General features: G+C 40.6%; 1 protein-coding gene, 1 long non-coding RNA gene and 1 other non-coding gene across 3 annotated transcripts in view; 2 read left to right on the top strand and 1 right to left on the bottom strand.

Moving 5' to 3' along the window:
• LOC104669494 overlaps window positions 1-12,892 on the bottom strand; it is a 24,641-nt gene extending 11,749 nt beyond the window's left edge. The window contains exons 1-2 of the long non-coding RNA XR_748996.2: window positions 12,653-12,892; window positions 8,366-8,422 (exon numbers count right to left, since the gene is read on the bottom strand). This is a non-coding gene — a long non-coding RNA (uncharacterized LOC104669494). The remainder of the gene's footprint in view (window positions 1-8,365; window positions 8,423-12,652) is intronic.
• A 51,778-nt stretch (window positions 12,893-64,670) lies between these two features.
• Window positions 64,671-141,862, top strand: PPP2R5A (protein phosphatase 2 regulatory subunit B'alpha). Its single transcript, XM_010372481.2, has 13 exons — window positions 64,671-65,549; window positions 107,348-107,544; window positions 111,753-111,854; window positions 122,384-122,476; window positions 126,021-126,151; window positions 127,458-127,517; window positions 128,501-128,609; window positions 129,313-129,366; window positions 136,925-136,975; window positions 137,245-137,364; window positions 137,452-137,579; window positions 138,701-138,802; window positions 140,639-141,862. Exons 1-13 carry the CDS (start codon window positions 65,369-65,371, stop codon window positions 140,769-140,771), a joined length of 1,461 nt encoding a protein of 486 aa, XP_010370783.1. The 5' UTR covers window positions 64,671-65,368; the 3' UTR covers window positions 140,772-141,862.
• Window positions 133,466-133,600, top strand: LOC115899431. The gene has a single exon (XR_004059137.1). It is a non-coding gene; the product is annotated as a small nucleolar RNA SNORA16B/SNORA16A family (small nucleolar RNA).
• Window positions 141,863-144,179: the final 2,317 nt, after the last annotated feature.

Raw genomic sequence — 144,179 nt, 5'->3', positions numbered from 1 at the left:
TGCTTTAGGGAAGTCGCATTTTTTATTCTCTCCCACCCTTCCATTGGCCCTTGGCTGTTGTTTAGGAGATAATGTTGATTAATTTGTTGACTGACCCTCTAAGATATCAACATCAATTGTTTTAAAATCTTAGTTTATAGAAAAAATGTTAGCCTAAAGACTGACTCCATTTGTCCCTCACACAAAAGCCAAGAGTTTCTATAAGATTTAGGTTGTATAGGCCAGGCACCTATATATCTATATATACATATGTGTGTGTGTGTGTGTGTGTATCTCCAGGAAGAGAGAAATGTAATAATTTATAGGCAATATAGAATACATTGTTCTGTGGTAGCAGAACTCTTTCCTATGCAGTGTTGAGGATGACTTGGAAATAGCAGAATTTGGCCTTGCTGGTTGAGGGGCTTAGATTATGAAGCACCTACTAGGTGCCAGGCACTGGGCTAAGAACTGGGAACACAAAGATGAGCACTTCATGGGCTCTGTCCCCAAAGGAGTGCTCACAGACTAGTGTGGGTGGCAGATCTGTGAACAGAGAACAGAGCAGAGCCCTGAAAAAAGGAGTGATACCTGTGTGGCTGGGAAGGTGAGCAGGGTGTATGTGGGGGGAGAGAGAGAGAGAGAGAGAGAGAGAGAGAGAGAGAGACAGAGAGAGACAGAGAGAGAAAGAAACTTCCAGAGGGGCTCCACCGAGGAGGTGGCATTTGGGTTACGTTTTCTCTGTGGGTTTGGAGGAAGAGCATTTTAGACATGCGGACAGTGAGTGCAAAGGCACAGGCAGATGCCACACAGGAAAGACAGGCAAGCATTCAGAGGAGTCCATGTGACTGGGAGAAAGGCTGTACATACCATGTGGTAGCAGACAGTCTGGGAAAAGTGGGCAGGAGAAAGGTCATGAGGGCCCGGGTACCAAATAAAGTATGCATTTCTTTTTCTTTCTTTCTTTTTTTTTTTTTTTTTTTTTTTTGAGACAGAGTCTTGCTCTGTCACCAGGCTGGAGTACAATGGCACGTTCTCAGCTCACTGCAACTTCTGCCACCCAGGTCCAAGCAATTCTCCTGCCTCAGCCTCCCAAGTAGCTGGGATTACAGGTACACGCCACCATGCCTGGCTAATTTTTGTACTTTTAGTAGGGACAGGGTTTCACCATGTTGGTCAGGCTGGTCTTCAACTCCTGACTTCAGGTGATCCGCCCACCTTGGCCTCCCAAAGTGCTGGGATTTACAGGCATGAACCATGAACCGCCACACCCGACCAAAGTGTGCATTTCTATCTTTCGGGAGATCAAGAGCCGGCCACTATTTTTGAGCAGGAGAGGAGTGGGTTCACGCTTACCTCTCAGAAAGATGCCTCACTGGGAGAAGGGGGTCTTATTGCTCCAAGAAGCCAGGGAGACCAGTTGTGGGGCAGGTGGGTTGGCTGGGGGTGGGGGCACTGAGGCTTTTAGGCAAGGACACGGCAGCAGCTCCCAGGATGCCCACAGCTGTGTGACGTGCAAGAGGGACTGCAGGCAGGAGTACTCTTTGAGGCGAAGGAGACTTATAGAGAAAATGCCCTGTGAAAGCCATTTAATTTAACAAATACTCTTCCATTGCTCTGTTTTTATTCCCCTCAGGTGCAACTTTCCTTCTGGGATTGTGAAAATGGGTGTCATTTCTGTAGCTTTCTGAAGTTTGGGTAAAATTTCCTTTTCCTCTCAGTGGATTCTGTGTAGCAGGAAGCATGAGTTGATTTCAGCTTTTTGTCTTCTGAGACCTACTTCAGAGTGTGTTGCTGCTGGTCCGAGGCTGAAAGGAAGGTCTGTGATGTCACAGGCTGCAAATTTTCTAGAAACATGTTCTGAGATCAGCTGGCACAATTGTGTTTGTTTTAAAAACAAAAACATCTCAGGGGCAGTCCCCACATTCTGCATAACGGGACCCTTCACCCCACTGCCTCAATGGTTAATCCCAACAACTCAGAACACCCCACTAACCGAGGTGTTATGAGGTAACTCTCTCCTCACAGGAAAAACTACTCTGTAAGAAGGAAGTGGCTTTTGTTGTAATGCCGAAGTCCGGGGACGCTGGTGCTTGGAATGCTTACCTTCTCCTGACTTTTTACATGATTTCTCCAGTTCTTGCATTTTATACACCAAAAACAAAATGCAACTTGACCCTGGACTGTTACATGGTGGCCCTGCCAGGCTGGCTGTGGAACTCAGGCTCTGCCGTGCACAGGCTGGTTAGTCAGGAGACTGGAGCAGAGAGCAAATAAGGTTGAGGTCATGGTTGAAATTCCTATAGAGGCCAATTGGCTGGGCACACCCTGCCCTCCACTCTCTCTGGCCCTGTTCTACAGGGGACTGAGTAAGAGGGTATAGCTGGCTCAGTGCAGTCCAGTACCACTCTCTTAAATCGCATTGCACGTCCCGAATGGCCAGTAAGCAATACAGACTTCAGGCACAATGAGACCTTGCTTAAGCAGCCCTCTGGAAGAAAGCACCATTATACCTTTCAGCTGTGACTTTTTTCAGCCTTCATTAGTGATGTGGAACAGCATTGATTGCAGTAACTTTTCTACTAAACAGAAACATTTGTCTGCTGCTCCAGTCAAAAATACCTGCTTTACAGCTTTAATTTGCCCCACAGAACTGGAGGTCCATAAGGTGCGGCGTTTCCCTTCCCCACTTCCTCTTTCCATGCCCTTTCCTCACTCACTGATGGCCTCTTCTCTTCTGGCAGCACCCGAAGCCTTTTTTCTCCCTATCAAAGCAAGAAAGGCTCTTGGAATGGTTGTTTGCACGCACAGGTTGACAGACTGCCCTTCATGGCAATGATTCCTGTTACCATTACTTCACCCAGACATTGCATGTCAGCGTTTTTTCTAGAAGGCTATCAGTAGAAGTTGGCAGTTAAGAGTGGGTAGTTTAGAAACAAACAACCCCATCAAAAAGTGGGGAAAGGATATGAACAGACATTTCTCAAAAGAAGATATTCATACAGCCAACAGACACATGAAAAAATGCTCATCATCACTGGCCATCAGAGAAATGCAAATCAAAACCACAATGAGATACCATCTCACACCAGTTAGAATGGCAATCATTAAGAAGTCAGGAAACAACAGGTGTTGGAGAGGATGTGGAGAAATAGGAACACTTTTACACTGTTGGTGGGATTGTAAACTAGTTCAACCATTATGGAAAACAGTATGGCAATTCCTCAAGGATCTAGAACTAGATGTACCATATGACCCAGCCATCCCACTACTGGGTATATACCCAAAGGATTATAAATTATTCTACTACAAAGACACATGTACACGTATGTTTATTGCGGCACTATTCACAATAGCAAAGACTTGGAATCAACCCAAATGTCCATCTGTGACAGACTGGATTAAGAAAATGTGGCACATATACACCATGGAATACTATGCAGCCATAAAAAAGGATGAGTTTGCGTCCTTTGTAGGGACATGGATGCAGCTGGAAACCATCATTCTTAGCAAACTATCACAAGAAGAGAAAACCAAACACCGCATGTTCTCACTCATAGGTGGGAACTGAACAATGAGATCACTTGGACTCGGGAAGGGGAACATCACACACTGGGGTCTATCGTGGGGAGGGGGGAGGGGGGAGGAGGGAGGGATTGCATTGGGGAGTTATACATGATGTAGATGATGAATTGATGGGTGCTGACGAGTTGATGGGTGCAGCACACCAACATGGCATAGGTATACATATGTAACAAACCTGCACGTTATGCACATGTACCCTAGAACTTAAAGTATAATAATAAAAAAAAAAAAAAAAAAAAAAAAAAAAAAAAAAGAGTGGGTAGTTTAGAACCAGATCAAAGCCAGGCTGGGATCTGGCCCTGACAGTTACTATCTGTGTGTCTTGGGATAAGAACTTAACCTTGCCAAGCCTCGGTTTCCCTCTCTGTAAAGGAAAGCTCATACTGCAGTTATTGCACGCTAGCTCTCAGCATTGCCTGGCACACGACAAATGTTAGCTATGATTATTTATTAGCTAATTGACACACAGAAGGCTTTATTCTACTAAAGGCCTTATTACAACAGGCTAGCAAGTGGAGATAACTTTTTATTCAGACTTTTTTTTTCTTTTTTTTTTTGAGACAGAGTCTCGCTCTGTCGCCCGGGCTGGAGTGCAGTGGCGCGATCTCAGTTCACTTCAAGCTCTGCCTCCCGGGTTCCCGCCATTCTCCTGCCTCAGCCTCCCGAGTAGCTGGGACTACAGGCACCCGCCACCACAGCCGGCTAATTTTTTGTATTTTTAGTCGAGACGGGGTTTCACTATATTAGCCAGGATGGTCTCACTCTCCTAACCTCGTGATATGCCTGCCTCGGCCTCCCAAAGTGCTGGGATTACAGGTGTGAGCCACTGCGCCCCGCCTCAAATTTTTTATTACAAAAAATTTCAAATGTGTAGAAAAGTTGAAATAATAGTACAGTTGACACTGAAATCCCTCATCTAGATTCTACAGTTATATACATTTTACCAAATATATGTTTTTCACTAAACTATTTCAATGTAAGATACAGACATCATCCCTAAATACTTCAACACACATCTCTTGAAAATAAGAACATCCTTTGACATACTCACAGTAACCTTTATTACACTTAAGAAAATTAATGATAATTATCTAATATCCCCTGGTTCCCAATTCCCAAATCATATAAAATTTTCCAAAATGTTTCCCAATATGTCTTCTAACAAATATGTGTGTGTGTGTGTGTGTGTGTGTGTGTGTTTAAAAATTTCAGTAGCTTTTGGGGTACAAATGGTTTTGGGTTACGTGGATGAATTGTATAGTGGTGATGTCTGAGATTTTCATACACCCATCACCCAAGTAGTGTACATTGTACCCAATATGTAGTTTTTATCCCATACCCCTCTTTCATCCTCCCCCTTGTGAGTCTCCAAAGTCAATGGACTTTGGATGTTTTTTTTCAAACAAGATCCAATCAAAATTCTTACTTTGCATTTGGTTGTGATGTCTCTATTTTATTTTATTCTAGAGCAGTAGGTGTGGGGAAATTTTGAGAACAACATTGTTACTGAAATCAGCTATTGGCTGCCAGGTGGAAATGGCTGCTGCCTCCACTGAGGCACACTGGGCCCTGCCACATTTATTAACACAGGCTCTGTGATATGGTTGCATAGTTTGCTTTGCTGAACTTGTTGGTTACTAGCTTTACTGCTTAATGACTGGACATTAGACACTCTTCTGTTATTTTCATATTCCCACCACCTCCACAGCACCTAACACATAGGTGGTCAATAAAAGTGGATGGAAGGGGCCAGGCGCGGTGACTCATGCCTGTAATCCCAGCACTTTGGAAGGCCAAGGCGGGCAGATCACAAGGTCAGGAGTTCGAGACCAGCCTGACCAACATGGTGATCTCTACTAAAAATACAAAAATTAGTCGGGTATGGTAGCATGCACCTGTGATCCCAGCTACTCAGGAGGCTGAGGCAGGAGAATCACTTGAACGTGGGAGGCAGAGCTTGCAGTGAGCCGAGATTGTGCCACTGCACTCCAGCCTGGGCGACAGAGGAAGACTCCATCTCAAAAAGAAAAAGAAAGTGGATGGAAGGAAAGGAGGTGAGGGGAAGAAGGAAGAAAAAGGAGAATGGGAAAGAGGCAGGCACTGGCAGGCACCTTCTTCCATGCCCAGTGGGTGCCTGGAGAGTCACACTGTGCCCTCCTGGGAAGCACCCACCCTCCTTTGATTTGGGGAAGATGATTCCATGTGGGATGTGTCTTTTGTCCAAATAGGCCTTCTTCCTTCACATTCTCCTTTCCCTCTTTCCCACCCTCCTTACCTGAGCACTAGTTGGGATCCCTCAGACCTTCTGCTAACTTTAACTTAGTCTTTTCCTCTCTTCCCATATACAAGATTAACATTGGACATTATTTTAAAAGTAATCTACAATAGATTATCTTTTCCTACAATCACACTCATTGTCCCAATTCCTTGGAAGGTAATTCCCACATAATTTATGATCAGTAATTAAATTCCTGACCACAATGAATCATGAGGAATATATACTGTGTTCAGAGGGATGGCATGGTATCCATAAGGGAGCATCTGCTGAAGGGAGAGAGCGGACACATGGGGGTTAGCCTACAAAGCCAAGGGGAGCTGTCCTCCAAACACAACCAACAGAGTTCAGCTCAGGTTTAAGGGTCAAACTATTGCTTCTATTCTGTGTGGAGGGAACAATGACTGAATTGGCTGGAATAGACCAAAGTTGGTAAAGTGAACTTTCTCCACACCTCATCTCTAATCTCTAAAATTTTGACTTAAACAAAATTTGAGTTAAACATTTTGAGCAGATATAGGGAATGAATGCAAGAAGCTCTTGATTATCTATGTGGTGGACTGGCTCATTTTCATTCCAGGCTGTCCTACCACTCTACCACTTCTCCGTGCTGAGAAGTAGTTGGCATCTATTCAAAGTACACAGGCCATTTAATTATTAATCGGAGCAAAACATTATTAGGGAAGTTAAACTGTTGAGTAGGTGTGTGTGTGTACACACGTGGATACTTTCTTGATTATCCGGCTGTTCTGTTTTGCCTTTTGCCTTTCTGGGTTCCTGCCCCTCTCCATTTGTGGTGATACCTGTAAGGTGATTATGCCCCTGAATTCCTAAGAGCTTTATGGTCCCTCTCCCATTCTCCTTGGATGTGTGTGGAAATGTTTGTCAGCAGGGGCAGACCGGGGAGGGTTCATGTACATAAGAAGTGACTGACCTTGGCCGCTGAGTGGAGCATGTATTTGTGACCAGGAAAAGGTTCAGTGTTTGTGTTTGATGATAGTTTTATGTCCTGCTGTCAGTACATAGGACTTTATAGGGGTTTCTGATGACCTAGGGCTCCAGGTACCATCATGATTATTTGGCCAATTATTTTAATGGGCCCATATAAACTTATTCTGTTTTTATACTAATAACAGAGAAGGAGATGTTGGAAGATTAAATATAGAGGAGGATGGGCTTTAGCTTCACTGTTCAAGGCCATTGGGAATTATTCTACAGAATTCGATCCAGCCTATTCTTTTTTTTTTTTTTTTTTTTTTTTTTTTTTTTTTTTTTTTTTTTTTTTTGAGACGGAGTCTCGCTCTGTCGCCCAGGCTGGAATGCAGTGGCCGGATCTCAGCTCACTGCAAGCTCCGCCTCCCGGGTTTACGCCATTCTCCTGCCTCAGCCTCCCAAGTAGCTGGGACTACAGGCGCCCGCCAACTCGCCCGGCTAGTTTTTTGTATTTTTAGTAGAGACGGGGTTTCGCCGTGTTAGCTAGATTGGTCTCGATCTCCTGACCTCGTGATCCACCCGTCTCGGCCTCCCAAAGTGCTGGGATTACAGGCTTGAGCCACCGCGCCCGGCCCAGCCTATTCTTATTATTTCCTTCTTCCTATGACTTTGATTCTTTCCTTATTCTTCCTTCTTTTTCCTTTCTTCTTTTTCTTCTTCTTCTTTTTTTTTTTTTTTTTTTTTTTTTTTTGAGACGGAGTCTTGCTGTGTCGCCCAGGCTGGAGTACAGTAGAGCGATCTCGGCTCACTGCAAGCTCCACCTTCCAGGTTCACGCCATTCTCCTGCCTCAGCCTCCCGACTGGCTGGGACTACAGGTGCCACAACCACACCCGGCTATTTTTCTGTATTTTTAGTAGAGATGGGGTTTCACTGCGTTAGCCAGGATGGTCTTGATCTCCTGACCTTGTGATCCGCCCGTCTCGGCCTCCTAAAGTGCTGGAATTACAGGCGTGAGCCACTGCGCCTGGCCTCTTCTTTTTTTCTTCCTTGCTTTCTATCTTTCTTTTTCCCTCCTCCCTTCTTCCTCCCACCTTTATTTATTTCTTTCAACATGTACTGCATGCTTACTATATATTAGGCACAGTCTAAATGCCGGAGATGCAGAGATGAATAACACATGGCCCCAGCCCTCCTGGAACTCAGTTTAGTGTGGGAGGCAGATGGAGACACAGATCATTCCAATACAGTGGTTAACAACAGAGATAAGTACAGGGTGAGCTCAATGTAGGGGTCCCTAATCCAGCTTGGCTTGGAAGAGAAGGCAGGAAGCTTCCTGGAAGAGATGATTGGCAGATTGATTGGGAGTGGCTGAAAGAGGAGCTGGGCTCAAGGCCTTTACCAAGCAGGCCAGGCCATTCATGTGGTTTATGAGCGCTGGATAAAGGGATCCAGTATAATGGGATGAAGGGCTTTGGGGGTGTGGGTCTTCCAGGAGATATGACACCAGATTTTGATGTCACTGGATATATTTAGGACCACAGGGGCAGGGCAGAAATGATGTCTACTACTCTGGGAAAGTACTAGTGACTTACCTCTGAAATCTGGGGACATTCTAAGGTATCTGCTCAGATAGTTGATCCTGGGGAATCCTGGAAGAAATGAAAGCTGAAATGAAAGATCACTCTTGAAGGCCAGTACATGACATATATGTGCTCAGGGGTGAAGAGTCATGTAAGGGGAAATGGGCAGTGGGTAGTCAAGGTGTGAGTGAAGATCACTGCTCACTAGAGTGGGGCAGTGAGGCTTGGGGAGGTGGAGGAGGACTCTTGGCTTCCTAAAAAGAAGGCCTAACTTGTGCTGCAAGTTTTACTGGATGCCCAGGACTCTGGAGGAGTTTTGGGGCCAGTAGACAGGCAAGTGACCACAACAGTTCTTATGCCCCACAAGGGCAGAGCCTTACATTGGCAGCTCCCTGAGTTACTTGAAGCAGGAGACCTTTTATAACCTCAAGAAGACGAGAAGAATTCTGTTGAGGGAAGCTTAATCCCTGCTCTTTGGAGATCTCGGCATGATAGTAGAAAAAGCACATATGAGCTAGAAAAACAAGTATCACATCCGATGATACCAACTGCAACAATGGTGATAGCCACTGTGTATTTAGTCTTTACTCTGTGGCAGGGCTTTTCATGTATTACTTAACCCTCACAACTACATAGTGATATACAATGATAAACGGTACTATCATTCCCTCCATTTTATAGATGGGGAAATCAAAGTTTAGAAAGGTCACAGGTAGGGAGTCATAGAATCACATTTGAACCCAGATCATTCTAGCTCTAGAGCCCCTGATCTCAACTGCTGTTCTTACTGTGAATAAATACTCAGTGCAGCTTCTCTTTGACTTGACCACAGGATCACAGCCTACCTGAAACAGTAGAATAGAGAGACCCTAGAGACTGACAAACTGCATTTCTACAGCACTACTAGTTATTATGAAGATGGATAATCTAAAATTTTCTATTTCTGTAACATGTAGTCTTAGGACACTCAGTATTAGCCAAGAACATATGATTTAAGGGGAAAAATATGGATTAGAAAACAATTGCTCTGAAGTCTACTACTTTGGTAGTTGTTATGGAATGAATGTTTGTGTCCCTCCAAAATTCGTAAGTTCAAGACCTAATCCCCAACCTGGTGGTACTATTAATGGATGAGGTCCTGAGAGCAGAGCTCCATGTTTGGATTAGTGCCCTTATAAGAACAGGAAGAGAGACAGACTATAGATTTCTTTCTTTCTCTCTCTCCATGGGTATACACCGAGGAAAGTCCATGTGAGGACATAGCAAGAAGGCAGCCATCTGCAAGCCAGGAAGGGAGCCCTTACCAAGAATCACATCTGCTGGTACTTTGATCTTGGACTATAAGACACCTCCAGAACTGTAAGAAAATTGATATCTGTTGTTTGAGCCACCCAGTCTATGGTATTGTGTTACAGCAGCCTGAGCTGACTAAGGCAGTAGTTAATATCAGCAGCAGGGTGATCACACTCTGTGTGTGTGTGTCTATGAACTAGATCCTCTTAGTCAAAAGGGTTGTTGACTATGTCTTGAGACCCTTCACTCTCTATATTAGTTTTGGGTGTTCTTTTTCTCATTGCTATTTATGAATAATTTACATAAAAATGACTTTTAAAAAACCTTCTGGAAAAAATATATTAGTTGGTTTATTATTCTTCAATAGATGAGAAATTGGGCACTCCCTGTCACCTGTGGCCCCCAGGGAGGCAAGAAGATAGCTTTTACAAGTGAGAGGAGAGCTGGGATCTGCAGAGACCACTGGACTGCCTACCTCCCTCCTTGCTCTGGGAGTCTTTCGTGGGTCTGAGGGAGGCACAGATCATCTCTACAAGCTGTCTGGGCTCCCAGGTATTTGCTACAGGGGGTCTTGTGTGTTCAGAGGACCCGAAGCTATGGTCCCCTTGAGGCTGAGGAGAAAGGTATACTTTCTCCCCTGTACAACAGGCATGTGGAGAGCTGTGGCTTGGGAGGAGAATACCAGTGTGCCTCCCACTTCCTTAGCAGCCAGGCCTCCCTCCCCAGAGGGGCTGCACTACTTCTCAACTACTGGCAGCTCATGAAATCCTCAAATAGGAGGTGTATTAGTCAGGGTTCTCTAGAGGGACAGAACTAATAGGATGGATTTATATATAAAGGGTAGTTTATTAAGAGGATTGACTCACACAGTCACAAGATGAGTCCCATAATAAAAGCAAGGAAGCCAGTTCAAGTCCCAAAGCTGAAGAACTTGAAGTCTGATACTCGACGGCAGGAAGCAACCAGCACGGGAGGAAGATGTAGGCTGGGAGGCTAAACCAATCTAGTCTTTTCACATTCTTCTGCCTGCTTTATTCTGGCCATACTGGCAGCTGATTAGACTGTGCCCACCCAGATTGAGGGTAGGTCTGACTTTCCCAGTGCACTAACTCAAATGTTAATCTCCTTTTGCAGCACCCTCACAGACACACCCAGGAACAATACTTTGCAAATCCAATCAAGTTGAAACTCAATATTAACCATCACAGGAGGAATCTGCAAAGATCATTTAGCCCAGTGCTTCTCAGTTCATAAGGTTCAGGCATTTTACCTGGGAACTTTGTTAGAGAGGAGTGTTTTTTTTTTTTTTTTTTTTGAGACGGAGTCTCGCTCTGTCGCCCAGGCTGGAGTGCAGTGACACGATCTCGGCTCACTGCAAGCTCCACCTCCCGAGTTCACACCATTCTCCTGCCTCAGCCTCCCAAGTAGCTGAGACTACAGGCACCCGCCACCAAGTCTGGCTAATTTTTTTGTATTTTTTAGTAGAGACGGGGTTTCACCATGTTAGCCAGGATAGTCTCAAGCTCCTGACCTCGTGATCTGCCCAACTCGGCCTCCCAAAGTGCTGGGATTACAGGTGTGAGCCACCGCTCCCTGCTGAGAGGAGATTCTTATTCAGGAGGTCAGGGTGGGGCCTTAGCATCTTTAACAAGTTCCCAGGTGATGCTGCTGCTGCTGATCTGGGGACCACACTTTGAAGAGCAAGAATTTACTCTATGTCAAGGTAGGCTACATTTCAGTGACCATCACAGTCAAGTAAGAGTCCATCCTGCTACAGAGAAGCAAATATTCTTCTTCAGCAGCTTTCTTACCTTTTAGAAGTCATTATACTTAGCAAGCCCAAATCCCTTTAATTTCATGCCCATTTTGTCAAGTTCTCCTCTCAGCAGAGATGGAGATGCAAAGTAGCCCTCTCCCATATCATAATCCTTAGTTATTTAAAGACTACTAAATCAGATCTATTTTTAAAAGCACCACTTCTGTCTCTGTTCTTATGCCTGCGTTACCCAGGTCGGTCAGTAGGAATGAAACTCCTGGGGCACTCTTCGCTGAGGACCTGGCACTGGGAACATTCATGATCTGCTTATGCAGCTGGAATCTCCTCACATGCCCAAACACTATTCTTTCTCAGTTCTCTACAGTAAAGGGACAGCAGAGTTATGAAAATCAAAATCTGAACAGGAGTGAAAACCTCAACTTAACCTTTAGTATCATAACTCCTCTTCTCAGAACTTGATCAAGGTGTTATTCACAGGTAACAGTGACCTGGTTTGGGTTTTCTCTTTCCTCCCTGGCTCTCTACATGTCTCATGGTCAAGAGAACTTGGAAGCAAAGACTTAGCCATCTACTATAGCTAAGCAAAGGAGTCTGAATAACCCCCAACTGGGCCTGGCACGGTGGCTCACGCCTGTAATCCCAGCACTTTGGGAGACCGAGGCAGGCAGATCACGAGGTCAGGAGATCGAGACCATCCTGGTTAACATGGTGAAACCCCGACTCTACTAAAAAATACAAAAAAATTAGCCAGGCATGGTGGCAGGTGCCTTGTAGTCCCAGCTACTTGGGAGGCTGAGGCAGGAGAATGGTGTGAACCCGGGAGGCAGAGGTTGCAGTGAGCCGAGATCACACCACTGCACTCCAGCCTGGGAGACGCAGTGAGACTCTGTCTCAAAAAAAAAAAAAAAAAAAAAAATTAACCCCCAACCTGAATGAGAGTCCACAGGCTGGATCCGAAGTACCCAAGTCTGTGATTGAGAGGTCTATCCTCCTGAACTCTCTGCTTTTTTTCTGCCCCAAAAAGGACTACTGTCAGATCTTTGCACCTTTGTGTGACTTTAAGTCAACATGTTTCCTCTCTCCAGGACACTTTCTCTCCAGTATGGAATGAAATTTGTCCTTTGTTAAAGAGGCTAATCGTCCCAGGTGACAGGTTATTTTTATGTATTATACCTGCCTAGGATGGCACAGTAGACATTGCCTACCAGAAAGAAGGTACTGCCACTTACAGGTTCACAGTGATATCCGGAGTGGAAGGGAGGGCTCTTCCAGGAGAAAGCAAGGCATCCAGGAGGAGACCACCAAGAGGGCTTGTGTCCTTTGCAGGTTTCTGGGGGTGCAGGGTTATTCAGAAGTCTGCTGTTACCCTGACCCCATCCTCAGCAGAACTTCCTCCATCATTTCAGAAGGTAAAATGAGACAGCTAGAGCAGAGGACGAGATGGCAACTTCTGTTTTGCTTTTTTTTTTTTTTTTTTTTTTTCTGACAGCCAATGTGTAGGGAGCTCTGTATGGGGAGTATGACTCACCAGTATTGGTCATGACTCTGGGCCCAGGATTCACAAGTGTTCCAAAATTAGCAACCGGCCGTGGTGTACACCCACAGAGCAGTTAGACATTTCCCATTGAAAACACTCAATGGGAAACCTACACGGAGAAAGGGAAGGTTAAAAGAGCTGTAATTACAGTTCTTCTAGTTAGCCTAGAGAATATCTTCCTCTCTGCTTGGTCATTTATATTTCTCATTCTGTTTCTGGAGAACACATTCCTCTTTACTTCAGCATTTAGTACTTGTTCATTCATTCATTTAGCAATTTTTTTTTTATTGAACATCTTCCCTGTGTCTAGCACCATTCTGGGTGTGAGGGAGGCATCAGAAATAAAGCAGTCCTTAGTCTCCTGGAGTTCACAGTTCAGTGGGGGAACCTTAAGCAAGTGACCTAATCTCTTAAATTTCCTCATCTGTGAAACAGGCATAATAGGCCAGGCGTGGTGGCTCACGCCTGTAATCTCAGCACTTTGGGAGGCTGAGGCAGATGGATCACCTGAACTCAGGAGTTCAAGATTAGCCTGGCCAACATGGTGAAACCCTGCCTCTACAAAAAGTACAAAAATTAGCCAGATGTGGTGGCACGCACCTGTAATCCCAGCTACTTGGGAGGCTGAGGCAGGAGAATCGCTTGAACCCGGGAGGCAGAAGTTGCAGTGAGCCGAGGTCGAGCTGTTGTATGCCAGTCTGGGCAACAAGAGCAAAATTCTGTCTCAAAAAAAAAAAAAATAGGCATAATAATGTACCTGATTCATTGTGTATATACAATGTATGTATAGCACTCATCAGAGTGCCTGATGCTTAGCAGACATTTAATCAATGTAAGTTGTTAGCTTCTGTTGAGAAACAACTGGTGTGGGACTAAGATTATTATTATCCTGATGTGCCTGTTGGTGCCATAGTCAGATCTTCACCCTGGGAACTTAGGGCCTCAATAGTACCATGGCTGGGAACTTAGCTACAGTGGGGAGGGACCCAGAGATGCTGAGCTTAGTATATGCCTCCACTCCATTGGTCAAACTCACTCAATCTGAAAGGAGCTGGGTAATCAGTGAGTGCTTGATGGTGGTGATAAATAATCTGTCTATGGTGTAATTCAATTTTGTAGTCGTTATCTTTTCCATTTTAGTGTAGGGACCCACCCAATCAGACAGCTGCACAATGAAAATAAAGGCTGGGAATGCCAAGGTGTGTCACTGGTTGTAGTCCCACGCTAGCAAGGGGAAAGTCAGGTTGCAAAACCAGTGCTGCCTGCCTTCAGTGGAGAAACCATGTAGCCTCCCAAGCCTGCAGCTTCCCTGGGCCTCAGTTCCTTTCCTGGGCATCCTCCTTGGTGAGGTTTCTGGATCCCTGCAGGCACTGGTAATTTTTGGTTTGGGTGCTCATATAAAACTCCTTACAAGAGTCTGTTAACACAATCCCCCCCCCTTTTTTTTTTTTGAGATGGAGTCTTGCTCTGTCGCCCAGGCTGGGGAGCAGTGGCCGGATCTCAGCTCACTGCAAGTTCCGCCTCCCGGGTTTACGCCATTCTCCTGCCTCAGCCTCCCAAGTAGCTGGGACTACAGGCACCCGCCACCCTGCCCAGCTAGTTTTTTGTATTTTTTTTAGTACAGACAGGGTTTCACCATGTTAGCCAGGATGGTCTTGATCTCTTGACCTCGTGATCCACCTGTCTCGGCCTCCCAAAGTGCTGGGATTACAGGTGTTAACACAATCTTATCTGTCATTATTTGCATGTTAGTTCCTCAATAGATCCTATTTCTTTCTGTATTCCTGATGACCCTTACAAGAGCTCCTTTAGGTTCGGAAAAGGCAGAGTAGACCCTCTGGCCTTCCCCAGTGAGGACCTGGGCGGGTGGTGGTGGTAGTAGGGGGTCGGTAGACAAAGCCATCTTTAAGGAGGTAGCTTCTGCATCAGCCTTCATTGTGGGATTCCAGGCAGGTGCCTTAAAATAGCTCTGCCACTAGCTGATCATTCAACCCCATTCACAAGGGCAAACCTTCTTCTGTCAGGGAGAAAAAGTTTAAACATACAGAGGGAGGTAACTGTTGCTGTAAGTAGACTTAAAGCAAGCAGAGGGGCACTAAGTCATCTCTAAACTTCCTTCCAGGTCTGTGATTCTAAGATCTTAATTATCCTAACTGGGAAGGAGAGAAGAAAGGAAAAAACAAAAATTAGATGGCTTAGAAAGTGAGCAGAAAGTGTAAAGCTTGGAGATTTTTCTATTGAGATATGGCTGCATTTAGAGCCAGTTTTTAAGCATTGCCAGGTTCACCTTTCTAAAAGGCATTTAGAAATCTGCCACTATCAGATTTAAATCAGTTCACCAGTATGGCTAATTGGTGTGATTTGAAAGTTGCAATGGGGCAAGTAAGCAGATTGGTTCTGGAGCCTCCACCCTTTGCTGTGCCTGGGTGCTACCTCCAGCAGGGTAGCATATTCCCAATTTTTGTGGTTTTGCAGTGGCCTCCTTTCCTAAGCCCACTGAGCATTTTCCTGTTCTTTTGCAAGGTGTTCTCTTTGTGTCAGGGTGTGGTGGAGCCACACAGGCCTGGCATGATATTCACCACTTGTTGCTTATGGAACTTGAACATATTTAACCTCTCTGACCATCAGTTTTCTCATCTGTAAAGTGAGACCACATTAACCTAGCTTATAGACTTACTATGAGAATTAAATGTATAGATGTATAGATGATCATATTTAGACTTATAATTGAAAAGCTTTCCAGTAGGTATCTTAGTCCGCTTTCTGTTGCTATAACTAAATATCTGAGACTAGGTACTTTTTTTTTTTTTAAGGAATTTATTTCTTACAGTTCTGGAGGCTGAGAAGTCCAGGGACAAAGGACTCCATCTAGTCAGGACCTTCTTGTTGTGGGGACTCTCTGCAGAGTCCCAAGGTAGCTTGGGACATCACGTGGTGAGGGGACTCATGAGAGAGAACCAACTTGGTTATAACAGACACACTCTTGTGATAACTAACCCACTCACACAATGATAACCTATTATCCATTAACCCAGGAATGGACTAGTCAATCCAATCATGAGGGCAGAACCCTCATGACTCAAGCATCTCGTAAAGGCCCCACCTCCTGATACTGTTTCATTGGGGAGTGAGTTTCAACAGGGGGATTTCAAAGGGGACAGTTTCAAACCATAACAGTAGAATTATGTGCATGTCCAGGTGTGCCATTTAGTAGCTGTGAGACCTTAAATTACTGTGCCTCAGTTTCTTTATCTGTAAAATAGAGATAATAATACTACCTACTTCAATGGTTTTTGATAATGATTAAATGAGTTAATATGTGTAAAATGCTTGGCATAGTAATTGGCAGATGGTGTGTACTATATTTTAGCTTTTCATATTATTATGCCACATACCCAGTCTAATACCCAGCACAGACGAATGTTAAAAAAAAAAAAAAAGTTTGAATCCCTGTGCTCTGACACCTTCCAAACTTGCTGCTGCTACTCAGGATCTCCTTCCTCTCTAGTTGTCCTGTTTTAGCTGAGCCTCTCTCCAGCTTGTGTGAAGCCGAGTCTTGGTAGCTGCTGGGCAATTAGGCCTCCAAGGCCCATGTTTGGTGGCCTAGGTAGGCCAGTAGGCAAATTCAGAGGGGGCGGAAGGGGTGAGAACTACCTACAACTTTCACTGACTTCATGATTTCATTCCCTTTATTTGTCTGGTGTTCTAGCCTCAGGACATACCACAGAGGGAAGCCAGGGCGTGTGACTTTCAGGCCTTCTCAGGAAGCAGGCCTTCCTGAAGGGAGGAGTCCCTAAAACAGACTTGCACCTCTACATTTTGTCAGCCCTGGCATATGCTATAGGAGGTTCTGGGTTAGCTTCGATGGGGATGTTTTTTGAAGCCTGCAAACTGAAATAGGTGACAACTTCCAGTCCCAAGAATTTGGCTGGCTCTGCTTTGAACACAAAGCTTCCGCTTGTTGCTGAGGGCCACTGTGTTCTGCCTGCCTTCCAGGGAGAGTTACTTCTGGAAGGCTGTCATGGAGGGAGGACAGCTAGGCTGCCGGGCCAGCTGCCCACTACGCTGGTTCAAACTGGCTGTGCTGGCTCAAAAAGGAAAAGACACTCTCACCAATCAGCAGAATCAATCACAGATTGGGAGCTTATACCCTTCGAAGGCGCAGTGGAGGGTAGCATGGAACAGAAGACAGAGCCCATGCCCTCAAGGAGTTTGCCAAGCTGGCGCAGGAAATTGAATCACTTAAAAAGTAAACTAATAATACCAGAGTATCTGAAGTCACCGTTTGTCCTTGCAGGTATCAGTGACCTATAGCACTATTTAAACTCCTGTGGTTCTAGGTAAAACACACCTTCCTGGCAGAGGCATAATACTACCTACTCTATACCAGGCATTCTTCTAAAGCCTTTTTAATATATTATTTTGTTTAGTTTTCACAGTGACCTTTTGTAGTAGGTGTTGATCTCCTCGTTTTCAGAAGAGGAAACTCAGGATCCGAGAGACAAAGGGACTAGCCAGAGATCCTCTAGGTAAGAGGTGATGGAACTAGGATCCAAAGCTGGGTTCTCTGGCTCTGGAGGCCATCCCTTCACCCTCCAGGTTAAACTAGCTGGAGCCAGGGAGGGCGGCTCTAAGAATCACACTGGAAAGAATTCCTTCCTCTCTGAGGTTGTGGGGAATCCACTATTGCCTGCTCCTGCCCTTGCTGACTAAAGGCCTCTTGTGTGTGTTGTATTCAGTGACGTGAGGGAGAATCTGCTCAGCTTGTCCACCCACCACCCAGGGTAGGAATCGCTCTCAGGTAAGGGGTCTCCTGCCTCCTCATAGGCTTTGGGCCACTCCCAGATGGTTGCTTTTAGGGGAGAAAAGGATACCAATCCAATCAGTTGTGACCAGGATGGTGGGAGTCACGTGGCACAGGGGAATCAAATGGTTCCCTGCAACCATCTGATTGTTAGGAAGAGCTTGCCTAGTGCATGCATCTACAAAGAAGAATGTGACAGCTCCTCCTCCCTACTTATGCTGAATTGCTGCCGGCTGTGCACTCAGAAGCCTTAAAAAACATATATGTTTGCACATAGTATATTTATAAGATTGTTAATAGTGAAAAATAAATGTAACTATCCAGCCATAGGTGATATACCTAAACAACAGATTACCATATAACTGTTAAAATCAATGCTATGTAAGTATACTTATTAGCATAGAAAGATGTTTTTTCAGTATGTTGCTAAATGTCAGGATCAACTTGAAAAACAGAATGAATAGTCTGATCCTATTTTCAGAAGGAAAAATGTATATGTGTGTATAGAAAAACATTTTCATTTATATATCAACATATTAATAGAGGTTGTCTCTGATAGGAAGGATTTTAGGTTATTTAAGTTCTTTTTGCTTATGTTTATTTACATTTTTCTACAGTAAATATATATTTCTTATGTAATAAACCTGTTATTTTTAAAAGATCTAATGATGTTAGAAATAATCTTAATTTTATAAAAAGAATCATCTCACCTTAAATACGAGAAAACAAAATATCTGAATTTCTTGTTCTTTCTCCCTTTTTTCCCCTTGTTTTTGCTGGAAAGCAAATAGTATTCATTATGGAGAATGATTCTAGGCTAGTAATTTACCTTAGAGCCATGGCATATGAGAGCTGGAAGAGATTTTAGGGATCATTTAGCCCAATTCCTTATTTAGCAGATGAGGAAACTGGACCAAGAGGCTTAGGTAGTTCTATAAATGCTCGGTAGCAAAACTTTGGTAGGAATCCAGGTCCTTGGACACAGTCCAGGGCATTTTCTTTCCTTTTTTTTTCTTTTTCTTTCTGTGTGTGTGTGTGTGTGTGTGTGTGTGTGTGTGTGTGTGTGTGTTTTGAGACGGAGTCTTGCTCTGTCGCCCAGGCTGGAGTGCAGTGGCATGATCTCAGTTCACTGCAACCTCCGCCTCCTAGGTTCAAGTGATTCTCCTGGGACTACAGGCATGTAACACCACGCCTGGTTCATTTTTTATATTTTTAGTAGAGACGGGGTTTCACCGTGTTAGCCAGGATGGTCTCAAACTCCTGACCTCAGGTGATCCGTCCGCCTTGGCCTCCCAAAGTGCTGGGATTACAGGCGTGAGCCACTGCACCCGGCCCAGTCCAGGGCATTTTCTACACCATCATGACAAGCTGTTATATTTGCCTCATTGACACATAGAGAGGCTTGGAATCATTTCAAGTGGAGGTACCAACTCTAAGAATAGAAAAGGTTGTCATGCTAACCAATTACTCTGCTTCAGTCACTATTCTTCTGAGAGGAAAACATGGGTTTTAACTGATTGCAGATCCAATGTTGAGAGTTACGACATTGTGATGGGTGCTGGGAAAATAATTCTTACAGTCCCTGCTAGAAGTCTCCTACCTAGAAATCGTATATGTGATTCCACATGAAGGCAGAGGCCAGGCCACAAGGGTTTTTCCATGTCCCCTCCTCTTCTTCAGCTGTTGGGTCATAAATGCTGCTTGGGATATTTTCATTCCTCTTTCAAACATTTATCTTTCTGAAAAGTAGAGTATTGATAGTTGTTCAAAGCCGGCATACCATAAACGTCGCTCTTAACCCTTTTGTGAAACCAGTTTTGAGATGCTGCACTGATCACATTACTTTGTCAGCTCTCCCGGAGAATCCTTGGCATTAACTGTATTGCATCGGTTAAGACTTTTGGCTACACACATCAGAAATTCCCCTTGAACTAGTTTAGTAAAAGAGGGAATGTATTAGCTTATGGAATCCATAGAAAGGTTGAGTATCCAAACTAAGAAAAGGTCAGGAAAACATGGAGCTGGGCCTCAGGAACCACAAGCACCAGGGACTTCACTGTGCCGGCCTTTGTCTCTACTGTGCATCTCTTTCTTACTCATGGTTGCTTCATTTCTCTTTTACTGCAGACAGGCTGTCTCCATTTCCATGGCCATATTTCCATAGGACAGTTTCTATCATCAGAGATGAACTTAGCTGATCTTTCACTTGTTCTAAGTTAAGAAATCCCAATGGGAGGGCCAATATGTGTTCCAGCTGTGACCAGGTTCTGGGTCATCTAAGAACATGATGTTTCCAACATGAACACATTGTCTAGGGGAAAAGCAGGTCTTAGAAGATTGGGAGGTAGTGGGCTAAGACCAGGATATCCTTCACCCCTAGCTACACCTTAGAGATAATAAGTTTGATGAGGAGGCAGAACAATTAGATGATGAGTGAGAATTCTTAAGAAGTGAAAATAAAAATCCTGCGAGTGGGCTGTGTCTGGCCAGGGACATCCATTTTTACAATGTTTTGACATCCAGTGAAAAAATAATTGCAGTGAATCTCTCCCTGACTTGGCCCCCAAAGAGGCAAACCTAGGTATTTTAGGACCTGAGTCAAGTTTGAAGAACTGTGCTGTCTCTTCCCAACCTTCTCTTCAGAGAACTAAACCACGGGGGTAACAATCCTGTAATTCTGACCATATTTATAAATCCTTGATCCTTTATGCAGTGCGTTTTTTCTACTCTGCGCTTAGTCTGAATGTTGCTATTTTCACAGAGGAAATCAGAGGAAAGAGACTATAATTATAGGTCAAACACCAGCTCCGGAAACAGTGAAGGCAGCAGAGAGCCTATGGCTCCCTACCCTCTTCCGGGTTACACCCTGGACATCTCCCACTTCTTTCCTGGAGCCTAGGTCAGCTCTTCGCCTCTTTATCTTCATATCTTTTGCTCTCTTGTTTGCCAGTCCAGCATATCACGAGACAAAAAGGGAAAGTTATAACCAAAAGCCAGTGAGTTAAAACTGCACGATCCTTGGGCAAACCTGCCTGTTGGAGATAATTCAAATGGAAAAGAAAAGACAAAAAAACCCACAACATTTCAGGTCATTGGTCTTTTTAAACAGACCGCCGGCAATATTTACTCCTCCTGAAATAGCACAGTCACATGAAATAAAACCGTGTTCGGTAAAGCCTGCAAAACAAAAGGACAATTTACAGGCTGGCATGCTCACTGAGGGCCCTCTGTTTACCAGCCGGATCAGGGCTCTGTTTCCGGGCTTTCCTAGCCACCTTCTGCCCAAACCTGCTGGAGAGCTGTGGGGGTCAAGGTCAGATTTTCTTGGAGACCCTCCCCTTTTCCCCTTAAATAATTTAGAAAGGCAGGTTGAGAGTTGGGAACAGGGCTGTGAAGAGTATGCGACTGATGTGGCCTCTACTATAGAAGCCCAGGTTGTGAATGTCACAGGAAGAGCTGCTAATGGTGTCTGTCCTTGTCCAGCATGGTCACCTCTGTTTCCTATTTGTTCTTTACTCCTTACTTCTTAATGCATTTACCTCCCCCAGACCTCACCCAGATCGCTGCCTTCTCTCTCTCTCATCCATTTTCCTCTGTTTTCCCCCCTCACTCTATCTTGTATTCCCCTTTTGCCTTCTCTCCTGACCTTAGTTCTGCCACGGACCCTTCATGGACCTTTATTGATTAGTCCAGCTGTTGCCTGGAAGGTCCAAAGTAGCTGTTAATGGTGGGGTTAATGAATGTACAGTCACAGGCCAGATCTGGGGTCATGGTGAATTCCCACTGAGACTGAGACTTCATTGAGGATGCAAGGGAACCTTCTCAGTCTCATTCTTTGAATGTTTTCCTCTCCATTACCTGATATTTCTTTGTAAAAATCCAAAAACTATTTAAAATAATACATTATACCTTGTTTCTCAAAGTCTTTTTATATCCGTTGATATCATCTTTACATCAGCCTTGGGAGGGAGGCAAAGCAACTGAGGAAAGAGAAAAACAAAGAAGTTCGGCAGCATTCCCAAGTTAGTTACAGAGCTATGTTCTCTGCTCCCTGGGTTCTCCTGAAGCAGGAGAATCTCTTGAGCCCAGGAGGCAGAGGTTGCAGTGAGCCAAGATTGTGCCACTGCACTCCAGCCTGGGTGACGGAGCGAGACTCCATAAAAAAGAAGAAGAAGAAGAAGAAAGAAGAAAGAAGAAGAAAGAAGAAAGAAGAAAGAAGAAAGAAGAAAGAAGAAGAAGAAGAAAGAAAATAAGATTCATTCCAGACACCAGAGAGGGAGCCTCCTCCAACACCCAGGGTGAGAAGTACAACATTATCATGCATCCCTGGCTTATCAAACACTGGACACTAACAAAGTGAAACAATCAACTTCGTCACCTGGAACTTCATGAAGCAGATTTCCCTGAGTGTCTGTGTTTCCTTTTTTTTTTTTTTTTTTTGAAATGAAGTTTTGCTCTTGTCACCCAGGCTGGAGTGGAGTGCAGTGGTGCAATCTCGGCTCAATGCAACCTCCACCTCCCAGGTTCAAGCAGTTCTCCTGCTTCACCCTCCCAAATAGCTGGGATTACAGGTGTGCACCACCACACATGGCTAATTTTTGTAGTTTTAGTAGAGATGGGGTTTCACCATGTTGGCCAAGCTGGTTTTGAGCTCCTGACCTCAGGTGATCCACCCACCTCGGCCTCCCAAAGTGCTGGGATTACAGGCCTGAGCCAATGCACCTGGCCTGTGTTTCCTTTCTTTACGTCAACCATCTAGCAGTTACTGGTTTCATTTTCTTTTGCACATGTCAAAGTATGTACAGTAAGTGGAAGAGTTAGCCAGAGATGTATATAATGTGCTCTTATTTTTTCAAATGATTCAAAAGAAAATTATGACTGTAAAAAGTTACTTTTAGGCCTCTAGTGGAGCTTCTCTCTCTTTCCTTCCCTCTCTTTCTCTCTGTCCGTCTATCTATTACAGATACTAAGTGCTCAGCACTGTGATGTAGGAGGTTCTGATATATTTGTTGGAAAAAGAAACCTCAAGAATCAGCATAGCAGAAATGTGTGCTTTCACTTCTAACAGCCAGCACCTGCATCTCTATGTCAAAGGGCTGATCTCAGGCTGCCAGGATCCCCTTTGCATGAAGGCACAGAGAGCTGAAGGGTCTGGATTTTACACACCCAGAGAGAAGGCCTTACCCACTGACTGACAGGTGCAGTAAGTAAACACCCCACTCTGAGGTCTCACTTACACTGTCACTGCCCTGTGGGACTGAGCTCAAGTTACCCTCTGTGGGATTTCACTTGATTCCATATCCTTTTCTGGATTCCACATATTCCTCATTCCACCTTCCCATACACCTACTGGTTTTTCCTGGGAACACATCCTAAAAAAATCACTTCTACACCAACTCTTGTCTTAAGATGTGCTTCTGAGGGAACCTAGCTGAAGACAGGGAGTTTGTTTTGTCTTGGGCTTCCTCCCAACCCAAGTCTCTAGGATCAGAGTGAGTGAGAGAGATGGGGGAATGGAAGTGCAGGCCTGTCTTCAGACACCAGAAAGAGACATAATTAAAAGCTGAAGATGGTGCCTTCCTAAGGACCCAGGTGATATAGTTTGGATGTCCCTTCCAAATTTTATGTTGAGATGTAATTCCCAGTGTTGGAGGTGGGGCCTGGTGGGAGGTCTTTGGGTCATCGGGGAGAATCCCTCATGGCTTGGTGCTGTCCTAGTGATAGAGAGTTCTCATGAGATTTGGTTGTTTAAAAGTGTGTGGCACCTCCCCTGGCTCTCTCTCTTGCTCCTGCTCTCGCCATGTGAGGCACCTGCACCCGCTCTGCCTTCCACCATGATTGTAAATCTCCTGCGGCCCTCACCAGAAGCAGATGGCAGCACCATGCTCCTTGTACTGTCTGCAGAAGTGTGAGCCAATCAAACTTCTTTTCTTTATAAATTACCCAGCCTCAGGGTTTTTTGTTTTTTGTTTGTTTGTTTGTTTGTTTTTATAGTAATGCAAGAATGGCCTAATGCCATTCTTGAGGGCAGCACTCAAGCAGGGAGAGACAGTGTCCCCATGTCTGCACAGAATATATCTCTAATGCAGAGAGGAGAGGACTGATGGGAACTGAATATCATTTGACACCTCAGGGTTTGCAGTTTGAAGAATACCAGGAGATGAAACCCATGTGGGAAAATGACATCCTCTGGGATGTCATCCTTGGGGCAGAGGGAGCAGCTTTGAGGCCTTTCTTCCAGGTGGTTTCTGGGGGGCAGATGTGCATGAGCAGACTTAGGCCTGAGTGCATGAGAACAATCATCTGGGATGCCCAGAAATACCTGGAAGAATGAATGAAGCACCAATGCATACAACCACATAGATGCACCTTGACAGCATGTTAAGGCAAGAAGCCAGTCATAAAAGGCCATATATTGTTTGGTTCCATTTATATGAAATGTCCAGAACAGACAAAGCCATGGAGACAGAAAGCAAATTAATGGTTGCCAGGGGTTGGGAGAAGATGGGAATTAATGGGAAGTGAGTATTTCATGGGTAGGGGTGTCTTTTTCAGTGATGAAAATATTTTGGAACTAGATAGTGGTGATGGTTGCACAGAGTTGTGAAATACTAAAAGCCACTGAATTGTACACCTTAAAATGGTACATTTTATGATGTGTAATTACATACCTAAACCTCAATTTTAGAAAAGAAAGAACTGGGAAATTTGAGGTGGCAGAAGAAAAGCTGAGGTCTTGATTCACATAAGGAAGTTGCAAGTTAGTAAAATATTTATTATTAATGCTACTTTCTCTTCATTTATTGCCTGAATTGTTTCTCATTTGCCTGGTGATGATTGGGATCATCTGTGTTACAGGAGACAGTATATAATTCAGAGCTAAGTTGTGGAGCACACATTCTAAGTGTGGAAGGTGGGTTGTATAGATCACATACTATACAACCTCTGTGTCTGTACATGGTAGTCCTGGTCAGTTACATATTTCTGCAGACTTCAACACAGGATCTCCATACACCAAGAAAGAATGCTAGATACGTTCTTCTAATTGTTTCAATGGAGTGCAGTGGCGAGATCTTGGCCCACTGCAACCTCCGCCTCTTGAGTTGAAGCAATTTTCCTGTCTCAGCCTCTTCAAGTAGTTGGAACTATAGGCACACTCCTGACTAATTTTTTTTGCATTTTTAGTAGATACAGGGTTTCACCATGTTGGCCAGGCTGGTCTCGAATTCCTTGCCTCAAGTGATCCACCCGACTCAGCCTCCCAAAGTGCTGGGATTACAGGCATGAGCCACCACACCCAACCTGAGACCATGTCTTTTTAAGCAAAGGGATTCTCCCTTTCTTTGCTGCCTTAAGTTGGGGAGCTATAAGTTCTTCCTGATGCTGTACTCTCCCTACCTGACTCCAAACTGGGTGTATAACAGGGGCCTGGCACCAGTGCTCACCTATGAGAGTCTTCAACCTTGGATAGGGTTCCGTTCTGTTTGCTACGGATCTCCCCAGATTCTTCTCCAAATGTCAGGGTTGGTACATGGGTCCAAAGATTTGCCTCATTTCTGAGGCAACAGAGAAGCAGGTTTGATTTCTGGAAGTCATTGTGGCATCTGATATTTCTTGGTCACAATACATTCTAACATGGAGTAGGCTAATTATGATAATACATTTGATGTAAAACTATAGTGAAATTGCAGTCTAAGCACTAAGGCCAGTTCAAAAGTCATTACAAGTTTTCTTTTTCAGTGAAAGAAACAGGAAGTTCTAATTAAAATGTAGGATTTAGCTCCATCCATCCAGTTCTTCTAGCATTTCCTAAGCTTTTGGGGTTAAAAGTAAATCATTTTCTGACAGTAGTTAGACAGTTCCTTTTCCTCTGAACAGCATGGTCTGAAAGATAGTTAACTTCCCAGCATTCTTCTGTGTGTTGTGCGGTGGGTCCAGCCCTCTGCTGCTCACCTCCACACTTCCACCCAGCGAGAGAAATCAGCCTAGATGGGTCTCTCTTCCATGGCCTGCATTTCATAAGGGGGTCTGTCTCCAGACATCCAGGTTGGGTGTTTACTTGAAGGCTTGGATGGATAGGAATGCCACTTTCTTATTCCAGAGCTGGTGGAGTGTCTGTTCTGCTACTGGCTGTGAGCCAGAGATGGCCTAAAGTCTAAACATTCCCACTATGTAGGCATGTTTTCAATGTCCCTGAGCTTGGGTCACATCTGAATTCAGAGTTTCTGCCTCCTGAGGGAGTATATGTGGTTGTGTCTGTATGTTGGTGCGGTTTGTATATGCATATTATGGGCTGGAGTGTTTGTGTGTATGTATGGGTGTATTCTGGGAGTTAAAGTGGCTAAGTGTATATATAAAAATTGATATTTATTGTGAAACAGTCAAACAGTAAAGAAAAATATAAGTTAAAAAACCATAAAGTATCACTTTAGTGGACATTTTCCCATGTATTTCTTTTTTTTTTTTTTTTTTTGAGACAGAGTCTCGCTCTGTCGCCCAGGCTGGAGTGCAGTGGCCAGATCTCAGCTCACTGCAAGCTCCGCCTCCCGGGTTTACACCATTCTCCTGCCTCAGCCTCCCGAGTAGCTGGGACTACAGGCGCCCGCCACCTCGCCCGGCTAGTTTTTTGTATTTTTTTAGTAGAGACGGGGTTTCACTATGTTAGCCAGGATGGTCTCAATCTCCTGACCTCATGATCTGCCCGCCTCGGCCTCCCAAAGTGCTGGGATTACAGGCTTGAGCCACCGCGCCCGGCCATCCCATGTATTTCTACACACACACACATACACACACACACACAGATGTAATTTTCCATATTAGAAGGCTGTTTTCTAAGCTAATAATAATAACAATGGAGAGTGAGTGCTTGCTGTGTGCTAAGTATTGTGCTGGTCCCTTGTCCCTTGATATAGATTAACCTCACTTAATTCTCATGGCCACTTTATGAGGTAGGTACTATCACTATTCCCATTTTACAGATGAGAAGACTAAGCCAGAGAGAGAGTAGATAAGGTTAGTCTCAAGTGGGTGGCCACACAACTAGTAAGGGAGCAGAACTGGGATTTGGATTCATCTTACTCTGGGGACTCTGCTCTTGACCACTGCTTGACAGAACCAGGTGACAGTAGGCAGCACAGCTGGACAGAGGTCATTCTTTCATCATTTACTGAGTGCCTGACATGGACTAGGCCATGGGGGTAAAAATATGTACAAGACACAGATCTTCTTGAGGCTCAACGTCTTTTGAAGGAGACAAATGTGTAAGTACATGATTGCAAATCAGAGCAATTAGGCAAATTCCAAAGAGAACAAAAGAGAATCCATTAATACTACCTGGGGAAATTGTAGAGATAACATTTAACTGTCTCAAAGGAAAAGGAGGAGCTGTTTGTCAGGGAGTTAAGGTTGGGTGGGATGGGAAGGAAGGGGAAAAGGCCACTTTAGGCTGAGCAAATAACATGTGCAAGGGTATTGAAAATCTCAAGTGTGTGGTGTAGATGCAGGTAAAGAGTAAGGGAAGGTCGTTGGCTCACACCTGTAATCCCAGCACTTTGGGAGGCCCAGGCGGGTGGATCACCTGAGGTCAGGAGTTTGAGACCAGCCTGGCCAACGTGGTGAAACCCCATCTCTACTAAAAATACAAAAAATTAGCCAGGTGTGGTGGTGGGCACCAGTAAGCCCAGCTACTCAGGAGGCTGAGGCAGAAGAATCGCTTGAACCTGGGAGGTGGAAGTTGCATTGAGCCAAGATTGCACCACTGCACTCCAGCCTGGGCGACAGTGAGACTCTGTCTCAAAAAAAAAAAAAAAAAAAAAAAAAAAAAAAAGAGTAAGGGAAGAGTGGCTCACAGATGGGCATGTAGACTGAGAAGGGTCTGGCTGCTCCACTGAGGATGTTGGTCCCTATTGTATAGGCAGAGGGGAACCACTGGAGGTGCTTGAGCAGGACAGTTGCATCATCATTGCGGTGCTTTAAAAGAACAATTAGACAGCAGTCTGGAGGAAGATTCAGAGTGGAGTGGGATTGGAGTAGAGAAAGTGGTTCTGCATACAAAGATACAAGGGTTCTCAGTATTGACTGCCCATGACAATCACCTAAAGAAGTTTTAAAAAAATATCCAAGTGCAGGCCAAACCCTCAGAGATTTTGATTCAGTTAGTCTGGGTTGAGGCTGGGAAAATGGTAGTCTTTAAAAGCTCCCCAGGTGATTCTAGAGTGCCACCAAGGTCAGGACCACATCACTACATGGCAGTGCTTAAAAACACAAGCTCTTGTCTCCACAACTTACCAGAAAGCAGGAGATCTTGGGCATGCTTAGTTTTTTTGTTGTTGTTGTTGTTGTTTGTTTGTTTTCAGACGAAGTCTCGCTCTTGTCCCCCAGGCTAGAGTGCAATGGCGAGATCTCGGCTCATTGCAACCTCCGCCTCCTAGGTTCAAGCGATTCTCCTGCCTCAGCCTCCTGAGTAGCTGGGATTACAGGTGTGCGCCACCACGCCCAGCTAATTTTTGTATTTTTAGTAGAGGCAGGGTTTCACAATGTTGGCCAGACTAGTCTCGAACTCCTGACCTCAGGTGATCCGCCCACCTTGGGTCCGAAAGTGCTGGGATTACAGGCATGAGCCACTGCGCCCAGCCAGTTACTTAGTATTTTTAAGCCTTTGGTTTTCTCACCTATAAAATGGGGATCGTAATAGTTACCCCATTGATTAGTAATTATGGTATAATATTTATTGTAAAACAGTCAAACAAAAAGGAAAAATCTAAGGTATATGTATGGTTTGAATATCCCCTTGAAAACTCATGTTGAAATTTAATTGCCATTGGCAAAAATATCTGTTTAATTGCAATTAAACAGTTTAAGAGGTAAAACCTTTATTTTTTATTTATTTGAGATGGGGTCTCACTCTCTTGACCAGGCTGGAGTGCAATGGTGTAATCACGGCTCATTGTAGCCTTGACCTCTGACGTTCAAGCAACTCTCCCATCTCAGCCTCCCAACTGAGACTGGGACCACAGATGCACATCACTATACCTGGCTAATTTTCACTTTCTCTCTCTCTCTCTCTCTCTCTCTCTCTCTCTCTCTTTTTTTTTTTTTTGTAGAAACAGGGTCTTGCTACGTTGCTCAGGTTGGTCTCATAGAGATAGAACCTTTAAGAGGTGATTAAGTTATGGCTCCACCTTTGTAAATAGATTAATGCTGTTATCATGGGAGTGGGCTATTTATCATGGGAATAGGCTCCTTATAAAAGGATAAATTTAGTCCCCATCTTTCTCTTTGTCTCACAGACTCTCTTGCCCTTCTGCCATGGGATAATGCAACACAAAGCCCTTGCTGGATGCTGGTGCCGTGCTCTTGCTCTTCCCAGCCTCCAGAACCATGAACCAAATAAATTTCTGTTCTTTATTAACTACCCAGTCTGTGGTATCCTTTTATAGCAGCAGAAAACAGATGTAGTTGGTATATAAGGATTTGAGCACTGTTTCTGACACAGAGTAAGCACTCAATATATAGCAGCTATCATTATTACACTGCAGTTACTCAGGAAAGAGATGATAAGGATTGGAACTAAGTCAGAGGCAGGGGAGATTGCAAGAAGATTATGAATTATCCAGATATTTCAAGAGTGAAAAGAGGGGTCTTGATGAACAATTAGGTAGAGGGTAAGTGAGGAAAAAAGAACTCCACGATTTCAAGCTTGAACAACTCGAGAGATGTTGATGGCATTGCTGAGTTTGGAGGAACAGGGATAGGAATAAAGCAAGGGGATAAGAAGTAAGTTTTGGGATGGAGAAAATAAGTTGGATTAGATGTACTGAGTTGGAGGTACCTGTGGGTTATCGGGTGGAGACATCCAGCAGGAAGTTGGCATGATGGTCTGAACTCAAGAGAGAGTTCTGGGCTGGAGATATTTTTTTGGGGAGCCATGAACATATGAGTGGAAAGTTGAAGCTATAAAAGTAGATAATGGACTGGTGAGGTGGCTCAAGCCTGTAATCCCAGCACTTTGGGAGGCCGAGGGGATCACCTGAGGTCAGGAGTTCAAGACCAGCTTGACCAATATGGAGAAACCCCATCTCTACTAAAAATACAAAATTAGCTGAGCGTGGTGGCGCATGCCTGTAATCCCAGCTACTAGGGAGGCTGAGGCAGAAGAATCACTTGAACCTAGGAGGCAGAGGTTGCGGTGAACCAAGATTATACCATTGCATTCCAGCCTGGGCAACAGAAGCGAAACTCCATCTCAAAAAAAAAAAAACAAAAAATACAAAAACAAAAAGTAGATTCTCAAAGAGAGTCTATTAGTGAGAATAGATGAAGGTTGAGTTTAGAACATGGGAAATGTCCAAATATAAGGGGTGGATGAAAAGAAAAGGAATCTGTCCCCCAATAATAAGGTAGGGGATAGAAAGAATAACAGGAATTATAAGGAAAACTAAGAAACAGCTATTGTCTACAGGAAAAGAAATAAACCTGAGATAGAAAAAAAGTCTAGTTGGGAGCATTGAGCAAAATAACATTTTTTTACTTAGTCACTTTGATTCAATTTAATAGGATGGTCTTAAAAGACTTTAAAGTTTTTTTCATTTTGCCCACTGCTTCCAAAGGATATCTTTTTGTTCCATATCTGGATGGCAGATACTGGAGCAGAAGCAGTGGCAAAAAGCCTGAGTCACATCTTGCCCTGCAGTAGTCCTGTGCAGGGATGGCATGAATTACTGTAGGAGGCAAAGGAGCAGGCATACCCTTTATGCCCTGAAACCCTTGCTCAGAGCTATTGCTCAGGGCTTTTGCTGCCCATCATGCCTTTCAGACTTTTTGGGACTCAAAAAATGTAGCTGACCCTTTTCATCTGTATCAGGAAGTCACTTTTCTAACCTACTGTCAGCACCATCATCTTACCCCTCTCCACCAGGAGGACATATCTTCACAGTAGCTCCTTCTTACCAGAAAGTTTGGACAATCAGGCCGCTCACTGAGTTCAGAGAGACCTCAGAAGTGGCAGCCTAGGGAATCAGTACTGTATAAGTGGCCTGGGCACAAGGGGCTGTGGGAGACTTTTTGAAGCTCATGTCTGATATTAACGGTTCTCAAAGATTGACCCCTAGGCCAGCAGCACATCTGGGAACTTACTAGAAATGCAGATTCTCAGGACTCATCCCAGGCCTACTGAATCAGGAGCTCTGGGGGTAAGACCCAGCAGTCTGTGTTTGTAATAAGCCTTCTTCAGTTTGAGAACCACTGTCCTGTATAAACAGGACTAGAAACACCAAGGTTAGGAATCTGTCTCCTTTTTTCTCTATATTTCTCCCTAGTACACAATTCTTCAGGTAGTAGACTTAATAAATGTTGTTCAGTTGGTGTTTATTGAGGATGTAGTATGTGGAAAACTCCTTGTACACACGTATGCATTCATTTGCACATACTCACACACGAGACTTTTTCTTTGGGAGTCTATAATTACATATACCAAGTTAGATCAAAGATAGATCAAGGCCGGGTGCAGTGGCTCACACCTGTAATCCCAATACTTTGGGAGGCTAAGGTGGGTGGATCACCTGAGGTCAGGAGTTCGAGACCAGCCTGGCCAACATTGTGAAACCCTGCCTCTACTAAAAATACAAAAATTAGCTGGGCATGGTGGCGCACACCTGTAATCCCAGGTACTCAGGAGGCTGAGGCAGGAACTTGGGAGGTGGAGGTTGCAGTGAGCCGAGATCCTGCCACTGTACTTCAGCCTGGGTAACAGAATGAGACTCTATCTCAAAAAAAAAAAAAAAAAAAAAAAAAAAAAAAAAAAAAAAAAAAAAAAAGATCAAGACAAGGTATTAGGATTGTAGGCTATATATAAATGATACCACAGGGCAGATCCAGAATGCGGGACATTGTACAGGACAATTAACTTGAGGGGAAAAGTAAAGGAGAGACTATTGTAGCTTAAAAGGAGTTAAAGGGCTGGGCGTGGTGGTTCACACCTGTAATCCCAGCAGTTTGGGAGATGGAGGCGGGAGGACTGCTTGAGGACAAGACTTAGAGACCAGCCTGGGCAACACAGCAAAATCCTGGGCCAGACACGTTGGCTCAGGTCTGTAATCCAAGCACTTTGGGAGGCCGAGGCAGGTGGATCACTTGAGGTCAGAAGTTCAAGACCAGTCTGGCCATCATAGTGAAACCCCGTTTCTACTAAAAATATAAAAATTAGCTGGGCTAGGTGGTGTGCACCTGTAATCCCAGCTACTTTGGAGGCTGAGGCAGGAGAATTGCTTGAGCCTGGGGGGTGGAGGCTGCAGTGAGCCAAGATCATGCCACTGCACCACAGCCAGGTGGCAGAATGAGACTCTGTCTCAACAACAACAAACTGGTATTTACAAAAAATACAAAAATTAGCCAGGCATGGTGGTGCATGTCTGTAGTCCAACTACTCAGGAGGCTGAGGTGGGAGGATCGCTTTAAGCCTGGGAGGTTCAGGTTGCAGTGAGCAGTGATTGTGCCACGGCACTCCAGCCTGGGTGATAGACAGAACGACATCATCTCAAAAAAAAAAAAAAAAGGATTTAAAAGAGACCTCTACCACATAACTAAGTACAATCCTCCCAAAGTGCTGGGATTATAGGTGTGAGCCACTGTGCCCGGGATTACAGGCGCCCGCCACCATGCCTGACTAATTTTTGTATTTTTAGTAGAGACAGGGTTTCGCCATGTTGGCCAGGCTGGTCTGGAACTCCTGACCTCAGGTGATCTGCCTGCCTCGGCTTCCCAAAGTGCTGGGATTACAGGTGTGAGCCACTGCACCAAGTTCTGAAAATGAACTTCTAAAAAGAACAGTTTGGGAAACTTCAATATAGACTGTAGATAAGAAGGTATTATCCAATTTTGGCATTGTGGTGATAGAAGAAAATACCCTTTCTAAGATGCATGCTAAAGTATTTGGGAGTAAGTTGACATAATGCCTATAATTTGCTTTAAAATGCTTCAGCAGGCTGGGCACGGTGGCTCACGCCTGTAATCCCAGTACTTTGGGAGGCCGTGGCGGGTGGATCTCAAGGTCAGGCAAGTTCAAGACCAGCCTGGCCAACATGGTGAAACCCCATCTCTACTAAAAATACAAAAATCAGCTGGGCAAGGTGGCGCATTCTTGTAATCCCAGCTACTCGGGAGGCTGAGGCAGGAGAATTGCTTGAACTGGGACCCAGGAGGCAGAGGTTGCAGTGAGCCAAGATCGTGCCACTGCACTCCAGCCTGGGGTACAGAGTGAGACTCTGTCTCAAAAAAAAAGAAAAAAAAAAAAGCTTCAGCCAAAAAGCAAAAAGGTGGGGAGATAAAGGGAGGATAGATTAAATACGTATGGCAAACTTGATGGCTATTGAAACTGGTCGATGGGGTCATAGGAGTTCCAGACATAGGAGTCAGTCTGGAAATTTTTATAATAAAAGTGGTTTGCTTGTTTGTTTTTTATTTTTTTTCAAACACACCTGTACATCACCTGTAGCTTGTCTGTTTTTTAATGAATGGCGTAGACACTGATGGTGGAGTTCAGACAAGGGGTAGTAGCAAGGACTACAGCCACTGCAGAAAGATTTGCAGGAGAGATGGAGCTGTTTATTTCCTTCCTCACTCCCTCCCTCCCTCCCTCTCTCCCTTCCTGTGTGTTAGCATCTCCCATACCAGGTAGGGCGTGGTATTAAAACAGCATGGCAGGAGTGTGGGTATCTTTTGGGGAGGTGGGAGATTGCCTGTGGAAGTTGGTGGCCAGACTGCAGAAGAATGTAGGGAATGCCAGGCTGGGCACCAGCTGGACCTTGTATTGTAGTCAATGATGACGCTTCTGTGCAAAGAGAGTGATGCAATCTGTGTTCCAGGCAGATTAATGTGGATAATGCTGGCATGAGTCCGAGAGGTCTGATAAGGGGCTGTTACCCAGGTCCAGGCATGAGGAAGTGATAAAAGCTTGCATGGTATAGGAGTGACAGTGACAAGGGACATTTCAGATGAATCAAGAATCAGCAGAATCTGCTGGTGACCATTTATGAAGCTAGTATGGGTGAGGCAAAGTAGTACTTGAACAACAGGATAAATGGCAGTCCTGTTTAATGGAAATAAGGAAACTGAGATGATTTGGGAGATGAGGATTAGGGGTTGATTTTGAACGTGCAAAATGAGGTGAAAACAGAGCAGCCAAGCTGAGATATTTCAAACAATAGACTGTTCCAAACAATAGGCCATTTCAGGGGTGAGATGAGGAGATGAGGAATCAAATAGATCCACTGGGGTGAAATCATTCACCCCGGCCCCTTCCCCGTATAAAACCTGATTGAAGTTTGAGGATGAAGGTCTGAAAATGAATCTGGAAAAGTGAGTGGTCTAGCAAAGATGAAACTATGGAGGAGGGTGAGGAGGCAAGTTGGTGTCTCCACAGGTGCTGAAGAAATCTCGCTTTTGACATCCTGCTCTCCTGTGACTTTGCTTCCTGTTGTGATAGGAGAACCTGCCCAGTGTTCCATGGGGCATGGCTCTAGAGTCATTCTGTCTACACCCAGCTGCCTCTCGATTGGATAACTGTGTGGCTGAAGAACGACACAGAGCATTAAGCTAGGCCCCTGAGAGTCGGGAGCAGCTCTGTTTCCCCGTCCCAAGTACACAGGATATAATGTGCCCTCCCTGGAGATGTCCACGAGGTGCTGCTGACCTCCCAGGTCCCTGCCTCACAGAAAAAGGGTATTCTTTTCCTGTCATGACTATTTAGTTACTGGGCTAACAAACACGAAAAAGTCACATGGGGCAGGATTTCAAGAGCAGAGTTACTTCAATTGCCTGTGGAAATACCACCAGGTTGTGCAACAAGACTTTTAGGCTGAAAAACGCATGTTAGAGCTTGGTCTGATGGTCTGACCATCTGAAAAACACAGCCCATTTTTTCTTTTTTGGAGCTGCATATAGGACAATGATAAGACCACACCTCTCTTATGCCCCACAAAAGACACAAAAAGAGAAAGGCCTGAGTTATGTGATACCCGAGAAGATTTGTGTTGGTTTATCTGAGTCCTCATTTTCAGCAAATGACAGCAAGAGGCCAATAAGACACAAGTGGATTTTTTTTTTTTTTTTTTTTTTTGCTCAACTGCCTTCCTTCCTGCTAAAAATCTCTCAAGCTCTGCCCATCCCTCTTCTTTGCCCCACCCTCTCCCTACCACAAACCCACTTCCTCCTCAAAGTCCCAGCCTTCCCACTAGCACCCTCTTTCTCCCCTGCCCCTTCTGCTCCCCTCCCATGGCTGCTGGAGCAGGGGTCATGCCCAGGCAGCCTGATGCAGGCCAGGATTTTCACCTCACTCAGCAGCCCCCAACAAAGCTGGCACTGTCTAACTGGGTCACCTTGGGAGAAAGCAGGCAGGAGTGACTAGGCTTGTGTCCTGAGAGCATGGCCAACGTGGCCCTATCTTGTTGTAATCACTTTCAGTATGGATTCTTCTTATCACTATTCACAATATTATGAATGTATGAAGAAGAGCTACCACCAAGTGAGTACTTACTGTCTTCCAAGCATAGTGCTCCATACATTACATGCCTTTTCTCATTTAATCACCCAGCAAACACATGAAGTAGCAGCTATCGCAATCCCCTTTTTACACATGAGGAAATAAGGTTTAGAGAGGTGAAGCAACTTGCCCAAGACCAGGTAGCACCAAGCGGCAGCACTGGGGTGCAGATTCAGATGTACCTAGTTCCCAGTCCCCTCCTCTTAACCATCTTGACATACACTTGAGTGGCATTTATCTTGACTTATTCCCACCTGATGAAGTAGGAAGACCATTTCAAACAGGAAGCCATTTGGGGTGAGGGGAAGCTGGTCAACAGGGACCTGGGGTAAGACTGCCCAGAAACCATGGGGATCTGGAACTGGTCATCTGCAGAGTAGCCTGCTGTTTCTCAAGGGAGTTGTGGCCCAGCTCCATCTTTGCCAGGCCTCTGGGCCAGCATCCTAGTTGGTTTAGTGGTAATAGGGCCAAGGTCACGAATCTGATTCCTTTGTGGGCCAGTGTACTTCCATCCACTCCAGTGTCACAGGCAGCACTCCTAACTTTGACCAGCGGTTCTCAACTTCAGACCATTGGATGAGAACAAAAATGGTTTAGGCTGGGCGTGATGGCTCATGCCTGTAATCCCAGCACTTTGGGAGGCTGAGACAGGGGGAATGCATGAGCCCAGGAGTTTGAGACCAGCCTGGGCAACATAGTGAGACTCCATCTCTACAAAAAATATTTTTAAAAAATTAGCTGGGGATGGTGGTGTGCACCTATAGTCTCAGCTACTCAGGACACCGAGGTGGGAAGATCACTTGCGCCTAGGAGGTCGAGGCTGCAGTGAGCCAAGATTGTGCCATTGCACTGCAGCCTGGGTGACAGAACAAGACCCTGTCTCAAAAAAAAAAAAAAAAAAGAAAAAGAAAAGAAAAAAAAAGTTTAACACAACTCTTTAATTTTTTTAAAAAAATAAATAACCCATAAAAGCATGTGCTCTGCAGATGGATGGGCAAGAGTTACAACCCTTATATGAAAACTGCTTTCTATTTGCAATAGAAGAGACCTGGTATCTCAGTGAATCCCAATCCCTGAAAGGCCCAGCTCCAAATTTACTCCCTCTCTCCCAAAAGGTATTCCTGGGAAATGGTAGAAGTGTTCCAATCCAGTTGAGATATCACGTTTTGTTTAATTGTTCTGAGCTGTCTGAGGTCACGACACACCACCTTCTCATCAGACGTCTCTGAGACAGAAGTGAAATCTTTATGTTCAGTAACTCAGCACAGATCCAGTACAGGACACAGAATACAGTGGAAATGAATACTATGAGGAAAAGTTATACAAACTGGCCTCTTGTAGAGATGGCTACAGACTGTAGGGACTGTGAATGATCCCAAACAGGCTCTGGGCCAGTGAAGGAGGCAACCTCCACTGTGCACACAGCACTCCTTGGTGGAGAGCCATGGCCGTCTGCGAACTTTGGCCTGAACTTTGGAGGAGACAGGGCACACATGCATGCATGCAAAAACAGACAAAAACATGTAATCAAAACATTGTGTACATAATGGTGGGAGGGCAGAGAGACAAAGGGAAAAGAACCAAGTGGATTTAAACAAGAAACAAATTTCTGGCCAGGCGCGGTGGCTCACATCTGTAATCCCAGCACTTTGGGAGGCTGAGGCGGGTGGATCAGCTGAAGTCGGGAGTTCGAGACCAGCCTGACCAACATGGAGAAACCCCATCTCTACCAAAAATACAAAATTAGTCAGGCGTGGTGGCACATGCCTGTAATCCCAGCTACTCGAGAGGTTGAGGCAGGAGAATCACTTGAACTCAGGAGGCAGAGGTTGCGGTGAGCCAAGATCGCGCCATTGCATTGCATCCTGGGCAACAAGAGCGAAACTCCATCTCGAAAAGAAAAAAAAAAAAAAAAGAAAAGAAAAGAAAAAAAAAAAGAAAAAGAAACAAATTTCCAAAAGAGGAAAGAGGGAGAGCATGGAGCTTGGAGTTGGAGATTCCAAGTCTAGATGGAGCGAATAATGTGAGTCTGTATGTAGACACAGGACCCAGCTCCTAGGGTGCCAGTGGAGCTCCAGGCCTGTGCCCAGGAGAGAACTGGAGATGAGGCCGGCTCTAGTCTATAGCATTGTGCAACGCCAGTTGGTTGGGATGGTTCTACCCCCCAATCTATACCAAATTAATTAATTCATCAACATTTATTGAGTTTCTACAAGTGACTGGCATTGTACAAGTCACAGAAATATAATGATGCTTAATAGTTTTACCTTCAAAGAGTCTATGATCCAGTCTAGTTGAGGACAAAAAAGCAAAGAGATAATTACAGTATCCTGTGACTATGATAGAGATCTGCCTGCGGTGCTCAGAGGTAACAGAGGAGGGAGACTGAGCTCAGGAGGGTGTCAGGGATGGTGGTACCTGAGTTATCTTAAAGAACACATAGAAAATAGATGGTAAAGAAGGTGGGGAAAAAGGCAACCTTAGAGCTCAATCTGGGCAAAGGCATAAAAGAGAGTTCCCATCTCACTGGGAACTGTAAGTAATGTTTAGTGACAGGGAGTGTTGAGAAATGAATTTGAAGATACAGGCAGAACCCAATTTGAATTTGAATGTCAGACCAAGGATGCAGTGGGAAGCATTGTTCAGATGAAAGGTTTTAAGCAAGTAAATAATAGTGTTAGCATTTAATCCTGAGTTGTAGTCATGGATATAGGGTGAGAAGATAAAACAGCTTTTATGGCAAATAACTACAACACCCCTCCTCAATGTCTACCCTTTCTCCCAGTAAGCCTACTACCTCCAACATTTTCTTTTCCTCATGCCTCTTGTACTATTGAACACATACAAAAAATACTGGGAAAGTCAGCCCAATTCTACTTCCACTAAGGAACATCACCAGGCCTAGTGTGGCACTTTAAACAGCCTAGAATTAACTCCAAAGTGCCCTCTAAAGTTACCCAGGAGACCGAGAAGTGATTTGTTAGGAAGATGCCAAAGTCTTACAAATATCTTTTACCTGCCATTCCAAAATCTCAGGAAAATGGTAGACTACAGAGTCAGCATAGTCATAATTTTTTTTTTTTTTTTTTTGAGATAAGGTCTTGCTCTGTCACCCAGGCTGGAGTGCAGTGGCATAATCACAGCTCACTGCAGCCTTGACCTCCTGGGCTCAAGTGATCCTCCCACCCCAGCCTCCTGAGTACCCGGGACTATAGGCATGTACCACCACACCCAGCTAATATTTTCATTCTTTGTAGAGATGGGTTCTCACCATACTGCCCAGGCTGATTTTAAACTCCTGGGCTCAAGCAATTCTCCTGCCTTGACCTCCCAAAGTGCTGGAATTACAGGCATGAGCTACCTCGCCAGGCCTCATAATCTTGATATTAGCCCAGAACAATCTGTGACTAGGTAGGATGGATGGATGGATGGATGGATGGATGGATGGATGGATGGATAGATAGATAGATCGATCAGACAGTACTAGTTTTGGCTTCGCAATCGTATCCTGCTACCAAATTTTTCAACAGCCGCCCTCTTAAAGTTGTAAGAACTTTAACCTATTTATATCTGATTGTTTTGCCTCTAAAGTGATTAAAATGCCCATTTGATTTCCAAGATGCTGTGGGTACTGGGGGCACAGGCTAGCTTTTCAAATGTGTTTGTCTCTTTCAAAACAGGAAGCAGCATTGTCCAAGTTCATTAAAAATCAACATCAGAGAACACACTGAGTGCCTAATTATGTCATCAGATTTTGACCTGGGGCTGGGAATAAAGTTTGAAGGAGAGAGGAAGAGTCTGGCTGAACCTGGTTGGATTTAAAAACAAAAAAAGAGCAGCGTGAAAGATCAAGCCAGCTGGGTCCCTAGTCCTGTATGCTGGGTCTCTGTTAGTTCCACATTCTTGAGCCAGGTGGCCAAGGTAACCAGACTTGGCATGTCCTATTTCCCCAGATCCAGAAATTAGTGATCCTTTCCCAGGAATAGTGTCAGACCCTTTCAGGTATGATTGTCTTTGGGGCAGCATGCCTAGTGGGAACAGACTAACTTTGAATAATAAAATTTTGAGGTGGTAAGGCACTCTGTATTTTTCAAACTCAAATGAGTTCATACCCAGCCCAATTCATACTGCAGTTGGTGACAAGAACTGAATCACACCTCTCCTGACTTCCACCATGCTGTCTCCCTTTCTCCTTGCCAATTCACTATCGCCTTGGAGCCACAAAAATGCAAAACAAACCTGAACCTTGTGTTGTGAGGTAAGCCCATGAGTCACGGTTGAACAGCAGTTTCTTTTTCTCCATGTTAGCTGTGTTTTTCCTTCACTGTGGCCCAAACAAGCATCAACTTGGTGACATCAATTCATCATGTTATGGAGTAGGCACTGTGTTTGGAGATGGTAGATTCTGCAGTGACTCAGGTGGTAGGGTATTTTCTCCTGATAGCGTACCAGGAGGGATTTATGAGTTCAGAAGGCAGTAGAGTAGGGCACCTGCTTTCATTCACTGTCAGGCAGTCAGAAAAACCTTCATGCAGAAGAAAGAATTTCAAAACATTTTAAATGCCCGGGTGTGGGGAAAGCTCCCAGGGCAAGAGGAAGGCAACTCTCAGAATGAGTTGCCTGAGATTGGCAAGATAATTGATTGGATGAGGTCTTGTGGCACCTTCTAAAATTGGGTGTGGCTGGAAATAGCTGTTGGGGGAAGCATGGGAAAGACGGAGCTCTGCTTTGAGTTCTAGGACTGTCCTGCAGGGCAGGTGTCCACTTTGCTCCTAGTCTCTGCTCTGTCCTTAGCCACCACCTCCGCCCTTCTTTTTCCATATCAGCTGTATTTAGCCCTTTCAAGCTTATCTCAAACTTTTGCATAAAACTCCCTCTATCCCGTGACACTTTTTGTCCTTTGCAGAGTATAACCAGATCTCCAGGGTCAAAACTCCTTTTTTCCTTCTAACTTTTCCAAATGTTCCCACTTGGTGGCCAAATATTTTTTTGAGCAATTATCATGTGCTGTTGGGAAATTCACAAGTTATAAAACAGTCACTGGGCCGGGCGCGGTGGCTCAAGCCTGTAATCCCAGCACTTTGGGAGGCCGAGACGGGCGGATCACGAGGTCAGGAGATCGAGACCATCCTGGCTAATACGGTGAAACCCCGTCTCTACTAAAAAATACAAAAAACTAGCCGGGCGACGAGGCGGGCGCCTGTAGTCCCAGCTACTCGGGAGGCTGAGACAGGAGAATGGCGTGAACCCGGGAGGCGGAGCTTGCAGTGAGCTGAGAGCCGGCCACTGCACTCCAGCCTGGGCGGCAGAGCAAGACTCCGTCTCAAAAAAAAAAAAACAGTCACTGTAGCCTGACCAGGGAGACATACATATGATAATATTAAACAATAATACAAAGTAGTATAGGATTAACTGACAACAATATACAATGGGTGGGAAATGTTTCAGGAATTTAGAGGGTTAGGAGGTCATACTGGGGCTGGAATTCACGGTGAGGGCCTCATGGAAAAGCAAATTTTCAGTCTAGCTGGTAAGCGAGTGCAGCTAGGAAGGCTTTAAGTAGGGCAAGTTTAGGGAACATATACTTGGAGAGAGAGTTATATGGTAGGGGATAATAAAAATAATGTTTAACAACTAAAGAGCACCTTATAATTTACAACTTTTCTCACACACACACACACACAAACACACAAACACAATTGAATTTAAGAGTGGCAAAATGAGCCAGATTCTAGAACCTTCTGAATACTATCAAAGATCTGGAAGTTTCAGCAATGTTGTGGTCACCTACCTCCTGCCAAGCAATCTCGTATATCATATCTCATTTAATTCAAGAAGTAGTCTTGTGAGGTAAATGTTATCATCATTTTACATATGAGTAAATTAATGGTTAAGGAACTTCTCAAGATCACATAGTTAATAATAATAATAGCAATTACACATGGTAATTACTATATGCCAGACACTATTTAAGTATTCTTATAACAACTCTATGAAGTAAAAACTCTTGTTACCCCCATTTTTAGATGGGAAAAACTGAAGTGTGGAGATAAAACACCTGCCTAAGGTATACAACTAAGGAATGTCAGAAACTAGACATTTGAATTCAGGCAGTCTAGTTTCAGAGCCCAGCCTCAGAAGCCTCTAAAGCAAAGCTGCTAATAGAAATGTACTGTGAGCCACAAATGTGAGGCATATACATAATTTTAAATGTTCTAGTAGCCACATTAAAAAATAAAAAGAAACAAGTAAAATTAATTTTAATAATGTATTTTATTTAACCAAATATCTCCAAAGTATTTTAAAATTCGTTTTTATGTTTTATGTTTTTAGAGACAGTCTTGCTCTGTCACCTAGGCTGAAGTGCAATGGTGCAATCATAGCTTACCGCAGCCTCAAACTCCTGGGCTCAAGAGATCCTCCCACCTCAGCCTCCCGCGTAGCTTGGACTACCATGCCCAACCAAAATATTATTTCAACATGTAATCTGTATTAAAAATTATTAAATATATGTTATATTCTTTTTAATGTGAAATCTCTGAATTGAGTATTTTTAAACTTACAGCATATTTCAATTCAAACGCTAAATTTACGTCAGAAATATTTGATCTGTATATTTCACACACTTTATAGTTGAAAAAATAGATTCACATACCCAAGTTATTCCAAACATACTTAAAAGTTTTCCAATAACTAAGTTGAGTACCAAAAATAATTTTAACATTTGCATCCATATTGTCAAATCTGGTTTCTTTATTTTTAGAAGAATTAACTTGACTTTGAAGCAAACTATTATGAGTTTCAAATTGTGTCTATTTAATTCAGCAACTCTTGTGTCAACTCAGTATTATTAAAGTTGAATTCAAAGGGATATTACATAAGTTGAAAATAAATGATACATTCATCAATTATTATAATATATTCATATCTTCTTAGTTTTGCAACAAATTTGCATAATGCTCTTTATTATAGTGAAAATTTGCGTGTTAATTTGTTAGAAGAATGTATAAGATTGTTATTGATTTGTATTATGAAAAATTTCAGTTTAAACATAGATTTTTGTACTTGTCTAGCTAGGTCACAGATAAGACTTTTCCTTTCCTTGAAGCTTCAAATTTAGCTCATTCATATGCTGTGTGATATCAATGAGAAAACAAAATCACACTGCTGTTTTTGGTCTTTTATTATTAAATATTTGGAGAGTATTCCTTTTGTTTCAAGAAAGTTTTAAATGAGAATTAACAGTACATTAAACCTTTGTAAAGATCCCTCCACTAGTCAACCAATGGGCATTGGAAAAGAGCACAAGATCATTACATTTATTTTCTTTCATGTATTTCTACAGTTCCACAAGCTGATGATTCATAGCATTTACACATATATTTAACAACTGTATCATGACACTGTTCAGAAAACTGAACATAAATATCTTCAATATGTATAAGAGCAAAAAAGTCATAGAAGAAATATCAGTTTCTTGCTTTAAAATGATAATAAATCTAGACTTTTGACTTAACATAGCTAGAGCACCCTTCTCTGTGATAGAATCTGTGTTTTATCTAGTTGACTGTTTTCTCTGACAGGAATAAAAACTCAAAAACATCTACACCAGTCAGTTCACTAAAAAGGCTGCAAAATAATAATACTTGAAAGTCCTTTTAAGACAAAACACATTCAAAGTATTAATTGGGCAGTGCCTCTTATATAACTTCTCAAAGTAGAAGAAAGTCCTTGTAATTTTCCAAAACTTAAATCAATTGAACTTTGATATTGTTAGAAAAATTTTGTATTCAATAGGCAATTGTTTGGCAGGTCAATTGAAGGGCTTTCATTCTCCTCCTCCCAGTTTTATTGAGATATAATTGACAAAAATTGTATATATTTAAGATACATGATGCGATGATTTGATATACATATATATAGTGAAATAACTACCACAATCAAGCTAACATACTAGCACCTCACATAACAACTTTTTTTGTGTGTGTGGTGAGAACACTTAAGATATACTCTGTTAGCAAATTTTAAGTATACACTACATTATTATTAACTATAGTCATCATGCTATACATTAGATCTTCAGAACTTATTCATCTTATAAAGGAAAGTTTGTACCCTTTGACCAGTATCTCCCTATTTCCCTCACCCTCCATCCCTGGTAACAACCATTCAATTCACTGTTTTTATTTTATTTATTTTTAATTATTATTATTTTATTTATTTTTGAGATGCAGTCTCACTCTGTCACACAGGCTGGAGTGCAGTGGCACGGTCTCGGCTCACTGCAACCTCTGCCTCCCAGGTTCCAGCGATTCTCCTGCCTCAGCTTCCCGAGTAACTGGGACTACAGGCACATGCCACCACACTCAGCTAATTTTTGTATTTTTTAGTAGAGACAGGATTTCACCACGTTGGCCAGGCTTGTCTCAAACTCCTGACCTTGTGATCCACCCGCCTCAGCCTCCCAAAGTGCTGGGATTACAGGCGTGAACCACCGCACCCGGCCTATTAATATTATTTTTTTAGACAGTCTCACTGTGTTGCCTATGCTGGAGGGCAGTGGCGCAATCTCAGCTTGATGCAACCTCCGCCTCCCAGGTTCCAGCGATTCTCCTGCCTCAGCCTCTTGAATAGCTGGTACTACAGGTGCACACCACCACACCTAGCTAATTTTTGTATTTTTAGTAGAGACAGGGTTTCACCATGTTAGCCAGGCTGGTCTCGAACTCCTGGCCTCAGGTGATCCACCAGCCTCAGCCTCCCAAAGTGCTGGGATTAGAGGCGTGAGCCACCATGCCTGGCCAACTCACTGTTTTTATGTTTGACTTTTTGAGATTTCACATAAGTGAGGTCACACATTATTTGCCTTTCTGTGTCTAGCTTTTTTCACTTAGCATAATGTCCTCCAGGTTCATCTATGTTGTCACAAATGGCAGGATTTTCTTTTATGTTTTAGGCTAAATAATATTCCTCTGTGTGTGTATCATATTTTCTTTATGCCTCTATCAATGGGCACTTAAGTTGTAAATAATGCTGCAGTGAATGAAGTGCAGATATCTCTTTCAGATACTGATTTCATTTCCTTTGAATATATACTCAGAAATGGGGTTGCTTGATCATATGATAGTTCTATTTTTCAATTGTTTTAGGAACCTCTGTGCTGTTTTCCATAATGGCTATACCATGCTTTAACTTTTTGTAAAATGTATTTTACATTTTTTCTTATACTCTTCCACTAATATATCCATGACTAAAACAATTTCTTTTATTACCTCTCTATCTAAAAATGACTTTCTTTTTTGTGTAAGAATCTAAGTCATCTTATAGTAGGCCAACATTATATGTTCAGATCCTGCGAAAAATTGTTTAAAATATTTGTTGGGCATATAATTCTAATTTCAGGCAACCAATATTGATTCTCTTTTAACTGTTGAGAGCAAATGTCTTATCAAGTTCACTATATATTTGCTGAAAATGTCTTGTACTATTGTTTACTTTTTTTTTTTGAGATGGAGTCTTGCTCTGTCGCCCAGGCTGGATTGCAGTGGTGCCATGCTGGCTCACTGCAACCTCTACCTCCTGGGTTCAAGCAATTATCCTGCCTCAGCCCCTCAAGTAGCTGGGATTACAGGCGTGTGCTCCATGCCTGGCTAATTTTTGTATTTTTAGTAGAGATGGGGTTTCACCATGTTGGCCAGGCTGGTCTTGAACTCCTTTCCTGAAGTGATCCACCTGCCTTGGCCTCCCAAAGTGCTAAGAGTACAGGCGTGAGCCACCGCACCTGGCCTGTTTACTTTATCTTTATTTTTTATTTTTTTGAGACGGAGTCTCGCTCTGTCGCCCAGGCTGGAGTGCAGTGGCCGGATCTCAGCTCACTGCAAGCTCCGCCTCCTGGGTTTACGCCATTCTCCTGCCTCAGCCTCCCGAGTAGCTGGGACTACAGGCGCCCGCCACCTCGCCCGGCCAGTTTTTTTGTATTTTTTAGTAGAGACGGGGTTTCACCATGTTAGCCAGGATGGTCTCGATCTCCTGACCTCGTGATCCGCCCGTCTCGGCCTCCCAAAGTGCTGGGATTACAGGCTATCTTTATTTTTTTAAATAAAATAAATAGCTTTTAAATTTTGCTCTGCTGCAGCAAATTGCAATTGCTGTTCGCTTTGTAAATTTGTGACTTGACTTCTTCCAGTCTCTTTTTTGTTGAGACAGTGTCTTGCTGTGTCACCCAGGCTGGATTGTAGTGCCCCAATCATGGTTCACTGCATCCTCAACTTCCTAGGCTCCAGCGATCCTCCCACCTCTGCCTCCCAAGTAACTGGGACTATAAGTGTGCATCACCATGCCTGGCTAATTTTTTATATATATATTTTTGTAGATATGGGGTTTCATTATGTTGCCTAGGCTGGTTTCAAACTCCTGCCTCAGCCTCCCAAAATGTTGGTATTATAGGTATGAGCCACTGCACCCAGCCAGTCTCTTTTCTTTTTCTTCTTTTTGAGACAGAGTCTTGCTCTGTCACCCAGGCTGGAATGCAGTGGTATAATCTCGGCTCACTGCAACCTCCACCTTCTGGGTTCAATGGATTCTCCCGTCTCAGCCTCCTGAGTAGCTGGGATTACAGGCGCACACCACCATATCAGGCTAATTTTTATATTTTTAGTAGAGATGGGGTTTCACCATTTTGGCCAGGCTGGTCTCGAACTCCTGACCTCAGGGAATCCGCCCGCCTCAGCCTCCCAAAGTGCTGGGATTACAAGCGTGAGCCACTGTGCACAGCCCAGTCTCTTTTCTTTATGGTCCAGTCATAGTACTTACTAGCTGCTGAATCCCTATTCAATTCTGTATCAGTAGAATGTCTTCATTTTAAATATTAAAAATTTTCCATACTCATTTTTTAAACTAAAAACTTAGTTTATTATATAATTAAAATTAAAATAAGCATCTTAATTAAGGATTTATATTATTGTTATATATTATTTATATTATTGTTACACTATAACAATATTTTCCACACTGTGTTTAATGGAAAAATGATTTTCAGTGTCTCAGGTTTTTGATTAAAATTAAATTAAAATTAAATATAAAATTCAATTCCTCAGTCACACCAGTCACATTTTCAAATGCTCAGTAGCCACATTTGTCTAGTGGCTAACATATATTCGACAACACAGCTTTAGAATGTCTCTTAGTGGCAGAAGCTGAGGAGCTATCATTCAAATCCTGATTCTAAGTCAGTATCCCTTCCTCAACCCCTCATTGCCTCTCAAACAAGGCGTTCTGGCTGCTAGGAGACATCCTTGTGGCCTCCCAGGTTCAAGGTCTAAAAAGTGGGTCAAGAGATCCAACCAAGACTCCAGGCAAGTAAGAGGCTGAAAGGAGAGGCATGGGTCTACTTAGAAGCGAAAGGAGACAAGTGAAGCATAAACCACTTCTCATTGTTGTGGTCCAAAGACACACAAAGACCTAGGCTCAATAAAAGCAAGAAAAAGCAGAAAAGAATGCAGCTTCAAGTTCAGTTCTGAGATGACTGTTGTCCAAAAATGAGTTATGGGAACAAGGAAAGGCTGAAAGCTGGAGATGCCACTCGATTCTTTTATTCTCATGACTTTCTCTCCTTACTCTGCAGTTTGTCTGCACCTTTGAAGTATTTGGTTCCTCCAGATGGTCCATCTCTTCTCTTTTATTATCTTTTAGTGTTTGTGGCTTGTAGGTGGGTTTCCACTTTTTCAAAAGTTGTACAGTTCCCTACATCTTGCAAAACTTTCCCTCTCCTCCCTGGACTAGTGCCTTTAGGTCCAGTCCATTCAGAAAATCGCTCCATTATTAAAAATACTTAGAATGCCTTCTCTACCTAAATGGATTTTTATTCTACTTGGGGTTTGTTGGATTTCTTGAATGTATGAGTTTATAGTTTTCATCTAATTTGAAAAATGTTCTGCCATTATTTTTTCAAATAGTATTTGTGTTCTCTCAGCCCTCTTTTAGGATTTTAGTTACACTATTTTAGACCATTTGACATTTTCCCATGGGTCACTGAGGTTCTATTTGTGTGGGTTTTTTTTTTTTTTTTTTTTTTTTTGATAGGAGAATATGCGATTGGCTAACAAGAACTATAAAAAAACTTTTTTTTTCTAGAGTGTTGCTCTGTCGCCCAGGCTGGAGTGCAGTGGCGCAATCTCGGCTCACTGCAAGGTCCACCTCCCAGGTTTACGCCATTTTCCTGCCTCAGCCTCCCAAGTAGCTGGAACTACAGGCGCCTGCCACCACGCTCAGCTAATTTTTTGTATTTTTAGTAGAGACAGGATTTCACCATGTTGGCCAGGATGGTCTGGATCTCCTGACCTCGTGATCCACCTGCCTCGGCCTCCCAAAGTGCTGGGATTACAGGCATGAGGCACCGCGCCCAGCCTTAAAAAAACTATTGTCAATAGGTTTAAGATTTAAGGGAAAACATAAAAAATGTTGAGGAGCAAAATTGAAACTATAAAAAAGAATACAGTGGAATTTCTAGAGCTGAAAAGTACAATATCTGAAATTAAAAAATCATCGAATGGGCTATCTCACTCTGTCCCCCTGGCTGGAGTGCAGTGGTACAATCTTGGCTCACTGCAACCTCTACCTCTCAGGTTCAAGCGCTTTTCATGCCTCAGCCTCCCAAGTAGCTGGGACTACAGGTGCATGCCACCACACCCAGCTAATTTTTTTGTATTTTTAGTAGAAATGGGGTTTCGCCATGTTGGCCAGGCTGGTCTCAAACTCCTGGCCTCAAGTGATCCTCCCACCTCGGCCTCCCAAAGTGATGGGATTACAGGCATGGGTCAATGTGCCCACTGTCCTTTTTTTTCTTCTTCTTCTCTTTTTCATCCTCTCTGCCATATGGATAGTTACTATTGCTATATGTTCAAGTCCACTGATCTTTTCTTCTTCATTATTTAAGCTGCTGTTAAGCCCATTCAATGAATATTTTATTTCAGACATTGTACTTTTCAGCTCTAGAAATTCCGTTGTATTCTTTTTTATAGTTTCAGTCTTGCTCAACATTTTTATGTTTTCCCTTAAATTCTTAAACATATTGACAATAGCTTTTTTATAGTTCTTGTTACCCAATCACATATTCTTCTATTATTTCTGGGTCTATTTCTGTTGACTGATTTTTTTTTTTCTCTTGTTTATGAACCACATTTTCCTTCTCTTTGGATATCTAGTAATTTTTGATTGGATGTTGGATATTGGATTTCTATACGGCTTGGCATCTTGTCAAAACTAGCAGATCAGTTTGATCTTTTTTGATGCTTGCTTTTAAGATTGGTTAGGGAAGGTCTAGAGTAGCCTTTACTTTAGGGCTAGTTTAGCCCTACTGCATATACATGAAGCCCTTCTGGGGTCTTTTCTGAATGCCGCAAGGGTTCAACAAGGTCTTTCCATTCTCCCTGGTTGGAACTGGAATGTTTCCCAGCCCAGTGGGAGCTCAGGAAATTGTTTAGCTTACAGCTCCCTAAGAGTTTATTTATTTATTTTTGCCCAGTGTCATGGAGTTGCATGGACTCAAGGGGGCTCAAGATTTCTGGAGCTCTTTCTCTGCATACCTCTGTCTTCTCTGGTACTTTGCCTCACAAATTCCAGCCTCCTCAGTCTCCTCAAACTCTGATCTTTTTTGTCCTCATCATAGCAAGATTGTCATGTCTACTTGGGTCCCCTTCTTTGTGGTCTGGAAAGTGCCTCCAGGCAGAACGCCAGGAATATTGTAGGGATCTTTTCATTTCTTTCTCTTTTCTCAGGGATCACAATTCCTCACTGTGTATTGTACAATGAAAACAACTGTTTCATATATTATGGCCAATTTTCTAGTTGTTGCCAGTGAGAGGGCAAGTCAAATTCCAGTTACTTTTCATGTCTGGAAGTAGAAGTTTCTTCACAGCAATCGGTTTTTGCACTGCTAGAATTGTTCTTGATAAGTCAATACAAGTATTTTCCAGAGAAGTCCAAGTATCTTCTCTTTCTTTCTTCCCTGCTGCTACTGACAGATTACTTCCTAGTCTATGCTTTTTCCCCTCAAGCATCTAAGGAATTACATTTCCCTTGTTTTGTTATAGCAACCATCTGTTCCTCTAGCTTTTCCTCTGCTGGTGCTACTTCAGTGTCACTTTTCCTGTGGTGGGTAACCACTAGGGGTAGGGCTTGAGGCTTTCTGTTATTCAGCTCCTTTTGGGGATTCCTACTGTGGTGCATGAAGCTTGGCAGTCATCTGCTGGCTGGATCAAATGCATGCTGAAATGGATTCTCTCCATATTCAATTTCCCCTTTTGTAAGTGCCCAAATATCAGCTCAAGCTCATCATTTCTAAAACGTAGAGACCCTACTTTCCTCATTCCAAAATTAAAAATATATATTATATATACACATCATTTCTTACATACAAACTATAGAGAATAATATAATAAACACACATCAATCCAACACCTAGCTGAAAAAAATATAAAGCATTCAGATACAGCTGAAGCCCTCAGTGTATCCCTCTCATTTATATTTTCCTTCCTGCCTTCCTTCTAGGAAGTAACCAGTTTTCTCAATTTGGTGTTTTCTTTTTTTTTTTTTCTGAGACGGAGTCTCCCTCTGTGGCCCAGGCTGGAGTGCAGTGGCGCGATTTCGACTCACTGCAAGCTCCGCCTCCCGGGTTCACGCCATTCTCCTGCCTCAGCCTCCGGAGTAGCTGGGACTACAGGTGCCCGCCACCACGCCCAGCTAATTTTTTGTATTTTTTAGTAGAGACGGGGTTTCACTGTGTTAGCCAGGATGGTTTCGATCTCCTGACCTCGTGATCCACCCGCCTCAGCCTCCCAAAGTGCTGGGATTACAGGCGTGAGCCACCGTGCCCAGCCAAATTGGTGTTTTCAATTCCCATTATATATACAGGAATGTTTAGAAATATATACATATATATATATATAATTGTGTGTGTATGCATATATTTATATAAGCTATATATCCCTAAACAATAAAAAGCCTTTTACATGTTTTTAGCTCCACTCATTCTTCCATCCAGGGTTATAGCTTTTCTGAGCTTCTGTGTTTGAATGCAACAGACAAACCAGAGACACTCAACAGGATTCTATTTGCCAGGGGCTAAGTGTTTTCCCAGTAGAGTGGTTATCTTGGGAGGTGGGGGGGTGGTGGAAAAGGAGCCAGTACAACTGCTTGATTCAATTAATATACAGCCATGGTCATCTTAGGAGAAGAGCAATTCTGGCTACAGCAAGAGTTTGCCATTTGGTTTTGTTTCCTGAACTCATGGCAGAATTCTGGGAAGAACAAAAGGGTTACAAGGAAGAACTAACTGTACAACTACTACCGACGCTACCACTGCCACAAGTACCATCACATCTGTCTCACGTGCCCATTACAAGTCAGGAACTGTCATATGTGTTTTTCAAAGCATAATCTTCTAATTCCCAAAACAATCCTCAGAGTAAAGAAACTAAGGCTACAGAGACCTTAACCATACCTTTCTCCTGAATCTCAGACCCTCATTCCAAGTGTTAATGAGCATCTTTATTCAGAGAGTGCACAGACATGTTAAACACGTCTAAAACTTTGTCCTGTCTGTAGCTTCTCCCCTCTTTTCCTCCCAGTTAACAGATGTGGGATTAAACCTCTTAGATCCAAGTCTAATCAACTGCTGTCCTGCCCCAAAGTCTTCAATAGTTTCCCACTACTTGAAGAATTAAGTACAAACTCCTCACCCTGGCATTTGAAGTCTCTGCAGTAGGTCCCCGACCTATGTTTCTAGCTTTATCTCCTACTTTTTTCCTATACCCCAGCCTAATCAAACTATTTGCTTTTCTCCAAATATGCCACACATATTCCTCTCTCGTGACCTTGCTCATGCTGTTTCCCTTACCTGAATGTTCTTCTTTCCTCTACCTAGCTACCCACTGAAATTCTGTGCACTTTTCAAAGTCAATTTTAAATTTCCAGCTCCTCCCTGTCCCTTGTTCTTCATTCCCCAATCACAATATTATTTTTCCTCCTTTAGCCCCAATTGCATTTTGTTGGTACATCCCTTCTCTTCTTGAATTATACAGTGATTCTCTGTGTGCTTGACTTTTCTTTGTCATGAAACTGTAAACTCCAAGAGAGCACAAGCTGTGTCCTCCTCAACTTTGCTTCCCTAGCACCCAGAAGGATATAGTGCTGTATTAAATCACTGGATTGATGTAGTACTTTCTGTCTTAAGGCCAATATGCAAATAATTCACACTGAAACATGACCAATGTGTATAAGGACTGAAATTGCATCTTTCAGTCTGAAAGGCTAAGGTCATTCTCCAGTCCTAGCCCATATCCTTGACCCCAAGCAAGCTGAGAAACAATCACTGTAATTCAGTGAGAGGGAGTTGGACTTATCTGCTGAGCGTAAGAAGAGGCCTTAACTAATCAAGAAGCTGGGAAAGCTGGAAGACTTTACACAGATCTTGCCTGAAACTAGGAGGAGGTACTCAGTTGGTAAATTGATTTTTTTTTCTTCCTCTCTAAAGGCATCATAAAAAGATCTAGGTATAGTTTTGCTTAGAAGGTGGTTAAGAATTTAGAACACAGTGTGAGTGTGTGTGTGTGTCTGTGTGTGCGCACATGGTGTGCCCAGAGTGAGGGCTGCATTGCTCCTGATCTTTGGCCCACAGCCACAGCAGATATAAGGGGTTGCCCTGGGCCTGGTCCTCTCCCGTGCAGTTCTACTGACCGTTTGGCACTGGAGAACGCAGAGGTACATGACAGGCCATCTTTTGACCATTTGTTTCTGTCATGATTTTTTTTTTCCTTAAAGAGGAAAAAGAGGCTTGTGTTGTTTGTGTAATTTCCTTCTTTGCTTTGGCCTATGCCAAGCTGTCAGCCATTCTAGTCCTCTTCTTTCTCCAAATTAATATACAACATGTCATCACCTCTTTTTAAAAATAAAGATCCAGCTCTTCAGCTCCAACGACCTTAAAAAGCTCTTTTAACTCAACATTTCTAACCTCAGACTCATGTTTGCTTCTCTTTCCCTTCCTTCCTCTGACACCCCTCTCTACCTCCTCCCACAAAAGAAAACTGGATCAGCTACTGGACTTTTGTTAAAGGCCCCCAGTTTATTTGGTCACTCAATTCAAAACCTTGGCATCATTTGTAATTCTCCTCTTTGACTTGCCACCTCTGTCCCCCACCTTTAGTCAAATCTTTCTAGTGTAGTATTCTTTTGTAGTATCCCTCACATCTATTCCCAAGGCCATTTTCAGTTCAAGCCACTCATCACCAAGGAATGGAGGATAGGATAGTGGGAGGGGACTGGAGTATCACTTGGGATTTTTTTCAAACTACACGTTTTGCCTCTTCTACCCCAAGATTCTCATGTCTACTGGGGAGCCAGGAAGTTATAGCTTGGAAAACTCCATGGGTGCCACTGACACACACTGCTTAGCACCACTCATTCAAGCTCTGGCTGCCTGGACACCTGTAATCATCTCCAGCCAATCTCTTTGGCTTCTATTGCCTTTACCTGGTGATCTTAAAACACTACTTCAACATGACACCTTCTATTCAAATAGTCTCCAGCATCTCTCGACTGACTTCAGGATCAGGCCCAAACTTGGTGACACTCCATAATCTGATACCATCTTCTTTCTCTGCAGTGTCCTCAAGTAAGGGTACCCCCAGGGGTTTTCTCACCCTCTTTCCTTATTCTATACACTCCACTCAGAAGAACAAGGGTATTCTTGGAGTTCCATCTCCTATCTGTATACTGATGACTACCAGATCTCTACCTTCAATACAGATCCCTTTCCTGCAAGCCTGTACTATCCAACTGCTTATTCTCAAAGTGTCCAACTTACTATGTCCACCTTTTCCTCCCTTCCCTGTCTCACTACATGGCATTGCTGCCCACCAGTCACTCAGTCTGGATACCTGGGAATCATCCTTTGCTCTTCTGTGTCCCATACCCTTATCCATGCCCAATAAGACACTAAGTCGTTTTATTTATTTACAATATCTCCTGAGTCTGATCTCGCCATTCCGTCTCAGATGCCTGACACAGACTCTTACTATTTGTCTTCTGGCCCACGGGTCTCCCTTTCTCTGGCCTTGCCCTCTGTAATCAATTCATCCTCCACACTGCCAACAGTGTAATTTTTCTAGAATGCAAATCTGATCATGCCACTCTCCTGCTTATTAAAATCCTTCAGTGTCTCCCCACTGACTTGAGGATAAAGCCCAATGACTGCACACAAAGCCCTTCATGACCCACTCTGCCCTCCTCAATAGACACAACTTCTGCCCACTGAAGAAAGCTTATACCAAATTCCTTTGGTTTCCAGATGTAGCCCCTTCTCTCAGGGTTCTACACCTTAGAAGTTATATTCCTACTGCTTGGAATGATTTCCTCTTTTTTTGTCTTCCTGACTAACTCCTTCTGGTTTTTCAATTCTCAGATCTAGAGCATCTTCCTCTAGAAAGCCTTTCTTGCTCTCCACGCCAGAGATTCTGTACTCCTCCTCTGTGCTTATCTCTGTCACAGCATTTATGATACTATCTGCGGTGCGTATGGGGTTTGGAGGGCTTTTTCTTTCCCTCTCCAAACTCTCTGAAGGAAGGAATTGTATTTTTTTTTTCCTTTCTATACCCAGAACCTAGACCAGAAAACAGCCAATAATAAACACTGAACATTTGTTGAATAAGTACATAATTGTACCTTTTCCAGCTTTCCCTCCCACTATTACCTCCAAAAACCATCTTCTCCAGTCAATACATCTTTTAACCTCCCATCTACACACTTGTTCTTTCCACTTCCACACTTCCATGTCATTTCTCCCTTTGTTGACTGGTGGACAGCGATATAGTGAGACAGAGAGGGGAGGAGGAGGTCAACATAGTAATTTGAAAACTTTGAGTTTAAGAGGCATGCAGTAAGCAGTTAGATAGTGCTTTCCCTCCTCTCTGATCTTTTTCTCTATTTATGTAATTATGCCTGAACCTCCAGGTCCAGCTTGAATTCCGTCTTCTCCACCTGAGCACAAATACCACCTATGACCTCCTTCCAAATGTTCTATCTTGGCTCTCATCAAGTAGTGTTCTGAATGAGAAGTTATCTTTTTGTGAATGCATGCCTCATCTCATCTCTTCCCCTAGAGCTTGTGCTCTCTTAGGGTGGAGGCCACAGTGTTTAGCCATGGGCCTTCCTCATAGTAGGCCTTGAATAAATGTGTTGCTGCATGTTTAGTTCATAGAGTGACTAATCATCCTCGTTTGCCCAAAACTGAGGGGGTTCCTGGGACATGGGATTTTCAGTACTCGAACTGGAAAAGTCTCTAGCAAACCAGGATGAGTTGGTCACCCTAGAGGTTCTCCTAAGCAGCTTTGAAGGTCTGTGTGTGCAGTCACATGGTGTTTCCTCTGGTACATATTCCCTGCTTTGTTTCCACATCTGAACTTTAATTGATGTGAGCTTTCATCATTGGAGCCAAGCTCCATGCAGGCTGACTTCATCTCATTCACCACTATACTCCAAGCACCTGGAACAGGCCAGGCACATTATAGGAGGTTAATTAATGCTTTTTGATGGAATGAAAAGAAAACATTAAGCACCATTACATTTCTTGATAATCTCATTTTCCTTCTAGCTAGTAGGCTCCAAAGTTCCATAAACACAAAATTTTTTAAGTGCTAGGCAAGAATAATCTTATGCTAATCCATTCTAATTTCATTTTTTTGTAAATGTCTTTGTACAGAGTGAATAAAGAGAGCCTTGAATTTCCACTGATGTTTATAAGAATGGAGAACTCCAGATATGCTAGAACACAAAAAATTGCTCCTGAACATGGCAGAAGTCACCAAGACCAAACTCCTAAGGGAAAAAAGAGGAGTGTCACATAGATGAGAGAGACTTTAAGTGGGGATCTCATTTGATCTCTTTCTGCCAGATTCTTTATATGAATGGTGCCTAGCATATAGCATATAGGTGTTAAATTTATGGTAAAGATTATACGTGTATTTAGTTTATTTTATTTTGAGACAAGAGTCTCGCTCTGTCCCCCAGGCTGGAGTACAGTGGCGCAATCTCAGCTCACTGCAACCTCCGCCTCCCGGGTTCAAGTGATTCTCCTGCCTCAGCCTCCCAAGTAGCTGGGACTACAGGCACCCGCCACCATGCCCAGATAAATTTTGTATTTTTAGTAGAGGTGGGGTTTCACTATCTTGCCCAGGCTGGTCTCAAACTCCCGATCTCAGGTGATCCACCCACCTTGGCCTCCCAAAGTGCTGGGATCACAGGCGTGAGACACTGCACCTGGCCAAGATTATATTTACATTTACCTACAGACACACAAATTTTTGAAAAAGCCATATTGTTTGCTATAGAAGTCAAAGCATAGGGTCTGAAAACATTAATTTCCAATTTAATAATTCCTGAAAACTCTTAGTACTACCAGTATTATTTTATCAAACTGTAGACAACACCTTACATAGAAGACAATAGTGAGTTTGTAGGATTTTCAAAGTAATTTGATCCAAAATAGTAACCCAATGAGAGAGAATACATTGCTGACATTCAGCAGCTAGGTATTTTAAGACAGGGACTGCCTCAAAACCTACTAGATGCTGCCTTCAGATGGATGAAAGCAGAAGACCACTTATAGATTTACATAAAGCATGCATATTAGAGGAACGTGAAGGAACCATATAGCACTTTTGAATCACTGCTCTTTATGATATACCCAGAGGACAGCTATGTGTTGAAGTTAATCTCTACTTTTTCTTTGCCCATCCACTTCCAGGTCAAATTCCGACACAAGGTGTGGCATAATATATTCTCCTCTCGCAACGAAAATTTACCTTTTGGTAATAGTTGTGTGGAATAAGTAAATTCATTGAGATACAGAAATCTTCATAGTGCTGGAGAAATGTGGTAAGCTAATTTCTTGAATGGCAGGCATTTTTCTTCTTTTTTTGGTCTTCTCCATATGAACATTTTGTTTTGTTTCTTTTCTTTTCTTTTCTTTTGAGATGGAGTTTTGCTCTTGTTGCCCAGGCTGGAGTGCAATAGCGTGATCTCAGCTCACTGCAGCCTCTGCCTCCCGGATTCAAGGGATTCTCCTGTCTCAGCCTCCCGAGTAGCTGGGATTACAGGCACATGCCACCAAACCTGGATAATTTTTATATTTTTAGTAGAGATGGGTTTCACCATGTTGGTCAGGCTGGTCTCAAACTCCTGACCTCAGGTGATCTGCATGCCTCGGTCTACCAAACCGCTGGGATTACAGGTATGGGCCACTACACCTGGCCTTTGTTTTGTTTCAAGACTGACTTCAAACATTACTTTTTCTGTTAAATTTTCTCTTTCTTCCCAAACCAAATTAGATCCTTTATTCCACTGTTTTGCCACCACACCATAAAAAATATTTCTGATAATTGTTTGTTCATTTGTTTATGTTGTCCCTCCTCACTAGATTGATTTTAAGGCCATCCTCATCTACCTCTTCATTCCTAGTGACTGGCATATTGCCTGACAAACAGAAGGCACCTGGAAAATGTTTGCAGGGTTGAATTAAAGTGTGGAGAGTTTGCTAACATCAGGTTCTTTCGTCCCACTCTGCAAGGGCAAGGGTATATTGGCACGAGTTGAGCCCCTTCAAACTATGTCCTGGTTCCTCATCTATACAGGTAAAGAACTGGGTAGACCAGGGGCTATTGAACATTTATGATTACAGCCCATTTAGATGGGGCAAAAGATTTCATAGTTATGGAAAGATGATTCTGTGATAATCAGAAAGTGTAACTACGGGAGCAGGTTTTGGGGGATTAATAATACCTCTGCTGTATGGACAGCCCACATTCAGTCCATCTGCAAATCCTATATACTCCTCGTCCAAAATAAATCTCCAGTCTAGCCATCTCTACTGCCACTAGCCTAGTCTAAGCTCCTGGCTGACCAACACAATAGCCTGTACAGTAGCCCACAACAAATGAAGTGAATCATAATAAGCTTAACCAAAATAAGTTTAAAGTTAAAAAGCAAAAATGGCAGCAATTGAAAACCACGACTTCTAATCATATCAATATGTTCTTGTGCTTGTAAAATGGCCAGATAGACAATATAGAATTAGAATTCTTAAAAAAAAAAAAATCTAGAAAAGTAGAGAGTAAAATGGTTACTCTAGTGAAGCAGATTAATAGATCTACCTTCTTACATAGTTACCTTTTTGTGACAAGAGCAGCTATGATCTACTTATTTAACAAAAAACCTCGAATATAATACAGTTTTTATTAACTTTCCTTCTACATTAGATCTCTAAACTTATTCATCTTACGTATATGCTATTTTGTATCGTTTGACCTACATCTCCCCATTTCCTCTTCCTCACTGCATCCCACTGTTTCATTCTCTGTGTATTTGAACTCTTTTTTTAAATCTACATATAAATGAGATCATGCAATATTTTTCTGTGTCTGGCTTATTTCATTTAGCATAACGTCCTCTAGGTCCATCCATGTTGTGGCAAATGGCAGGATCTCCTTTCAGAGGACTGAATAATATTCCATTATATACATATATATAAAACATATATAAAATGTGTCTGTGTAATGCATATAATGCATGTGTGTATATATATTATATATAAAAATAATATCCCATTGTACACACACACACACACCATTTTCTTTATATGTTTGTCCATTGATGGACATTTAGGTTGTTTCCACCTATTGCCTATTGTGAATAATGCTGTACTTAACATTGGGAATGCACATATCTTTACGAAGTGGTATTTCATATCCTCTAGACATACATCTACTAGAAGGATTGCTGGGTCATAAGGTAGTTCTATTTTGAATTTCTTCAGGAACTCCATGCGGTTTTTATAATGATTCTACTCTACATTCCCACCAATTGTTGCCTATTGTCTTTTTGGTAATAGCTATCCTTATGGATGTGAACTGATATCTTTAGTGGTTTTAATTTGCATCTCCCTGATGATAGTGATGTTGAGTACCTTTTCATATAGCTGTTGACCTTTTTTTTTTTTTTTTTTGAGACACTTTCACTCTTGTTGCTCAAGCTGGAGTGCAATGGTGCAATCTCAGCTCATGTAACCTCCGTCTCCTGGGTTCAAGGGATTCTCCTGCCTCAGCCTCCCAAGTTGCTGGGATTACAGGGACCCACCATAATGCCTGGCTAATTTTTTGTATTTTTTTTAGTAGAGACAGGGTTTCACCATGTTGGCCAGGCTGGTCTCAAACTCCTGAACTCAGGTGATCACCTCAGCCTCCCAAAGTACTGGGATTACAGGCATGAGCCACCGTGCCTGGCACCTGTTGACCATTTTTATGTCTTCTTTAGAGAAATGTCTGTTCAGGTCTTTTGTCCATTTATTTTTGAGACAGAGTCTCCCTCTGTCACTCAGGCTGGAGTGCAGTGGCACTATCTCGCCTCACTGCAACCTCTGCCTCCTAGGTTCAAGTGATTCTCGTGTCTCAACCTCCCAAGTAGCTGGGACTACAGGTGTGCACCACCAAAACTGATTAACTTTTGCATATTTAGTAGAGACAGGGTTTTGCCATGTTGACCAGGCTGATCTCAAACTCCTGGCCTCAAGTGATCTGCTTGCCTCGGCCTCCCAAAGTGCTGGGATTACAGATGTGAGCTGCCGTGCCCAGCCTTGTCCCTTTTTCAGTCAGGTTATTTGTTTTTCTGCTCTTGAGTTGTGAGAGTCCTTTATACATTTTGGATACTAACCCCTTATCAGATATGTGGTTTGCAAATATTTTTTTCCATTCCATAGGTTACCTTTTTATTTTGTTGATTGTTCCCTTTGCTGTGCAGCTTTTTGGTTTGATGTGTCCCATTTATTTATTTTTGCTTTTGTACCGAGTTTTTGGTATAATTTTAAAAAAAATCATTGCCAAGGCCAATGTCAAGGAGCATTTTTCCTATGTTGATTTTGAGATGATTTTAGTGTATGGTATAAAGGTCCAATTTTATTGTTTTGCATGTGGATGTATGGTTTTCCTAGCACCTTTATGGAAGAGACTATCATATACAGTTGAATTTATTTCTGGGCTCTCTATTCTGTTCCACTGGTTTATGTGTCTGTTTTTATGCCAGAACTATTCTGTTTTGATTACTATAGCTTTGTAATATACTTCTAAATCAGGAAGTATGATACCTCTAACTTTTCATTTTTCAGTATTGCTTTGGCTATTTGGGAATTTTTGTGGTTGCAAATGAATTTTATTGCTTTTCTTTTTATTTCTGTGAAGAATGCCATTGGAATTTTGATAGGGATTGGGTTAAATCTATATATTGCTTTGGATAGTAAGAACATTTTAACAATATTAATTTCCCTGTTTGAATAGCAGTTAGGATTTGGTGCTCTCTCCTGCAGCTTCTTGAAGTGTGAATTTGCTAAGCCTCAAGCAATTAAACACATTATATCTCTGGAAACATATATAAGAAACTGATAGCAGTGGTTGTCCTCCAAGTGGGGAACTAGATATTGGGAAGCATGGGTGGGAGTGAGACGTTTCCTGTTGCCCTTTTACTCCTTTTGAATTTTAAATAATGTGAATGTATTTAAATAAATAGAAATGAGGCACTAAAAATTAGCGTATTTTTATAAGTCAGATAGTATCTTGATCTTGATTCTAGTAAAGTGGTAGTAAGACACAAACATTTTAAAGAGATATGAGATAATTTTTTTTTTTGAGATAAAGTCTCACTCTTTGGCCCAGGCTAGAGTGCAGTGGCACCATCAGTGCTCACTGCAGCCTCAACTTCCTGGGATCAGGTGATTCTCCCACCTCAGCCTCCTGAGTCACTGGGACTACGAGTGCACACCACCACGCCCAGCTAATTTTCTGTATTTTTAGTAGAGATGGGGTTTTGCCACGTTGCCCAGGCCGGTCTTGAATTCCTGGCTCAAGTGATCCTCCCACCTTGGCCTCCCAAAGTGCTGGGATCACAGGCGTGAGCCACTGTGCCTGGCCATGTGAGAAATTTTGTGTAAATTTGGAAAATACTACTACTCTTTGATTCTGTAGATCTGGCATCTTGGTCTGGTGTTCTATTGGAGCAGTTTGGGAATCATGACTCTTAAGGAAAGAGAATGTTGACAGTCGAAATTTTGCTTGGATATGCTTTAGAGAATTTCACAGTGATTTGAAAAGAACACTCTCTGTACAGGATGTGCTCTTTAAAACCATTACACAACCATTATTTTGATGTTGTGGATATTACTGTTTCTTGCATCATTTTTCTCAACAAAAGAATAAGGTCAGTAAGGTATATACGTTTATAAACTAAGGAGGTCAAGTAATGTGAGCACAAACCATCCAAGGAATTTGTCAGTGATGAAGTCCTGGCCTCTAAATTGCTCTTGACCAAGGAGCTTCACATATGGGAAGGATCAGAAATTCTATGACACGGAATCAAAGACACTCTTCTGCTTCAGGGGCACATACAGATTAGTACTGTCATTGCAGTTTTCTATTAGATGATTCTTAGTGACCAAATCTCTGTCTAGGACTCAGATACCTTATTTACTCAAAATAGCGGTCGGAAAATAAATGTTTGATATACACGTATGCATAACATTTTCATCTGCATAATTTTTATTTCCCCGAGTGTTTTTTCTTGGGTCATATTTAAAACTCATGCCAGCCCTGTGAAGCAGGCTGTCATTTTTTTTTTTTTGTTCTGATATACACATGTGGAAAAAGTCACTGGACAGGATCATTCTATTGATAAGTAACACAGAGTCAGGCATTTTGATTCTTGGGCTATTGTTCTTCCCCCTGGAAAATGCATAGTGACTTGATCTGGAATACCATCCTCTCTTTTCAGGTTTTGACTTGATCTTTAAAATTATGCTCAAAATTATTCCCCAAGAGGCTGTTTCAGACAAAGTCCAGATGGTTTTTGCTGGTTCCAAGACTCCCAAAAACTTGTTTCCAGTATTTTTCTATCTATTCTAACCAGTATCTATTATTTATCATACTCCAGTATGAACATGGAATATGATTTACTGTATTTTTTTTTTTTTTTTTTTTTTTTTTTTTGAGACGGAGTCTCGCTCTGTCGCCCAGGCTGGAGTGTAGTGGCCGGATCTCAGCTCACTGCAAGCTCTGCCTCCCGGGTTTACGCCATTCTCCTGCCTCAGCCTCCCGAGTAAGCTGGGACTACAGGCGCCTGCCACCTCGCCCGGCTAGTTTTTTGTATTTTTTAGTAGAGATGGGGTTTCACCATGTTAGCCAGGATGGTCTCGATTTCCTGACCTCATGATCCGCCCGTCTCGGCCTCCCAAAGTGCTGAGATTACAGGCTTGAGCCACCGCGCCCGGCCTGATTTACTGTATTGACTTACAGAATTTGCTTTATTGTATTAATTTTTTCTTTTCTTCCGTTGAGACCGAGTCTCACCCTGTCGCCCAGGCTGGAGTGCAGTGGTGCAATCTTGGCTCACTGCAACCTCCACCTCCCGGGTTCAAGCGATTCTTCTGCCTCAGCCTCCTGAGTAGCTGGGACTACAGGCTTGTACCACCACGCCGGGCTATTTTATTTTTTTTAGTAGAAACGGGGTTTCCCCATGTTGGCCAGGCTGGTCTCAATCTCCTGACCTCGTGATCCGCCCGCCTCAGCCTCCCAAAGTGCTGGGATTACAGGCGTGAGCCACCGCGCCCGGCCTGTACTGATTTTCTTTCTACTATGTCTCCCTTTCTTGTTTTATGTAAATTATTATAAATAGTACCACTCCTGACTTATAGACATTTACAATCTATTTTTAATAACTTCCAGATGACTAGAGAATAGTAGTTCCAAACTTTTGTGTACGTAAGAATAACCTAGGGAAGTTATTAAAATAGACTTCTCAGTGCTTTTCCCATAGGTTATAATTCTGTGGGGGGGATGAGCCGGGGGGAGGTCCAGGAATCTGCATTTTCAATAAGCACCCCAGAGGATGCTGATGCAGGTGATCCAGTAACCACACTTTCAGAAATTCTGCTGTTGAGAACTAAAAATGTGATTGTTATCCTCTGTTCACTGGGGGAAACAGAGGTGTAAAATAACTGAGTTCTTGCTCTCTTGGTGTTGACAAACTTTCAGGGGAGAAAGGGATACTGTCTGCCATGTCAGACAGTATGTGATGATAGCTGTGAGTGGTGTGGACACTAAATGCAATAGGAATACAAAGAAGGGAGGCATCACTTCTGGCTGGACTGTCATGCTTCGTAAAAGATAGGGGGTTTGAAGAAAAGAAATTTCAAAAAGATGAAAAAAAAAAAAAAAAAAGTGCGCCGGGCGCTGTGGCTCATGCCTGTAATACCAGCGCTTTGGGAGGCGGAGGTGGGTGAATCACGAGGTCAGGAGTTCGAGACAAGCCTGGCCAACATGGTGAAACCCCGTCGCTAATAAAAATACAAAAAATTAGACGGGCATGGTGGCAGGTGCCTGTAATCCCAGCTACTCGGGAGGCTGAGACAGGAGAATCGCTTGAACCCAGGAGGCGCAGCTTGCAGTGAGCCGAGATCGTGCCACCATTGCACTCCAGCCTGGGTGACAGAGCTGACTCCGTCTCAAAAAAGAAAAAGAAAAAAAAAAGTGGATTATTTCAAGATGTTGGAACAGCAAAGACTAAGTGTTGAGGATGCATAACTTCTTTTAGGGGATCAGTATGTGGAACGATGTGCCTGAACTAAAAAGAGCTTGTGTGGGCACAGGTAGGAATCTACACTTGGAAAGACAAGAGTCAGATTGCAGAGAGCCTTGAGATTGTACTCTATTCTGCAGGTATTGGGTGGTTCTTCAAACACGCAGGTAAGATAAAAGTACCTTAAAAGATTGATGTGGCAGTGAGTTTGAAAGCCCTGAACTACGTTTGGTGGTCTTTGTACACACTGGGAGAAAGGCCAATTGTGAAAGTAGATTTAACATGATCTGGAGCTTGACTATGTAAGAAAGCGAAAAGTGTCAGAAACGCTGCTGAGGTTTGAACCTCCTTGACTGGGAACATTATGTACAATTTCACCACCCAGCAAATCTGAAGGAGTAAATGTTTTGAGGATAGTATGTTTGGTTCTATGTCTAGAATTCAACTTCCTACCAAATTTGGAATATTCTGTACATATGCATCAGGTGGCTTCGTTTACATATACGACAACTACTTTTATTATGTTGAAAGGAAAAGGTCTGGAGTTCCAGGGAGGGGATTACAGATTTGGGTCCATTGCCGAAAAGGGAGGCAGACTGTTCAAATTAATAATTATTAACGGCCGCTGTATGGAAAGCACTGCACAAAAAAACTAAGATGGCCAGTCCTTATCCTTAAGAAATTCAAAATCTAGACGGAATCTCCAAGAAAGAGATTCCAGTAAGAGTACATGGCAAGCTTCCATATCTACACACCACTGACCAATGAATTTGTACTCTTCTCGTTGGAGTAGTTGAGGGCCTTTGGCTCAAGGAGGGGTGAAAATTAGCAGGATACTAAATTGGGAATGAGAACTCTCTTTTTAGAGGGCGTGGACTTGCAGAACTCTTTGAAGCAGTAGATGCTAGACTGCCCAAACCCCACACGAGAATAGCTCTCTGGAGTTGCGGAGTCCGAACCTCCCAAGAGCTACAAATTTATTCCGCAACTACCAATTACGCGGTTGGGGGCCAGTGAGGCGCCAAGACCCGCCCAGGTGTCTAGTACCTCGCAACGATTGGATTAGCTCACCTCCCCCGGGGCTCCCTCGCCCATCAATCACACTGCTTGCTCGCCACCCGACCTTTGCTGCGCCCCCTTTCAGTGGCATAACACCTGGCGCTCTTTCGCGCCCCAGCCCTCCAGCGCCCCACCAATCGCTTCAGCTCCTCACTGGCCAGCAGGGAGGAGAGCGAAGGGAAGGGGCGCTCTATTTTGTTCTCTGAACGCACCCTCTCAAATTTCCCGGTCTTCTCGCAGACGGTCCCGAGAGCACTGACAGCCTGGAGCAGTCGCGCATGAGCGCAAAAGTGCCCGCTGGCGGAGGGGCGCTTCCCCTCCCTCCCAAGAGATTTGCCACATTTGTTGTGACGCAGGGGCACCCCGCTCGCCTTCTTCACTTACGATTGGCTGCGGCCGAAGCCCGTCACACAGCCCGCCCCACTGCTCTGCCTCAAGAGGCCGCACCTCACGCCGTCGCTGCCGCTTAGCCGTGCGATTGGCTAACAAGACTGACATGCTTTCCCGCCCCCTCCCCCGCCGCCGCACCGAGAGGCGGGCGGGACCCCGCGGAAGTTGTCAGTCAAACTCCTCCCTCCCCACCCCTCGCGAGGCCCCTCCCCGGGCCGCGCGCCCTAGCGCGCGCACACGCGCACACACTCCCGCTCGCCTGTACCAACCACCTTCTCAAGTTGTAGCGGTCGCTCGCCGGGGGTTCTCCGTGGGCGGCCGACGGGCGCGTGGGGGAGGGGGTTCGGGCCGCCCAGCGCGGCAAGGAGGAGTGTGTGCACGCAGAGGGCCAGGGCTACGGGGCAGCGCCCCGGGCGATGAGGGGCCGGCGCTGACCGGGAAGAGCGGGCACAGCGGCAGTGGCTCCGAGGGGACCCGCGATGGCAGCGCCCCGGGAGGAGGCTCCAGGCAGGGCGGGCTACGCCGGCAGCAGCCGCTGAGGTGCTGGCCGACCGGCTGGCTGGGGAGCGGGGCAGAAGCGACGAGAGGCGCGCTTGGCGCCGGCAACCCCGTGCCCTCGCCTCAGTTGTCTAAACTTCGTGCTCTCTTCCACCCGCCCTGCGCGCCCGGAGTCAACAACTTCTTCACCCCCCTCCGCCCCCGCCCTTCCCTCCGTCAGCCCCGGGAGCTCGCCGCGCGCCGGGGACCAGGAACCTCCGGCGCTGAGATGTGGCCGTGAGGCGTTGGCGGGCGGCGAGGAGAAGCTCGGCGGCGTCCCGGGGCCGGAGGGCCGTGGGGCCGGGGCGCAGGGGCGCGAGCACCCCGCGCCTCTCCCCCGCCTCCTCCTGCCGTGTCCGCCGCTGCCCGTGCCTTGCAAGCAGCAGCCGGAGCTGCCAAGCGCCAGGGCCGCGGAGATGTCGTCGTCGTCGCCGCCGGCGGGGGCTGCCAGCGCCGCCATCTCGGCCTCGGAGAAAGTGGACGGCTTCACCCGGAAATCGGTCCGCAAGGCGCAGAGGCAGAAGCGCTCCCAGGGCTCGTCGCAGTTTCGCAGCCAGGGCAGCCAGGCAGAGCTGCACCCACTGCCCCAGCTCAAAGGTAACCTCCGATGGCGCAGTCCTGGGAGCGAGCGCAGGGACTGGCAACGCTTGCCTCTGCGCCAGCAGAGCCATTTCCTTCTGGGCTTCTCTCAGCTGGGACTCGTAGTGTGTGAGCCGAGTTCTTCACGATGCCTTGGCGTCCCCTCACCCCCCTCCTCCTTATTCAAACAGGTTTTCTGTGAAGTCTTGACTCTTTCCTTCTAATTCTCACCTGAACTCTTTCCATCCTAGGGGAGGCCAACACCCCTCCCCACCTGCGCGCTTGCTTAACCTGCACTTCCTATTTTGCGTCCCGCGAGGTAGAGCCCTTCACTCTTCTTCCAGGTTTGCCCTTTCCCGGTTTTGCTTTAACAACCGCACGAACCTTCCCCGACCTTCACTTTCCCGAGTGTCAGCTCCTCTGTTCGGCCACTTTTAGCTAGTCCTTTACTTTTACAGTTATAAAGCCGTGTGCACCCACCCTCTTCTCAACTCCACTTCCCATTGATTGCCCCTAAGAGTCATCAGACCAGGAATCCGAATGCAAACATCGGCTAAGAGTTAGCTGGCCTTTGGATGTATTTATAAAGAAAAAGCCTAAAAATTTGACCAGTGTAGTATCTTATTCACTGGATCGTTAGGTTTAAATGGTATCCTGTAGCTCAAAGAACAGAAATATTTAAAATATTCTGTTATCTGAGATGATACACATGGTCTATTTGGAAATATAAAGAAGTAGGTAGTGTTACTTTGCAATTGAATGGGAACTTAGTTTGCCAGGCAGTGATTCCAGGGACTTTGTAGGTTTGTACAGGAATTCAAATTGGTTATCCGTGCCTAATGCCTTGCAGGAGAACTTGGCACTCTTTTTGGCTCACTATTCCCACTAGGTTTAGAGGATTTTCGATATTATTTCCTGGTGTTCTAGTTTATTCTTTGTGTATTACTCAGTATGTTTAATTAATGTCCTTGCATTTTATGAGATAGAAATGATGGAACAAGATGATAATGCTCCTACATTTTTAAATAAAATTTGCAACCTGACGGAGATCCATATCATCAGATGTTCAGATTTTTCAATTCATTTGAAAAAGCTGCAGCATCTCCTTCAAGGCCAGTCTGGTTCTCATTTGTCTTTGGGCCTGTGAATCCAGCCTTAGTTTAAAGGAGTCTAAAGAAAACCCAGATCAAATCACAGTTGACCTACAACAGCTCCAGAACCCTGTTGAGACCCTACCTTGCCCTGACTCTTGGAGTGCTTCTAAATCATGACATCTCACCGTTAGAATCAAACTGGCTTTTGAAAAGAGGTTTTGAGATATGATTAGTCTGTGTTATCGAATTTATCATTTGATTGCTCTTTAGCATACAAAAATTGTTAAAATTACATAGCAAAATGGTAGACTGTAATGATAGGCATTGCCAAGACTTTAATTCTTGAATGATGTCATAGCTATAAAAGAATATCGTCTTTGCTATTCATAGATTTTAAATTTTACACTTATTTAAAATATCATAGTTTTTTTTACACTACTGATTTTTTTTTCCCCATTAAATTGTCAAACTATGTAGTTTGAAGGTTTCGTGCTAGGGTTATTTCATAGTTATTTAATTTGCTTTTTAGTAAGATATTCTAGTTTCTTTTTTTTTTTTTTTTTTTTTTTTTGAGACGGAGTCTCGCTCTGTCACCCAGGCTGGAGTGCTGTGGCCGGATCTCAGCTCACTGCAAGCTCCGCCTCCCGGGTTCACGCCATTCTCCTGCCTCAGCCTCCCGAGTAGCTGGGACTACAGGCGCCGCCACCTCGCCCGGCTAGTTTTTTGTAATTTTTAGTAGAGACGGGGTTTCACCGTGTTAGCCAGGATGGTCTCGATCTCCTGACCTCGTGATCCGCCCGTCTCGGCCTCCCAAAGTGTTGGGATTACAGGCTTGAGCCACCGCGCCCGTCCAGATATTCTAGTTTCTTAGTGTTGTACTTCTTAATAGTATACTTTAATAAAAATAATTGAATATTAAACATTTGGTTGTTTTCAGGCCAGGAGATGCAGCTTTGATACGTTTTGCTTTTTTAAATTTTGTTTAATTTAATTTAATTTAATTTAATATTTTTGAGACGGAGTTTCACTCTTGTTGCCTGGGCTGGAGTGCCATGGCACCATCTCGGCTCTCTGCAACCTGCGCCTCCCGGGTTCAAACAATTCTCCTGCCTCAGCCTCCCAACTAATCTCAACTAGCTGGGATTACAGGCATGCGCCACCACGGCCCGCTAATTTTGTATTCTTTGTAGAGATGGGGTTTCACCGTGTTGGTCAGGCTGGTCTCCAACTCCTGACCTCAGGTGATCGGGCCACCTCGGCCTTCCAAAGTGTTGGGATTACAGGCGTGAGCCACCGCACCTGGCCACATTTTGCTTTTAAAAACCTGGCAAAAATATGGATAGAGTCAGTAATCATCTAAGTTATATGAGGTAGGGTTCAACAGGTTGAAGGTGCCGTATACTATTTGGTCACTAGTAAAGAAAAAAGTAGATTGGAACTTTACTTTAATTGTAGATATTTGCATGAAAATACAGTATTCATCATAAGGAAAATTATGTATTCAGGATAAATTTATGCAAATTTAATTGAGGAAATAAGACCCTTACTTGGATTACAAACTAATAGGAACAACTTCTTTTACTCCAGATGCCAAAATGCATGAAAGTGATTAAAAAAAAAAAAAAAAAAGACATTCAATTGCTTCAGTTGGAACTTTGGCAGTGTACTTGATACCACAGTGTTGTGTTTTTTCTGCGAGTGGTAGTTTTTTCCATTTGTGGCCTTCACAAAAACAGTGGAAAGCCCTTTAGTATGTGTATGAAAGAGAATTTTCTTCCTCCTCTGAAATACCATCTTACTGTGGAGTGATTCAGATATCCATGGACTCCAAGATCTTTTAAGTGTTTATACCAGCCTGCTTGTGTTATACTTTGACCACATGCATCTGAACTGGAAAGGTGCCAACTAGTTTTCCTCAAAGCATAGTAAGGATTAACAAAATAATCCAACCTTTTCACCTGTAAGAAGTATTTGTGCAAAATCATTTAGTAAGGGGGTTGTAGGATTTTAATGGCAAAAATGTTCAGAATAAATTGTTCTATAATTGAAAGTATTTAATAAACAAGCCTTGTTAAAAGGCTTTTCAGTCTGTTTAACCTATTTTATTTAAGATTCTGGAAGGACTGGTTTGGTAAAGCAGTTGATGCCTTACATTTATATTGATGCCTTACATTCATATAACATTTTAGCATTTTAAAATTATTTTACCTTAAAAATTTTCTTAAATTATAGAACAGTATTGTTCATATCAAGTGAAACAATCCAAAGATGTGCAACCCTTAATACCTGTGTATCTCCTGCTTTTTCACACCTAGTAAGGGTAATACTGTTATTTGATAATCCGTGGCTCAATGTATTTTTACAAACATCCTATTCGTTGGGTCATCCCTGAACTTTTTGCAAGATCAGTAGTCCCATTTTATTGATGAGAAAGGTGAGGCCTAAAAAGAAGTTTTCTGGCCTGTGATTACTTATCTGGATGATGTTGCAACTGACACTGGGACCTAGGTTAAACGATTTCAGTATTTGTGCTGTTAACTGTTTTACGTAAATTTGAAGCAGTGTGATAGAGTTGGGTCTTTGGGGTTAGTCCTGGGTCAAAGGTAAATTTTTAATCTTTCTAAGTCTTTTTCGTTACCTGTAAAATGGGGATAATACCTTCAATATCCCCAGGCCTGTGGGGATTAAGGGAAATAATTTAAGTACCTAAAAATAGGCAAAGAATGTTAGTTCCCATTCTCTTAAATATTTGAAAATCCAGATTAAAAATATCTTTAAATGAAGGATTATTAATAGGATTACTTACTTAAATGGTAAACTTTCCTAGTGTATTTAAAGTGTGATTTTATTTATAATCAGTTTTCAGATATGATTTATGTGAAGTGCAGCTGTAACATCTTTCAGCATGAGTGTAGAAATGGAAATAGGATTAAGTCAGACTCTTTAAAATGTTAAAAGTTGTGGTAAGATTTTTTTACCAAGCGAAGAAATCAGACAAACCAGTAGAATTGTATAGATGTGCAGTCCTCATAGGAGACAGCCAGGAAATAAATAGCAAGATCAAGCTGAAACTGGCTTTGAGATTGAAATCCCCTTCAGAAGAGGTAAAACTTTCCCGAGTAGCACTCAGATTCTTTGTTGGTTCTTTCTTAGCAACTGGGTCCCACTGGAGGTATTGAGGCCAGTAATAGTGGTGTTGATTGCAGTGCTTTCTTACCTTTAGGGGGTAAAATGTGTGTTTTCTAGAGTAGGTGATCTAAGGTAATTGTGGAACAAGAACGCTGACATTATCTTAAGTTCTATAGCTAAACCTTTTTGTGGAGAGAAAATAGTACTACTCACTCAACTTTTAAGGTTTATAGATCTTCTCAAAGTTACTATCATTCCATCTAAACACAATTGGGATGCCATTAGAGGAGAGTTCAAATTCATCTGAAGATGTTAAGAAAATTGTTTACAAAGGGAAATAACATTTTAGTCATTTTAGGACTATTTTCTGAGATATCTCTTCTAGAAGATTTATTTTTAAAAAACTTAAAATATTTTTAGGATATACTTAAGAGAAATTGCAGATAAAGTGTTCACTGCTAGTCGTCACATAAAGGAAAAACTTTTCTATTTAAACCTATTTTAACATCTTTAGAATTCCTGTTTAGGATCATCTCCTCCTTCCCTCCATTTTATTATCTTATCTAATTGTTAATTGTGGATTATTTTCTGAAGTGTCTAACTGAATAAAGTGCTAATCCAATAAAATGTATTTGGTAAAATAATGTAACCATTGTAGTATGTTACTGTCATGTAAACAGTGGATTTAAGTTGTCTTCCTGCATGAGTGATGACTCATCCTTTCAGCTTCAGTTTAGCCATTTTCACCTGCAAGAATAACATTTTTCTCTTGATAAAATTACAAAGATGAATTAGTCTTTAAGGAGTTATTGCTGCTTTGGATTTCAAAGACAGGTTTACTAACAAAAATAACACATTTAGATTTTTGTGCTTCATTTTTAAAAGTTAGCTTTTTGTAAAAAGCTGGGGATAAAGACTAGTTTGTTTTTATGTGTTTAGCACTGTGGTTCCCAATACTGGCTATCCCTGGAGAGGTTTTTTTTAATTTTATTTTTTAATTTTTCTTTCAGACTGAGTTCTCGCTCTGTCCCCAGGCTGGAGTGCAGTGGCACGATCTCTCAGCTCACTGCCACTTCTGCCTCCCAGGTTCAAGCGATTCTCTTGCATGCACCACCATGCCCAGCTACTCTTTGTATTTTTAGTAGAGATGGGGGTTTTGCCATGGCTGATCAGGCTGGTTTCAAACTCCTGACGCCAGGTGTTCTGCCTGCCTTGGGCTCCCAAAGTGCTGGGATTACAGGTGTGAACCACTGCACCTGGCCTATACCTGGAGAGTTTAAAACAAAACAAAACAAAACAAAACAAAAAATCAATACCTGGGCACATCCCCAAGAGACTGTAGATTAATTGGCCTAAGGTAAAATCCACTTACAGTATTTTTAAAAGTCCACAGGGTGATTCTGACGTGCAGCCAGGATTGAGAATCACCCGGTTAGCATTGTCTGTCTATTGATTTAATTCATTAATTGAGACTTTGTCCTTTTCTCTCTGATACTCATGGTTCATTACCCAGCCTATTAACATTTCCTGCCCTGGCTTCACCTCCTGCTATTTACATTTCACTCTCTTAACTTTGCTGCCCCCTATGGCTTATTAAGTACTTTCCTGAAGGGGAGATAGTGCCATTAGATTCTGGAGTTTTAGGTATGATGGGATGATTCTGTTGGTTTGTTGTCATTACCGTAATTAAAGCCCAACTATTATTTGATGTAAGGTGGTCAATTTTCTTTTCTCTGTGATTTTTGGAGCTGGCAAGTAAAAGAACATATACAGGTTTGCTTAATTTTGATCCCATCGTTCAGGATAATAAGTAATGATTTCAACCACTTTGGGATATCAAACTAGTTTCCTCTGTATGCTCACAACACTGTTCTGTTACTTGAAAATCTAGGCCTGATACTACCGTTGTATGTGTTAAATACAAGATATTGAACAAAGGAACTATTCTTGAACTTTACTGCATTTTGGTCATGCCTTATTTTTATTTCACATCAAGAAATGCTTTTCTCCAGAGTGTTTTCGTGTCTATCTTCTAACTTAATCTTGACCACAGCTTTTTATCAAAGGTAGGGCAGTGAGAACTCAGGGCTGCTTATATTCCATATTCCTATTTTGTCTTTGTCTTTTCTGATAACCAGTTTGAATGATACTTGTGTTAGTTGATTTGTTGTTTGGGTGGGTGTTCAGTTGTTGTGTTGTGATGCTCTCTCTCCAGAATGAGATGGTGAATCTTTCCATGAAAGCAGAAGTCATTATCTGTTTTTTCAAATCCTGTTAAGGTACCAAGTACAGTATTTTGTGCACAATGTGGTCATAGAGACAGAATCACTGTTTTGATGAAGAAATTATCTGTTGGTTTTCTAGTCACCCCTTCTCCTTTGTTGATTGTGCTCCTTTTAGTGATGTTTGGTGCTGTCTACCAGAGATTGATTCTCTTCTGTTTTGTTTTTTGGTTTTCTGTATTTTCTTGAAACAGAGTCTTGCTCTATCACCCAGGCTGGAGTATAGTGGCACAATTATAACTCACTGCAGCCTCAAACTTCTGGGCTCAAGCAATTCTCCCAAGTAGCTAGGACTACAGGTGTGTGCTGCCACACCCAGCTGTTTTTTATTTTTATTCTTGTACAGACAGGTTCTCGCTATGTTGCCCTGACTGGTCTTGAACTCCTGGCTTCATGTGATCCTTCGTCTTTGGCTTCCCAAAAGCTGGGATTACAGATGTGAATCACTGCCTCACCCAGTTTTTTGGTTTTAATATATTTATGCCTAAAACTGGTTCAGGGTTATTTAAAACAGGGGTATCCAAGGGAGAGAATACAGTCACGGGTTCTTAGTTTCTGTTTTTGGTTGTGCCAGTAAAGCCCCTTCCTCATCCCTCTTTTCTGCTTATCACTAGAGACGGAAACTAAAAACTATGGCTTCAGGATGCTAAAAGCCTAAAACAAAATGAAACAGAACAACAACAAAATAAGGTGGGTTGGACAAGCTTGATTTAAAGTAAATGAATTCTGGGTCCTTAATATCTTGGCAGTAAATAGTAAATGTAGGTTTAAAACAAAAGGTTATTTGTATTTTGCCAATGAACAGTATGAGTGACGTGTAACATTATTGAGTGATTTGTTGCTATGAAAGTTACTGGATAAAATGTGTGAGGAAAAGTAATACTGGGTTGACTCCTAGATGTGGACTTGTGTATATAAAATAACTGAAACAATTTGTTTGCAGTAATTTCTAAGTTTGAGATGCAATCTTTTTTTTTATAAGGATGTCCTTGAAGGGAGGTAAAAGGAACAGATTTGAAATATATAATCACTTTTAGTGTATTATTATGTAACAAGGAATCTAAATGCTTTGCTGAAAGAGTTGTACATGACAGACTGGGATTATGCAAAATAAACTCTACTTCTCTGAGCAGGATGTTGACTAATAAGCAGTTTCAGGCCTCGTTTTTATATCTGTCTTTTTGAACTGTTACCTGAAGGATTTTATTTATGTGGGCCTTTTAAGTGAGTAATGAAGAATTTTAGAAATCCCGTAATTTTGATTGGGTTTCCTGAAGAAACATACTGGGACTGTTTTTTTTTTTTTTTTTTTTTTTTTTTTTTGGTGAGGGTAGTCTAACTTGGATACTGAAGACAAGGGATTTCTTGGAAACACACTCCTCCTACTGGAATGGTGATGCTAATTGCAGCTACTATAACCTTACTGTGTGTTATATCTGGTTGAGCTTTCCAGTGCTGAGTGGGATCTCAGAAGTCATTCTGGTTTAGCCTCCATTGGGAATTGATTTCACTCTTGTTATTCTAATAAATATCTTGCCATTTCATCAGAGAAGTTTTCTTTAAGGTAGGGAGGAAAGTATCAAATCTAAAATTGTGTATTTTTTCAGCAGAACGCAGATTTTAAAAAATTGTATATTTTGTCTAATTGGTTTTGCCTTCGTTTCACATTGTGTCAAGGATATTCCATAATTATGGCTATTACCGTAAGTCAATGATTGTTTGAACTCATTGTTAATCCCCTGCCTCTAAATTGATAAAAGTGAAAAAGGTGAGACAGTTTTTGTTATAACTGCTGAATTTTGATTAGCAAAACTGAGTAGATTTTTAAAACAACTTTTCAACAGGCTTTTCTAAAGAAAAATATCTATTGAAGTTAAAAGTAAAATAAAACATAACTTCTGTAGGAATATGTTTCTGATTTTATTAAAACAAATAACGACAACAGCAACAAAGTTGCCCTACCATTTTTCTTTAAATTGGCCAGAGGCAAAAGATTTTGTTTGCTATGAAATTAGACACACACTTTATTTTCAAAAATCTAGTACTGAAATCTTTTCCTTTCTTTGGTTTTCCATAGTGCATAAAATTTTGGTGAACCACTGCAGAGATTAAAGCTTAGTAAAGTGAATAAAATTATGAATGCTTTTTCTTTTCAAATTTAATGTCTTTAGGAGTTTATAGTTGGTGGCGAATTTACAGACTTGTAAGCAGGCAGTTTCAAGTAATGTGATAAGTGTCATGATAAGAGTAAGCTCTGAAATGTTAAGGGAGTAGGTGAAGGACTCAGTCCTCCCTAAACATGTTAAGGGAGGGGAGAGATCAGGGCAAGTTTCCTGGAGAAAGTGACAGGTAAACTGCCATCTAAAAGGCCAGAAGGTGTTAAGCAAAGATAGATGGGCTAAGAGGTCCACCCAAAAGACAATCTATGAAGACCCAGAGGTAATTCAGCATAGTATATTTTGGGAATTACTAGCGGTTTACATAGCTGTGATCTAGAATATAGGTTACATTCTGTATCTCTATGTGATACATTCTATATCACTAGAGAAGTGGAACAACATTTAGGGTGTAGTGCATAGTCTTGTTGCTATGTTGAAGAATGGATGTAGGCACTTTATTGCATTTATACCTTACAGTACCATGAAGAGTGTATTGGGAAATGAGAGTGAATAACACTAGTGAGGATACTGACACGGTAATCCAGACAAGAGATAAAGGTGCTTGTCCAAGTGGGGATGGGGTGGTATCACAGGCAAAATCTGGTGAGAGGGAACAATCAACGATGATACATTTCTAACTTGGGCAACTGGATATATGATAGCAGTTTATTGAAAGGGAAAAAGGGAGACATTAGATTTGGGAGGAGAAGATAATGGTTATTTTTTGGACAGGTGGAAGTGTCCATGGTAAATTGAAGTGAAGCTGCCTAGTAGGAAGGTAGATTATTTGGATATGAAGCAATATGCTAGAGGTAATTTGAGAGTCTTTGGCTTATACGTGGCATTTGAAGCACTTGAAGTAGAAATGACTGCCCACTGAAAATGGATAGAATGAGAAGACGCCAAGGAATACCAACATTGAGATAATGGGTAAGGGGAAAAGGTACAACCAAGAGCCAAGACAGACAGCTGGAGTGGGGGCCACAGAAGACAGGAGAGAGTGGAGACGAGGCTGTCAGGGGAAGAGAGTCTTTACAAACTGGAGGATGGATGGGGAAAGTAGTAACAGTGGATAACTGTGGACAAGCCCAGTAAGAACTGAAAAGTTGCCATGGGTTTGTTAGTCTTTAGGCAACATTGGTGACATGAGAGGCGTTTGGAGGACTGATAACGTGAAATGAGATTTGTGTAAGGTGGATAGTGAGTGGAACTTGTAAAAGCTGAATGAGTAAGTATGGACAACTCTTTCAGAAAGTTTGGCAGTTAAAAATTACTGTCTCTACTGGGTAAAGAATGCATTGTAGCAGAACAAGATTTTTAGGAGGACAAGTTACGAGATTAATAAGCCAGGTAAGACATTACGTTACTTGGGCTAGGGTAGTAACCCAAGATAGAGACGGAAAGATGCATTTGAGATATATCTTAGATAGGACCTTGTTAATGAATTGTTTGGGAGGAGATGGAAAGGCAGAGGTGTAGGAGTCCAGGATGACTCTCTCGGATGCTTTAGCCTGGACACCTGGGTAGATAGGAATGTGTCCCACCACCGAGAAAGGAGTACACTGGAGGGGGAACCAGGTATAGAGGGAAAATCCAGAGTTGTATTTTGGAAATTTTAAAATTGAGATGCCATTTAGAAACCCAGTTGTAAATATAAAATAGACCACTGCATATGTGAATCAAAGAGTGCCCATTTGGTAATTTCTATGACTTCTAAACAGTAGCTATATTCTTTATATTTACCTTTAATGGCCTGCCAAGACTTTCAGATTTGCTTTTAAGAAGGCACTGATAGTTTGGGTTGCTGGCCACATAGTCTCCTGGCCAAATTGGGATTATCTATTCCCTACTCAATAGAACGTCTTCTGTGTACACTGCATGAGAAGATGTCATTGTTATGTGCATGAAGAAGATCACAAAATCTTGCTGGGACAAGTTGCATGAATAAGGTTACTTAAAGTGCCTGCTTTTTGTCTTTAGACTATAAGTGCTTTGAGACCCGAGAGCCATATCTTCCTACACGGCATTTAGATAGTGCTGTTTTATATTTATTGAATGAAAGAATGAAGCAAAAGCTGTTAAATTGATTGAAAGAAAAACATCATTTTATATCATAAAATAATTTACAATTTTAGGATGATTTATAACTGAGTAATGTTTACCTGCAACACTAAACTGGTTAGCATTTAATAGATGAAAACAAAACCTAGGTAGGTTACATTCTTGTGCCGGTCATGTATGACTTGCTCTTCTCAGTTGGTTGCTGATTCCTCTATTAAATGGAAGATGTTTGTTACCTGGACTGAAGCAAAGTTTAGTACCTTATTTCCTTAGAGTGCAACTGATAAATATTTATAATTGAGAACCTTATCAAGAGAAATATGTTTTGTTTTGTTTTTTTTGAGACCGCGTCTCACTCTGTCGCCCAGGCTGGAGTGTAGCGTCACAATCTCTTCTCACTGCAACCTCCGCCTACCGGGTTCAAGTGATTCTCCTGCCTCAGCCTCCCGAGTAGCTGGGATTACAGGCACCTGCCACCACGCCTCCCTAATTTTTTTTGGTATTTTTAGTAGAGACAGGGTTTCACTATGTTGGCCAGCCTGGTCTTAAACTCCTGACCTCGTGATCCACCCACCCCGGCCTCCCAAAGTGCTGGGTTACAGGTGTGAGCCATGGCACCTAGCCAATACGTTTCTTTCTGATAACTTGAGATGAGATTTGCGTAAGGTGAGTAGAAATTGTAAAAGCTGAATGAGTAAGTCTTTAGACTATAGTCTTTAGTGTAACTAAAGACTAAGACTAAGTCTATAGACTATAGTCTTTAGACCTTTAGACCTTTAGACTATAGGTGCTGGGCAAGTAAGCCAGTATTGAATGTAGATTTTTCTAAGACCCTTTAAAGCAAGGGATTTTTGTTTCTTAAATTCTTCTGATATAAAAATGCTTCATTGATCTTCTTTGAGGTCTTCTTTTTAGCACTGTCCTCTCTCTCCTTTTTAGGTAACCTAAAGTTTTTCTCAAAAAAATATGAGAGCATTTGTTTTATGAATGAGTACTGAGAAATAAGATGAAGTGAATTGTTAATCATTCAGCACATTTGTGTCACAGATTTTGGAGTCACCACTCAAAGTTATAATGATCTGTAATTAACTTGAAGAAATTATTGTAGATTATCAAGAACTGATTAGAATCTACTTATTTTTGCCTCTTTTGGAAATGTTCGGTATATTCTGGTCCCCTTTTACAGAAAGTTTTTGAAAACTTTTTAAAATACTCTTCCACATTAGCCTAGTACTATCTTTCTGATCATTTCTTCTCAATTTGAGAGAGGAAAAAAGTTAGGTAAAGATAACAGAGACTTGGAAATAAAAGTCAATTGGGTTAATCTACCACTTGACTGATTTTATTCTTCCACTAAAACTTCCAGACAAGCTGAAATTAAAGTTAGATATCATTTCCTCAAATAGTTTTCCACATGCATTTGTGCTTCCAGTGAATGAACCAACCTAATTTTGAATCCAGAGTGAACATAAAGTAGCAAATATAACAAGTGCTTTTAAGATGCATTTATTTCCCACAGTCATATTGCTTTCATAAGACTTTTTTTTTTTTCTTTTTTTTCGAGACAGGGTCTTGCTCTGTCCCCCAGGCTGGAGTGCAGTGGTTTGATCTCCGCTCACTGCAACCTCCGCATCCTGGGTTCAAACAGTTCTTCTGCCTCAGCCTCCCGAGTAGCTGGGATTACATGCTCCTGCCACCACAACCAGCTAATTTTTGTATTTTAGTACATACAGGGTTTTGCCATGTTGGCCACGCTGGTCTTGAACCCCTGACCTCAAGTGATCCACCTGCCTTTGCCTCCTAAAGTGCAGGGATTACAGGTGTGAGCCACTGCACCTGGCCCATAAGAAATTTTGATTATTCATGTAGGAAAGGTAAAAATAACTCAGCCTTCACCTAGCTGCCGTGTATCTAGTCATTGGTTTTGGTACTTCATCTGTTTTGATAATCTATTTTTAATTTGGATCACCTGGATACTCTCTGTATATTTTTAAGAACTAATTTGTTTAAGATCTAGAGAAGTAACTTCTATAGAACAGGAATGACTATTTTAGGTTATAATACAATACTTGCTGTGAGTCATAAGCGAATCTCAGTTTTCATGGTTTTCTAAAATAAACTCATTTAAAGAATATGTAATGGGAAGTGTCATATTTTAAACTACCCCATTATGTATTATTTTTGTAAAAACTTATAGACTCACTGTTGAAACAACTCAAAGGAGAATCTTACAATGGTAGGAAGTAAAAATTCCCACCCAGAGGAAGTCTCTTAAATTTTTGAGCATCTTCTCATATTTACCCATGAGTGGGATCATACTGTGTATATTGTTCGATAGCCTATTATTTTCTCTTAATAGAATATTACAAATAGCAAATTTCTGAATGAAAAATATTTAGTCAATTTAGAATTGTTTGTGAATAAAGTTTTTATTTCTGGAAATACTGAACCAACTCATTTGAAACCTTGGTTATAAGTTTCTTATGTTTAAAGGAAAGGAGATAATTTCTAAGAGCACTAGTATTTAATTTCATGGAGATTATACGAAATTCCAGCAGTAAGAAATAAACAAAAGATTGGAGCTGAAGACCTTAAGTGCTTGCTTTTTGCCCGTTGACCAGATAAATAGAACTATCTGCATTATCTATGCAGCATGGGGTTTTTATTATTTTTACCTAAAGACATCTCTTTTTGGTAATAACAAACGTGTTTTTTAAAAAAGCCTGGTTTTTCTCAATACGCCTTTAAAGGTTTTTAAATTGTTTCATATCTGGTCAAGTTGAGATTTTTAATAACTTCATTTTTAATTTGTAATAAAAGTTTACAACTTGATTTTTTCAAAAAAGTCAACAAACTGCAAGCACCTGTTAATAAAGGTCTTAAATAATTGTAAAAAAAAAAAAAAGGAAAATCCAATTTAAAGAATGTACCGTTTTAAAATATGTATATAATATTTTATGTAATTTTCATGGTTATTGGATTTCCCCACCACCACCATCCCAAGCCCATCTATGCTGATGGTAGAAGGAAGTGGGATGTCTGTAGAGCTTAGGTTCTGCTCTAGAGAATTGAACACCTTGTTTGTTTTTGTTTGTTTGTTTGAGACAGGGTCTCGCTCTGTCACCCAAGCTAGAGTGCAGTGGTGCAATCTTCTCACTGCAACTTCTGCCTCCTGGGTTCAAGCAATTCTCCTACCTCAGCCTTCTGAGAAGCTGGAATTACAGGTGCGAGCCATCACGCCTGGCTGATTTTTGTATTTTTAGTAGAGACAGGGTTTCGCCATGTGGGCCAGTCTGGTCTCGAAATCCTGACCTCAAGTGATCTGCCCACGTTGACCCCGCAAAGTGCTGGGATTACAGGTGTGATCCACCATGCCCAGCCCAGTTAGTTTTTTGAAATAAAAAATAGCAGTAGTTGCGGATATACTTACATTTGAATGGTAATTGATTAAAGCATGGAAATATTTATGTTCTTGAAAGTTTTAGTATTGTAGGGGTTTTCTTAAAATAATGCATACATTTATATATTAGAACATTATCAAACTGGTAGTGCGTATGTGTTCAAATTTCTTAAAATGTGATGTCTACAATTTTTTTCCCACCATTTTCAATTTTAATGAAATCACAGAACCTTAATAAGTCATATTTAGTCACAGTGCTGTGAATCATTTGTTAATAAATGTTTCCATTGTTACTTTATAATAGCCTGCTCTCTAAAGTTTCAAATAAAAGCTGATTTTAGATTTTTAGTTATTAATGTTCTAGGGGTATTGCCAAAAAAAGCTACATGTCCTATATTCTGTGCCAGTTTCTTAAATTAGAACCTTGGATTGCATCCTCAGCGTGTCACTGTAGTGGTATTGCTGGGTTGCTATGATACAGTGCTTGTTCTATAATTTGTAGCATGAATCCTATATGAGATCTTACTTTAGATTTCAAGTATGTTAGCAGCAGTAATTAGGGATGTTTTCCTCTAAGGAAAATTATAGCTATAAAATTATTATTTGTTACAAATGATACCTGCTACTTCAAATTATTTATCATTAAATATAGAGGATTAACAATGGACAACTTGAAATAACTTGGTTGTCACCTCAGAAGTTTATTTTATCACTGACTTAATGAAGATGGGCAAGAAAAGGAAGGCTTTATGATAATGAATATATTAAGATTTCAGTGTTCTTCTACTTGGTATTTGAAATCTTGAGAAAAATGAATAGAGATTAGATTTTCTGGGAAGATGCATTTGAAACAGTACAAGCAAAACTGCATTACAGGGGGAAAACTACAAATTATCTTACTGTATGGTATTAAAAAAAATTCGGTGAACTGTTCTTAAACCAGCCCTCTGTGGTCATCTTAATAAGTTATTATTACTACCTCTTTTTCATTTTATGTGTTGGTTTTGGGATTTCATTTACATGTTCCTTGAAAATTTTTATTAATCTAATTTAGTATTATAAGTTATAGGCAGCATAAAGACAAAACTAGTGGATTCTATGTATGTGTTGTATAGACTGGTGGTGGAATGAAGTTTATGTGATTATTGGTCAGTGGCATTGCTGCAGTTGATCTTTAAACTTTTACTGTCTCTCAGCAATGTTTTGGATATTTGATATGAAAGTATTTTAGATACCAGAACGGGACTAAATTTTTTAAACAGCTCTATTGAGATATAATTCATATATCATGTAACTCCCCATTTAAAGTATACAATTCCATGGCTTTTAGTATATTCACAGACATGTGCAGCTACCACCACAGTCAATTTTAGAGTAGTTTCATCATCTTAGAAAGAAATCTCATGCCCTTTAACTATCACCCCCCTCTTCCTTTTGGGATTCCCTGAGCAACCATTAATTTACTTTCCGTCTCTAGATTTCCCTATTCTGGACATTTCATGTGAATGGAGTATTATAATATGTGGTCTTTCATAATAGACTTCTTTCGTTCATTTTGCATAATGTTTTCAAGGATTTATTCATGTTGTAGCATGTGTTAGGACTTCATTCCTTTTTATGGCTGAATAATATTCTATCGTATGGTTATACCATGTTTTATTTATCCATTCCTCAGTTGATAGACATTTCATCTCTTTCTACTGTTTGGTTGTGAATAATGCTGCTATGAACATTTGTATACAAGTTTTTGTGTGGACATATGTTTTCATTTCTCTTGGGTATACACGTGGGAGTGAAACTGCTTGGTCATAAGGTAATTCTGGGCTTAGTCACTTGAGAAATTGCCATAGTTTTTTCCATAGTGGCTGCACTATTTTACACTCCCACTTGTGGTATATGAGGGTTCTCATCGCTCCGCATCCTTACCAGTACTTCTTATTTTGACTTTCTGATTATATCCATCATAATGAATGTGAAGTAGTGTCTCCTCGTGGTTATGATTTGCATTTCCCTAATTACTAATGATGTCAAGTGTCTTTGAACATGCTTATTGGCCATTTGTATATCTTCCTTGGAGAAATGGCTCTTTCGACCCTTTGCCCACTTTTAAATTGTTATTTGTCCTTTTATCGAGTTGTAAGAATTCTTTATATATCCTGATATAAGTCCCTTGTGTCTTTTCACTTTCTTGGTGGTATCCTTTTGAAGCACAAATGTTTTACATTTTGATTAAGTCTAAATTCTCTTTTTTCTTGTTACTCATGCTTTTGGAGTCATTTCTAAGGATCATTTCCCAAATATGAGGTTATGAAGATTTACCCCTATGTTTTCTTCTAAGAATTTTATAATTTTAACCTTTACATTTAGGTCTTTGGCCATTTTGAGTTAATTTTTATATAGGGTATGATGTAAGGATTCAGATTCATTCTTTTGCGTGTAGTTATCACATTTATCTCCACACCACTTGTTGAAAATACTTCTTTCCCCATTAGATGGTCTTGGCCTTTTTGTTGAAAATTAGCAGATGGTTTTATTTCTGGATTCTCAATTCTGTCCCATTGATCTATATGTCTGTTCTTGTGTCAGTACTACACTGTCTTCACTACTTGTTTTATGTAGTAAGTTTTGAAATGGGATAGTGTGAATCTTCCTACTTTGTTTTTCTTTTTCAGGATTGTTTCAGCTGTTATTGGGTTAGTTATAATTGCAAAGGTTAGGTTTCTGATTTAAGATCTTTTGTTCTTTCTTATATAGACATTTACAGCTATATCTTTCTAAACACCCTTAAATTTTGGTTGTTATGTCTTCATTTTCATTTGTCTTAATGTATTTTTAATTTTCTTTTAGGTTTCTTCTTTGATCCATTAGTTAAGAATCATTGAATTTCCAAATATTTTTGAATTTCCCAAAAATGTTTTAACTTCTCTTTTTTAAGAGAAGGGGTCAACCAGGTGCGGTGGCTCACACCTGTAATTCCAGCACTTTGGGAGGCCGAGGCAGGCAGATCACCTGAGGTCGGGAGTTCAGGACTAGCCTGACCAACATGGAGAAGCCCCATCTCTACTAAAAATACAAAATTAGCTGGGGTGGTGGCACATGCCTGTAATCCCAGCTACTTGGGAGGCTGAGGCAGGAGAATCGCTTGAACCCGGGAGGTGGAGGTTGAGATGAGCCGAGATCACGTCATTACACTCTAGCCTGCGCAACAAGAGCAAAACTCTGTCTCAAAAAAAAAAAAAAAGAGAGATGGGGTCTCACTGTGTTGCCCAGGCTTGAGTGCAGTGACTGTTCACAGATGCTATAATAGTACGCTGTGGTCTCTTAACTCCTGGCTTCAAAGGGATCCTCATTGCCTCAGCCTCTCAAGTAACTGAGCCTATAGGTTCATGCTACCAAGCCCGGCCCCAGGTTTTGTTTTTTTTTTGTTTTTTTTTTTGAGACATAGTCTCGCTCTGTTGCGCAGGCTGGAGTGCAGTGGCATGATCTCGGCTCACTGCAACCCCCACCTCCCAGGTTCAAGCGATTCTCCTGCCTCAGCCTCCTGAGTAGCTGGGACTGTAGGCACACGCCACCATGCCTGGCTAATTTTTGTATTTTTAGTAGAGATGGGGTTTCACCGTGTTGGCCAGGCTGGTCTCAGTCTCCTGACCTCGTGAGCCACCCTCCCCTGCCTCCCTGAGTGCTGGGATTACAGGTGTGAGCCACCATGCCTGGCCCCCAATTTTTTAATGTTACTGATTTCTGGCTTCATTCCTTTGTGGTCAGAGAACATAGTTTGTATTTCTGTTCTTTTGAAATTTTTGAGGTTTTACTATCTGGTATGTGGTCTGGTCTGTCCTGGGGAATGTACCATATGCGCTTGAGAATATATATTCTCCTGTTGTTGGGTGGAGTGTTATATAGTGAGTATAAATTCTATAGTGTTCCATAGACACCTGTTAGGTGTAGTTAATTTATGTATGTTCAAAGTCTTCTGTCTCTTCATTGATCTTCCACCTAATTGTTCTATCCATTATTGAAAGGGGGTGTTGAAGGCTTCAACTATTATTGCTTTTGAATTTTCTGTTTCTCTCTTTGTTTCTGTCAGTCTTTCTTCATATATTTTGGTACTGTGTTAGTAGGTGCAAATATGTTTATAATTGTTACCCTCTTCCTGAGAGACTGACCCTTCCATCATTACAAAATGACACTCTTTAGATAGGAAATAAAGAGTATCTTTATATAATGATATTTATATCTAAATAAGATATAAGGATGAAAAATAATATATATTCAAACAACCACAAGAAAACTGAAGTGGCTATACTAATGTTAGGAATAACACTCAAAATCCTAAGGAAATTGAATACTTGAACAAAGGAATCTTAGCAAAGCAATTTTACTTATGTGCAGAGGGGTGCCTCCCTGGCCAGTTACCATGAGAGCACACCTGAACAAAGGGGCAACAAAGAGCCTTTATTCCTGACGCAAGTCCTGCCCCTGTACCCTTTCCCCATTGGCCGGGGTCGGGTCGTACAATCTAAACTAATCCTGGTTGGCTAAACATTTTATTTTTTTTTAGATAGGGTGGGCACGTAAAGGAAAGTGGAGGGAACAGGGGAAGGGGTGTCTGTAATGAGCCAGAAGTTAGTCCTCCTTCCAAATAAGGAAAGGAATGTGAGCTGGTACTGATAACTCTTTGTAGTGTGGAGGGCCTGGGCATTTAACAAAGGCAAGAAGGGAAAAGGAGAAAAAAGGAGAAAAATTGGGTGGGAGGTAACTATGAATTAAAGAATAAAAGATTAATTGGATTATTTGAAGAGAAACCTCATCATATCCCACACTAATATCAAACAAAACAGACTTTAAAAATGTATGTAGTTTGATATATATCCATGTCTGTGTAAGATGTAAGAGACAAAAGTTTTTAAAGTATGTTTTGTCTGCATATGTCAAACACTTACCTATTTTTTAATGTCTGTTTTATCTAATATTGGTATAGCCATTCCAGCTTTCTTGTGGTTGTTTACATGATATATTATTTTTCATCTTTTTATTTTCAATCTACTTGTATTTTTAAATTTAAATTGTATCTTCTGGAGACTTAGATCATTTTTTAAAAATTCAGTTTGACAGTCTCTACCTTTTGATGGGCTTGGTTAATCCATTTACATTTATTTACTTATTTATTGTTTGAAACAGAGTCTCGCTCTGTCTCCAGGATGGAGTGCAGTGACACAATCTCCGCTTACTGCAACCTCTGCCGCCAGGGTTCAAGTGGTTCTGCCTCAGCTTCCCGAGTAGCTGGGCTTACAGGTACCTGCCACCATGCCTGGCTCATTTTTTTTTTTGTAGTTTTTAGTGGAGACGGGATTTCGCCATCTTGGCCAGGCTGGTCTTGAACTCCTCACCTCGTGATCCACCTGCCTGGGCCTCCCAAAGTGCTGGGATTACAGGTGTGACTCACCGCACCCCTCTGGTTAATCCATTTACACTTAATGTAGTTGTTCATATAGTTGGATTTATGTCTGCCATTTTACTTTTCGTTTTCTCTGTACCTCATGTCTTTTTTTGTTCTGTATTTTTTTTTTCTATTTTATTGTATTCTTTTTCTGTTTTCCTTAGTATTAAGGGAATGTTTTCTAATGCAGCATTTAAACTTGTGTAATGATTATTTTTCACTACATATTTTTGAGTTTTTTTTTTTTTTTTGTAGTGGTTGCCCTTAGGTTTATTATATACATCTTAACTTGTTAGAATCAGCTTCAAATTTATACAGGCTTTGTTCCAGTGAGATGTAGAATCATTATTCCTACATACCTCTATTTCCTTTCCTCCTTTTTTGTGATATTAGTGTTATATAATATCTATTAATGTTACAACCCTGAGCATATATTGTTATAATTATTACTTTACCATCAGTAGTTATTTCTTTATTTTTTCTTTTTGAGACGGAGTCTCGCTCTGTTGCTCAGGCTAGAGTGCAGTGGCGTGATCTCGGCTCACTGCCAGCTCCACCTCCTGGGTTCACGCCATTCTCCTGCCTCAGCCTCCAGAGTAGCTGGGAGTACAGGTGCCCGCCACCACGCTTAGCTAATTTTTTGTATGTTTAGTAGAGATGGGGTTTCACCATGTTAGCCAGGATGCTCTCGATCTTCTGACCTCGTGATCCACCTGCCTCGGCCTCCCAAAGTGCTGGGATTACAGGCATGAATCACCGCCCACAGCCACTAGTTATTTCTTTCATGTAGCACAACTTTCCTCCCACCTCCTCCTTTGTGCTGTTATTAGCAAATACATTATATTTCTATATATTAACCATCCAATGATACATTATATAATACTATTTTATGTAATGGCTGTTAAAATCAGGTAAGAGAAGAAAGAAAACTAGGCATTTATAATGTACTTTGTAATTACAGAATTACTTTTACTCGTGCTCTATGTTTTTAAATATAGATTTCTTTTTTTTTTTTTTTTTTGAGACGGAGTCTTGCTCTGTCACCCAGGCTGGAGTGCAGTGGCCGGATCTCAGCTCACTGCAAGCTCCGCCTCCCGGGTTCATGCCATTCTCCTGCCTCAGCCTTCCGAGTAGCTGGGACTACAGGCGCCCGCCACCTCGCCCGGCTAGTTTTTATAGATTTCAAACTATCATTGGTGATCATATGCTTTGAGTCTGAAGGAAATCCTTTAGTGTTTCTTAAAAGGTAGACCAGCTAGCAAAATATTCTCCATTTTTATTTATTTAGGAATGTCTTCATTTTGCCTTCATTTTTTTTTTTTTTTTTTTTTTGAGATGGAGTCTTGCTCTGTCGCCCAGGCTGGAGTGCAGTGGTGCAATCTCGGCTCACTGCAAGCTCCGCCTCCCGGGTTCACACCGTTCTCCTGCCTCAGACTCCTGAGTAGCTGGGACTACAGTTGCCCGCCACCACGCCCAGCTAGTTTTCTGTACTTTTTAGTAGAGGTGGGGTTTCACCATGTTAGCCAGGATGGTCTCGATCTCCTGACCTCGTGATCTGCCTGTCTTGGCCTCCCAAAGTGCTGGGATTACAGGCGTGAGCCACCGTGCCCGGCCTTTGCCTTCATTTTTTAAAGATTTAAATACTTTTCGAGATAAGGTCTCACTCTAGTGCCCAGGCTGGAGTGCAGTGGCGCAATCTTGGCTCACTGCAAGCTCTACCTCCTGAGCTCAAGTTATCTTCTTGCCTCAGCCTCTAAGAAGTTATCTTCTTGCCTCAGAATATCTGCCACCACACCTGGCTAATTTTTGTATTTTTTGTAGAGAAAGGGTCTCAACTGTTGCCCAGGCTGATCTTGAGCTCCTGAGTTCAAGCAGTCCACCTGCCTCAGCTCCCAAGCCTTCATCTTTGAAAGATCGTTTTATTGGATACAGGATTTTTGGTGGCAGGTTTTTTTTTTTCCTTTGAGCACTTTGAATATGTTATTCCACTGTTTTCTGGCCTCAGTCGTTTTTGCTAAGAAGTTATTTGTTAATCTTAGCCCTTGAAAGTAAGAATTGTTTTTCTCTTGCTGCTTTCAAGGTTTTCTCCTTGTCTTTGACTTTCATCATTTTCCTGTGATGTTTATTTGTGGATCTTGTTGAGTTTATCCTTCTTGGAGTTTCTTGTGTTAGGTTTGTGTTATTCAATATATTATGTTAGTATACATTTTTTTTTTTTTTTTTTTTTGAGATGGAGTCTTGCTCTGTTGCCCAGGCTGGAGTACAGTGGCATGATCTTGGCTCACTGCAACCTCTGACTCCCAGGTTCAAGTGATTCTCCTGCCTCACCCTCCTGAGTAGTTGGGACTACTGGCACCTGCCACCATGCCTGGCTAAGTTTTGTACTTTTAGTAGAGATGGGGTTTTGCCATGCTGGCCAGGCTGGTCTCAAACTCCTGACCTCAGGTGATCCTCCTGCCTTGGCCTCTCAAAGTGCTGGGATTACAGGCACGAGCCACCACACCCAGCTGTATGTTGTTACACTTAATGGTGTCCTACAGGTCTCTGAATCTGTTCATTTTTCTTCTCAGATTGCATAATTTCTATTGATGTATTTTCAGGTTCCCCAATTCTTTCTAATGTCAGTTCGCATCTCCTCATGGGTCCCTTTAGTTTATTTTGCTGTTATGTTTTTCAACTCCAGGATTTGCATTTGATTCTTTTTTTTTTTTTTGTAAATTCTATCTCTTTATGATATGCTCTATTTGATGTGACATTGTCATCGTACCTTTCTTTACTGTTTAATCATAGTTTAGTTCTTTGAACATATTTATAATGACTACTTTAAAGTCATATATTCTGTTAAATCCAACATATACAGGCAGGTTCTACAGCCTTCTTTTTTTCTGGCACATGGGTTATACTTTTCCTGTTTCTTTGTCCATTTTGTTATTAACTGGATATTTAAAATAACAGGTATCCAACCTTTTGGCTTCCCTGGGCCACGCTGGGAGAAGAATTGTCTTGGGCCACACATAAAATACACTAACACTAACAATAGCTGACGAGCTAAAAGAAAAAAAAAAACAGTCCATGCATAATTTTTGTGATACCCACCACCACAGATAAGCAAAAAGGTCCTCACATCCTAAGGGTTGGACTCGGCTGTTTTAAATAATATATGGTAGCAACTCTGGGTACCACCCTTGTTATTGTCACTTGTTTATTTGTTTAGTGACTGGGTGTAGTTTTCCCCCATACTTTGTAAAGCCTCTGATCTTGTTCCTCAGAGAGGTGCAGCTTTGGATATGCCCAGGCACCTTGGGATGACAGTGCTTTTGGCAGGGTTCTCTTTGTCTTTTCCTGACCATACTGCCAGCTGTTAAGTTCCATTGATTTTCAGCTGATTCTCAATTGTTTTCAATAATGCTTTGGGGCACACATTGTTCTATGGACTAATCCAATCAAATCCAGGCTCCTTTGAAGGAATAGTTCCCAAGGTCAGTGTGTGGTGATATTTGTTCTAACATCAGGAGGGCTCCACACTGCTGTTTTTTTATTTATTTATTTATTTATTTATTTATTTATTTATTTATTTATTTTGGTCTCTCCTGAAAAATAACTAGCCTATGTTTAGTCTGTATCCTCATTGAATTTACAAATTTTACCATTATCTTTCACCAAAACCTCCACTGTTTTTGAGAGTACCCTTAGGCTTGAACTTTTTTTTTAATGCCCTGTTGTAAAGAAGTCAGTTGTTTTGAGAAAAGATGAAGAGCTGTTTTATGGCCTACTTCTCCCCCCAGGCAAAATCTCTAGACTCAAGGCTCTGAGTTAGGGGTGGGGACAATAGTATGCTTCTCTCTGAAACCCTGCTTTAGGAGCAGTTGGGGAAAGTGGGGGCAGTAGCCTGAGGTCTTTTTGGCTTGCCTCTTCCAGTGTGGAATCACCACTTCATAGGCCAGAGCAAAGGTAATTGAGGCCCCAGTATTTTTTAGCAGTGCTGCACAAAAGGTAGAGCCTCTGCTCCATGCGTGGAGGTTGGGCAGAAGAAAGGAGGCCTACCTTTCAGATGCACTTGTCTAGAACTTATCCTTAGCAACAGTAAGTAGCTGTGGAAAGGATGAGAAATGCTGATATGTCCTACTCCTTACCTGAAACTGTCTGGGAGCTAGAAGTAGAGGAGGATCCCTGTGTTCTTGGCTGCCTTTCTACGTAGCTGAGCCAAGGGGGAAGGAGCAGTCTTGGTTAAAATATAGTCATATGCTGCATAACGATGTTTTGGTCCATGATGTGGTATATAGGATGGTGGTCCCATAATATTACAATGGAGCTGAAAAATTCCTATCCCTTAGTGATGTAGCTTTAGCTCATAGAACAAGGTGTGACTCACGTGTTTATGGTGATGCCAGTGTAAAAAAACCAACTGCACTATCATATAAAAGTATATATACATATACAATTATGTACAATACATAATACTTGATAGTAAATGTTACTGGCTTATGTATTTATTATACTATTATTTATCATTATTTTAGAGTGTACTCCTTCTACTTATTAAAAAAAAAAGTAGGCCGGGCGCGGTGGCTCAAGCCTGTAATCCCAGCACTTTGGGAGGCCGAGACGGGCGGATCACGAGGTCAGGAGATCGAGACCATCCTGGCTAACACGGTGAAACCCCATCTCTACTAAAAATACAAAAACTAACCGGGCGAAGTGGCGGGCGCCTGTAGTCCCAGCTACTCAGGAGGCTGAGGCGGGAGAATGGCGTTAACCCGGGAGGCGGAGCTTACAGTGAGCTGAGATCTGACCACTGCACTCCAGTCGGGGCGACAGAGCGAGACTCCGCCTCAAAAAAAAAAAAAAAAAGTAAAAAAAAAGTTAGCGTAAAACAGCCTCAGGCAGGCCCTTCAGGAGGTTTTCTAGAAGATGTGGAGATGAGACAGTGATGTGGATGATCCTGACCCTCTGTAGGCCTAAGCCAATGTGTGTTTGTGTCTTAGTTTTTAACAAAAAAGTTTAAAAAGTTAAAAAGTCTGAAAAATAGAAAAAAACTTATAGACTACTGATAGAAAAAATATTTTTATACAGCTGTACAGTGTGTGTTTTAAGCTATGTTATTGCAAAAGAGTAAAAAAGCTAAAATTTTAAAGTTTATATAAAGTAAAAAAGTTACAGTAAGCTAAGGTTGTTACTGGAGAAAGAAAATGTTTTAAATAAATTTAGGGTAGCCTAAGTATACAGTTTATAGAGTCTGTAGTAGTGTACAATAATGTCCTAGGCCTTCACATTCACTCACCACTTACTCCTCCAGAGCACCCTCCAGTCTTGTAAGCTCTATTCATGTTAAGTGCCATTTTTAAATCTTTTATACCATATTTTTAAATCATACCTTTCTATATTTGGATACACTTACAAATTGCCTATAGTATTTAGTATAGTAGCATGCTTACAGGTTTGTAGCCTAGGAGTAGTAGGTTCTACCATATAACCTAGGCGTGTAGTAGGCTGTGCCATCTAAGTTTGTGTAATACATTCTATGATGTTCACACAATGATGAAACAGCCTGAGGATGCATTCTCAGAATGTATTTCTGTCATTTTAAGTGATGCATGACGGTACCACTAGCTCTTGCTATTCTAACCGAATTTTCATAGATATTCCTGAATAGATGTTTTTTTGCTGTTTGCCCTTAGGACCATTTCAGAGGCTATAAAAATGGCTGTTTTAAACATAACTTCTATTAGTTTCCCTGGTGAGTAGGTCTGTGGAACTTCTCACCTTGTCTTGTCAGAAGTTGATCTCCCTCTGGACTACAATTTTAGCTTTTTTTTTGTAGTAATAATTAGTACCTTCGCCTTATTTAGGACTTCATAGCTTTCAGGTACATAATCATGTGAATAAATCTGAAAACCTAAGAGGAAATGGGAAAATTCCTTGAAATAAACAGCTTTCTGAAACTGACACAAGAAGAAACAAAAATCTGAATAGTTGTATACCTATTTGACTGATTCCTAATTTAAAACCCCAAGAGGGAAATTACAAGAAAATTATAGACCAACATCCCTTATGAACATAGTTTTTTTTGTTTTTTTTTGTTTTTTTTTTTTTTTGAGACGGAGTCTCTCTCTGTCCCTCAGGCTGGAGTGCAGTGGTGTGATCTTGGCTCACTGAAGGTTCCGCCTCCCAGGTTCACGCCATTCTTCTGCCTCAGCCTCCCGAGTGGCTGGGACTACAGGCGCCCGCCACCACGCCTGGCTAATTTTTTTGTATTTTTAGTAGAGACGGGGTTTCACTGTGTTAGCCAGGATGGTCTCGATCTCCCGATCTCATGATCCACCCGCCTCTGTCTCCCAAAGTGCTGGGATTATAGGCGTGAGCCACCACGCCCAACTTGAACAATAAAGTTGTATACAAAATATTAACAAATTGAATTTGAAATATATAAATAGAATGCAATATTTTGATCATGTGGGATTTATGCCAGGAATGCAAGGCTGGTTTTACTTTAAAAAAAGTTTTGTTACATAAATAGAATAAAATAAAAAGTATCACTTCAACATAAATAGAGAAAATAGAAAGTTCCTTCTCTGTATAGTTGCCTTCTCTTTATACTTTTCTGTGCAAATCCTAGCCATCTCAGTAGCCCTATCTCTAGTCTTTATTTTGCTCATTAAATCTGCTTGTTCTTCTAGGGTTTTTTTTTTTCCTGTGCCTTCTCTCTTCTGGAGAGCCCTAGCAGGTAGGAAGCTGGTGTGATTGTGGGGCTTTGTTTTCCTTCCCACAGGGATCACAGTCCTGTACTGCCTGTTTCCAGCATCTGAAAACAAATGTTTTATATATTTTGTTCAGTTTTTAGTAGTTTATAGTGGGAAGGTTAGTCTTCTGGAAGAAGTCTTGCCCACACTTTTTGTCATTCTTACCCAATAGGTATAAAGTGATGTATGACATTTCATGTATAAATTCATGTATACCGTTTATACATACTTACATTTTTTTGGTTACCAGTGTGGTTGAATATCTTTTCATATGCTTATCAGTCATTTATGTTTCATGTGACCTTTTTTTCCTATAGATTTTGTTTTTTTCTTAATGATTTGCAGGTGTTCTTTTGTACACTCTGTATACCAATTTCTTGTCCACATTTAATTTTTTAGTTCTCTTGGGACTAATTTTTGTGTGTGAAGGGTCTAATTTTAATTTTTTTTCATATGAGTAGTTGGAATAATTTATTGAATTTTAAATATTTCCTACTGATTTTTTTTTTTAAACACCAACCCTATTATATACTAACCTTTTGTATGTGTATGCTGGCATGTTTCTAAGTGCCTTATTTTTTTTTCCTCAGTGGTCTGTAAATTCCTGCACAATACCATGTGGTTTTAATTACTGAATGTGGTAAGATGACTCTTCCCTTCTTCATCTTCTTAAAAATCATCTTGGCTATTCTTTTTCACTTTATTTTTCCAGACGCATTTTTAAGAACAACTCTAATGGTTCCACCAAAATAACCCTGTTGAGAATTTAATCTGAATTGTGTTCCTTGTATAGATTCATTGGGGGAAGACATTGATTCTTCTCACCCATGAATATAGTATATCTCCATTTATTTATCTCTTTAATACATTTCAAGAATGTTTTATAATTATATTCATAAGAGCCTTGCTTGTTTTTCATTAGACTTCTCAGATTCATTGCCCTTGGAACACAGTCACCATGTTAGGAGGGAGCTCAGACCGCATGGAGAGGTTATATGTTGGAGGTTCTGGTACTAGCCCCAGCTAGTCTGGCAGTCAAAAGCCATCAACTACCAGACATATGAGTGATTTAGCCTTCTCAGAATTCCATCCTCTAGCTTTCTAGTCCTTTAGCTGAGGCCTTAGACATCATGGAGCAGAGATAAGGTATCCCTGTTCTGTCCTTTCTGAATCCCTGACACAAATTGAGAAAGGTAGTTTTTGTTTTGTTTTGTTTTGTTTTGTTTTAAATTAAGATTGGTTCTTGCTTTGTTGCCCAGGCTGGAGTGCATGATCACAGCTTACTGCAGCCTCAACCCTCTGGCCTCAAGTGATCCTCCCACTTCAGCCTCCAAGTAGCTGGAACTACAAGTGTGTGCCACCAAGCCTAAGTTTTTTTTGTTTTTGAGATGGAGTCTCGCTGCGATGCCCAGGCTGAAGTGCAGTGGCTCAGTCTCTGCTCACTGCAACCTCCACTTCCCGGGTTCAAGCTATTATCCTGCCTCAGCCTCCTGAGTAGCTGGGACTACAGGCACGTGCCACCATGCCTGTCTAATTTTTTTTTGTATTTTAGTAGAGATGGGGTTTCACCATATTGGCCAGGTTGGTCTCAACTCCTGACTTGAAGTGATCTGCCTGCCTCAGCCTCCCAAAGTGCTGAGATTACAGGCATGAGCCACTGTGCCCAGGCAAGTCTGGCTAAATTTTAAATTTTTTGTAGAGACAAGTTCTTGCTATGTTGCCCAAGTTGGTCTTCAGCTCCTGGGCTCAAGCAGTTCTCCTGCCTCAGCCTCCCAAAGTGTTGGGATTACAGGTGTAAGCCACCACGCTCAGCTCATTAATTGGTTTGTTTTTGTTTTTGTTTTTTGAGACGGAGTCTCGCTCTGTTGCCCAGGCTGGAGTGCAGTGGCCGGATCTCAGCTCACTGCAAGCTCCGCCTCCCGGGTTTATGCAATTCTCCTGCCTCAGCCTCCCGAGTAGCTGGGACTACAGGCGCCCGCCACCACGCCCAGCTAGTTTTTTGTATTTTTTAGTAGAGATGGGGTTTCACCGGGTTAGCCAGGATGGTCTCGATCTCCTGACCTCGTGATCTGCCCGTCTCGGCCTCCCAAAGTGCTGGGATTACAGGCTTGAGCCACCGCGCCTGGCCCCCATTAATTGTTTTAAGCCGCAGAGTTTTGGGATAATTTGTTACTAAGAATAGAAAATGAATACCCCAGGCATCATTATGCTTATGATTTGGCTTGTTTTATAAGTTTCCTATGGGAACACATAATCAGAATATTCTAATATAGTATATGGGGAATCGTTTCTTATCCTGGATTAATAAATTGGTATTTATTACTGTTTTATGAGCTTGGGGATTTTGTGTTATGTATGATTTTTAAAAACAGCTGAGTTTGTAAGGCAGAGGAATAGACTCAGACATTGAAAATTCATCATGAACACTAAGCTCCTTGGGAAGCTACTTACTCTCTTTTGAGGGTATACTAACATCCCTGTGTGGTTGAGAATGAGGTTTCATTTTGCGTGACATTTCTGTAGTCAGATATATGTTACACAGAGTTAAAACACCCAAACTTGTCTTGAAGACCTCTTAATTTAGTTGTACAGTCTTCCTAAGTAGGTTTCATAAATTGACATTCAAGAACATAATGTAAAACTTTTTGCAGCATTTTCCTAAAGATTCTAATTTACTTCAAAAAATTCTCACAAAGTTTGCTGATACTGAGTGAGTCACTGAAATAAGCCAGGCTATGTACTCAACTATGTAGATTATTTCTCTATTTTCATTTTATGTAAATATGAAGTATACATACAAGTACATCTCATTGTATTATGCTTCACTTTATTGCATTTCCCAGATATTGTGGTTTTATTTTTTTAAAACAATGGAAAGTTTTTGGCAAACCTGCACTGAGCAAGTCTGTTGGTCCCATTTTTCCAATAGCATGTGCTAACTTTGTGTGTCTGTGTCACGTTTTGGAGATTCTCACAATATTACAAACTTTTGCGTTATTCTATCTGTTATGGTCATCTCCGATTAGTGATCTTTAATGTTACTATTGTAGTTGTTTTGGGGCATCATGAACCATACCCATATAAGATGTCAAACTTAATCAGTAGGTGTTGTTTGTGTTCTGACGGCTCCACCAACCGGCCATTTCCCAGTCTCTCTTCCTCTCCTTGGGCCTCCCTATTCCCAATGAAATACCTCTGCAATGGCTGCTAAGTGTTGAAGTGAAAGGAAGAGTCTCACACCTCACTTTAAATCAGAAACTAGAAATGATTAAGCTTAATGAGGAAGGCATGTTGAAAGCTGTGATTGGCCAAAAGCTAGGCCTCTTGTACCAAATAGCTAAGTTGTGAATGCAAAGGAAAAACTCTTGAAGGACATTAAAAGTGCTACTCCAGTGACCACATGCATGATAGGAAAGCAGAACAGCCTTATTGCTGATTTGGAGAAAGTTTGAGTGGTCTGAATAGAACAGCAAAGAGCCATAACATTTCCTTAAGCCAAAGCCTAATCCAGAACATGTCTAAAAATGCCCTTCCTGAACCTCTGTACTTAATTGATAGTTGACTAGTTATAGAGTTCTAGACTGGCATTAGAATTCTAATAGGATAGCCCCATTATCTTCTGGCATGACTTTTTGCTGATAAGAAATTCCATGGATAGTTAACCTCTGATTCTTTTGTGGGTGACTTTTTTTTTTTTTTTTTTTTTTTTAAATCTGAAAGCTTTTATTCTTCTCTCCTGGGCATCTGAATTTTCAGTGATGTGCTGAATTATCCCTTTGGGATCATGTTTTTCTCTGTATTTGGTTTTATGTCATGTTGTGGTTTTTCCTTGAATGTCTGGTGATCCTTTATTTTCCATTAATATGTATGGATAAACAAAAAATTACTGTAAGAGTTGGTTGGGGTTTATTGATTATCTGGTTTTGTTTAGAGTAATTGGTTAGGGAACTAGTTAAATGCTGGAATGTCGGAATCCTCCTCTGGCACTATTCAGTTTCTGTAGGGAAGAACCTTCTAATTTTCTTGCCTGAAGCATGAATGCTTGACTGTCTTTTGCAATGGGATGGTAGACTCTTCAGCAAGTCCAGACTTTTATTTTTTTATTTTTTTATTTGTTTTGAGACGGAGTCTCGCTCTGTGGCCCGGGCTGGAGTGCAGTGGCCGGATCTCAGCTCACTGCAAGCTCTGCCTCCCGGGTTTACGCCATTCTCCTGCCTCAGCCTCCCGAGTAACTGGGACTACAGGTGCCCGCCACATCGCCCGGCTAGTTTTTTTGTACTTTTTTTAGTAGAGACGGGGTTTCACCGTGTTAGCCAGGATGGTCTTGATCTCCTGACCTCGTGATCCACCCGTCTCGGCCTCCCAAAGTGCTGGGATTACAGGCTTGAGCCACTGCGCCCGGCCCAGACTTTTATTTAATCCCCCATTTTAGTTCATGTCTTAATCCTTTCCTCTGTTTCACTAGATATTTCTTAATCTTGAACTAATCTGAGATTCTGTAGGACCCTTGTCTGTATTCCCCCTTCTTTTTATTCTAGGACGTGACTTCCTCTTAGTTTTGCCAGTTACTACTTCTCCACCTACTTTGAGTTTTCCCTGAAATTTGTTCAAGTCTCTTGCCTAAGGGCCTATTCTTCTGTTCTCTGTTATTGTGGGTTTTTATCTTTTTTTTTTTTTTTTTTTTTTGGTGGGGGGTCTACTTTTATTTTAGAGGGAAGGAGAGAAAGTAAACAAAATTGCCATTTTTAACTGATATGTACTGTGAATCTCTAATGGGTAACGATTTAGAATACAGCTTTTTTTTTTTTTTTTTTTTTTTGAGGCGGAGTCTCGCTCTGTCGCCCGGACTGGAGTGCAGTGGCCAGATCTCAGCTCACTGCAAGCTCCACCTCCCGGGTTTACGCCATTCTCCTGCCTCAGCCTCCCGAGTAGCTGGGACTACAGGCGCCCGCCACCTCGCCCAGCTAGTTTTTGTATTTTTAGTAGAGACGGGGTTTCACCGTGTTAGCCAGGATGGTCTCGATCTCCTGACCTCGTGATTCGCCCGTCTCGGCCTCCCAAAGTGCTGGGATTACAGGCTTGAGCCACCGCGCCCGGCCTAGAATACAGCTTTTTAAGGAACATTTGATATTTCAAAAACAGTATTCTCATACTTGTTCACCTTACATTCTAGGTGGTTTAAGTCCTAGCTTCAGTACAAATTTGCTTTATGATCTTGGGCGTGCTATGTAGTGTGGGAACCTGAAGTACTTCACATATTGTAAAGCAATGGTTTTCAAACTCTTTTTGACTGTAAACTATAGTGAGAAATACATTTTACTTCACAACTTACATACTTCCATGACATAATATCCTTACGTGCAATACACTCTGATTTTTTTTTTTTTAAACTCTGGTTGTGACCCACTAACTTGATCTTACTGCCCACCAATGGTATGCAACCTACACTTTGAAAAACAGTATACTAGAGCAGTATTTCTTAAAAGTGTGAGCCAGGGCCAGGTTCAGTGGCTCATGCCTATATTCCCAGCATTTTAGGAGGCCAAGGCGGGCGAATCACAAGGTCAGGAGTTTGAGACCAGTATGGCCAAGATGGTGAAACCTCATCTCTACTAAAAATACAAAAATTAGCTGAGCGTGGTAGTGGGCACCTGTAGTCCCAGGTACTTGGGAGGCTGAGGCAGGAGAATCGCTTGAACCCGAGAGGCAGAGGTTGCAGTGAGCTGAGACTCAGTCTCAAAAAAAAAAAAAAAAAAAAAAAAGTGAGCCAGATATATTTTCAAGTTGAGTATTGAAAAAAACGTAAGAATTTAGGAAAAACCTAGTGGGGCTTTTGTGAGTTTTAAAAGGTATGTTAATAATCCTCCAAAGACGAAATTCTGCCCTTCCCTAGAGTTATCTTGAGTCACCCTTGGCTTGAGGCCGTGCAGGGATTTTTACAGTGTTGAGAATTATCTTTAGTGAGATCAAGTGGCAGTCATAATAAATTGAAATACAGTTTAAAATGTGCTTTAAAAACACATCTTTTAGCCAAATTTAAATTAATTATGAGCAAGGCATATCTGTTTTTTTTAAAAGATATTTCCTAGATTGTGCAGTTTGTTGTACCTTTCATAATATTCATGCAGAGCTCTTTATATTGTGGATTTAGTGATATTTTCTAGAAGAATGCTGTTTTTAAATTTTATTTTTTATTTTTGGAAGAAGGCTTTTAATAAATCCTTAGCTCTGATGCTGAAGAGATGACCACAAATTGATGCTGCAGGTTATTACATATATTAAGTAAGTGCGTAGTCAAATTTCCTTGAGGCAGCACAAAGACTTAAGGCATTGGAAATGGTTAAATATGATATACCATGATAGTAGATAGTAGTCTGAATTGTTCCTTGGTAAATACTTGGGAAGATCAAAATACATTTGGCCCTCCATATCTGTGGGTTCCACATCTGTGGATTCAACCAACCTTGGATCAAAAATACGCCAGGGGAGGGAGGAAGAGTCTATACAGAATATGTACAGACTTTTTTTCAGCTCATTATTCCTTAAATAATATAGTGTAACAATTGTTTACATAGCATTTACATTGTGTTAGGTGTAAGTAATATAGACATGATTTAAAGTATACAGGAGGCTATGCATAGGTTGATGGAAATACTAGACCATTTTACATGAGAGACTTGAGCATCCTCAGATTTTGGTATCCAGGGGAGTCCAGGAACTTGTCCCCATGGATAATGCAGATCAACTGTATACTTATAAGTTTACATGTAGGACATTCTCTTCATTTAAATAGAGGTCACTAGGACCTTAAATACACATCCCTTATTTACTCATTTATTTATACATTTTGGAAGAAATCAGCATCCATTTGAAACAGATATATGTCATCAGTTCAAGAAAACCTGGTTAAAATTGTCCCAACAAAAACTTGGACCTCTTATAATAATTAAATTCAGAGTGACTGAGCAAACTACTGTGTTGTAGTACTCAGGGCATGATCCAAAAGTTACCTTGTCAGCCACAACTGTAGTTGCTGATGATGCAGTGCTGTAAGGTGGTGTGAATTTTTCCTGTGGACTTGTTTGTTTCTAAAGACGTTTTCATTTTTAAACCTTTAAGTGAAATTCTGATAGAAAATATCAGCATCTCTTACAGGGAGAATGCCGGGTGAGCAAGCTCTCACCGTAGGAATCAGAATGGACGTTATCATCCGTAGTGAGAATGGCAAATGGATAATCAACATCAGCCCAATTGCCAGACTGAAACATCATTATGACAGACTTCATTTGCAAGAATTCTTAAAACGGAGAAGCTGAAGAATAAAGTGGCCAGTGCAGATATTGTCTGTGCTTTTTACATTTAACAGATTTATTATGTGTTCTTTTTCTTTTCTTTTCTTTTGAGACGGAGTTTTGCTCTCGTTGCCTAGGCCCGAATGCAGTGGTGTGATCTCAGCTCACTGCAACCTCTGCCTCCCGGGTTCAAGCGATTCTCCTGCTTCAGTCTCCCAAGTAGCTGGGATTACAGGTGTGCACCACCACGCCCAGCTAACATTTTGTATTTTTAGTAGAGGTGGAGTTTCACCATATTGGCCAGGCTGGTCTCAAACTCCTGACCTCAGGTGATCCGCCCATCTCAGCCTCCCAAAGTGCTGGGATTACAGGCATGAGCCACCATGCCTGGCCTATGTGTTCTTTTTCTTACAGATTGTTACTCATGTTTATGAAATATAGCAAAAAGATAGGCCGATCTTTTTTCAACCTATTTATATTTTCTGCTCTTTTTTCTCATGAGAAAATTCAGTGTTACTGTTTCACAAATGTACCAGAGTTGGGACATATTAAGCATCTACAAATGCAAAATATTTCATAATTTTTTAAATAATGAAAACCATGATTACCATCTTTTCTTACAGGATAACTACTATAAAAATGTTTTTGGGCCGGGCGCGGTGGCTCAAGCCTGTAATCCCAGCACTTTGGGAGGCCGAGACGGGCGGATCACGAGGTCAGGAGATCAAGACCATCCTGGCTAACATGGTGAAACCCCGTCTCTACTAAAAATACAAAAAACTAGCTGGGCGACCTGGCGGGCGCCTGTAGTCCCAGCTACTCGGGAGGCTGAGGCAGGAGAATGGCGTGAACCCGGGAGGTGGAGCTTGCAGTGAGCTGAGATCCGGCCACTGCACTCCAGCCTGGGCGACAGAGCAAGACTCCGTCTCAAAAAAAAAAAAAAAAATGTTTTTGACCTATATAAAAATGTTGCATGTTTTGAACCTACAAGTAGGCCAACCAGCAGTACATAACAGCAGCTTCTCTTCTCTCATTTAACCTTTTACAGTATGGCTTACTCTTCACAACTGTTTTACCTTAGCTACCAAGAAACTTAGTAAAAACAAAAGCCCTTAAATATAGCAGTCAAACATCTTGTAAAGCTTTCTTGCATTTAATTAATTGTGATTTCATTTTTTAAATTTATTTTTTTTAATATTTTTGAGATGGAGTCTTGCTCTGTTGCCCAGGCTGGAGTGCAGTGGCAGGATCTGGGCTCACTGCAAGCTCCGCCTCCCGGGTTTACACCATTCTCCTGCCTCAGCCTCCTGAGTAGCTGGGACTACAGGCGCCCGCCACCACGCCCGGCTAATTTTTTGTATTTTTAATAGAGACGGGGTTTCACCGTGTTAGCCAGGATGGTCTCGATCTCCTGACCTCGTGATCTGCCCACCTCAGCCTCCCAAAGTGCTGGGATTACAGGCATGAGCCACTGCTCCCGGCCCTCTGATTTCATTTTTAGTTTTTCTGTTTATATTTAATCTTGTAAGCACTCTTGAATTCTTTTTGATTCCAGATTGTGTGGAGAGTAGTCAGTATATATGTGGTAAATATATACTGTGGTAGTACCTTTTCCGTTTTGCCTGATAGCATTACTTTCTGTGTTCTGTATCTTGCCTTCTCAACTTGCTTCTAATCTTTTGAAGGCAGGAAATCATCTCTTTCAGAATTTGCTTCAAAGGATTGTTGTGAGAGTGAAATTAGGGCATATAAAACACTTAGAATTGTCTTTGGAATGAAGTACTAATATTAGCAGTAGTACTGTATTTTAATATGGAGCACAGCAGACTGCTCAATAGACGTTATGTGCTTAATGGGAAGGGTTTAGTAGGAAAAGATCTTTCTATATCATAATACCTAAAAATAATCAAGAATTGGAAACTTCTGTTTTAACCCAGAGCCAGTGGAGTTGTAACATTAACTGCTTCTAAATACTTGTGATGTTTGGGAGAATTCAGATGTGACCTATCCCACCCAAGTATTATGTAATGCTGGGATATAGTTCTGGGGGAGAAAAAACAAAAACAAATTTAAATGCATCTTTAGGCTAAGAAATGGATTACTCAATGGATAAGCTATGAAAAACATTAATTTCTTTCTGGAGGAGGAGACCCAAGAGTTAGGTGCCCAGAAAAAGTCTTTTTTAAAAAATGTGTAACATGGGGCTGGGCATGGTTGCTCTCCCCTGTAATCCCAGCACTTTGGGAGGCCAAGGCAGATGGATCACGAGGTCAGGAGATGGAGACCAGCCTGACCAACATGGTGAAATGCCATCTCTACTAAAAATACAAAATTAGCCGGGCATGGTGGTGAGCGCCTGTAGTCCCAGCTACTTGGGAGGCTGAGGCAGGAGAATCTCTTGAACCTGGGAGGTGGAGGTTGCAGTGAGCAGAGATTGTACCACTGCACTCCAACCTGGGTGACAGAACGAGACTCCGTCTCAAAAAAAAAAAAAGGGTAACATGTTCTTAAACCTACTATGATTGTGCTTAACGATGGGGCTATGTATTGAGAAATTCATTATTAGACAGTTTTGTCATTGTGCAAACATCATAGAGTATACTTCCATAAACTTAAATGGTATAGCTTACTACACATCTAGGCTGTGTACAAACCTGCACAGCATGTTACTGTTCTGAATACTGTAGGCAATTTGAAAAGTAAGTATATGTGTATCTAAACAAGAAAAAGTACAGTAAAAATACGGTTTATATGGGACCACCATTACATATGCAGTCTGTTGTTGACAAAACTTTGTTATGCGGCACATGACTGTGTTTTCCAATCCTGAAAGTCATTTTGTGTCTTTTTTTTGTGCTGGCCACAGGCTACTTAGCCTGTAGTGTTAGAAAAATAGACTTTCCATTTGTATTTCACCTTGAAATATATGCACTCATCTTCATGATTGTTATCTCAATCCATTTAATTCTACCATCAAGGTAGATTGTTCATAAAAATGGTCATTATGATTCTTCTTTTTTTTTTTTTTTTTTTTTTTTTTTTTTTTTTTTTTTTTTTTTTTTTTGAGGCGGAGTCTCGCTCTGTCGCCCGGACTGGAGTGCAGTGGCCGGACCTCAGCTCACTGCAAGCTCCGCCTCCTGGGTTTACGCCATTCTCCTGCCTCAGCCTCCGAAGTAGCTGGGACTACAGGCGCCCGCCACCTCGCCCGGCTAGTTTTTGTATTTTTAGTAGAGACGGGGTTTCACTGTGTTAGCCAAGATGGTCTCAATCTCCTGACCTCGTGATCCGCCCGTCTCGGCCTCCCAAAGTGCTGGGATTACAGGCTTGAGCCACCGCGCCCGGCTGATTCTTCTTTTTTTTTTTGTTGAAACATAGTCTCGCTTTGTTACCCAGGCTGGAGTGCAGTGGTGGAATCTTGGCTCACTGCAAGCTCTGCGTCCCAGGTTCATGCCATTCTTCTGCCTCAGCCTCCCGAGTAGCTGGGATTACAGGCACCCACCACTATGCCTGGCTAATTTTTTGTATTTTTAGTAGAGACGGGGTTTCACCATGTTAGCCAGGATGATCTTGATCTTCTGACCTTGTGATCTGCCCGCCTAGGCCTCCCAAAGTGTTGGGATTACAGGCACGACCGCACGCGGCATTATTAATTCTTAAACATAGGCATGTTGTAGTAATTCATTATTTATGTCACTGTTAATAGCCAGCACCAATTTTGAACTTCTCCTTGTTCAGTAGACTGTTTTTCAGTGCAGCATCTTTATTCTTTAAATTCAGAGAGTCTTTTTAAACATCAAGTAAGTATTTATTAACTCCTTATATACCCTATCCTAGATAAAAAAGAAATAAAAAGGAAACCCTGCTCAGTGAATAATCCTTCTCCTTGAGGAGCCTGAAATCTTTTGGTGGTTGATGAAAGAAACATCTGTTGAATATAGGCCTAAAGATAATGGGTACTCAAATACGTAATTGAGGTTGTGAACACTATAGATCATGAGAGGTGGGAGAGATCATTATATCCTGACCTACCTAAGGGAAATTTTGTGGAGAATGTGAGATTCAAGTTTGTTCTTAAAGGGCAAGTAGGATATGGAAAGATAGGGGAGGAAATCTAGTGAAGTATTTCAGGTAGGGAAAAGACTTAGAACAAACACACGGCCTTTAGAGATTAAGAGAACTGGTTTCACATTGAGGAGGTGGTAGTGGGAGGAAGGAGAGAAGAGGACTGGCTATATGAGGTATTCACATAATTGAAGTGGGATCTTGTGTGAGTTGGTATTACTATTAGCGTTAGGGAAAAAGAGTTAAAATATATCTTAAAACTCTGTTAGAATGCAGCCTCTCAAGGTATGGCAACTATTTCACCAAGTCATCATTATGGAATTTATATTAATTATAAAGATATATATTATAAAATAAAGCCATATATTAAGGATATAGATATCTTTGAAAATAGGTAACTATAAAGATACTACTGAATAACTGAGAAAACTATGGGGATTTCCTGTACACTATGGATCGAGAAGGATTCTTATAGCCCACATAGTCAACATGTATCTCATTTAGTGTGTAGTACATACATAAGCAGAGGTGTCCATCTCGAGTTTTCAAACTAAGTACTAACATCAAGCAGACATCTTTTTGTTAGTTGAAATAAATTATTAGGAGACATCATTTATTAATGGAAATTAAATGCACATAACCATTTTAATTTTAAGGGTAAAAAGCCCCAGAAGATTTAAGAAAAGGGCCATTCAAGAAACAACTGATTTTACAGAGAAGAAGCAGATTCTGCTTAGAATGACTAATGGCCATTTTGGGATAAAAAAAGGTAGTAAACATAAGACTGCTGGTTATATGTAGCATGTATGTTGGCTCGTGCTTCATTTTCACCCCCAATAGAATGAATTTTAATTCTGGGATAAAGACAACTGTTTGACATAATACTTAGTATTAAAAATAGCTGCAAATTTAATTTTTTAAAATCAAATATTTTTTAATCAAAAATCAAAATATTCCCACTTAAGAACAGTTTCATAAAAGGTGATCCTGAATCAGGATGTGGTGGCTCACACCTGTAATCCCAGCACTTTGGGAAGCCAAGGCAGGCAGATCATTTGAGGTCAGGAGTTTGAGACCAGGCTGGCCAACATGGTGAAACTTCATCTCTACTAAAAAAAATACAAAAATTAGCTGGGCGTAGTGGTGCAGGCCTGTAATCCCAGCTACTTGGGAGGCTGAGGCAGGAGAATTACATGAACCTGGGAGGAGGCGGGGGTTGCAGTGAGCCGAGATCACACCACCACACTCTAGCCTGCGCAACACAGTGAGACTCTGTCTCAAAAAAAAAAAAAAAAAAAAAAGTGACCCGGAATCAAAAACTTTACCAAATTGGTAGTGAAAAATGTCATATATGTCAATATTACGTGGACTCTGAATGCCAATCTTAGGATTATAGACTTTAGCCTTCATAAAGCAGAGAGTCATTATTGATTTTGGAATAGGAAGTGTTAATATAAGTTCTTTGTAAGTGTGGAGCTATCTTATTTTACTGGCATAGCCACAGATGAACTGCAGCAAATTCTTCATATTTTTACTTCAAAAATCATGTGACTTTTGCTGTTCTTTATAATATATCCACATTTGTTTTATTGTAAAATTATTTAATAATAATTGACCAATGAAAAGAATGTGCCTTATGTCTTGTGACTTTGTGTGAACATGCTTAGAATACCTGACCTACTATGGTTCAGCAGTACCTTATCTAAATCAGCTTTTTTAAGGACAGCAACTTGAATATAATTGAAAGGTAATTTTACTAGCTTCCTGCCCTGGAGTTAATTACAAAGCGTAGACATTCTTGATTAGGTTATCATCTTTACGAAGATTTCTGCCTGTATCTTTATATAAAGTATGTACTGGTTTTGAATGGAAGAATAGTTCTGTGTATTATGAGCTAAATATCAGAGTTGAATATGATTTTTTTTTTTTTTTTTTTTTTTTTTTTTTTGAGACGGAGTCTCGCTCTGTCGCCCGGGCTGGAGTGCAGTGGCCGGATCTCAGCTCACTGCAAGCTCCGCCTCCCGGGTTTACGCCATTCTCCTGCCTCAGCCTCCCGAGTAGCTGGGACTACAGGCGCCCGCCACCTCACCCGGCTAGTTTTTTGTATTTTTTAGTAGAGACGGGGTTTCACCGTGTTAGCCAGGATGGTCTCGATCTTCTGACCTCGTGATCCGCCCGTCTCGGCCTCCCAAAGCGCTGGGATTACAGGCTTGAGCCACCGCGCCCGGCCTGAATATGATTTTTAAATTTTACTCTCAGGAGTTCAGTAATCTTAAGTGATTGAGCTAATTGAAGTCCTTGTTTATAGATATGGAAGTTCAGAATTGAAGTTTTATGGTTTTGAAGCTTAGAAACAAAAGGATTTAACATTTGTTAGAATCAAATCGATACGATGTGTCCGTATTTTTGTAATAAGTAGAATATAAAACAATAAGCTTTTTTAAATCGAGACTTGAGTCTCACTCTGTGGCTCAGGCTGGAGTGCAGTGGCACTATCTCGGCTCACTGCAATCCCCACCTCCCGCGTTCCAGTGATTGTCCTGCCTCTGCCTTCCCAGTAGTTGGGATTACAACTACTATGTGTGGTGCCCCCCACCACATTCGGCTAATTTTTGTATTTTTAGTAGAGATGGGGTTTCACGATTTGCCCAGGCTGGTCTTGAACTCCTGACCTCAAGTCATCCACCTGCCTCAGCCTTCCAAAGTGCTGGGATTACAGGCATGAGCCACCACACTGGCCCATTTTTTGAGTACCTATTATATGCCAGGCTTTGTATTAGACACTAGAAAGAGAAAGAGAAGTAGAGAGATAGAAAGACAGAAATAATTAGATAAATAAAACTTGGTTTCTGCATTGATTGATTGAGACGTCGTCTCTTTTGCCCAGACTGGAATGCAGTGGTGCGATCTCGGCTCGCTGCAACCCCAGCCTCCCGGGTTCAAGTGATTCTCTTACCTCAACCTCCGGAGTAGCTGGGATTACAGGCACACACCACCACGCCCTGATAATTTTTGTATTTTTAGTAGAGATGGGGTTTTGCCATGTTGGCAAGGCTGATCTCAAACTCCTGACCTCAAGTGATCTGTCTGCCTTGGCCTCCCAAAGTTCTGGGATTACATAGGTGTGAGCCACTGTGCCTGGCTGTTGTTTCCTGCTTTTAGTTGAAGGGTGCTGAATATGTAAAATATAATTGCTGTAAAGCACAGTAAATACTATAATAGAGATATGCACCTAAAACATATTTGGGTAAAAGTGGATACACCAACCAATTTAGCTTCAGTACCATAAGGAAAGCTTCTGAAAACTACTCCAGCCTGGGCGATAGAGCAAGACTTTGTTTCAAAAAAATAAAAATTAAAAAAATAAAGAAGGGACTTATGCTGAAACTTTATAAGTAGGTAGTGTTCCCGGGGTGGGAATGTGGGAAGAAAGGCATTCCAGACAGAGGAAACATTGTGTAACCTTCAGGGAACTGCAGAGAGTATGGTTTAACGAAAATGAAAAGGCATGTTGGAAAGGTTAAGAGATGACTCTTGACAGTAGACAGCTGCACTTTGTATACAGCCTAGAGGAGTTTGAACTTTATTATTTAATTATTAGAGTATCATTGAAAAACATGGAACTTGAGCACACCGACTCTCATTTTAGCTAGATTTTGAAGTTGTTTGGAGGGTATGTCAGGAGTGGTAATGATTATGGGACCAGATAAGAGGAGCAATTAGAATATCATTGCTGTAGTCCAGATGAGGCATGGTGAGAGTCTGAAATGGCAATGGGAGTGACAAGGATAGATTTCAAATATGTTAAAGACGTTGAATCAATAACATTTAATGATTAGTTGGGCATGGTGGCACATAATCTCCACTACTCTGGAGGCTGAGGCAGAAGGATCACATGAGCCCAGGAGTTTGAGTCTATCTTGGGCAACGTAGCAAGACCACATTTCTTTAAAACAATTTTTTTAATGATTGTGAGTAATGAGAGAGAGAGAAGAGTCCAGTATGAATCCCTGAATGATGGGGTTAGATGGGCACATTTCTCACTAGATTTTTGGAAGAAGTTTTACATATGTGAATAGCTTCTATAAAATTAATAAATACATAAAAGTAACTTCTGAGTAGGTTATTTCTAAGTTTTTCTTTATTTTTATTTATAGATGCCACTTCAAATGAACAACAAGATCTTTTCTGTCAGAAGTTGCAGCAGTGTTGTATACTGTTTGATTTCATGGACTCTGTTTCAGACTTGAAGAGCAAAGAAATTAAAAGAGCAACACTGAATGAACTGGTTGAGTATGTTTCAACTAATCGTGGTGTAATTGTTGAATCAGCGTATTCTGATATAGTAAAAATGGTAAGCCTCTAGACTTATGTTCCTCAGATGTATGTAAATTTAAGATCTGAGGTATAATAATGGATTAATGAGACTAATTTTAAATAAATGTACAATACATCCCCCAAATTTTAAAAAATAGTTCATTTGAAAGATTATCCCATCCATTCCAATGATACCATCATTGCATATACAAGTTTGGGAATTGAGAGAGTCACAGTGGCTGGTGGTTCCCATATTGGATAGTGCAGATCTAGAGCTTAAGAGAAGGATTTAGGCCTGGGATTATACAGATCGATAGGTAATTAATGTCATGGAGGTGAATAGTTACTGAGAACTTTTATTTATTTATTTATTTATTTATTTATTTATTTATTTATTTATTTATTTATTTTTTGAGATGGAGTCTCACTCTGTAGCCCAGGCTGGAATGCAGTGGTGCAGTCTCGGCTCACTGCAACCTCTGCCTCCTAGGTTCAAGCAATTCTCTGCCTCAGCCTCCTGAGTAGCTGGGATTACAGGTGCCCACCACCACCACGCCCGGCCAATTTTTGTATTTTCAGTAGAGATGGGGTTTCACCATCTTGGCCAGGCTGGTCTTGAACTCCTGACATCGTGATTCACCCGCCTCGGCCTCTGAAAATGCTGGGATTATAGGCGTGAGCCACCATACCCGGCCATTACTGAGAACTTTTAAAGGGGAAAGGGAAGACCAATGAAAGACTAGGGATCTCCACATTTAAGTAGTGGGTAAGGGAGTCAGGTATAACACTTTAATTGAAAGTCAGGATCTTTAAGAAGTTAATATAAATAAATGGAATATCTGATGTGAAAAAAAACTATAGCCAACTTTATTGAAGTAAGATTGTTTAGGATTCTTGCTGTTTATTAGTAATTCAACCTTACTTTCTATCAAACAGTAGGATTTTGTTTAGTATTTGTGAATTTTTTTTTTTTTTTGTATTTTATTGTATACTAACAAAATATAAACATTTAGTCCAGTGCAGTGGCTCGCTTATGCTTGTAAACCCAGCACTTTGGGAGGCTGAGGTGGGAGAAACTCTTGAGGCCAAGAGTTCAAGACCAGCCTGGGCAGCATAGCAAGGACCCATCTCTACAAAAAGTACTAAAAATAAAAATAAAGAAATTAGCCAGGCATGGTGGCATGAGCCTTTAGGCCCAGTTACTCAGGAGGCTGAGGTGAGAGGATCGCTTGAGCCCAGGAGTTCAAGACTGAAGTGAGCCATGATCATCACTGCATTTCAGCCTGGTTTGACAGAGCAACACCTTGTCTCAAAATAAATAAATAAATCCAGTTGGACTAGTTAGATTGTCACCGAGTATATAATTTAAACTTATATCAGGGTATTGAAGCTAAAAGCAAATATAAATATAACCTACAGTTGCCTTCATTTCTTTCCCCTTGCCTAATATATGTTCTTGGGGAAGAACCAAATGTGTAGTAGGAAAGATAAGTTTGGCCCTAATATAGTAGTTGGGTTTTCTTTCATCACTCTGTAGTAGAAGACCTCTCAAAAGGAATTAGGCAATTTCGATTGTTGAGTTTTGTTTTGTTTTTTTCTTTAAAGAGAATAAAAGCCTTCAATTTTTTTTTTTTTTTTTTTTTTTTTGAGACAGAGTTGGCTGGGCACAGTGGCTCACGCCTGTAACCCCAGCACTTTGGGAGGCCAAGGCAGGTGGATCACCTGAGGTCGGGAGTTTAAGAACAGCCTGGCCAACATGGTGAAACCCCATCTCTGCTAAAAATACAAAAATTAGCCAGGTGTGGTGGTGGGTGCCTGTAATCCCAACTGCTTGGGAGGCTGAGGCCGGAGAATTGCTTGAAGAACCTGGGAGGCGGAGATTGCAGTGAGCCAAGATTGTGCCACTGCACTCCAGGCTGGGCGACAGAATGAGACCCTGTCTCAAAAAAAAGGAAAAAAAAAAAGAGAGTCTGTCTCTTTTCCCAGGCTGGAGTGCAGTGGCGTAATCATAGCTCACCGCAGCCTTGGCCTCCTGGGCACAAGCTATCCTCCTGCCTAAGCCTCCTGAGTAGGTAGAACTACAAGCATGCACCACCATGCCCGATTAATTTTTTCATTTTCTTTTTTTTTTTTAGAGGTAGAGCCTTGCTTATTGCCCAGGCTGGTCTCAAACTCCTGACCTCAAGCAGTCCTGTCTCGGCCTCCCAGAGTGCTGGGTTTACATGCATGGGCCACCATGTCCAGCCTCAAAAAAATTTAAAGATTAGCTATAGAGAGAACATTAATCAAAATGAAATTGGCTTAAACTCCCACAGACAATAAAAGGAAGTGATAGTTTGAGAACATAAATATTAATTACTGATGGACTTCTTCAAGTTTTTTTTTTGTTTTTTAATCATTTAAAAAGTTCAGGGAGAAAAAGCAGTATTTCCTACTGTTACTGATTTCAAATGGCTTATATTCAATAATTTTTAGAGTCAGGAATTAATCTCTAAAATTGTTGACAGATACTGAAAGTCTCAAATATTTGAGTCAAATTTGCTATATACTAATAAATTATGGGATTTAATTTCTTTGCCCAAGTAAAAAGATGTGTGTTTGTTGTTGCTTTCTTAAATTTATTTTTATTTCTGTATGCACATAGTAGGTATATATTGTTGGTTTCTTTAAAATTTATGAGTACTTAATTTAATATCTAAGTAATACTTGAATCATCTTACCCATTTAGACTCTTGAAGCTCTTCTGAATATTTGTTATATACAGTTAATTTTATTAGTAGCTACAAGGTTAACTTTTTCTTTTACTACTGACAATAATAAGTGTGATCTCAAGGACAAATTCTATGCTCTTGTGAGATATATTTGTTTTCAAATTTTATCGATGGCTTGCTGCTACTCTTTGTGAAATTGATGTCCATCAAACTGTTTATTGGCTTTGCCCTCAAGTACTGGCATTGAGTTTTGGCTGATGAAATTTTAGGTTATTCTTATTAAGTCTTATGGTTATAGTAATTGACTATTAGCAGTAATTTGTGTACCAAAGATGCCACTTTATAAGAATAGTTGGAAATTTGCTTGCAATTCCGTGTCTTATCCTCTGGAATAGTTTATCTCAAAATGATCAGCCCCTTAGTAGTTGGGCCTTAAATATTTATTAAACTACTTGGTCTATCAGTCTGTTCATTATTCTTTAAAAAATTGTAGACTGAGACCACAATCTATCCTTTGCTAGAGATAAAGGATATATATTACCTTAGTACTAAGATAATGCAAAGCATGAAATTATAAATACTGTATTTCACTGGATCTAAAATGAAGAACATCCTGATTTCAAGGTGGTTAATATGTTTTTTAAAAGTCTCAAAGTAGATGAAATACAGTAAATTAAATCATCAAGAAGTATTATAAACACATTTATAATAATAGTGAAGGCATTCTACCCTCGCCCACCTCTCCCTTAGTGTGGTATGTATGTATAAGAATGGAGATATTTTACCAAACTCTGAGTTATAAGGCAAGTATAGAATATGGCCAGGTTGGAATATGGGAGGAATTGTAGAAAGATGAAATGAATAAAATTAAAGATAAGCAGAATTAGTAACTTTTTCCCTCGAATTCCCTTTACTCCCTTCCTCTATATTCTCCTTTTCCCTTCTGTCTTTCTTTTTTTTTTTTTTTGGAGACAGGGTCTGGCTCTGTCACCCAGGCTGGAGTGCAGTGGTATGATCTTGGCTCACTGCAACCTCCACCTTCTGGGCTCAAACAATTCTCCTGCCTCAGTTTCCCCAGTAGTTGGGACCACAAGTATGCACCACGACGCCTGGCTAATTTTTATGTTTTTGTAGAGATGGGGTTTCACCATGTTGCCCAGGCTGGTCTTGAACTCCTAACCTCAGACAGTCTGCCCCCTCGGCCTCCCAAAGTGCTGAGATTACAGATGTGAACCACTTCGCCTGGCCCCCCTTTCTTTTTGAGTAAAATTCGGAAAGAACAATTTATAATTTAAAGAAGATTAATCCAGAGGCTATCTGTAATCTTCAGGAGCTTAGGTCTGAGGAAGTCAGAGTTACTGGATAGAGAAAAGAGAGAAACAAACACCTTTGTATCTTGGAGAGGTTTATAGATTTTGAACTAAGCTTACAGCTATAACTTTTTTCTTAAAGTGATCTTTAAAATATTTCATTTTGAATTGTCGAATTCAATTACACATACAACAAAGAACATAAAATTATTTTTTCTTTACAGATCAGTGCTAACATCTTCCGTACACTTCCTCCAAGTGATAATCCAGATTTTGATCCAGAAGAGGATGAACCCACGCTTGAGGCCTCTTGGCCTCACATACAAGTATGGAACATAATTACGTATTGGCAGTTTTTATATTTATGCTATTCTGCAGAAATCATGGTTTTCTCATTTAGATTCTGAGTGTCTGTGTAAAATATTTAACTTTTATGGTTTTCTTAACATTATTTTCTTTCATGGAAATACTGTTTTTCAATGTTTTTTCATTGTAATAAAATACACTTAACATATATTTACCATTTAAACCATTTTAAAGTGTACAATTCAGTGACACAAAGTACATTCGCCGTGCTGTACAACCCATCACCACTCTTTAATTCTATAACTTTTCGATCACCCCAAATGGAATCCCCATTGGCATTTAGCACTCACACCCCGTTCCCATCTCTTTACAGCCCCAGATAACTACCAATCTGCTTTCTGTCTCTGGATTTGCCTATTCTGGTATCTGCATATAAATGAAATTATAAAATATGTGGGCTTTTGTTTCTGGGTTCTTTCAGTTAGCATAATGTTTTCAAGAATCATAAATGTCGTCTGTGTCAATACTTCATTCCTTTTTATGGATGAATTATTCCATTGTATGGATATACCACATTTGTTTATCCACTTACCAGTTGATGGACATTTAAATTATTTCCATCATTTGGCTATTGTGAATAGAGCTGTTATGAACAGTTCTATATATAAGTTTTTGCTTGAACCAATAAATTTTGATACATTATATTTTCCTTTCTTTTTCTTCTTTTTTTTTGAGACGGCATTTGGTTCTGTCACCCAGGCTGGAGTGGAGTGAAGTGGTGTGATCTTAGCTCACTGCAACCTCTGCCTCCTGGGTGCAAGCCATCCTCCCACCTCAGCCTCCTAAGTAGCTGCAACTACAGTTGTGTGCCACTACACCCACTAATTTTTGTATTTTTAGTAGAGATGGGGTTTCACCATGTTGCCTAGGCTGGTCTCGAACACCTGAGCTCAAGCAGCCCACCCACTTGGTTCCCAAAGTGCTGGGATTACAGGTGTGCACCACCACACCTGGCTCAAAATATTTTCTAATTTCCTAAGTGATTTTTCTTTTGACCCATTAGTTATTTAGGAATGTGTTAATTTCTACCTATTTGTGACTTTCCCAGATTTCCTTGTTATTAATTTCTAATTTTATTCCAGTATGTTTAGAGAATATACTTTTTTTCTTAAAGTTTTTCTTTTTTACTGGCTCTATAATTGCAGAATGGAGAATATATTTTGTATGATTTCAATCCTTTTAAACTTACTGAGACTTATACAGTGGCTTAATATACAGTCTGTCCTGGAGAATGTTTTATGTGTGCTTAAGAAGAATGTGTGTTCTGTTACTGTTAAGTACAGTGTTCTATAGAAGTCTGTTAGGTCTGGTTGGTTTATGGTGCTGTTTAAGTCTTCTGTTTCCTTGTTAATCTTCTGTCTGTTCTGTTATTTTAAAGGGGGACTGAAGTCTCTATTATTGAATTGTCTGTTTCTCCATTTCTGAAAGTTCTTGCTTCATGTATTTTAGGACCCTGTTGATAAGTGTATATAAGTTTATAATTGTTATATATTCTTTATAGATGGCCCTGAAAAGATCCTTTGTCTCTAGTCACAGTTTCTGTGTTAATTTTGTCTGATACTAGTGTAGTCACTCCAGCTCTCTTTTGGTTACTCTTGGTATGATACAACTTTTCCATCCTTTTATTTTTAATCTATTTGAATCTAAAGTGTGTCTCTTGTAAACAGCATGCAGTTGGATCATGTTTTAAAAATAATTTCTACAGTCTCTGCCTTTTTGATTAGTGTTTGACCATTTATATTTAATGTAATTACTGATAAGGTGGGCTTTGCAACTGCCATTTTGCCATTGGTTTTCTGTGACTTATGTCTTTTTTATTCCTCCACTTTTCCACTACTTTTTTTGTGTTAAATAGGTGTTTTCTAGGGTGCCATTTTCATTCCTTTGTTTCTTTAACTATATTTAACTATATTTTTTGACTTCCTTTCCTTCCCTTTCCCTTTCCCTTTCCCTTTCCCTTTCCCTTTCCTTTCCTTCTTTCTTTCTTTCCTTCCTTCCTTCTCTCTCTCTCTTCCTCTCTCTCTCTTTCTCTCTCTCTCTCTGTCCTGGGGATTACAGTTAGCATTCTGAGACAATCTAGTTTGGTTTAATACTAACCTAATTTCAATAGTATACAAAACTTTGGTGCAGCATACATCTATTCACTCCCCACTTTTTTGTGGTATTGTCATACAAATTACACCTCTACACATCATATGCCCACCAACACAGTTTTACAGTAATTGCTTTATGCAGTTGGCCTTGTAAAGGAGGAAAGTAAGAGTTATAAATAAAAATACATTTATACTGTCTTTTATATTTACTTGTATATTTATCTTTACATGTGCTCTTTATTTCTCTTTGTGGATTTGAGACACTGTATGGCGTCCTTTTATTTCTTCAAAAGCCTGAGGAATTTTTTTTTTTTGAGATGGAGTCTCGCTTTATTGCCCAGGCTGGAGTGCAGTGGTATGATCTAGGCTCACTGCAAGCTCTACCTCCTGGGTTCACACCATTCTCCTGCCTCAGCCTCCTGAGCAGCTGGGACTACAGGTGCCTGTCACCACACCTGGCTAATTTTTTGTATTTTTTGTAGAGATGGGGTTTCACCATGTTAGCCAGGATGGTCTCTGTCTCCTGACCTCGTGATCTGCCCACCTCAGCTTCCCGCCTGAAGGAATTTCTTTAGTATTTCTTGTAGGGCAGGTTGGCTAATGACAAATTCTTTCAGTGTTTATCTAGGAATGTCTTAATTTCCTCTTCATTTTTGAAGGAGAGTTTTGCTGGATATAGAATTCTTGTCTAACAGTCTTTTTCTTTCAACATGTCATCCCATTGTCTTCTTACGTCCATGGTTTTCTGATGTCAGGTTAGCCATTAATCTTACTGAGGATTTCATTATGTATGTGAAAAGTCATTTTTCTCTTGCTGCTATAAACGTTATCTCTTTAAGTTTTGTCAATTTGATTATGATGTATCTAGGTGTGGATCTTCTTGACTTTATTCTACTTGTTGTTTATTGAGTTACAATTAGAATTCATTATGTAAACTAATGTTTCATAATCTTTGAGTTATTTTTGGTCATTATTCAAATATTTTTCCTGCCCTTTTTCTCTCATCTTCTGGGACTCCCATTTATGTGTATGTTGCTATAATTGCTGGTGTCCCACAGGTCTCTGGGGGCTCTGTTCAATTTTCTTCATTTATATATGGATTCTAGGTATTAATGCCAATTAATTTGCTGATTTTTTTTTTAAGTTTTGCAAGTACTTATATTTTGTAGTGACCTTTACATTTTCTGTTATTATAAAAAGATGAGAGAGGCTGGGCGTGGTGGCTCATGCCTGTAATCCCAGCACTTTGGGAGACTGAGCTGGGCGGATCACCTTAGGTCAGGAGTTCGAGACCAGCCTAACATGGAGAAACCCGTCTCTACTAAAAATACAAAATTAGCCGGGCATGGTGGCACATGCCTGTAATCCCAGCTACTCAGGAGGCTGAGGCAGGAGAATCGCTTGAACCCAGGAGGCGGAGGTTGTGGTGAGCTGAGATAGTGCCATTGCACTCCAGCCTGGACAACAAGAAAGAAACTCCGTCTCAAAAAAAAAAAAAAGATGAGAGAAAGAAAATTATATTTTATATCATTTAAGATACTTTATGCAATATTCTGCCTCATTATTTATTTATTCATTCTGTGTAGCACCTATACATCCAAATAAGATGGAGAGGAGTCCTGGGATTAGTGAAAACTGATAACAATTTTAAGATCTGTCAGCACATTAGAGCTTACAGAACTAGAAAATCCAAAGTGGTAAATTATTTTTTAATAGAACTGTACACAAGTTTATATGAAATTTTGTTCCATAGTTGGTGTAAAATTAATAATGCTATATTTGAAATGCAAAGGTTTTACAAATTCTCATTAGCTGATAAGTTGATAAGCTGATAATGAAAAATTCTCATTAGCTGGTTTTTTAATCAGATGTAGTTGAATGGTCTGAAAGAGACTCCTTGGTCTTTGAATTTTTAAAATTAAAGAAAGTGTTTTCATTAGGATATATTTATATGCTCATGGAAAGTAACAGTGGAAATTGAGCCAAGTAGACAATATGCTTTCCATTTTTAACTGGTATGATTTGAGGTTTTATTTAAATTCCCTGAAACCAGTGGTTCTTAACATTTTAGGAGGTGCTAAGTTGCTTTCAGAATATGATTTTTTATTTTTTATTTATGTATTTATTTATTTTTGAGATGGAGTCTCACTCTGTTGCCCAGGTTGGAGTGCAGTGGCGTGATCTTGGCTCACTGCAACCACCACCTCCCGAGTTCAAATGATTCTCCTGCCTCAGCCTCTTGAGTAGCTGGGACTACAAGTGCTTGCCACCATGCCCAGCTAATTTTTGTATTTTTAGTAAAGATGTTGGCCAGGCATGTCTCAAACTCGGACCTCAAGTGATCCATCCACCTTAGCCTCCCAAAGTGCTGGGATTACAGACATGAGCCACTGCGTCCATCCCAAAATATGATTTTTGAGAAGTAGTTCTCTCTCAAGACAAATTCCCAGAGATACAAGAAATTTTCATTCATCTTTGGTCCCTTGATTAAAAGGCTCTGCCCCAGATATAGATGTTTATAGTTAAAAAATCCTTCCAAAAACCAAAATTTCTAGAAACCAAAATTTGGCATTCACTTTTTAAATTTGGCAATTAAATGGTCTAAGGACATCAAAAACTGATAGATACTGGAGTGACCTGATTTATAGGATTTGTCAGTACATGTAGTTACATTATTAATCATCTTAAGTTTTTTTAGATGGAATATTAAAGCTACTCTGACAGATTATAGGGAATTGTAGCACTGAAGAAATTTGCTCAATGAAAGTTTCTTCTGCTGTTACAATGTGTGCTTAATTCACCTGGAATTCTTTTGTTTTGTACTAACAGTTTACATTTTACATTTAGCTTATGAGATCCTAGATACTAGAAATTAATTTGTTATTGTGGAAAATAAACATTAGTTGTTAATGAGGGAGAGTAAATACAAGTAATCTCAAAACCTTTCAAGCCTTTGTTTTCCCCACCCTTTTCATGAGTTTTCTAAACATGTGCTAATAAAAGTTTATCTCTTTTTACTTATTCTTACACTGTAATGGAAATACTAATGAGCAATGGAATAATGGAATAAAAAGAGATAAAGGAACACAAGGAAGGTTATTTCAGTATTAGGGGATAGGTTATATCTTCTAATTTATTAAGTGTAGTATCATATGGTAACTATTAATGTACAACAGTTTTAAATTATTTTCTCATTTCTTTCCTAAGTATTATTGCTTTCTATTGAGGACTAACAATATATTAATTTTCTGCACTTTTAGATAATTAGGACACTTGGCTGCTGTACTAGCCTGGAATACAGGCAGATTGTATATTTTCACTTTCTTTTATTAATTACTTTACTGGCACAGATAATTAAGATTTAATTGTGTGGGATAGTGCCTAGAACATAGACCTTTTTAGGAATAACTTGTGTTTTAGGGATTAGAGAGCTTTTCTGTCTGGGCAATATAATTAGAAATTTAAACTGGCAACATACATGTTTTACAGTGTACACCTTTACATTCAAATAACTCTTGGCCATATACTATATTTTAAATATTTTCATGGGCTAAGAATCCAAAATGGTAGGAATCATAGCCTAATGCACTAACTTTATAGGCACAAAAATAAAAAGGAATATCTTTTATATAAGATTAAGAAATACTTTTATTGCTTTGGCCTTTTTAATTGTTAATAGTTATTATCTTTTTAGTTGTTATGAATAAAAGAGCAGAGGAAAAAAACCTAGGCTGACTGTATTTAAACTATTCGAGGTTTATGCAGAATCTGTTGTTTTCACAAGGATTACAGAGAAAAACAGATTCTTAAAAAACTAAGATTTTGTTAATGTTTACCTTATCCTAGGAAATGTTCTTTTTGGGTGCTTAATATGTAATATATAGTTGAGTATGCATTAATTTTTATATGAATTCTTTTATATATTAAATCAGTTAAAAACCTTATTTACGTTAGTTTCCTCTTAATAGAGGTTGGAAAACATTGGTCACCTGTATTACTTGAAAGCAGCCTCTTAGGTACTTGTAGATCATTAAAGTTTGCTTCTCAGTCTTTGCCTCTCTGAACCAAACATTTCTATTCCTTTAGCTTTTTGTATAGGTCTTATTTTTCAGATACTTTAATCATCCATGCTGTTTTCTGTTGGAACTTCTCCCAAGTCTTTTTAATGGTGAAGACCAGAATTTTATGTTTTATTTTAACTCCTTTAGGAAAGACATGGTCAGAACTGAGTAGGAGGGTAAGATTACACTCCTCAATTCCCTATACTTTTTAGTTATCTTTCATTTTTTAGGGTATTTTTGGTGTACAGAAGTAGAAGGACTAGCCATACATTGAACATAGGTGAAGTTTGTTGTTTTTATTAGTAAACTGAATTCATTGGTGAAGTGTGTGTTTTTCTTTGCAACATTGTTTCTTAGATTCTTGGAGCAAGTTATTTGTATAGAAGACCATAGAAGGGTGGGCGCAGTGGCTCACACCTGTAATCCCAGCACTTTGGGAGGCTGAGGCAGATGGATCATGAGGTCAGGAGTTCGAGACCAGCTTGAACAACATGGCGAAACCCCGTCTACTAAAAATACAAAAATTAGCCAGGCGTGGTGGCGCACGCCTCTAATCGCAGCTACTCAGGAGGCTGAGGCAGGAGAATGGCTTGAACCCAGGAGGCGGAGGTTGCAGTGAGCCAACATTGCGCCATTGCACTCTAGCCTGGGCGACAGAGCAAGACTCTGTCTCAACAACAACAAAAAAGAAAATAAAAAAGAAAACAAGACCATGGAAAAACTTCAGTGACTACATAGAAACACAACCTCTTAACAAATGTGATTTCCATTCATTCAGTAAGCATCTATTGTGCATCAAGCATTTTTGTAAACATTGAGGGTAAAGTACTGAACTAAGCAAAATCCCTTACATCCTAGCAGAGAAGAATAAAATAATAATAAAATAATTGGCATACATTCTATGTTAGGGTGTGATACATTTTTAAAAATACAGGATGGGGTATATAGAGAGTGACACTGGGACAGGATAAATTTTATAAGTTTCATAGAAGCATAATCTCGATTATTCCATTTTGAAGATTTCCAGCTCTGTAGATCACTAGTGTTTCTTCTACCTCTATTTGGGATAACTATTCAATAATTTTTTTTTTTTTTTGAGATGGAGTTTTGCTCTTGTTGCCCAGGCTGGAGTGCAATGGAGTGATCTCGGCTCACTGCAACCTCTGCCTCTCAGGTTCAAGCGATTCTCCTGCCTCAGCCTCCCAAGTAGCTGGGATTACAGGCATACGCCACCATGTCTGGCTAATTTTGTATTTTTAGTAGAGATGGGGTTTCTCCATGTTGGTCAGGCTGGCCTCGAACTCCCGACCTCAGGTGATCCACCCGCCTCAGGCTCCCAAAGTGCTGGGATTACAGGTGTGAGCCACTGCTCCCGGCCCTCAATATGTATTTAAGTAACTTTTTGTCATCATCTCTTTAGTGGTGCTAAGTTGACAGCATAACAGCATTTTGCTGCTAATTTTGACTGATAATGTTCACTGTGTCAGGTAAATGATGTAGATGAAAACTATGAAAGAAATTATATGTGGTATTCGTGAATGGCACAGGTTTCAATTTATATATATGGTTTAGAGAATTCAGTTTGATTTGTAGCTTGATGTCATAAAAGTCTCCCACAGGACAGGCTATTACTCTGAAAACTATTAAGCCTTAGGCCCTATATTTCTGATGAAGATCTTAAGAAGGGAGAGTAGATAGGCTAATGCATGCTACATTTGGCTCATGTTTAACCTGATCCCACCTTATGATGGAATCTCCAGGGATTTGCATAAAGATTTGGAGTCTATAATTCCATACCATCAACCTGTACTCTGCACTCTCTTCATCTCAAGCCATGCTGCTTAAAAAGACAAAAAAAAAAAAAAAAAAAAGCCAGGCATGGTGGCTTACACCTGTATTCCCAGCACGTTAGGATGCTGAGGCGGGTGGATAGCTTGAGCCCAGGAGTTCGAGACCAGCCTGGGCAACATGGTGAAACTCTGTCTCTAAAAATAAATAAATATATATATTTTTAAATCAAGACATGCTGCTACCTTTCTATAAAATAAAAGCCATCCTCTTCCTGAAGATCCAGAATCGAAACAAATACAGGGCTCAAGTTGCATATCCTCCTTAAAGCTTTTCCTACCTTTTCCACAGTGATACAGCCCTTTTCTAAATAGCTCCTGCACTTATAGTCTGTGCCACGTAATATAATTATTGTGTAGTGAATGGGCTTTTTGAGCCATACTATCCCTAATGTCTGTTCATACTATACGTAGCCCAGTACTGGACATGAAAATAGGCACTGAATGAATAAGTTGTGCCATTAATGAAACTGCATCGCAATCCATGAGACTGTGCCGACTTTTCAGAGCACTCTGTGATCAGTTTTGTGTATTTTTTTGCATGTGTATACCCCAAAGCAAAATTATCTGTTATCTTTATTGTTGTTTGATTAGAAAATTGTCTATGAATAAAAACTTAAATTGCTATCAAGTTTTATTTCTTGTTATATCCTTAATTTATAATAAACACAAAATATTAGGTAACATTAGACCAGATAAGCATCACTCCTTTTCCACAGTTGGGCAGAGATACATCAGGCAAAACTGTATTTGCTCAGATCCCCAAACCATTGTTAGCCATAGAATGTTACTGAACTCACTGTAATAAAAATGTGTTGTTACTTGGTGAATGATAAGGCCTAGATCTGGTAGTGCTTTTGTTTGCTATAACGTCTATTAATTTAGCGTAGCAATCTTTCTTTTCCCTTTTCTTCCTTCTGCATCTAATCTAACTGGCTACCTAAATGTTTATTGAATGACTGTTTTTGCTTTGGGATAGAATCCTTTTTAATTTTTAGGGTGTTAAATTGATATAGTATTGTTTAATAGCTAATAAGATACATTTTGGTCTAAGTTTCTGCCTTTTTATAGCTATTAGGTTACAATAAAAATAGTCATATTTGCCTTTCTCCTTGAAAGCAGGTGTGATAGTGACAAGCTGAACCAAATATTTAATTCTGATTTGTGGTAGCAAATGCACATTTCCTATTACTTGTAGGTTGCTTGGCACTTTTATAGAAGGCCTGCTATGACTTCTAGTTTATTTGCTGTGGTTGGTACACAGGCATTTCTTCCCTAGCCCTTTACTTACGTAATTTGGTTCATTACTTCTCAAGTGTGGATAGGATATGCTGGTTTTGATTTAATTAGTTTTCCTACTGTGGTTTTATAGAAAGACCAGAAGTTTTTCTTTTCCTTTCTTTTTAAAAATTAATAATACACTGCCTTTTTTTTTTTTTTTTTTTTTTTTTTTGAGACGGAGTCTCGCTTTGTTGCCCAGGCTGGAGTGCAGTGGCGCGATCTCGGCTCACTGCAAGCTCCGCCTCCCAAGTTCATGCCATTCTCCTGCCTCAGCCTCCGAGTAGCTGGGACTACAGGCGTGCACCACAATGCCTGGCTAACTTTTTGTATTTTTAGTGGAGACGGGGTTTCACCGTGTTAGCCAGGATGGTCTCGATCTCCTGACCTCGTGATCCGCCCACCTCGGCCTCCCAAAGTGCTGGGATTACAGACGTGAGCCACTGCACCTGGCTACACTGCCTGTCTTATCTGGAGGTTGTTGACTCTGCATTTAAAAGACTCTGTAGTGATTAAATTGAGGTAGGTAGTAGTCCACTGGGAAGGAGCCTGTTCCTAGTGAGTATGGATTACAAAATAGGAATATATTTCATTAAGAAATATTTAATTTTATAGGCATTGTCCTTCTTTTCTAGTCCTGTAATTTAACGTTTTGCATCAAGTTACGTAAAGCAATAAATAAATCTCAAAGTTTATCATGTTAGGAAACCAAATTGCGAATATATAGTTTCTGGGTTTGTTTGTTTGTTTATTTATTTATTTTTGAGACAGTCTCACTTTGTTGCCCAGGCCGGAGTGCAGTGGCACATGTTGCCACAATCGCAGCTCACTGCAGCCTTGACCTCCAGACTCAAGGGATCTTCCTACCTCAGCCTCCCAGTAGCTGGGACAATAGACACACGCCACCATGCCTGGCTAATTTTTTGATTATTTGTATAGACAGAGGTCTCACCATGTTGTCCAGGGTGGTCTCAGACTCCTGGGCTCAAGTGATTCTCCCACGTCAGCTTCCTAAAGTATGTTGGGAGTACAGGCATGAATTTTTAAAAAAAATTTTTTTTATCAACTCATTACATTTTCAGATCTCATTATGAGATCTGAAATCTCCCTACTAAGTTGGTAAGAACAGGTGTGTTCTTAATATGAAGTGATAATTTAGGGTAATATTTTATAGCCATCATCTTAGCTTTTATTTGACTTTCTCTCATAGTTGGTATATGAATTCTTCTTGAGATTTTTGGAGAGCCCTGATTTCCAGCCTAGCATTGCAAAGCGATACATTGATCAGAAATTCGTACAACAGGTAAGGAACTCTTTTGTCTTAGATTCTCTTACATTCATCTTAGCAATGATTTATTAACTTATGATTAAAATAGAGTAGTCTTTCAAAACTTTAATGGTTTATTTTAATTTGACAGCACTTAATATTACTGCCAAACAATTAGAATAAAAGTGAAGTAGCTCTGAGAGTATAAGAGTATTTTTATCAAGGGTAAGTGTCTAATGAAGTCAATCAAATTATCCTATTTAATCCTAAAGTATCATAGTTATTTTATAAATACCAGAAAAACAAGCCTTTCTGCAGTATCTAAGAAAATTTGCTATGACCATTCAATCCAAGGGAAATCTTTTGTTTTACATTTGTAAGTCTTTGAACTTGACATATATTTTAAGCATTGGGACTTTGAAATGACAGGGGAAAAAAGGAATAGAATCATTGTGAGGAATTTGGGCTTTAGGCTCCTTTCCTGTCATTAAGTATCAATTACTTTTCCCTTTTTCTTTCCTTTTTGCACCTAAGCATCCCACCACCCAATTTCTAAACCACAGATAAAATGGAATCATTAAGAATATAAGGAGGTAGAGTTAATTGTGATGCCTTCTTTCTTCTTATAAACTGGTTATTAGCTGTTATTTTTAGAACCTACATATTCACAATTTCTAAGAATATATTTTTATTTTCAAAACCTTTTCAAAAATTTAAAGGCCTCTTTTTTTTTTTTTTGAGAGGGAATCTTGCTCTGTTGCCGAGACTGGAGTGCAGTGGTGCAACCTCAGCTCACTTTATCCTCCACCTCCCAGGTTCAAGCAATTCTCCTGCCTTAGCCTCCCAAGTAGCTGGGACTACAGGCACGCACTATCATGTCCTGCTAATTTTTTTTTTTTTTTTCTATTTCTAGTAGAGATGGGGTTTCACCATGTTGGCTGGGCTGGTCTTGAACTCCTGGCCTCAAGGGATCCTCCCGCCTCAGCCTCCTAAAGTGCTGGGATTATAGGTGTGAGGCACTGCACTGGCCTAAAGGCCTCTTTTTAACTATATGGAATTGGCCGGCCCCAAAGAAAATTGTGAAGTAGACCAAGCCTTTCTAGGCCTGAGTATGCAGGCCTCTTTAGGAATTTGATGCTAAGGCCAGGATTAAAATCATTGCAAGGACCTTTCCTATCCTTCAGACTACTTTGTATGTGCCCTATGATAAAGATTCTACAAATGTGAGTTTGGTATGTTTAAAGCTCATTTTTGGTCATTCATAACTATCCTTGACCTCATATAAAGTATTCTGAGCAGTTGCTGTGCAAGATTGATAAATGAAGAACATTATCAGCCTAAAATATTTCCTTGAACCATTGAAGTAGCTCTTCATAAACTATAAAGAAGTATTAGGTGTGTATTAACAGTAACATATACATTTTAATCATGACTAAAAATTAGATTAAATGGAGTTATGTTATTTTGGTAATTGTAAATGAACGCCTGTTTATTTCCTTGTGCAGTTCTTGTGTGGTATACAGTAGGGAGGTCTAGTAATGCCATATGAAATTGTATTTAATACAGTAACAGGTTGAGGGGAACAGTTGCCTTAGTGCTTTGTTAGTCTAGAGCTTGAGGTGTTTAGGCTGCTGTATTATTTTGTGGTGTGAGGGCAGCAAGAAGAAAACTGGTGGAGCAGGATCTGTTTTCTACCTTCTACTTTAAATGTTTGAATTATCTGAGAAGCTAGGGCCCAGTAATTGCTTTTAGCAGTTTATATGGCTGTTTCTCTCTTGTTGCCTAGGCTGGAGTGCAGTGGCTGGATCTTGGCTCACTGCAACCTCTGCCTCCCAGGTTCAAGCGATTCTCCTGGCTGAGCCTCCCAAGTAGCTGGGACTGCAGGTGTGCCGACATGCCTGGCTAATTTTTGTTTGTACTTTTAGTAGAGACAGGGTTTCACTATGTTGGTCAGGCTGGTATCAAATACCTGACCTCAAGTGATCTGCCCGCCTTGGCCTCTCAAAGTGCTGGGATTACAGTTGAGAGCCACTTTGCCTGGCTGCCATTTTTAATTAGAATAATTTGATCTGAACTTATTAGGTATATTAACAAAAATTCTCATATTCCATAGATATGTTTTGCTGGAGTCTCATGAGGGCCTCAACAGCCTAGCAAACAAAGAATGGAAACTATAAGTATGTCAGTTGTTTTGGGAGTTATAAATATGACTTAAGTCATCCACTGTGGTTTCAGATGCATGTGTTAGCAATTATATATAATTCAAAACAAAATGGAATAAGAACTTCTGATGAGGTTCAGAGCTTGCTATCTTTATTGTAATTATAAACACGAAAGTTCAGAACATAAAATTCCTTGACAGCTTTACAGATACTTGTACTCTAAAGAGAGTATTTTATATTTTTCTAAGAAAATCCAATGTTTAAAATATAATATTGGTTTCTTGGACAGAAGAAATTAAGTTTCTTTACCATTTTAAATGGAAATTTGAGATTTTGACTTTTAACTTTTTCTAAAGTCTCTTCTCTCAGGTTTTGCTGAAAAGTTGTGCAGAATATAGGAGTGCATTGATTGGGCCAATTGAGGTATAGAAGAGTGCTGATTGTGGAACTGGTTTAAAATTTTTTAGCTATTTGCTAAGCTGAAAAAGCTATGGACTGGGCATAGTGGCTCACGCCTATAATCCTGGCACTTCAGGATGCTGAGGAGGGTGGATTGCTTGAACTTAGGAGTTTGAGACCAGCCTGGGCAACATGGTGAAACCCTGTCTCTACCAAAAAATATATAAATTAGCTGGGCGTGGTGGCATACGTCTGTAGTCCCAGCTAGTTGGGAGGCTGAGGCAGGAGGATCTCTTGACCCCAGGAGGTTGAGGCTGCATGAGTTGTGATTGCATCACTACCCTCCAGTCTGGGCTACAGAGCAAAACTCTGTCTTTAAAAAAAAAAAAAAGAAAAAAAAATTGGCCTCATCTTATATTCTAGTGTTATTTTATATCTGATTTCTATTCTATTAGTATGTATCTGCCAATATTTTATCCTAATAACTGAACGTTAATTTTTCAGCTGTTGGCATGGTAACTATCTTGAATTTATTGTAAATTCACAAGAAGTCTTAGTATGTGTACATCTTTCTATTAAACTAGAAATACACATTTACACATGGATTTTTAAAAACTATTTGATGACTTGCAATCTAAAAACTTAAAAAAGATTTTCCATGTAGTTTTGACTTTCAAAAAGCATTAAAAATCCCAAATTTTAACACTCCAAAATTGTGAGCCTGTTTGGTATTCAAGAGTAGGATGGAATTTTAAAATCAGTGGGAAGGTAAAGAAAAATCCACTTTTTGAAATATTTATATTTATTGTAAATGTCATATTTTGAAGTGAAATAAGTGAGAAGAAATATTCCCTAAGCTTTTCCTCAACTTCATTACTTAGCAAGAATAAAGTCAGTGTGGTAAGGCAGAACTCTAAAAAATTTTTAAAAGATGTCATGGATAATCTTTCAAATCAAAATTAGAATAAAGCTTTAGCTCAATTACTTTTTAAAAGTAATTTCTCAGATTTCTTTTAAAGCTCCTGGAGCTTTTTGATAGTGAAGATCCCAGAGAACGTGACTTCCTGAAGACTGTTCTGCACCGAATTTATGGGAAATTTCTTGGATTAAGAGCATTCATCAGAAAACAAATTAACAACATTTTCCTCAGGTAAATTAATCATTTATTGTATATTGCACCTCTTCCTCCTACATATCTTCTTGTATTCAAGTTGTCTTTGTTTTTTGAGACAGGGTCTCACTCTGTCATCCAGGCTGGAGTGCAGTGGTGAGAACATAGCTCATTATAGCCCCCATCTCCCAGACTCAAGCAATCTTCCTCTCTCAGCCTGCCAAGTATTGGAACGACAGGTGTGCACCACCACGCCTGGCTAATTTTTTTGACTTTTAGTAGAGACAAGGTCTATGTATTATGTTGCCCAGGCTGGTTTTGAACTCCTGAACTCAAGCAGTCCTCTTATGTGGGGCCTATCATTTGCTTGTAGTCCTCCCTCAGTATCTGTGAGGGACTGATTCCAAGGCCCCTGCTAATACCAAAATCCAAAGTCCCTTATATAAAATGGCATAGTATTTGCATATAATGTCCACACATCCTCCTGTATACTTTATCTCTAGATTACTTATAATAATACAGTGTGAATGCTATGCAAATATGTTATTCTATATTTTAAATTTGTATTTATTTTTTAAAAATATTTTTGATCTGTAGTTGATTGAATGCACAGATATGGAACCTGCAGATACATAGAGCGAAGTGTACTTTATAAATATTAATCTGTTAAGTAGTTGCTTCAGATCAGGAGATTTCATAACAACACCCATATTTAAGGTTTGGTTTGTTTTAATTAATTGAAGATCTGGCAAAATTTGGTTACTATTCTCACATTGCAACAATTAGAGATGAGTAATATCTGCCTCCTCTAGAGTGAGTATCCTTCTCCAGTTCTCTGTCATCACTTCCTAAGCCCATTTCAAATATCTGCCCTATTCTATTTATGTCTCCCTGCTTTAAAGGCAACCCTAATCTTGGAAAGCTATGCAGCCTATATAGTTAGAGGTTTAAAGAAATTCTGATTAAAAATGGCTTTATTACATATGGGCCTTTTTCTCTTGGATTTCCCTATAATTAGAGGTTTCTTATTTTAAAAAGTATTTATTTGAGAAAACTTATCTTTCTTATAAATTATTAAGTTGAATATTCCAGGTGAAATGACAATCTGTTATCTTCACATGTGGCGAGTTTTGGCAAAGGCGTATGTAGTTCATTAGGAAACAGATCTTCTTTTGTAAGACTGATATGAACTAACTGGTTTGGGGCAAAAGAGCTTATAAGACCCAAAACATGCTTGTGTGTTTCTAATAGCTGTCCTTTGGATTGATTTCTTCACCCTCCTGCCTGTTTCTCTTAGTTTTCTGAAGTTTGATTTTGATTACATCTGTCTTTATTTTAAATTCAGGTTTATATATGAAACAGAACATTTCAATGGTGTTGCTGAACTTCTTGAAATATTAGGAAGGTAGGTCAGGTTTTTTTGTTCTTTTTAAGAAGTAACTTTGAATGTTTTATGTATTAAAATCTTAGCTGGGGTTGGAGAAATTGTGTCATATTTTAGAGTTTAAATGTAGAGCCCATAGTTTCTCAACTGAAGTTTTTTTTTTTTTTTTTTGAGTTGGAGTTTCACTCTTGTTGCCCAGGCTGGAGTGCAATGGCGCGATCTTGGCTCACTGCAACCTCTGCCTCCTGGGTTCAAGCGATTCTCCAGCCTCAGCCTCCTGACTAGCCGGGATTACATGCGCCTGCCACCACGCCCAGCTAATTTTTGTATTTTTATTTTTAGTAGAGGTGGAGTTTCACCATGTTGGCCAGGCTGGTCTTGAACTCCTGACCTCAGGCAGTCCACCCGCCTCAGCCTCCCACAGTGCTGGGATTACAGGTGTGAGCCACCACGCCCAGCCTCAACTGAATTCTTATTACCTTTTGCCATAACACTTTGCCTTCTTTATTCACTACGTATTAGTATTAAGAGAATTTTAGACCCTTCTGTTACTATTTAAAGAATGATTTTAGTTTCCTTTATTAATAGTAGAAAACGATTGTGGAGAGAACTACTTCTTAATTTCAGATTATCCAACAGAGTAAGAAAAACTACCCATTTACTTCAGAAAATATTGAACGTTCTAACAATATTATGATACTGACTCTCCTGGGTCCTTGGGGGGAAAAATAAAGGCAACAACGCATAAAGTTACAGGTTTGATAGAAAATAAAGATAGAAATTACTTGGGAATTAACTGACAGTCCTAATTTTCTTTTGGAATCATCAGATGACTTAGAGGAACAGACTTCATAGTAATAGTCTTCCTAAAGTAGTTTGAAGATGAACAGTCATACAACACCAGGATTGAAACAGCACTGTTCCTTATGTACTCATGGATATGACAGCTTTTAGAAACAAAGTAGTAACTACTTAACCCTTCCCCTGCCTTTTTTTCCCTCCAGTATTATCAATGGCTTTGCATTGCCACTGAAAGCAGAACATAAACAATTTCTAATGAAGGTTCTTATTCCTATGCATACTGCAAAAGGATTAGCTTTGTTTCATGCTCAGGTAAGTTTCAGAAAAATTTCCAAATGAAATGAATATTATTTCAAAGGCAAATATAAAGGCAGAGAAATTGAGAAATATTGAGATGACAGTTTTAAGTATAAGCAATTTGCTTACAAAATTACCCAAAGCAAATTTTTCTTATCATTTTAAAATGTTTAGTTGTTAGGTAAGACCAATTATTTAATTTTTATATCTATACTTACACTTTAAGTGTAAGATACACACTTTCCTCATATTTTAGTCCAGGCCTTGACCTAATATGTGACTTTGAATAAATCCCACATATCTACAGAATGTTTCTTCCAGCTGCAATAACCTAGACCTAGTTAGAGAGATTTTGGTCTCTTCTATTAATATTTAGAGAATAATATATCAGCATAGGTGTATATGTAGAAACATGCTGAAAAACTAAATTGTTAGCTCTAGTCTTACTTCAGTTAACTTTATAGTCAGAAATTACTACTAAAAAATCTTTTTTAAACTTGAATTTACTTTCAAGGCTAAAAAGTTACACAATTGTGAGTATAGTTTCATGACTGAGGTATTTCACAATTTCATTCACAATTGTGAGTGTATTTTTATATATCAAAATAATTTATCAAAATGAGGTAGTCTAAAAAATATTGGCTAAATATAAAAAAATCCTACATTATTAAATGTTATCTCACTCAGTAATATTTATAAACTGTCCCTTACCTTTTAGCTAGCATATTGTGTCGTACAGTTCCTGGAGAAAGATACAACACTAACAGAGCCAGTAAGTGTTCTATGTATTTTCATGTTTTTGGTCTGCATTAATAGAATTTCATTGTAGCTTTCTTTTTATAGACTTTATAGTTATTAAGTAAAATAATGTACCTTAAGCTAAAATCATTTAGAAGAAGAAATGTGAGATTAATCTGCATTCAAAGAAGGGGTTAGGAGGGGAGAGTTCTCATGAGTTATATGTCTTGAATAACCAAAATATAGACTACTATTAATATGTAGTAGTTAAGATGTACAATGAAGGCTGGGCGCGGTGGCTCAAGCCTGTAATCCCAGCACTTTGGGAGGCCGAGACGGGCGGATCACGAGGTAAGGAGATCGAGACCATCCTGGCTAACACGGTGAAACCCCGTTTCTACTAAAAAAAAAAATACAAAAAACTAGCTGGGCGAGGTGGCGGGCGCCTGTAGTCCCAGCTACTCCGGAGGCTGAGGCAGGAGAATGGCGTAAACCTGGGAGGCGGAGCTTGCAGTGAGCTGACATCTGGCCACTGCACTCCAGCCTAGGTGACAGAGCGAGACTCCGTCTCAAAAAAAAAAAAAAAAAGATGTACAATGATAGGATCAGATGACCACAGTGAAATTTTATATGCATACTGTCTTCACCAATAATCTTTTAAATCTTCATTCACCTTCTGGAATTAAAACATACTTCAAGTACTCCCTTGAATTTTGTTTTGTTTTTAATGATAGAATTTTTGCCACTCATTAACGATAAACCACTTGATAGGGATAGAAAACATTTCCTTGCTTTTGGTGATTTAAGATGTAATCTTGGAATAAAAGTTGTTTATGAACCAGCAAGGCAACTTAGTCTTTGAATTCTACTGTTATTTGCCTCTAGAATGAAAATTCAGGAGAGAGTGAAAACATAATTAGTTATGAAAATTTACTGAGGATTCAAGAAAAACAAAAGATGAAGTAGGGTGAAACAGAAGAGTATTAAAAGCATAGAAAACTTTTTAACCTTGGTGAAGTATAAGTATTTTGAGAGAATGCTTTCTAGGCATGTGAAATCTAAATATTTACCTAGTATTAGGTTGGTGCTTTTAAAAGATTTAAAAGTAATGGCAAAAGCCACAATCACTTTAGCAGCAGCCTAATGAATATTTAGTATAATAGCAAAGGGTTTGAAGGATTAAAACTAAAATATATATGTATTTTTACTATATTATGAGCCTTCTCAGGCTATCCCTAGGGATGTTTGAAAAAATTATATATTTAGTATTCTCCCTTTCATTTGAACTTTGTGTAATGGAACAAAAGACATTTTTCCACTCCTTAATTTTTTTAGTTTTTTTTTACTTCTAGATTTACAGTGTTTTCTAGAAACCGCTGTAAACAGTTTTTTTTTTTTTTTTTTTTTTTCAGACGGAGTCTCGCTCTGTCACTTAGGCTGGAGTGCAGTGGTGCAATCTCGGCTCACTGCAAGCTCCACCTCCTGGGTTCACGCCATTCTCCTGCCTCAGCCTCCCAAGTAGCTGGGACTACAGGCACCCGCCACCACACCCAGCTAATTTTTTGTATTTTTAGTAGAGACAGGGTTTCACTGTGTTAGCCAGGATGGTCTCCATCTCCTGACCTCGTGATCCGCCCACCTCGGCCTCCCAAAGTGCTGGGATTACAGGCGTGAGCCACCGCGCCTGGCCAGCTGTAAACAGTTTTTAAAGACAATTCAGGAGAATTAGAAACCGTATATTTACAAATGAAACCACATAAACCTCTGAAGTTGATTAAAACTTGGCTGGGTGTGCAGTGGCTCACAACTGTAATCCCAGCACTTTGGAAGGCTGAGGCAGGCAGATAACTTGAGGCCTGAGACCAGCCTGGCCAAGATGGTGAAACCTTGTCTCTAGTTAAAATACAAAAATTAGCTGGGCATGGTGGCACGGGCCTACAGTCCCAGCTGCTCAGATAGTGAGGGCACAAGAATTGCTTGAATCCAGGAGGCGTAGGTTGCAATGATCTGAGCTCATACCAGTGCGCTGCAGCCTGGGCTTCAGAGTGAGACTCTGTCTTAAAAAAAAAAAGAAAAAAGTAAAACCTTAATACAAATCCATGATAACTCCCATTAGAATTGAGAAAAAGAAAACCCATAATAACACATATTGAAAAGTCATGGTTCATGCTTGGTATATAGTATACAAATAAAATTTTAATTAATTTGGGGTGGATAAGGAAGACAGGTGATTTATTTTTAAAGAATGGAAGATAGAGGCTGGGCACAGTGGTTCACGCCTGTAATCCCAGCACTTTGGGGGGCTGAGGCAGGCGGATCACCTGAGGTCAGGGGTTCAAAATCAGCCTGACCAACATGGTGAAACCCCATTTCTACTTAAAAAAAAAAAAAAAAAAATTAGCTGGGCGTGGTGGTGTGTGCCTGTAATCCCAGCTACTAGGGAGGCTGAGACACAGGAATCACTTGAACCTTGGAGGCGGAGGTTGCAGTGAGCCAAGATTGCACCAAAAAAAAAAACACAACAAAAGCACTTGACGATTAGGGCAAGGGATGATAGCCAGTTATTCAGCTTTTATCTGGCTTGGCTGAGCTGGGTTAATGAAAATAGGAGCAGGATGAGGAGAGAGAGTAAGATAAATACCCAGGTTAAGAAAGGAAAATATTTTCCAACTCATAAAGATCTCTCAATACAGAGATCTTGCAGTTTCTAACATAGGCCATTCCAGTGCTATATTACTTGGGTTTGAGCCTTAATACTAAATTTTCTGGAAAGTAAGCATTCCTATCAAAGCTTTCTACAAGTTATAACTAGCTCAGAGCTTTTGTTCGTTTATTACTCAAGCCTGTAATCCCAGCACTTTGGGAGGCTGAGGCAGGCGGATCAACTGAGATCAGGAGTTCAAGACCAGCCTGGCCAACATGATGAAACTCCGTCCCTACTGAAAATACAAAAATTAGCCAGGCGTGGTGGCGGGCACCTGTAATCCCAGCTACTTGGGAGACTGAGGCAGAATTGCTTGAGGCAGGAGAATGGCTTGAACCCAGGAGGCGGAGGTTGCACTGAGCGGAGATCATAGCACTACACTCCAGCCTGGGCAAGAGTGAGACTCCATCTCAAAAAAAAAAAAAAAAAGTACAGGGTGAAAGAAGTAACTAAATATTCATTACAGCTAAGTTTCCATGTAAAGAGGAAAAAAATGAAGAGTCAGCATGACTTTCAAAACTTCCATTTTTTTGGCAGTGTAAACCTTTCCTTCCATGCAAAGCTGCGTTTTTATAAAACAAGCAAAACAAAACACCTTTCTTACTCCAAGAAAATCTAACTTGAGCCCCCAAATATTTTTTTTTCTTTTTCTTTTTTTTTTTTTTGAGACAGAGACTCACTCTGTTGCCCAGGCTGGAGTGCAGTCAGTGGCACGATCTCGGCTCACTGCAACCTCCACCTCCCAGATTCAAGCAGTCTCGTGCCTCAGCCTCCCGAGTAGCTGGGATAACAGGCGCGCAATACCACGCCCAGCTAGTTGTTTTCTTTTTTTTTGTATTTTTAGTAGAGACGGGGTTTCATCATGTTGCCCAGGCTGGTCTCGAACTCCTGAAATCAGGCAGTCTGCCTGCCTCAGCCTTCCAGAGTGCTAGGATTATAGTTATAAGCCACTGCACCTGGCCCACATTGTCATCTTTTTGGGGGCCACTAGTCAACCTACTGTTCATTATTCAGTACTGCCCGACATTGAAATTTGTGTATGATGAGGGTAAGGAACTGCATTTGGGTTTTTTGTTTGTGTTTTGGGTTTTTTTTTTTTGAGACAGGAGCTCGCTGCATCACCCAGGATGGAGTGCAGTAGTATGATTGTGGCTCACAGCAGCCCTGACCTCCCAGGCTCAGGTGAGCCTCCTGCCTTAGCCTCCCAAGTAGCTGGGACTAGAAGCATGTGCTACCACACCCAGCTATTTTTTTTTTTTTGTATTTTTGGTAGAGATGAGATGGGGTTTCACCATGATGCCCAGGCTGGTATCAATCTTGGGATCAATGCTGGGATTACAGGCCTGAACCACCACGCCTGGCCTGCATTCATTTTCAATTACGCATATCAAATGATCACAAAATTTATTGGCTTAAAATAGCAAGCATTTATGGCCTTTATCAAAGCTGTAGCTGCTTCCACGTAGCTGCTCTGGTCAAAAAGAAGCCGAGAGTGACAGTTTTCCTTGATGGTCACAGTTCTGTTTGCTGTAACTGATCTGCAACATTTTGGGAAAATATAGTTCCATTGGGAGCAAAAATAACAAGCATTTGTTGCCTTAGTTGCTGTGAATCAAGAATCTGGTCCTGGCTTAGGTGGGCTCTCTGCTTCAGGGTCTCTTACAAAGCTTCAGTTGGAGTGTTGGCCAGAAATTGGGTCTCATATAAAGTGTCAGATGGGGAAGGATCTGCTTCTAAGTTGACATGTATGTTGGCAGAATTCAGTTTGTCATGTTATGTTGGACTGAAAGCCTCAGATCCTGGCTGGCTGTTGGCTAGAGCCCACCCTCAGATCCTTGTCACCCAGGTTTCTCCAGCATGGCACCTTACTTGATCAAAGCCAAGACAGCAAGAGTCTACTAGTAAGACAGAAGTCACAATCTTGTAACTTACTCATGAAGTGACATTCGGTTGGTTAGAAGCAAGTCACACTAGACAGCTCACACTTAAGGAGAGGGGATTACACAAGGTTGTGAGGACGGGAAACAAGCTCATGAGGCCATCATAGAAGTCTGCTAACCAAAGGAGCCTGTTACATTTTTCCTTTTTAAATAGTGAGCTACCTGTCCCAGGACCACCAGTTTCCCATGGAACTGAAAGGCCACCTTTGTCATATACTAAAACTCATATATACATGAGTATGTCTAGATACTCATGTATATCTTTTCTCTCCATTTATTTGCCAATATCATCTTGTTTTAGTTGCTGATATCCATAATATAGGTTCTGTTCTATTAACTCCCCCCACCAAAAAAACAATTGTTGTCATTTGCTTATATTTATGGATTTTAGAATGAATGTTTCTAGTTCCAAAAAATAATTCAATTGGCATTTGATTGTAATTATATTAAATTTACTTATAAATCAAGTACAGGAAAAATAATATCTGCACAATATTGAACCACCTCACTTATTTACAGTCATGTGCTGTATAATGATGTTTCGTTTAATAACAGGCTACATATAAAATGGCAGTCCAAGACAGGCATGGTGGCTCAGGAATGTATTCCCAGCTACTTGGGAGGCTGAGGTAGGGGGATCTCTTGAGCCTAGGGGGTTGCAGTGAACTGTGATCACACCAGTGCACTCCAGCCTGGCCGACAGTGCAAGACTGGACTGTCTCCTAAAAAAGAAAAATGGAACTGAGGATGGTTGCTCATGCCTGTAATCCCAGCACTTCGGGAGGCCAAGGTAGGAGGATTGGTTGAAGCCAGGACTTTAAGACCGCATGGGCAACAGAGCAAGACCTCGTCTCTACAAAAAGTAAAAAATTAAAATTAGCCAGGTGCGGTGGCATACACCCGCAGTCCCAGCTACTTGGGAGGCTGAGGCAGGAGGATCACTTAAGCCTAGGAGTTCAAGGTTACAGTGAGCTCTGATCATGTCAGTGCACTGCAGTCTAGGCAACAGAGTGAGACCTCATCAAAAAGAGAGAGAAATGTTGAGAGAGAGAGAGAGAGAGAGAGAAATGGTGATTCCAAAAGAAAGAGAAAGAAAAATGGTGATCCCATAAGATTATAATGCTATATTTTAACTGTACCTTTTGTGTTTAGATACACAAATACTGTTGTTACAACTGCCTACAGTGCCTACAGTATTCAGTACAAGAACATCCTGTACAGGTTTGTAGTCTAGGAGCAAAAGGCTACACCATACAGTCTAGGTGTGTAGTAGGCCATACCATCTAGGTGTAAGTACACACTATGATGTTTAAATGATGAAATCGCCTAACGACACATTTCTTAGAACATATCCCCATCATTAAATGACATGTAACTGTATTTGTAATCTTCTGTGATCTTCAGTAAAGTTTTATACTTTTCTCCATATGTCTTAAATATTTCTTGCAAATTTATTCTTTATGCACATTATAGTTCTTATGAAAAGTACCTTTTTTATTATTCATCTGATTTTTACTGATGTTTTATAAAGGCATTGATTTTTATATACATATTTTTTAATGTGGCCACATACTGAATTTTCCTACTCACTCTAGTAACTTGCAGGGTTTTTTTTTGTTTGTTTTTGTTTTTTAAGTTTTAGGGGATATATATGTTTACACAAGTAATTGTAATTCTGGTATTCTTTTCCAACATTATTCATCACATTGTTATCTTACTGAATTATCTCCAAAACAGTATTCTTCTCAATTTTAATTTGAATTAGTGTTCCACATTACTGGACCAGACTATAAAGTAACCTAAAAAGCTGTCAAAGATCTATTTCCACAAAACCACCAGGCCTAGATGGTTTTACAGCCTGTCTCTAATAAATCATTGTGTGGAATGATTACTGGTGGTTTCTGATAAATTCATTTAGTTCTAGCTTACTAATTTTTTTTATCAGAATATATAGTCAATTAAAAATGTCAAATGACTTGAAAATCTTTTAAAATGATCTGTTTTTTATTTCCCCCTTTAACCTATGAATTGAACCATCCTGGCATTTCTGGAATAAGTTATAATTAGGCATATAGCAGTCTTCTATTGTGATTCAGTTTAATGCAAATGTTTTCAACTATGTTTATTTAAATAAATAGTCTCCACTTTGGGAGGCTGAGGCTGGTGGATCACAAGGTCAGGAGTTTAAGACCAGCCTGGCCAAGATGTTGAAACCTATCTTTACTAAAAATACAAAAATTAGCCACGCGTGGTGGCAGGCGCCTATAATGCCAGCTACTCGAGAAGCTGAGGCAGAGAATTGCTTGAACCCAGGAGGCCAGGGTTGCAGTGAGCCAAGATCACACCACTGCACTCCAGCCTGGGTGACAGAGTGAGACTCCATCTCAAAATAAATAAATAAATAAAAATAGTCTCTTTTGTTTCATTGTATTCTGGTTATAAAGATTGTACTAGCCATGAAATAGACTGGGAAGCTGTCCGGCTCTTTTTTGTGCTTCATAATGGTTTAAATAACAGGAATCATCTGTTCCTTAAGGTTTCTCCCTAAAATAACCTCCCTCTCTTACCCCACCAACTTGTATTTTCCTTTATTTTCTTAGAAGTACCACATACTATTAAATTGTTTTATTTATGTGTTTAATTGATCACTTGCATTGGTCTTGCTCCATTAGAATGTAAGCTCTATGAAAACCAGAGACCTCATCTATCTTATACATCAGTGTGTCCCTAGCATCTAGAACAGTATCTGGTACATAGTAGGTACTCAGTAAATATTTGTTGAATTAATAAAATTCTAAAGCTGAGCAGAAAGTCTGCTTATACACTTATATATTAAGCAATATTGATTTACTTCAGAATGAGTGTTGATATAATCATAGCTATGGAAAATACCCTGGGATTAACTAGCTTCATTGTTAAATTCATGCTAAACTTTTTCTTTTTTGCAGGTGATCAGAGGACTGCTGAAATTTTGGCCAAAAACCTGCAGTCAGAAAGAGGTGGGTTTTGTTCACTAAATGTAATGCATTTTACTAGAACTTGTCAATCCCAGGGCTATGCTTCTTTGGGCTGGCTGTATTGCTGTTGCTAACGAGCGGGAGATGTACACAGACTTGGTAGAAGACCCGTGCTATAATAAACTCTGTGCCATCCAGACGTTTTTTTTGCCCATTGTATACTATGCAGATTAACCTTCTCATTTGTATGGTTTCTATATTAGTTTCACATAATTTATCATGTTTCTTAAAATAAAATTTTTTTAACCTAGGTGATGTTTTTAGGAGAAATTGAAGAAATCTTAGATGTCATTGAACCAACACAGTTCAAAAAAATTGAAGAGCCACTTTTCAAGCAGATATCCAAGTGTGTATCCAGTTCTCATTTTCAGGTATGATGTTTTCAGTGAAGCCCTTACTTTACACTAGTATTTCTTTCCTATTTTAGTTTTGACATTTCTCTAAATGTCTTTCTTTAGGTTGCAGAAAGGGCATTGTACTTCTGGAATAATGAATATATTCTTAGTTTGATTGAGGAGAACATTGATAAAATTCTGCCAATTATGTTTGCCAGTTTGTACAAAATTTCCAAAGAACACTGGAATCCGTAAGTATCTTTTATATAGGTCATATTTTTATTTATTTATTTATTTATTTAAACCTTTTTGTCATTGATTTCCTAATTCATACCTGAAACCTATTACAGATTTGGAAGTTACTCCAAGGTTAACATCAGTTGTATTCTGTTTTGTATTTTATATACATACACTTTTATCAAGTTATAAATGTGTGTGTATGTTCTTCAATATGTGGTCTTAATGTCAATTTATTTTTTAACTTTTTTTAGAGACAGTCTTGCTCTGTTGCCCAGGCCGGAGTGCAGTGGTGCAATCATAGCTCACCATAGCCTCAAACTCCTGGGTTCATGCAATCCTCCTGCCTCAGCCTCCCGAGTAGCTAGGACCACAGGTGTACACCCCACCATACCCAGCCAATTTTTATTTTTAGTTTTTTGGACACTTGAGGTCTCACTATATTGCCAGGCTGGACTGAAACTCGTGATCTCAAGTGATCATCTCACCTTGGCCTCCCAAAGTGCTGAGATTATAGGCATGAACCACTGTGCCCAGCCTTCATGTCAATTTAAAATTGCAAATCTCCCTGGAAGGGTGGACTATCTGGTATACCATTCTGCACCAGAGTGTGGTGAAACCCTGTTGGAGAGACCAACTGAACATTTGCAGAGGATGCACAAACTACTTCATTAATGCAGAGTTGTGTTGTGTATAGTCTCACCTCTATAAATGGCACTGTCCTAGGGGAAAGCCGAAGTGCTAAGGGTAATATATTCTAACTTCTTTAACATCCTTATCTGGCTTTCTACTTTTCTTATAAGTTTTGGTAATTGGATCTTTTTCATCTTCTTTTAATGTTGTTACTCAGGATTTCAGACGTGAGACTGTAAAGCAGAAATGAAGATAACTATAGTGAACATTTTTAACTACAGTTTAAGCATGATAAAGTGGAAAAGATTTTTCTTAGACTGTCTCTACCACCACTTGCTGTATGACCTTGAGCATATTACAAACCTCTTGAGCCTCAGTTTTATCATCTCTAAAATGGATTAAATGAATCAGCCAACCTTTAAACCATTTTAGAGACCATAGTGTTAACATTTCGTCTCTGTTAGCAGTATCATAACTCAGGACTGGCTCATTTTCATTTCAGGACCATTGTAGCACTGGTATACAATGTGCTGAAAACCCTAATGGAAATGAATGGCAAGCTTTTCGATGACCTTACTAGCTCATACAAAGCTGAAAGACAGAGGTATTTGATATTTTGAATTACAAAATTTCTCTACATTTTATGTTAGTTGAATGCAATTCAGTTCAGGAAGATATCTGCTCTCAGTTCAGATTTTGGTATTTAAGAAGTGAATTACCTTATAGTAAAAATTACAATGTGAAAGTCTCTTAACACATAAGTCATTTCCAGATAAACTAGCCCCAGTATTTTTATAAATTTGTTAAAGCAGAAAAAGCAGTAACATCTGTTTTTGAGGGTAATTTACTTCCTCTAATGGTTAGATTATGATTTTAATGTGATCATAAATCCTGTTTATCTCATTCTGAGCCTTAGATTTCCTCAGTCTGTTAGCATCTGCATATGAAATATAATTTATGCTGAATTTTAAATATCAATTTGTACAATTTGATTTTTTATCCATGCATTTACGGAAATCCTTTTTGTCCACGTGGGCTTCCAGAGTGAGCTTTACTTTTCAAGTGTTCTTTGTTAGCAGTAAGTAATTCTTAGGCTGTGGATTATCAGAAGGTGGTATTTTAAAGTCAGCATAGTTCTTCTTTGGGAAGAGGGAAGTCACATAATGATATGGCTTAGGGTACTATTAATATGTTGTTCCTTGCAATAATACATATTTTAGAGTATAAATGTTAGCATATATCAGCCTTTAGGAACATGGCTTAGTGATTACCTCTTTTTGAGGATTTCATAAATTACTATAAGATAATCTCAAAAATTACTTTCTTCTCATATGTTTATTTCAAACTCAAGAAGCGCTTTCTTAAACTTAAGTGGTTAGTAACCAGTGTACCTGAGCCCACCCATCATTTGAGGATAATAGTTACCATTTACTTCTAGTAAGCATATTACCTGTTCTGTTTAGAAAAGCTCATCTATTTTGACAAGTTCCTAGTTATGGTTATCTTAAAGTAGAAAATGGATAGCCTTTCTTCAAAGCCATCTAGCCCATTAATAACTAACTCTATGCATTATTTCCTTTAAATAGCAGCATTCAGGCAGGAATAGAAATTAAGTACATGTTTTGAGCCTCAGGAAGCAATGGGAAGAAAAATAAGATGACTAGGATCATAGGAAACTTGTATTTGAAAAATACATATTTCACATGACTAAGAATATAATCATTATTTCTTATCTGCATAAATCAGCAAATCCTTTAAAAGGATTTGTCCTTTTAACTCATAACTGCAGAATTATAAGCCTATGTTTTACATGTTCATGTAGCCTTTCAGAGTAGACTGCTCCAACTTATTCAGAAATGTTTTCCTTAGAACTGAAATTAAGTAGTTGAAACGACGTACAAAATATTTTTATTTCATTTTGTTTTAGAGAGAGATTACTGAAACTAAAGTTTTCATGTGACATGTAAAAGATAGGACATAGTAAGATACAAACTGGTTAGTGGCTGGAGATGTGGCTGTTAGTGGCAAAAATGATGTGGCTTCTGCCTGGTGTGAAGGAAGTGCTTCCTACTGACCTAGCGGCCAGCCCCTTTAGCCTTTGTAATAGTGATTGGACTACTACAACTGCGAGATGTCAACATGAGAAAATTAACGTGTAAGTACCCTGTTGACTATAAAGCACAGTGTTGTAGTGATAATGTGTAGGGGACAGAAAGCAAGTAGTAATGTCTAGCTGGTACAGAAGATGCACAGACTCAGTACATTTAGGAGAGTGACAAGAAGAAATTAGGTGCTCCAGGTAAGTGGACTCCAAAGCTTTAGCAGACAGATTTAAGTGAAATGTGGGTGAGTTAATGTGTTCTCCAGTAAGCTGTCAAACAGCACCTCTCTTTGGGTTCTGAAATAATTTCTGATTACAAAACTTTTGGTTTATCTACAGAGAGAAAAAGAAAGAATTGGAACGTGAAGAATTATGGAAAAAATTAGAGGAGCTAAAGCTAAAGAAAGCTCTAGAAAAACAGAATAGTGCTTACAACATGCACAGTATTCTCAGCAATACAAGTGCCGAATAAAAAAAAGCCTCCCACCTCTGCCGGATAGGCACAGTTTTGTATGCTTTTTTGAAATATGTAAAAATTACAAACAAACCTCATCAGTATAATATAATTAAAAGGCCAATTTTTTCTGGCAACTGTAAATGGAAAAATATATGGACTAAACGTAGCCCTGTGCTGTATCATGGCCACAGTATATTGTAACCTTTGTCTAATCATTGGATTTATTGTGTCACTTCTGAAGTTTCACAGAAATGAATGAATTTTATCATCTATGATATGAGTGAGATAATTATGGGAGTGGTAAGAATTATGACTTGAATTCTTCTTTGATTGTGTTGCACATAGATATGGTAGTCTGCTCTGTATATTTTTCCCTTTTATAATGTGCTTTTCACACTGCTGCAAACCTTAGTTACATCCTAGGAAAAAGAATACTTCCTAAAATAAAACTAAGGTATCCTTACACTTCTCTTTGTCTCACCCAGAAATATGATGGGGGGAATTACCTGCCCTAACCCCTCCCTCAATAAATATATTACTGTACTCTGGAATTTAGGCAAAACCTTAAATCTCCAGGCTTTTAAAGCACAAAATATAAATAAAAGCTGGGAAAGTAAACCAAAATTCTTCAGATTGTTCCTCATGAATATCCCCCCCTTCCTCTGCAATTCCCCAGAGTGGTAACAGATGGGTAGAGGCAGCTCAGGTAAATTACCCAGCTTGCCTCTCAATTCATTCCTCCTCTTCCTCTCAAAGGCTGAAGGCAGGGCCTTTCCAGTCCTCACGACCTGCCCTTCACCTAGTCCCTCCTGACCCACGGATGGAGGCTTTGAGTCCCACAGTGTGGTGATACAGAGCACTAGTTATCACTGCCTGGCTTTATTTAAAGGAAATGCAGTAGGCTTCCTCTGTAGAGCTCTCAAAAGGTTGACTATATAGAGGTCTTGTATGTTTTTACTTGGTCAAGTATTTCTCACATCTTTTGTTATCAGAGTACCATTCCAATCTCTTAACTTGCAGTTGTGTGGAAAACTGTTTTGTAATGAAAGATCTTCATTGGGGGATTGAGCAGCATTTAATAAAGTCTATGTTTGTATTTTGCCTTATGTCATCTTTGCTTCTTTTAGCTCTAAGCTTAGGCATACAGGAGAAGCCTGCCCCCCTTTTTACATACATATGTATATTTATAGAAACTTTTAAGACAAATTGTGGGACGAAGTCTAATTTAAAAATAGGAAGATTGTGTGCCAAGGTTGAGTCTTCTAGCCCTTTACCATAATGTTTTACAGAACATTTGCATAAAATTCTAAGTTCTAGGATATCCTTCCATCATCTTTCATGTCCTTGTATGTTAAGAGGACAGGTTTAATTTACTTTGAAGCTAGTTTTTCATAATCCATAATAAATAGCACTTTTAGTGAAGAGCAGGGAGCCTGTGGCACAGTTAGAAATCAGATACTATTGGCTGGGCGCAGCTCGCGCCTGTAATCCTAGCACGTTGGGAGGCCGAGGTGGGCCGATCACCTGCGCCTGAGGTCAGGAGTTCAAGACCAGCCTGGCCAACATGGTGAAACTCTGTCTCTACTAAAAATATAAAAATTATCCATGCATGCTGGCGGGTGCCTGTAATCCCAGCTACTCGGGAGGCTGAGGCAAGAGAATCGCTTGAGCCTGCAATGACCCAAGGTGGCACCACTGCACTCCAGCCTGAGTGACAGAGCAAGATTCTGTCTCATAAAAAAAAGAAATCAGACATTATTGCAATAAAGTGTTATCCACTACTGATGCTTACTTCTGCTTTAATATTACAAACTCTAGTACAGGGTGTGTACACTACTCCCAGGTCATCACGAAGGCACTGTACCAAAAGGAAGAACACCAGAATTCTTCCTTTTACAACAATAGCTCATATTTTATTTTTCTCAAGTAGTAGGTATTGCAGAGTCATCTTGTCATGGCCATCAGATTAAGGTGTTCCTTCCAGATTCTCTACACTCACCCAGGGTCAGCCAGTATTGCTGACAGCTGGGAGACAGCACAGTTAAAAATGATGATCCTACACAAAACAGAAGGAAAAGGCAAGCACCTGCCTTTCCAGAAAGTGAAGGTTATGTCTAAATGTCTTATTCTGTAGAAGGTATATTTCTTTCACTGAAGAGCAACCAGAGTAGATTTTGACAGGTTACAGCTAATAAAGGTTTTTCTCTCGAAAAGGTAAAATCGTTGACTTCCTAATTATGTGCTTACATGAAAGCACATTTAATAGGTCTCTCGACTATTGTTTTTTGGTTTTTTTTGAGATGGAGTCTTGCTCTGTTGCCCAGACTGGGGTGCAGTGGCATAGTCTCCTTGGTTCAAGTGATTCTCCTGCCTCAGCCTCCCAAGTAGCTGGGATTATAGGCATGCACCACCACGCCCAGCTAATTTTTGCATTTTTAGTAGAGATGGGGTTTCACCATGTTAGGCTGATCTCGAACTCCTGACCTCAGGTGATCCACCTGCCTCAGCCTCCCAAAGTGGTGGGATTACAGGCATGAGCCACCATGCCCGACCTCAACTTTCTACAATATAGAGAATATAGTATGTTCATTGAAACAAATTTTATTAGATATTTAAGTAATATTAAAGTGACTGGCCGGGCACAGTGGCTCACACCTGTAATCACAGCACTTTGGGAGGCTGAGGCGGGTGGATTGCTTGAGCTCAGGAGTTTGAGACCAGCTTGGCCAATATGGTGAAACCCTGTCTCTACTAAAAATACAAAAATTAGCCAGGCGAGGTGGCACGTGCCTGTAATCCCAGCTACTCGGGAGGCTGAGGCAGGAGAATCACTTGAACCTGGGAGGCAGAGGTTACAATGAGCCGAGATAGCACCACTGCACTCCAGCCTAGGCAACAGAGTGAGACTGTGTCTCCAAAGCAAAAAAAGAAAAAATAATAAAAGTGACAGATCGTTAGACATGCTTTAAAAAAATATACCCCCCTTTTTATCAGTACTGTTAATGTAAGCTTTTATGCCTGGCTTTGCATTTGCCCTGCAATAAAATAAGATTTTATAAAGAGATCTAGGCTAAAACTTGAATTCTCATGCTTCTGTGGAGCAGAAAAGTGGCAGGGAGTATTTCTTTATACAGTTCACTTTTAATCATTCAATCAAAAAACAGTTTCTTCCCATTTAAAATGCCTGTTCATACATTTGAGTTATTCCCTTTGGATTATCAGAAGCCAGATTACAAAATTTAAAACATGCTACCAAGTCCTCTGTGAAGCAATAGGCACAGAAATAATTTAAAACTCCGGAAACAATTTTTAGAACCTTAATGTGAAAAATAGATTTTTTTCTTAATGCATACTCATCTCTGTCAAAGGCTACGCTAAAAGCTTTTTGAGAGTCATACTGCGTGTGCCCCTTCCTCAGATGAT

Source organism: Rhinopithecus roxellana, chromosome 8, assembly GCF_007565055.1.
Source record: "Rhinopithecus roxellana isolate Shanxi Qingling chromosome 8, ASM756505v1, whole genome shotgun sequence".
Taxonomy (NCBI): domain Eukaryota; kingdom Metazoa; phylum Chordata; class Mammalia; order Primates; family Cercopithecidae; genus Rhinopithecus; species Rhinopithecus roxellana.
The sequence above is the reverse complement of the archived record's forward strand: the minus strand, read 5'-3'. Positions and strand labels throughout refer to the sequence as shown.

Coding starts and splice junctions, on each gene's coding strand:
- PPP2R5A (XM_010372481.2), top strand. CDS start 65,369: ATGTCGTCGTCGTCGCCGCCGGCGGGGGCTGCCAGCGCCGCCATCTCG. Junction 111,855..122,383: donor CCTCTTGGCCTCACATACAA/GTATGGAACATA, acceptor TTTCTCTCATAG/TTGGTATATGAATTCTTCTT. Junction 129,367..136,924: donor ATACAACACTAACAGAGCCA/GTAAGTGTTCTA, acceptor TCTTTTTTGCAG/GTGATCAGAGGACTGCTGAA.